General features: G+C 42.1%; 5 protein-coding genes across 11 annotated transcripts in view; 3 read left to right on the plus strand and 2 right to left on the minus strand.

Annotated features, from left to right (window-relative positions):
• Positions 1-16831: 16831 nt before the first annotated feature.
• LOC107391051 (YTH domain-containing family protein 1) lies at positions 16832-21163 on the minus strand. Of its 2 annotated transcripts, none has more exons than XM_015968097.3 (6): positions 20954-21163; positions 20333-20357; positions 19222-19301; positions 17522-19150; positions 17364-17408; positions 16832-17046 (listed from the first exon to the last, which is right to left on the minus strand). In XM_015968097.3, exons 1-6 carry the CDS (start codon positions 20978-20980, stop codon positions 17020-17022), a joined length of 1833 nt encoding a protein of 610 aa, XP_015823583.3. In that variant the 5' UTR covers positions 20981-21163; the 3' UTR covers positions 16832-17019. The 2 variants fall into 2 exon arrangements, with proteins under 2 accessions (XP_015823583.3, XP_015823582.3); XM_015968096.3 differs by having other exon boundaries at positions 17513-19150.
• Positions 21164-23288: 2125 nt separating this feature from the next.
• On the plus strand, positions 23289-27935 carry birc7 (baculoviral IAP repeat containing 7). The gene is given in 8 exon segments (XM_054745990.2): positions 23289-23320; positions 23322-23818; positions 24276-24375; positions 25463-25544; positions 25655-25697; positions 26265-26474; positions 27554-27619; positions 27714-27935. Coding segments are annotated over 8 exon segments (1215 nt in total). The 5' UTR covers positions 23289-23303; the 3' UTR covers positions 27914-27935.
• Positions 27936-28053: 118 nt separating this feature from the next.
• On the minus strand, positions 28054-81422 carry nkain4 (sodium/potassium transporting ATPase interacting 4). 2 transcript variants are annotated; one of them, XM_015968094.3, is made up of 7 exons: positions 81158-81422; positions 63230-63367; positions 62115-62195; positions 57048-57248; positions 42470-42530; positions 31857-31941; positions 28054-29979 (listed from the first exon to the last, which is right to left on the minus strand). In XM_015968094.3, the coding sequence occupies exons 1-7, from the start codon at positions 81209-81211 to the stop codon at positions 29970-29972; spliced, it is 630 nt and encodes a 209-aa protein (XP_015823580.1). In that variant the 5' UTR covers positions 81212-81422; the 3' UTR covers positions 28054-29969. The 2 variants fall into 2 exon arrangements, with proteins under 2 accessions (XP_015823580.1, XP_015823581.1); XM_015968095.3 differs by lacking the exon at positions 31857-31941 and having other exon boundaries at positions 81158-81421.
• Positions 81423-87285: 5863 nt separating this feature from the next.
• Positions 87286-135530, plus strand: LOC107391048 (uncharacterized). 4 transcript variants are annotated; one of them, XM_070545261.1, is made up of 10 exons: positions 87286-87344; positions 87514-87633; positions 122837-123014; positions 124733-124787; positions 124918-125008; positions 125108-125529; positions 126499-126639; positions 126868-127029; positions 128602-128736; positions 132009-135530. In XM_070545261.1, the coding sequence occupies exons 3-10, from the start codon at positions 122914-122916 to the stop codon at positions 132525-132527; spliced, it is 1626 nt and encodes a 541-aa protein (XP_070401362.1). In that variant the 5' UTR covers positions 87286-87344; positions 87514-87633; positions 122837-122913; the 3' UTR covers positions 132528-135530. The 4 variants fall into 4 exon arrangements, with proteins under 4 accessions (XP_070401362.1, XP_070401365.1, XP_070401364.1 ...); XM_070545264.1 differs by lacking the exon at positions 87286-87344 and having other exon boundaries at positions 87352-87633; positions 124921-125008; XM_070545263.1 differs by lacking the exons at positions 87286-87344; positions 87514-87633 and adding an exon at positions 108729-108863.
• Positions 135531-137135: 1605 nt separating this feature from the next.
• Positions 137136-144179, plus strand: part of slc2a4rg (SLC2A4 regulator) — a 40745-nt gene continuing 33701 nt past the window's right edge. For both annotated transcript variants that reach the window (XM_015968087.3, XM_015968088.3), the window contains exons 1-2: positions 137136-137579; positions 138729-138964. In XM_015968087.3, coding sequence (XP_015823573.1) covers positions 137349-137579; positions 138729-138964 — 467 coding nt within the window. In that variant the 5' untranslated portion in view covers positions 137136-137348. The remainder of the gene's footprint in view (positions 137580-138728; positions 138965-144179) is intronic.

The raw sequence follows: 144179 nt of genomic DNA on the forward strand, positions 1-144179 counted from the left end.
TCAGTGCATCTGAGCTGAGGTTCTTTTGGCTTTAAAACCACAGTCATGAATACAGCTGATGACCTTTTTTCGGTTCTTTAGTTTTTCTCTTCAAGGTTAACAAAAGATGTTTTTTCACGTGGTTAAAATTATCTGAATGCAACCTCAAAACTATTCACTTATGCCAAGCCAGACTACAATTTTAATATTAGTAAATAAGTAAAATCTAATGACTTTAATGGAAATAAAGAGGTATCAAAAGCAAGGAGCTTCTAAACAAATGTTGCTCAGGAACATTGGTCTGATTGAAATGTTTAAATGGTAAATGGTAAATGGCCTGTATTTGATATAGCGCCTTCTAGAGTCCTGGAACCCCCCAAGGCGCTTTACAACACAATCAGTCATTCACCCATTCACACACACATTCACACACTGGTGGGGATGAGCTACGATGTAGCCACAGCTGCCCTGGGGCGCACTGACAGAGGCGAGGCTGCCGAGCACTGGCGCCACCGGTCCCTCCGACCACCACCAGCAGGCAACGTGGGTTAAGTGTCTTGCCCAAGGACACAACGACAGCGACAGACTGAGCGGGTCTCGAACCTGCGACCTTCCGATTGCGAGGCGAGCACTTAACTCCTGTGCCACCGTCGCCCCACTGTCAGGGAGAGCTGTGCTGTAAAAAGTCTGCATCGTGTCTGAGAACCAAATCAAGTCTTTAGTTGTGAGATTTCAGAGCAACAAGAGCAACAAGCGCCAGACTCCAGTTCCGTTTTTCTTTAGATGAGTCTGTGCATGTCCTGTGTTCTTCACCACACCTCCTTATCTGGTCGTTCTGGTCACGTTCTGCTTTGTAAAAAGAGTTTATACATGTTATATGTGTAATAAAAAATTTAGTTAACTCAAAACAAATTAGAACATGAAATCATGAGATCCACAAAGCCCCATTTATAAAGAGCCCTGTTTAATCCTGATATTTCTAAATTTGGATTGTCCGTCCTTAATGTGTGACAAGAAGATAGTGATTGGAAAAAACAGAACATCAATATGATCCAGGTCTGCTCATGTTGCTCATCCAGGCAGAATTATCCACAAAGGGAGTGAAGGCAGCTGAATGCACATTAAAATAACTCATAAAAATGTGTGCTTGTCCTCATCAGAATCCTAGTTCAGGGTGGTGCAGGAGGAGGGGAGCAGGATGGCGGTTTGGCAGAAGCTCTTCTATTTCTTCCACAGGAGAAAAGAAAAACCCGACAACAATTTTGGACTTGTGTGACATCCAATTACAGGAGGAGAGGGTGAGCCTGGAGCTCTCTGTGGTGCACTCACCAGGATGATCTGTGGGATTACCTGACCATGGGCCCATTTCCCAAGATGTAGGAAAAGTCTATTAGAGCCGGGTAATCGGCCCAGGTCCAAGCAGGTGGATAACAACATGCCAGAACAGAATGCCTACCCAGATTTATTTGTCTTCTAAGTGTGTGTTTGTGTGTGTCCATCCATCCAGTATTTTAGATTAGTATGCTTGAGCCATGATGCTACACTGACAGCGGGGCCTCTGAGAGCAGCAGTGCCATGAATTCTTTAGTTTGAGCGCGCATGTAGCCTCGACTCTCCTCACGCCTGAGAGGACAAGGCTCGTCAACAGGAGACAAGAAGGCACACACACCACGTACACACGTCTGAATCAGGCGCTTATACTAATGTCCACCAGCTTACTCCGAGTTAGCCCATGGTCCCGATGCAAAGACGGGCCGGATTTAAACATCTCATCAGCTCACGCAACACATTTGCTTCTGAGTCACAGAATTGGAGCCAAACATACCCATGCATTATTACAGACACACACACACACACACACACACACACACACACACACACACACACACTCCCCAAAAAATCTGAGGGAATTTTCAATCTCTTCTTCTCTCTTTCTCTCTCCCTCTGCCTGTGGAGAACACTGGCAGAAATCAGGGAGAAGAGCAGGGTTGCTAGGCGACAGGTTGTGGTTGCCATGGTGAATTTAAGTGGAACAGCTGGTCCAATCAGCATAAAGTGTGGGCAGGCGGGTGCAGAGCCAGCGAAGCTCATGCCAACACAGACAGACAGGACGGAGAGGCTGCTGAGGCATGCAGGATGGCGAGGAGAGAATAAAGTAGGCTAATGGGCAAAAAATTAAAAAATGATGGTTAAAAGGACTCTAAAAATGGAGGAATGATAAAAAAGGAGGGGGAGGTCAAGAAGACAGGAGGAGATTTAATACAAACTTGGAATAAAAAAAGCTCCTTACTGGTCAGATGAACAGATTTAAACCAAACAAGGATAAAATTAGAAATCTGTTTTGGGGTGGAGATTTAACAGAGATAGAACAAAGTCAGAAATCCATTTATGCAAAGATCATTCCTCCCAAAAGACCTACAGCAAACGGAGCATCAAATGAATCTCACAAAATGTGTCTCATAGTTTAAGACAACCCACCTAATGCAGAAGACTTGGTAATCAAAACCACTGGAAGACAAGCTCCAATAGGAGGAAACGACACGGGCACCATTACAGACCGCTAATGACAACGTGGTGATGTGATGCCAATAACGATAATGGGCTGGGAAAGTGTGTGGATGTGTGGGATTTGTGATTGATGGTGCATTTGTTAAAACATCCCTAATGTGGCTGTTGGGAGGGTGAGAAGTTTAAGTGTATGGGCTGGAAGTTTTCAGTCAGGTGTGATAAGTGAGACAACAGCACAGAGTGTTAGTGGTGGGAGGTGTGAGAGGTGGGGTGGAACTTAGAAAATCCTACTGAACGATGCTCGGGTATCATGAGATGATCTTTAAAATCATGCTTGTGTTACTTTGTGTTTTATTTTTTGCAGAAAAGGGGCTTTTATTAAACATTGTAAAAAAAAATAAAATAAAGTGTGAAGCTTCACACAAACTAAAACTCTTACAGGAGTTATAGCATATCAGCTCCCTGGAGTCAGTTATTTCTGATTTTGCTTATCTAGGCGGTGTTCAGGAAAAGGTCCATTTCCAGGTCCTCACTATACAGCGCTGCCTCTTGTCTGACACTTGATCAGTTATTGGTTTTACGTGTTATCAGGCCTCTGAGATTGAAGTCCAGGCAGACGATCAAGCACGTACGTCCACAAAGGAAAAGGAATGAGATTCAGAGTCTCTCTCACACACACACGCACATACACACACACACATGCTCTCACAAATTTACTGCTGAATTTGGACTCCTGTCAGACTCATCTGATCTAGATTACACCAGATGATTTGTGTTTAATGAAGGGGACTTGCTTGCTCTGGACACATCACGGAGGGACATGCACGTCTTCTTAATGGAGAACACACTCTTGTGTGTGAGTTTGTCACTTGAGCAAACAAGAGTGGGGTGAACACAAAGTTGTAATCAGTCTGTCTTCTCTCCACAATGTAATTATGCAGCCTTTTTCTCTAAAAATGTGCACTTTTGATTACAATTTATATATTTTTTAAACTAATTACAGCATAAATTTACATCTTCCCGTTTTCTCTGGACAGAGCCGAACTGACAGCACAAACTATTGTTAATGATGAAAATATTTACAGCAAAGTGCAAAGAACACTGAACAGAAAAATGTCTTAGTTTCTTGTCCAGCTCTTCAGACATCCATTCACATAACGCTCTCAGTGTGTCACACCTTCCTCTTGTCACTCACACAAAGCATGCTGGGAGGCATGGTTTCCAGGGCGACAGAGAGGCACCTTTCCTTGACGACGGAGATGGAGGACATTAGCTTGCACCTCAGGTGTGGCGGCACTGAAGCTTACAGTTCATACGAACAGAGCAGAACAACAGCAGGCGCTTCGCACAAGAGGGATATCACAAAAGAGGAGTAAAAAGTGAAATACTTGTGTGGATTTGACACAGAAACGTAGCTGTTTCATGATGAAGTTTGGCTGGATGGGATTCTTCGGAGCCTGGTGCAACAGAGAGGACCTGTTGGGAGTTAAAACAGCTCTCTGGGTATCTGTCTTCAGTGATAAATGAACTAAGCCTCTTCACACGTAAAGTGTGAATTAAAATTTCACACACACTCCTTCTCAAAAGACCTTCACACACTGTCCTAAATATGCAATAACACAGTCCACAATTCCCCTGTAGGCACCAAAATACGGCTTCAAAGAAACCCTCAATCTGCTTAACACATTTCACACACACACACGAGCAGTCATAGCTGCACACACACACACACACACACACACACACACACACACACACACAAAAGGATACATTCAAACACAGAGGGCATGGATCAATGCAATAAATAGGAGGATTTTGTGATGCAGTGTGTTGCTTTCAGTGAAGGCCGGAGCCGTGAAATTCATCAACGGGAGACTGAAGCAGAGCTGGGTGTGTCGAGCAAAAGAAAATACCAACAGAGGCCGACCTGCAGTCACTCACACGTCTCAGAAAAGCACACGGCGAGGAGGAGAGCGCAGATGCGTGTTTGCAGGTGCGTGATTGCACGAGAGAGTGAGGACAAGATAGAGTGCATGGAGAATTGAGTGCAGTTAGTAGTGTTTCCCCCTCGGCTGAGGCATTAACAAGCCTTTAATAGACCCTCTTAAAAAGCCAACCAGGATCTCCTCCAAAACTAACTGATTTAGAGTGGCCGCGGCCCCCGTGGGCAGTGGCCAAGTCCCCCCTCAGTCCCTCCTCAGCATGGCTGCAGCAAGCCTCTGGTGGCAGGCGGCACAGATACACATTGTGTTTGTCTACTGAACCACAAGCAATAGCAGTTTATAACACAATAAAACACCATGAGGAGGCATTAATTGGATATAATAGCCAGGGAATGATTTAGATGATTTAACACCTTTTCTCCAAGAGGAGTGCATAAAAGAGAGGAGAAACGGAAAGAAGAGGAAGAAAAGGAAATTAGGGAAAGACACTTTTTCTAAGTTTGGATTCAAAAAGGCTGATTTACCACACACACAAAATGCACATTTAAACACACATACATTAATATAAATATATTAATTTAATTGAATGCATTTACAATTTTGAACGCACCCAAAAATGTATGTGTTATTTGTAAATAAATGTGTTCAGTCAAAGAATAAATTAATTCTATAAGGAAAACATTTTTATCAGAATGCGTTTGAATTTAAGTTTCAGCCATATTTATAACCCTCGAACTAACCGTAACAATCGGTCCGTCGTAGATGGCGCTGATGCTGATGAGACAAGACAGCCTCAATAATAAAGAGAAAAGGCACTGAGACGTCCTCTCATCACTCATTTTTCAACATCAGCATTAATTCACAACATACAAAACAACCAACTCCAGAATCTTGGCGCAAATGAGACGTGCTCACTTTAACCATTTTAGCCACACTCATCCACCTTTATCCCTCCTGCCTTCTCTCTGCCTGCTTATCCACGCAGGAGCTGAAAAGGAGCGAGGCCTTGTGCACGTATGTACATAATTGCCACTTTACTGTCATATCAAATTCATATCAGCGCTGGGTCTGGAGCTGGGAAGAACAATGAGGGCCAGACAAAAGCGTTGCTCTGTGCTCCAAGAGCCGCCCTGATAACCGCAGCATAGGCCGGTCAATAAAACCAATCATCTCTAATCTTCTTATGGGGGACTAAACAGTTCCCCCAGATACTCCTCAATACCCAACACACACACACACACACACACACACACACACTACAATGTACAGGACATCAGCAGGGAGGAAAACAATGACTGAACCATAACCCCGCCGTCTGACTTCATCAACTTTATCTAAAACTGTCATTTTTCCACTTCTTTAATGAAATTATGTGAAGTTTGATGGGTTTATGCAGCAAAAGGACAGAAGAAGGCTTTATAATGTAATTGCAGTAGCAGTATTTTCACCACACAAACACCCTCGGATTCTCCTCTATAGAACCATGTCATGATGGATGATGTAAAGAAACTGCTTCATCCCCAAGTCTCCTTTCTGCTGTTTGCCTGAAAGCAGCTATTCATACACATAAACACACACGATTAAATGTCAACACTTTTTTAAAAGAACATTCTTTCCATTTTTAGCGTGAATGCCTAAAAGTGATGTAGAAGTGTTTTTGGGAAAAGTGTAATTTCAGAAAGCCTTCGTGGACTTGAATCCAGCTGTATGCAAAAAGCTCCCTGATGCTCCCAACAACCTCTCCCTACTGGGAAGCTCCCAATCTGCAAAAGAAGGGTGGGGGATGGTGGGGGTCATAGGGTGATGCTGTATGGTTATTGTAGATTAATCGTTCCACTTCATGTCACGCTTGAGAAATCATCAAACTGAGCTAAATGTAATGAACGGAAAAAGACAAAAGACATAAGTGCCACCAAAAAAAACACATTAACAATAAGAAATCTGCTTGACAAACAAATAAAATCCTTATATTTAATGATTGTGGAGTTTTATGACCTCCTCCCTCACACAAACATTACGTTTTCTCACATTTATTCTTCTTAAATCTTCATCCTGATATTTTCTCTCTCTAAAGATCTTTGACTGAGGTGCGAGTTAATTGCTGGGTTAACTGACAGCGTTGAGCAGCGGTGTGTTGTGAACATCAGACAAAAGTGAGGTTTAGTCACAGAGTGTGGAGGGGGAAAGGCTCTGCATAAGTTTATTAAATTGTTTCAGGTTTGCTTTCTGTGTGTGCGAACGTGTGTGTGTGTGTGTGTGTGTGTGTGTGTGTGTGTGTGTGTGTGTGTGTGTGTGTGTGTGTGTGTGTGTGTGTGTGTGTCATCTGCTGGGCATGAATGAGCATCAGTGTGAGCAACGCTTTGAAAGGAGGTTAAGAAGTGCACTTTTGTTTTCATGTGAACGGCGGACATGGAAGATTTGTGTAAAACTCACCTCACCACTGGTGACCCCTTCTGTTCTCCATTTCAGAGGTCTACAAAATAAAAGCTGCCACATTGCTGGTTTATTGGAATTTAATCTGTTTTACAGCACTTAGTAATATTTAGTGTGTCCTGTTCCTCCTCCTCTGGAGAAACAAGCAGCAGCTGACGGCGAAGTGGCTATAATAACATGAAAACAAAATAATACCAAAAAACTTTTCCCGCGCTGCACAGAAAAATGCATTTAGATACCACGTTCATCAGCAATCAGTCTTGATCCTCAGTGTACACAGAAACACACTCCTTCAGAGGAGATTTAGGATTCAAACAGACTTTTAAATGTATAATAATTGTGCAGAAATGGACAAGATAATGGTTGTTTCCTACAGTTCATGTGACAAGCAGATCAATGCAAACAGCTCATGACATTTATCAGATAGAGTCAAGGACCTCTACATTAATGCTGACGCTCACCTCGCTGCTGAGGAGGTCTGGTGTTGCTGATAGGGAGTCTGCAAAGCGAGAGGCAAATGGAATTCATCCATCTAATAAAAAACAAGAATGTCCGTGTTTGTGAGAGAGTCATTCAGGAATGGAACATTTTAAATATGAAACAGTGTGTTTGTCCGAATCTTTGGTCTGCTGCATGTGAATGAGCGCTCTGACCTGGTTCACACATTAACAGGTGCACAAAAGCAATCATACATGCAACTGACTCTTAAAAATATGTGAAAGGCACGTCGAAAATATACAAAAGAAGTGAAGGTCTCTGTATCTCTGCAAGCATGTACAGTGTCACTCTGACCACCTGAGAATGTGTGTGTGTGTGTGTGTGTGTGTGTGTGTGTGTGTGTGTGTGTGTGTGTGTGTGTGTGTGTGTGTGTGTGTGTGTGTGTGTGTGTGTGTGTGTGTGTGTGTGTGTGTGTGTGTGTGTGTTGATCTAGTTGACTAGCATATTTTACATTTTGACCTGAGTTAGTATCTTACCATACATTACTATTTCTCCTTGGAGTGGCCCCTCGCATTCACATCAGTGGTCGGCTGCCTGATCTCAGAGGACAGCTTACTAGGCCCCTTGAATTGTTCACTGAGGAACAATGGATTCCTTTGTCAATGTGTTTCTCTTTCTCTCACTGGACAAAACTAGAGGGTCCTTCTGGCTTTGTGCACTTAAGAAATGTTTGTAAAGCTACACCTCTTTATTCGCCTCTCAAAACAAGTAGCAGTGCCAATGTAGAAGTGTGGGCGGTTTGGGGTCCACTGGAGATTAGTTTATTTATTTATTTTTCATTAACTTCAGCCACTATCCTACTGATGTTTTCCTATATTTGAAATTATACTTATAGCAGTGTCCTCTTCATTTAGCTCACAAGATTCTAATTTGAAATGTTTAGTCTCACTGGATGAAATAACATAAAATTAGATAAACATAAAAAATGTATGCTAATTATTTTTGGAAAGTGCACTCATTCAAAATAAACCTTAGAACTGACTTGGTGTTTCTAATTAAATAATACAAATGCCATCATTGGTCACAAACCCCACTGACCTTTCTGTCCATATGATCAAAGAGTGTGTCTTTCCTTAGTTTTAGATGTGAGTTGGGTTGTAAACTAGGACTATCGGGTGTGTATCTGCATGAGGAGGTAACACGGAGCAGACAGAGCTGCACGGGGCTGCAGCACTGACCTCTTCCCCCTCCTCCTCCTGATGAATGGGCCTATGCAGGAGCCCAGCTGTGCCTGTTCGGGCCTTCAGCTGCAGTACAGAAACCAGTATCATTTTTTTCTTCTACTAGGAAGCCTTCTCCAGTTTGGGAAAAATTCAGACTTGTTTTTTTTTAATATTATTATTTAATTTTATAATTTTTTTTTGATGATGGCAATGGGATAAAGGTGCAACTTAAACTAAAATATTGTTTGCTGTGAAATCCGTCCAGTAAAGACAACTGATTTGAAACTTTTGACTAATTTCAAAATAAATTATTTGAAATTTTCCCTTAAAACATTTAGGCTACATTCAATGGTTTGGCACTTGTTCTGACAAGATTTTTTTTTTCCAAAATAAATTTTTGAAAGTGAACTAATATTTTTTTTCGTGTTTTGTAATGGAGGTGAATGGAAAACTTAATTCATTTTATTGATTTTTATCATAAATGTTTTCAAGTCTTCACATTTTATTTTTATTTATTTATTTATTTTTATTTATTTATTTACTTTCATTTGCATTTTATGTAATTTTATTGCAATTTACGAACAACATACCTGCATCTGCTGCACAGAGAACCTGGAGCTCGTCTAAAATAAGTTGGGTGATTTATTTATTAACAACAACAATAATAATTATAATAATCATTGTCATTATTATTATTATTATTATTGTTGTTGTCGTTGTTGTTTTTGTTGTTATTGCTATTATTATTATTATTATTATTATTATTATTATTATTATTATTATTATTATTATTATTATTATTATTATTATAGCTAAACTCCCACCATTAGCTCTGAGTTCTGAATTCCCTAGTGGAAACTTTAACGTCAGACCTCTTTCATGTAATTCAAACGCACGAGAACATTTCCCAGCATTCCTCAAAAGTCCAGGGGCCGCAGCTCGCACAACTGGGGCCGGCTCTCCTCTCTCTTTTGTTGAGGCTTTTGTGGGGGGCTGCTTGTTGGGATTGGGGGTGTAATGAGGGGGCTGCGACCCCCCGATGGGGGTGCATTTTTCTGTCCAAAGACCGTTAGACAGTGGCTGAATGAAGGGGGGCCTGAATGTCATTGTAATGCGCAGGGACAACTCCCCCTTCATTCAGTCTAAAGACGTGGAGGCCGCTCAGCTCTGCAGAGGGAGAACCGAAGAGAGGAAAACCAAACGCAGCTCATAACCTTTCTCTCTCATGGATCTTTGCACATGTGGACAGACACGCACAGTACATTTGATCGTGTTTAGGCGTTCTGCGTGCGTTTTCATTTTCTCGCTGAAAGCTTCTGGCTGCACAGATTGGGAAGAAGGAATGACGGAGCCACGGTGGTTGGTGCATATAGCTGGATGCAGCACCGATGACAAAAAGGACACGAACAAAGGATTGTGTATCCAAGCCGGGATGGATTTATCGGTTTAGTCTTCATTTGTACAGAATATGCATCTCCTGCAGCTGCCCCTGTGCAGGTTGCCTTGTTACATTTTTTTCATTGTTTTGGCTGCAGGAGCCATGGTGCAAGCCTTACGCATGAGCTGAATTAGTGGAATGACCTGAATGACCTTTTATAGACTGTGAGATGAAAGCTGAAATAAGGCAGCATGGAAACCTTCTAAATTGTTTATTACCGCAATTATTTTAGGCAAAATGCACAATTTCAATTTTGCAGTCTCAGCAGAGTAAAGGTTTCCTTCCAAACATAGAAGCTTCCTGCTGCCCATCCCTTTGTTCAGCAAACTGTAGCACACACAAAACTAATATATATATATATATATATATATATATATATATATATATATATATATATATATATATGTATGTATGTATTGTTACTGTAATTTTTTAATATTGCTTCCCTGCACAGAAATTGATATTTTATTTTTTATTGGAACACGCATTGATATATTACACTTTCAAGGTGTAACCCCTTTAAGAAGCGGGTCCTAGTTAGACGTGCAAATTTTTGTTGAAGTGAAAAAAATATGAAAAAGCAGACTAATAGTTAAGTAACAATTGCAGAATTTTTTAAACCAGTTAGTTAAATAAAAAACCTGGAATCTATACATGCAAATTAAAATCCCTAAAGGGATGCACATCCATTTGCATCAATTCATTACATTAGTGGGCTAAGTCCAAAACGAACAGAAAAGGCGAAAGTGTGTTTCCATGAAGGAACGTTCCCTTTAAACAGCGCGGGGTGTTCACGTTACCCTTGTGCGTGGCTGTGGCATGCGTGATGTATTTATTTGCCTCCCACGCAGCATGTAGAATATTGTGCAGAACCAGATGCTGTTGGTTCCTCATGGGACCAGACACCAGGCCAAACTGAACACACAGTTTGTTACAAACCATGCTGCACCAGAGTAATACTTATTCAGAATATTGTAGGGTTGGTATGTTTCAAATATATATATATATATATATATATATATATATATATATATATATATATATATATATATATATATATATATATATATATATATATATATATATATCATTTATTATTTTGTGTAGTTGCATCTTCTTTATGGCAAACGTGCACGCGCATTGGCTTTTCCACCACAAAACTTTAGTTGGCGCGTATTCAGGCCGGACTGTTATGGATGAAGCAGGTCACAGCTGAGCCTGTTCACCTGTTCTGAAGCCGCCGGGTGTGTGCAAAGGCAGAAGCCTTCAGGATGCGCAGGAGCGTACGACTCTTTTAGTTAGCTTCCTGCAGGACGCATTTTGCTGGTAGGTTCCGGACACAAGAAGCCGATTCACGCTGCGCCGATGCACGCGTGCATGTCGCGCTGCAGAAAGTCAGGTAGGTGGTTTCAAGGACGTTCGAGGCTGAAGAGGATTTGGTTTGGGGGGGGGGGGGTAGTGATGGGGATGGAGAGAGGGGGTGTATGGCTTGGGCCCCGGGCCATGACGTCATTGTGCGTCCATGTAATCCTCTTGCGCTGAAGCCCAATCAGCAGAGACTCGCAATTGTCTATAGGATGGGAAGAGAGGGGCGCTCTAATCTGGGAGACAGTGGATCACACAGCCCGCAAGAGAGGAGAGCGAGAGAGGGGGTGAGCATCCAGCGCTGGATTTTGTTCGAAATGGGTCAGATTAAAGACACGAGACCGAAAGGAACTGTCTGTGAAAGGGGGTGGGAGGAAAGGACTCTACTGGAGACAAAGACGCAGTTTTCCATCATAGAGAAAGAAAACGGTATAAAACCAACTTGCAGGCTGCACCGGCGGAACCAGAAGCACTTCTGAAGAATATCATAACGTTAAATAGGCATAGTGGGAGCTGCATGAGAGGCGAGAAGAAGCTTCGCGCGTTTTTTCCGAGGGCGTTGATCATGCATGGACGTCCAGGAACTGCCTCCAAGCCAAGTCCAATGGAACATACAGTGCTGTTCGCTGTGGGATGTACGACTTCAGACGCACAGCCTTCTGGCTCTTTGCTCGTTGTGTTTCTGTAGCTTTGCTGCATGTAGCTCGAGCTGTCACTCCAGGCGAGGTAAAATGATGCGTAAAGACACACAACCAACGCCGGATCAGAGTCTGTGAGAGCCGTGTATAGTGTTTTTTTTGGGTAGAAGTGTGTTTTCACGCGGTTTGAACGTGAGCTGCATCCTGATGGGGCTTTCTGTCGAGCTGTGGCGCAGTGATATCAATAATTCTCTGAGGCGCAGGAGACGGATGTGGCGCTACTGCTGCTGCAGGCTGTAAATCGGCTTTGAGATTGGAGTTCCTAAATGAGTGTGTGCGTGCGCGCGTGACAAAGATGCAAATCGGCTTTGGTGTTGTGTGCGTGCGTGTCCGGGCGCGCGCGCGGAAATGGGCGCTGCTGATAAATCGCGGGTATGCAGTTCTACATCCTCCATGGCGGAAGATGCAGGGAGTTGGAGCGTGCCGGGAGACAGACCCATCAGCAGGGTGAGACATCTTTGAGGGTTGTCACTCTGCGTGTTCACAGCGGACCTTGATTTAATGTCCATACAATTAAGGCACGCGGTGAATGCCAAGAGAGGAATCTGCACAGCAACATTTTTATTCCCTCTAAATGACATCAGGACGCAGTTTGTGTGACCCTTAATCCAGAAGAAAAACAGGCCCTGAGCGCCAATCAGATAGCAGCACTTTGTTTATTTGTGATTAGGGGGGTGTAGCTGTGTGTGTGTGTGTGTGTGTGTGTGTGTGTGTGTGTGTGTGTGTGTGTGTGTGTGTGTGTGTGTGTGTGTGTGTGTGTGTGTGTGTGTGTGTGTGTGTGTGTGTGTGTGTGTGCTCAGACGGACGCAATGCGCAGGTTGCGCTTTTGTGGCATTAGTTTTAAACATTTGTAATTCATTTCGCTTCTGAATTCCAAACTATTCGTGAAGGTCGTTTCAATCCAAATAAAACGTGAGTTGCGCAGATACGCAAGAACCTGGATCCTTGCCAGATGTGGTCATCTTCATGTTTAATTACAACCGTCGAATCCGTGATAGTTGAACATTTAATAGTTTTTTCATATGCATCTTCGTTTTTACCTGCTGAAAGGTTGTCGGGATGCTTTCAAATCCCACTCGTCTTTTACATTTTACGTTTTACATTTCAGGCCTGAAATGCGTTCATAGGCGGTTGCAACATATGTAGATAAAGCTTGAACATAAATATCAGTTATGAGAATAATTAATGCATATTTAAATATGAATTAGGCTAAAAAGAACATTTCATATTTGTCATTTTGCTTTGGCTCGCCGAGCTAATGCACAAATGCGTATCTGATCATGGAAACATATTTAAAGCTGTCATAAAAACTGGACCCAGCTGCCTTGGAGTCTTGACAACAGATTTAGTTCCTTCTTTCCTTTTCTTTTGATTTGTAATGTCACACAAACAAACCGTTAAAGCTCGATAAGGAGGCTCCCAGTTCTCATTCCACCACAGCATCACTGAGTCTCAGGTCCACAGCAGCAGCTGAGAAGACATGAAGGAATATTAACAGCTGCAGTGTTGTCAGGGATGCACGTGAATTAGTGCCATCTACAGGCGACCTTCTGACTTTGCAGCTGTCAGTGAGTTTCAATAATAAACACTAAATCAGCTTTCAGAAATTGCTTATTCTTAAAATTAAAAATAATGCTCCGAGTCGAGGTAATATTCAGAGTTGATTTGTTTTAGAAAGTTTTTAGAAATTTGAAAATATTTAATTGTATTTCCTTTTCAAATCATGAACCGCAGTGACCTTATGTAATGGCACCCATTGGCTGATTTTGTTTTGGTGTAGGACTCTTTTCCAGCAGATCCCAACATGCATGGTTGAAGTGTTATGGTCCAAATCACACGTCATGTTGCCGGAATAACCAACAATAAGACCTACAATAATGTTGGTTTTGCCATTTTTATTGTGGGATGAAATGTATCTCCTCTTATGAATTAAACATTGAGATATTTCAAAAATATGCATCACTATATTTTAATAACATTTTTTGCAAATGAGAGAAGAAAAAAACTTTATTTTAATAGAAATATTTTCAATGATTAAACAAAAATACTAAGTCTTTCATTTAATTTTAAGTCTGCCGAAAATAAATCCTGTCTATAATATTGACTGGTTTTGCTACAGTGTAATGAAATAAACTCTGGATATCAAAATTTTTTCTGCCTTTTTGTCATTATTTTTTGTACAAAAGCTCTTGCTGCACCTATACATTCTGATTTTGTCTAAAGAAGACGGATGCAGAACCTCCTTGCTGACCTACGAAGCATTCAGCCAGTAATGAAGATCTTGTGCAGCATTTAACAGTTTGTATTACGTAGGGGCAAAAGAAAATGTGCTGTTCTTTGTAAAACTATTTAATGTGGTGTTATGTACTTGATTCTGTGACTGAAAGAGACCAACGTAGGTTCTACAGTATCAGCACCATGGACAGCTCCTGCAGAAAAAAACAGATACTCTACACTTATGGTGGAATAATCAGAGGTTGAGATTAATAAATAAAAAATACCCCACATTGGTGTTCTTCTGACAAGCATGTGAATTCACAAATGCATCCTCAGCATTATATATATATATATATATATATATATATATATATATATATAGTTTCAATTGCATTTAAAATGTCTAAATGTTTATTAAAAACTGAATAAATGTAAATAGTGATGTTCAGAGTGAACGTGGTGTCTCTCCTTTGACAGCAACAGTTTAGCCTCTTAGGAGATAATTAAAGACGATGTTTAAGAAAACAAGAATTGACACGATGAAGACAGTAAATTCTGAACAGATAGTTTATTAAGGCTTGATTTCTTCTAGAAAGAAAAATCAAGATAAATCCTTTGAACAAGGTGTGTCCACTACAACATGTGGCCTTTTAGGTAATCAGAGTTTAGTATTTCTTCTAATTTATCTTTTAGCAGTGTTCAAGGCTGACCTGACATCCTTCGTGCACTAAACAACTATCCTTGATGTGCACGTGAGCACCAGTCACAACCAGTTCACTCTTCCTGAGGCAAAGAACAGAAACAAAAACAGGTTGTGGCTACGGCGGTGACATCCTTTAGCTTCTCACCTCCGCCCCATTCTCCACGGAACGCAGAGCTGTGTTGGTGAAGATGGACATCTCCATGGGGACGTGTCCACCGTATTGCTTGGATCAACCTACCCTTTTGGCTAGTGCAGGTAAAAAGGAGATTAGCAATAGATGCTAATGTTAGAAGTCATTACAGGGCAGGTAAAAACACAAGCCAGCTTCTCGAAGTTACTTCTGTGAAATGTACAGTTCACCCTTGAGCGACTAGCAAAGTGCTAAAGTCAATCCACCGTTACCATCACGGGGTAGACAATCCAAACAGATCATCTAACTGAAAACAAAAATGTCATGTCCTGCTCACAACTATTTAAAATCATCTGTTTGATTCAAATCATTTCAAACAGGAGCTTTTGCAGTGAAATCGTTCACATCAGATGAAACTTCTTACATCATTTCACATATCTTCAAATGAAAGCAGCAGCCATGTTTGGTGTTTCTGCATCAGTCACCCTGCGAGCCACATTTTACCAACAATCACAACTCTTCCCGACAGAACCGGCTCGTCTCAAACGCCGCGTTTGGGCTTTGAATGTCTGCTAAACAGCAGTGACCTCAAAGGAAAGGCATATGGAGGATATTGGCTTCAAGTGACCGTATTTTACAGCTTGCCATGCATGTGCACATACATCTGTCTTTTGAAGTTTTTTTTTAAGCTCAGGATGTCCTGAATCATCAACAGTTTCAGGCTAAAACAAACTAGAGTTAAACGAAAAAACACACAGAAACCACAATTCATTCTTTTTTGTTTGTTTCTTACTCGATATTAAATCAGTTACATTACTTTTTAGGTTATACATTTTTAGGCTTTCTCCATGAATATATACTCCTACGTTAAAGCTCAGCATTACAAATTCAAGAAAAAGGAAAACAAACAGGATTAAGACAGAATGACGGTGAATGGACAAATATGCAAACCCTTCCCACTGTTTGTGACAAATAACAGTAATAATTCAACTTAGATGTTACATCATTAAAGGAAATTGTGACGTTGGATGAGACAATTCTCTCAGACTGGGTTGTGTACATGAGCAGAACCTTCTGTTGGAACACACAACGGACCCTTTTAAGACAAACACCTAAAGAAAGCATAAGGAGAGGGATCTGATGGGTGTCATAAGTACAATTTTCTGATTTAAATGGTGGGAGTTCTGGTTGCAGAGGACGTGTCCGTTATTTCGTTTCCCAGAAGCCTTAGCGTTTCCTCCTCTGAAATGGTTCAAGTCCCGTGTGGCTTCACACTATCCCTGATTTCTCCAGCACTGTTTTAACAGTTCTTTTGAGAAGTCACTGATAATTAAAAAATAATAAGGCTCCAGAAGACAGGTTTTGAAAATGAAAAATGTCAGTAGTAAGCCAAAAAATAGAGATCTTGTTGATTTGAATGTAAAATAGATAAACCGTTGAAGTTTTTTTTAAATCCCAGTTCCAAGTCCGACATTGCCTGTAGGATCCTCCAACCCCGTTGGCACAGTTGAACCGATAAAGCATGGCAATGTGTCCCCCAAGTGGACAAATAGGTGCATGACACATTTGTTCCTGATTGTACTGAAATATAAAGTGGCAGATTGGTATTTCTTTTTAGTCCATGGTGCAGTCAAACCCTGATTCAATTGGAAAAACGTTGGGAGAGGGAACAAGCGAGCAAAAACCTGTCCGGTGAGAGAAGAGTACGAGATGGAACAAGAAGAAAAAAGTGGATTGAAAACTCGAGTGAGGTGGCTGCTGGGTAATACATTTAATCAGTTTGTTATCGCTTCACAAGAATCAATGATGGGGGGAGGGGCAGAAGTCTCAACAAAGGAGGGAATTTACCAGGATTAAATTAAAACAAAAAAGGGCTTGGTTGCATTTTCATTTTCTTCTGTCTTTAAATTGAGTCCTAGTGTAAGTCATCAAGCCATGGATCTTCTACTGCTTATTCCGGTTTTGGCGCTCCTGTTTGGAAAACAAGAAATCAAACCATCAACTCATGAAGTACAAGAACAGTGAGGCACAAGCATGTAAAATTCAAAACAGTAATTAAACACATTAAGTGTTGTTTTGTAAATGTCATCTGATTTATTTTATTTGAACATGCAAATTTATTTTGTGTAGCTCAAACAAAAAATACACAAAAATTACGTCTTTAAATAGCAAAGATAACAAAGAAGTAGAACAGTACACTTATTTATTTTCTATTCATTGACTCTTGGTAAGAGCTGGACTTAAACCCCCTATTAGAAAATCTAACATGGAAACAAAGAGTTGTTTACCTGATCCAACCGAGAGCGGCTCTGAATCGGAGCAGGTTCAAAAGTCTGTCAAAACAAACAAATGAGACAAAAACTTAATAATTAGTCTCTGTAAACAAGAAGTTAAAGAGAAGCTAATTAAAGGCAGGTGGTTACATAACCACACCCACCTTGCGCACCTCCTCCTCCTCCTCCTGCCTCTTCTCATAATGGGAGAAATCATCAAAGATGGAGGTGGTGTGTTTGTAGGTGGCGATGATCTTCAGCACCTGCTTGGCCTTCTCCAGAGGAACCTCCTGGGTGTCGCGGGAGTTGGTCACTGGCTTGTTGTCGTTGTTTTCCAGGCGGATGTGACGCAGCTGACTGTTTGGCACATCCTTAACAAACAACCAGTCCACATCGAACTTGCCCTTCCACTTGTCCTGTGCCCAAACACCAGCGCTGGTCCCATAGTCCACTGGCGAACGCATTTCTGCCACACCGCAAAAATGGCCGCTGCCATTGACACTGAAGAGCAGGTACACAGGACCTTTACCATTCATGGCCCGGAAAGCCGAGTCCAGCCGCTTGTTGCCGTGCTCAGTGCTGCACCAGATGGAATACTTAATGGAGCGGTGAATATCGTCCTCGGAGTAGCTCTTAATGATGAAAATACGACCATTCTTCAGGTTCCAGTCAAAGTCCTTGGGGTTGTAACTATGGGCGGCACGCAACTTGTCTAGCACCGGGTGGGATTCTCCACCAGGACCCTGACCAGCAGCCATTTGAGGGCCGTTGTTCACACCACCAACGACTCCCATCATACCACTTCCATCTTGGCCAGGGACCCCCTGCCCATAAGCCTGGTTGCGATTGCGAGGTGCAACCCAACGGGTTTGGGGCTGAGGTGGCTGGGTGTGGTTTTGGTAGGGTTGAGGTTGTGGCTGATGGTGCTGGTGATGGGAGGGGTGGGGCTGTAAGGCCATAGGCTGAATCTGCGGTTGCACTAAAGACTGGGGAGGAGGGGGTTGCATGGGTCCTTGAGGTGGCATTGCATGAGGCAGGCCAAGAGGCTGCTGCTGTTGCTGTAGGGGGGGTGGAGCTACTTTAGTCACCGGGCCCTTGTCCCAGGTCCCAATGTTCATGTTGTGTTTGATTGGTGGTGGGGGCAGAGCTCCTCCTGGACTGGGCATCCCTGGCTTAATCTTAGCTTTGAGCAGCGGTGGTTTGGCAGGCTTGCTAGCAATGGCTGCCCAAGAGGTGGGTTTGGGTGGAGGCATTCCAATAGGTGTGGCACCGTTTCCTGTAGCCGCCACAGCAGGTCCGCCAATCACAGATCCCACAGCCTTGACTCCTGTTCCCTGACCAGGGACATCCCCTCCAATCTTCAACCCCACCATACCCTGCTCTAGGCTGTTCATACCGGGGGCTTTATTCAGGGTGTCATTGTGAAAGCCAGTCTGACCATCAGGCACCAGAGTGCCCCCCAAAGAGCTAGGAGGATAACTATAGCTGCCACCATAAGCTGAACTTTGAGTCTGCTGGCCCTGGGAGCCACTTGTGCCCCAAGCAGAGAAGGCAGGGTTTTCAGGGAAAAAGTTAAACCTGTGGGGGTAGATACTGCTTCCCAGTCCACCTGGCTGGCCAAACACGGTATCCGGCATGAAGTGATGGTCTCCATTACTCAAAGGTCCATAGGGCGTGAGGTACGGAATAGGGGGATCTCCACCAGTGGACCAGGGAGCCTCACTTAGCGTGTACGGAAATCCAATGGATGGAGCATAGTAGCTTGACAGGTAGGGATCGGTGATGGACTGGTAGCTGTTATTCTGAAATAATGTCAAAACACGTGATTAAAATTAAAAACTATGTCATGTTGTTGCCAAAGAGACCGCTTTACCTGAGTAGATTGACTGGTGAGGTATGGCTCAAAGTCGTTATCATGGACAGTCTCCTTATGATGCAGCGAACCATTTTGCACTGCAAACACAAATAAAAGCCAAGTTTACTTCTAAAGCAGGAATGTGTTTAACTGAAATCAACATTTTTCATCTTTGCTTTGATAAGAATATAGCAAGTCATTTAGCACAAAGAGAAAAAAATTAGAAAATCTCATTTGGTGAGCCTTGTTAAATGCCTCTGTGATGCTAGATGACTCAAGACTGGCTTGTCATGATTCCTCCTGTCTTGTCATGATTCCTCCTCCTACAACTGATCAGAGATGGCAAGAAGCCCCGACACCCCCAAAGCCTATTTTGTTAAGAGCAGATATTTTCTCATTAACTAGATCAGGGACTGAATGCAAAAAAAAAAAACTAATCTAGTTCAGTTATCACTCCGCTCAGTAGGAATAACTAGCAGTTTTCTTCTTGGGATGAACAGAAGCAGAATGCAGCTAATAGAAATATTCTTGTAACACAAACAAAGGTATCACAGTACAGGGTTTTGGGTCTAAGCAGAAGACACACTGTCCCTGCCCGACACCTAAATACACAAATCATTATTTTAAAGCTACAAAGATGAGTGTATTACAATCTAAAGAAAATAAACTAAGCTAAAAAATAATTTCATCCAAACATATATCTATTGTACATTTTTTATTTACGTATCCTACAATATTTGTTAGGGAACACACGCCCAAAACAATTACCTCAACCAGCACCACATCCTGTTCCCCTTTAGTCAGCTGTCAGATTGATGCCAGAATTTTCTTATGAGAAAATAAAACTGGCCAAAAATACAAATGCTTCAAAACGACACAATGCTTTTCCATAAATCAGTTTTCTGAAATGCCCATCTCCCTTTGATGAGACCATAAAGGTTTCAGTGAGATGAGTCTCGTAGAAAACATGAATATCACAAGCCGCTGTCCTTTAAATCACAAGTCAACTTTCATGGGAATCCTAACTGTGGTAGTTTCATTCAAACCTCTTTTCAGACTACATTATTTTGAATTCTTCCCACTGAGGATTTAAAATCTTCACCTGACCAGCAAGGCCTCCATCACTCACCTTTAGACGCTTGTCCCTTTGATCTCTGCATCCAGGTCGTGTTAGAAAAAGAAAAAGAGGTTAACACATTTTACTTTCAGTGCACATCTTGGTGTTACATTTTCATAACCATGAACACATTAGAGGAGGTTAGAGGTATTGTTTACTAAATTACACAGAAATGTGCATCCCTGAGTTAGAGCTAATTCGCTTCTTTATGTAACACAGCTTCCTTAAAAGGCTTTCTGAGCGCTGCTGGTGTAAATGCAGCATATTTTCAGGGTTTGAACAAGAAGCTGCGCTTGTTGTGGTTGACGAAGACACAACACGTTCCAGTAAGTTACTTTTCAATGAGTGACCCTGGCCCATTATGTAAATCTGTTTACGTTAACCAGCTTCCAATTGTTTTCCCCCCAGCTACGTGATCTCAAAACCCATTTCTGCAAAAGACAATGAGATGCAATCAAAGGAAATGTGTCTTCTTCCTAACACGTTCTGTAAAAACCTTCGTCTATTTCACGGAATGCATCGAACTAGCTAGCTACATGCCAACGCTAGTGGCTAGCTAGTACTTCCGAGGAATAGCCATAGCCCAATGCATCGTTAGCAGGTTCTGGCGAAGAGGCACGTCGTCCGTCATACCTGAGGGTCAATGCTTGTGGTAGACATAATTCATTAAGCAAGTCCCTGGTTTCTCACGGAGCCCGAGCTTGTCTCTGAATTTCAACCCTCGTGATTTGAAAGCAAGTTCACAGCTCAGTTGCAGTTAGCTGAGAGGCTAACAGTGCCGCTTAGCGTGTGGCTAGCAGTGGTAACAGCGCAGGCTCAGCTGAGTATTTTATCCCAACTTCCACAGTTCAAGTCAGTCGCCTCGGTTACTGTGTCCCACTGCTTTCAAGTCCCAGTTCAGTTTCTCAAGGTAAGGATGTGTGTAGCCGAGTGGGACCCTGGAGATCTTGAATGTTTCAGTCTTCGTTCGCCTCTTAGTCTTTTTTTAATTCCACAGAGAGAGCCCTGCTCAGTTACGTTAAAGCCCTGTGTACTTCCCCAATGGCTGCTCCATCCGGGCTCTGAGCCGCTGTAGTTCACACAGTTCCCCGCTCGGGGGCGACATCTCCTCCCTCCTACGACGGGACTCATAAACTATATTATTTACGGTAAACGAAGCCCCGCATTAGTCACGCAACAACAACAACAACAACAACAACAAAAAAAATCATAAGCACATTACAGCAAATGCAGAATAATATCAAGTACAATATCATTTTTAAAAACACGTCATTCCACACACGATTTGAAAATACATCATTATTAAAATTAATGCTTTTCAAAGCAATAGAAGAAAACACTTTGCACAGCATTAGTTTTTATTTTGCAATCACACTCATTTCAAACTATTCATTGAATATTCTCCCTTTTCATTTTGGAAGCTCATATTCTCCACTGTTTGTGTTTTCTGAAATGTTTTGCTTTTTGTTTTTGTGTTTCTAAGATTTCAACAGGTTTCGGCTTTTTTTGTGTGCGTGCTAGGCCTTGCTTTGTTTTGCAGCCCGGAAGCCTCATACATCTATTTTCTGCAGAGCTGTGGGTGCAACCCGGGCCAGGAGGTGTCAGCAGACTGTGTGGTTTTCTGCAGGGCTTCTTAGATCTGACAGCTCACTGTAGCCCAGAGCCCATGTGAGACTTGCTGGTATTTAAAAGATGACACAGGACACATATATCTTAATTGCACACATGCTGACCCTCTGACCTCCTTCGCTCAAAGGCTCAGAACCGTTTCACAATATTCTAATTGTCCGAGATTTTGAATTTGGGGTTTTCTTAAGCTAAACCACAATCATCACAATTACATTAAATAAAGGTGTGGCATGTCTGGCTTTGTGTGTAATGATTCTATCAGATATATTTGTTTCCCATTTTAAGTTGAAGTACTGAAATAAATTAATTTTGCACCCAATAGTGGTTTTTGGTATGGGCAACCTGGGGGATGACATCTTGGGGGGTTCATATGCACCGATTGGTTCTGTATCATCTATTTGCAGGTCAGGGAGCAGCCAGGCGCATGCTGCAGAGAGGAGATTAGGTCTGCTCAAGTGGCTGACAGTAGATTATACTCTGTTGTTGTTGTTTATTCCATCTTCTGGATCTTTTTAAGCATAAAATCAATTAGCTCTTAACTGAATGAAGTCTTTCATGAATTTGTCTCCTATTGTCAATGTATGGCCAGTTATAATTGTTTATTAGCTGTCTGCATACACTATAACCAGTATTCTGTTGTCTATTTAACTTAGCGGTAAATAAATTTAAAAAAAATCACTCCCCCTATTGGTTACCTAGTGACTGGAAAGTTATTTTACTACTCAGTTTAGAAAGGTTTTATGAGCGAGTGTTTGCCCAGGGCATCAAACGGGCAAGGGCCACCCCTGTGATGGTCATTGACGTAACAGTTACACTTTTTGACCACTAGGTGGGGACAAGATGCAAAAAAAATCTCCTGAACAGTAAAAAGTTGGTTTTACTTTTATAAAATACTGTTGCATTTCAATCTTCAAATCAAATAAATAAAAGCTGTATTCTAAATGTGTCAAAATGAGATAATTGCTGTATGTATTTGAGTAACTAGCAGCACTTAAGTGAAAACCCTAAATAAAAAGCAGGCTTTAGCACAGTTTTGCTGTTAGATGTAAACATTTGATGTGATCCGTAACTTTTTCTGTTACTGCATTAAACTGATAGAGTAATAGAGTCAAACTCTTTGTAAGAGAGACTCCAGAAATGACTTTCCTTCTTTTCCCACGAGGCGGAGCAGCACGCCTTGTTCTGGCTGTCATTCATTCAAGGTAGAATGAGCCTTTGTTCTGGCAGCTGGGGGATTTTCTGGAAACCAGTGTCCTGTAGGCTGCTGTGTAGGACCCACACACCTGATCGTGTTGTTTCAGCTGGTGTTCTGCACTCACCTTCAGTGTACGCTCCACTATGGACCGCAAAAGGGATGACTGGCCCTGGACAAAAAGATGATGGATGACAGGAGAACTATGATGCACATCCTTGATGAGCCCCAGATGCGTAGAGAAGAGGAGAGACTTCAAACCTTTCAAGACTGGCCCGAGGACGCTCCTGTGACAGCAGGGGACTTGGCCAAAGCAGGCTTCTTCTTTCTAGGCCACAGAGACAAAGTTCAGTGCTTCTGCTGTGGAGGGATTTTAAAGTGTTGGGTACATGGGGACAGCCCAGCTTCTGAGCATAAGCGGCATTTCCCGACTTGTTGCTTCATAATGGGCCAAGCTGTGGGGAATATTCCACTCCAAGCAGACTCCTCTGACTCTGTGGATGGGCAGCTCTTAAGTCAGATCCAAAGGATGACCATGGATGATCAGGGAACAGCTGGACAAGCCATCTATCCTGAGATGGAGGCAGAAGACTCTCGACTCACCACCTTCCATAACTGGCCGACTGAGGCCTCAGTGCAGCCCGATGTTCTCGCCAGAGCAGGATTTTTCTACACAGGTACCCTCTTCATAAAAACATAACAGGGTTTTTTGCAGTAGTTGAGCACTGATACGAATATTTCAGTAAATATTGGACACAGACCTGGTTGCTGCTGGAGCTGTGTGGCATAGTTCATGCTACAATGGTCATGCTGAGTCAGGATGTTGTCTACAAAAGCACCTGGACAAAGCTCGGGCTGATACACAAGTACAGCTTCACATGGTTTTATCAAACAAACCAAATAATCAAACATTTCTACTTTGTTTCTGGGATTTAGTGCTAGAAAGAACCAGAAAGTGGTCAGTTACAGAGATTATTGTTTGTAAGATTTGACCCAGATGACCTCTTTTTTTCTTAGAATTAAGGAACAATTGAGCTAAACCATATTTTCTGAGTGTGCCGGTGCAGCTGCAAAGATCCAGTGGGTCAGTGTCACTTCCTTTTCACTGATTTCTTTGTTGTTGTTTAAACACAGGTCATGGTGACAATGTCAAATGCTTCTACTGTGATGGAGGGCTGAGGAACTGGGAGCCAGGGGATGACCCCTGGCAGGAGCATGCTAAATGGTTTCCACGGTAACAACAAGGAGACGTATCAACGTCAGTCTATCACATCCACCATTTTACTGGAAAACTGAATCCTTATGTGACTATCAGAGTTATCATCAGTGAGTCAGCAGCTGCGCTCTGGTTTCAGCATGAAGATGCAAATGTCAACAAGATACTTTAAAGGGATACTTTGCAACTTTTTCAAAATTTAATCATCTTCTTGAGCCAGTATTTGCTATAAAATTACCCTTTACAGGGTTAACGAAAGGTCACCAAGCCCCCGTCGCCCCCATGCAGCCAGAACACCGCATTTGCAACTTCAGACTGGCGGGACAGAAAAAAACTGAGCCGACTTACCTGGCGCTGCAGTCTGCTTCCAGCATGTTTTAGATCATGAACACAGCTGATTTGTATAATTTAGTGATTTAATGAATCACTCCCGTAGACACTAATGAAGGCTGGGGAGATGTTTCAGCTTTTAGATTAAGGTGTTGAAAAACAAATGCACAGCGAGGAGATAGATTTTGTTTTCGGTTCTACAAACGGACACTAGGAGGTGCTAAAGGCAAGCCAAAACTGCCCAGTTCCTCAATAAAATAATAAAGGCAGCTTTATTTATAAAGCACATTTCATACACAGAGGCAATTCAATGTGCTTTCCATTAGCAAAAATAGCATGAACATTAAAAATCAATGTGTAGCACAATCAACATACACACAAATTAATTTCACATTCAGAAAAACAAGTTTTAACAGTTAAAGGCAGAATATGCAGTTTTAGAAACATTCTTTCAAAGGCTGATGAATACATGAACGCTTTCAATTTTGATTTAAAAATTAGAGATGAGGCCCATTTGAGGTCAAAAGGAAGCTGATGCTATCTGTGTGCAGCATAGTAGCTAAAAGCAGCTTCACCCTGCTTGGTTCTGGCCCGGAGTACAGAGCCAAAGTAGATTTGAGTGTCAGTCTTTAGGTTGGTTTAAAATTCACAAAAAGTAAAACCAGGCTGACATGAATTCTAAAAAATATATTTTATTTTTGTTTAATTAAAACACATAAATGAATTTGAACATATCTGGGCAGCAGGTCTAAAACCAGCATCTTGTAATCCTCAGATGTGAGTTTTTAATCCAGTCAAGAGGGCAGGAGTACATCAGCAACATACAGGACACACATTTCCATCTGGGAGACACTGTGGTAAGAACACAAGCTTGTTTATCTCCTCAGGATCAAATCATGCACATAACTAAATAACAGGTTTTGTCACTGAAAATTATCATCTTAAATAAAACTAACTTATTTTCCAGGGAGGATCTCAGACTTCAACAGGAGATTTTGATTCAAGAAACAGTACGTTGTAGCATCAGTAGATCTTATTCTCACACAATTCTAATGATCTGCTTTGATTTCAGTGTTTATTATTGCACATTCTGCATTACAAATCAAATGTCAACAAGCCATCTCATTTGTTCCAACTAAAAGAGAAGAAACAAATGCTTAGGAGTGGAGTTGAGCTGCAGGCTGCAAGGATGGAGGAAAACCAGGCTGAAAGCCCTTCAGGATATTGTTTGCTCAATCAGAGAGGGAATTTGTGGATTTGATGAATGATCCCTGTTTAAAAAAAAAAACACTGAGCAGATCCTCTGGAGGAAGATATTTTATTCTTTATATTTTTATTTTCTGCATGAGGTTGCAAACATGTACAAGTGACTCATCTGCACAAAATGAATATTGTTTAAGAAAACTCACCAGTTGGTTGTAAAGAAGTCATAACAGGTTCAAATGCACAATTTGTGTTATTTCCCCCCAGATTCCTCTTTGCATAACAACTTGAGCTTTGAGCCATGAGTGTGTGACATGATAATCAGCTGCTGGCTCTCTGGTCTCCCTCTCCTCTCTGTTCCCATTTTCCTTCAGATCTGGTTGGAAGTCGGGGCGCTTCATCGGCCATGCTTTCTCCTGTGGCTCAAACTGTGCTTCAGATGGGCTTTGAAGTGAGTCTGGTGGAGAGTCTGGTCCAGACCAAGTACCTCCTGACAGGCCAGCACTACACGTCTGTGTCTGACCTGGTTACTGATGTTCTGCAGGCTGAGGAGGACGACCGGCAGAGGGGAGCGGACAGCAGAGGTAACAGTTACCTCTCTTCTTTTCTAAAGTGTTTAAACAAGGCCACAACGTCTGTGATTTTACTTTTACAGGGTAGGATTAAAAACAAGTTTTAATAAAAGAACTCTATCCATCGCCTGTACCCGCTTATCTATGTTGGGTCGCTGGGGGCTGGTGCCTATCTCCAGCAGTCTACGGGCATGCTGGCAGGGTACACCCTGGACAGATTGCCAGCCCATCACTGGGTAACACACACACACACACACACACACACACACACACACACACACACACACACGCGCGCGCACACACACACACACACACTCACCTAAGGACAATTTAGAGAGACCAATCAACCTGACAGCCATGTTTTTGGACTGTGGAGTACCTGGAGAGAACCCACATGCACACAGGGAGAACATGCAAGCTCCAGACCCCAACTAACCTGCACCACTGTGCAGCCCAAGGACTCCATCTTTTAAGATAATATTTTAGCTTTGCTTTGAGCTTTTGTTGCTTTCAGTCACACAAGAACCACCTTTCAATTGGAAATAAACAAATCTACTTGCATCTAGAGACTTCATGGTCTTCAATGCCAAAAGGAGCAGGTGGTGTCTTCTACAGCTGCCTTCAGAGTCTCTGGACCTAAACATGAAGGAGCTTCTGCAGGAAAACTTAAAGCTGTGAAGCTCACATGTTTTTGCCTTAAGGTTTTTTTTAACTGAAAAAAATAAATCAGTAATATACATAAAATATTAAACAAATGAGTAATATTTTATTGAATGTGTTTTAGAAACCAGGTCGTACTTATTCTTCAAAGCAGAAATAAAAACATTAATCAAACTTTGCATGAGATCAGAACACAAACCCACCCAGTAGATAAACTTTGATTTACTGATTCATTCATAATAAATAGAAATGGCAGAAGCAATGGAGGGTGCAAATCGGCATTTTTTTTACTCTAAAACTGACAACATTTCACAGCTTTTGACATATTTGGTTCAAATTCATGGTGATGAAAGCCAAACTCAGATTTGGATTTCAACATTCATAAGATTGCTTTCATTTAAGCTTGTTCATCTGATGTGTTTGTGATTCAGAGCCAGAGGTGAGGCAGGCTACGAGTTTTGGAAATGGGAGAACACCAGCACCTGACCGAAACAGAGGTCAGTTTTCTTTAAAACCTGAAAGATGAATAAACAACTCCTTAATTTAGCACTGAGTGGGTTTGAGCTTGAGTGTCACTGGTTTCTGCAGCAGTGAAGGAGGGCAGTCCAGAGGAGCTGCTGAGGCAGCTGCAGGAGGAGAGGACCTGTAAAGTGTGCATGGACAAGCTGGTGTCCATCGTCTTCATCCCCTGTGGTCACCTGGTTGTCTGTGAAGACTGTGCTGCCAGTCTGCGTCACTGCCCCATCTGCAGAGCCGTCATCAGAGGCAGCGTTCGTGCTTTCATGTCCTAAGTGAAAAGCCGCTCTAGTGCAGGCGCCCTCAGCTTTCCTCTACCCTCCATTTTTGATGAAAACAAGAGCGCTGGATGATTATTTTGTGTTCCACATTTATTTTCTATTCTGAAAAATGTGATTAAAGGAGACCTTGAATCTTTAAAAGAGCTATTTTTTTTATTAACAAACACGTATTTACAAGAACACAAAGCACAGTTCTGGATACATCGCCACATGGTTGGAGCACCACAGGACAGAAAACATTTCCACTGCTACGAAGAGAGAATTATAGACAAGAGGTGGACACTTTTTCACCAGATACACACCCATGACTAATCTCTCTCTGAGATAAATACATTGTATTGCACTAAGAGGAAGACATTATTTTTTTAACAGAATTTTACTACTGATTATGTCACCTTTTCTGAAATGCTTTGTTTTTTCATCCGGATTGCTCACATACAGTTCATTAAAAAAAATTGCACCTCTTCACAAGCTTAGACCAGTCAAAGTAATTATCAGAAGAAATGTTGAGTTCATCTGTGATATACTAATGAAAAAAGAACAATCGGTTGTTCTGGCAGTGGAGTGATAATATGAAAGAATCTGGAATTTTAAATATGGGTGCAGGTAAAAGAAAAAAGACAACTTCATTAACTATAAGCCAACTTCTTTGTTCAGAAATTTCTAATTAATAAACGTGGAAGTTGTAAACAATGACACAGTAGTCAGACATTAAAGTCAGCAGGTATGTTGTTCCATAAACAAAAATATATGAAAATATATGTGATGAAAGAGGAGAAAATAAGCAGGAAAATGATGATTTTTGTAGATTAGAAGTTGTGATTAAAGTCTTTGAACAGCAGAGGGCAGTAGTGATTCACAATAAACATAAGGCAACAGAAGAAGTGAAAACTGGCGTTAAGTACAAAAGAATCATAATTCACAATGAGGCCTGACCATGAGCATCGACTTCTTACACAACTCTACCATGACTCTGAATCAGAGTCTAAAAAATACACAAAACAAGACGAGCAGATTTCTTCTAACTGTTCATCAGCTTTATCAGTTTTGCTACTTTTTGTGTTTTAATACGCGATTACAATGCAAACCTTATTAAAACATGCTACAGTCACTCTGAGGATATTAACACATAAAAAATTATTTCAAATGTTGATCTGATGAGAAGAAGCTCTGATCTGTTTTCTGCCCAAACGGTTCAGATGAAACAATTTCTATTGTCTTCAAGTTAAAAATACCGTGTGGGACCTTTTCTTGAGTGTGTGTAATGATCGCTCTCGTCTGAGCTGTCTGCTGCTGGAGATTAGAAGATTGGAAACAAAGCTTCCAGCTCTTTGGCTAACACAACACCCGACACTTCAGAAAATCTGTTGCTCAGAAAATAGTCACAACTACACAACTCCAGACTAAAACACTTGCATGCCTCTCTTTGTGTTCGAACACCTCTTGCAGGTTTTTCTGCAGACTTCAGTTGCAATTCAAACGGAATTTCATTATTTACACGCTCTATTTTTGTCAGACTCCCCTGTTGTTTTGGTGCTTTTGTTCCCTCTCCCTCTCTTGGCTCTTCCTGCGTTGCTTCTGTATTTATGCAAACAGATTTGAAAGTAAACAACTCATTCCTCCACAGTAATTCAGCCCCATGGTCAAGATCTGTGCCAAACTGACAACAATAGGCTCAGTCTGAGACCTCTCTAGACTGGGACTGCTGGGCAGTCCATGATTGCACACAGAAAGTATTTACTAGCTGTACATTTTTTTTTACAATGGAGAATGTTAGCTTGTGGTAAAAGGTCACAGAGAGAAAATAAATGATCCACAAATCTTCCAAAATACACACTTTGTTTTATGGCAAATCCACCCTTATTCCCTAAATCTCATCACAATGAACTCTTGTTGGGAAACTCTGGGTTTTCTTGGAAGCACACCAGTAAAATGACATGTTTAAAGTTCTGAAATCAAGAAGGGGAGGAACGTCTGGTGTGGCAAGGAGCAGCCCTTTTGGCTCTGGGGGAATTTACTGTATCACCTCCCTCGCCGCGCCGTTTTCTATTTACGTAGACCTGGAGAGGACAGAAACATGAAAGCAGAGAGCAGGGGATTAGCAAGTCTTCAGTTACCCGTGCACACACACACACACACACACACACACACACACACACACACACACACACACACACACACACACACACACACACACACACATTCCTAGGTGAAATTTGTCAGGATATAACTCTCCATAGGGCGGGGGGACAAAAGCTCCCCCCTGTCCTTCTCCCATTAGAGACAAAGCTGATTAAACTGTCAGGAAGCTGTTAAAACATTCATATGCTGGTAGAGAATTATGACACATGTTCCCGGGTTTTATTGTTAGTAACATTTCTACAAAAATGAATTAGTCCGACTACGTTCTGTATGTTCTTTATGAAGGGCTTCTGTCTGTAGCAGCTTATTGCATGGACACACACACACACACAAACACACACACACACACACACACACACACACACACACACACACACACACACACAGAGCTATATAATCCCTAAACAATGATACAAGATGCGGCATGTTTCAGGCCGTAGGTTACTCCCCGTGAACATCTCGCTCTCCCTGCAGCTCTAACTCTTTCTAGCCGGTCCTGTTTTCTAACCCGTCTTCATCTTCAGCAGATAATAAATAACACTGGGATGAGCATACACATGAGACATGATTTGATACACACACACACACACACACACACACACACACACACACACACACACACACACACACACACACACACACACACACACACACACACACACACACACACACACAACCCTTTATGATGAAATCATAAATATTCACAAAGACTGGTCTCAGAATAACACTTAAAAAGTCTTTGATTTCTGTGAAAAAGTTATGAACAATAAATAATGTACCTGTTGTAGATGGCTCGTTGAACAGCCTCAGTTTGGAAAAGTAGAATTTATTGCTGATCTAATCGATAGACAAACTAAGGTGAGCTACAGAGGAGTGAGATCCAGAGTTAATTTATGTTGGCCTTGAACAACTTTAGTCCCAAACAGGTCATAGTGGTATAAATACATATTATTTTATGAATATCCCCACCTGACATTATTATTGACGCAGAAATATTAAATTCCAGCCAGAGGTGCAAATAGCCATTTGCCTCCATGTAAAGAAATACCTCAATAAAGGCAATTTAATCAGTTCTAATATCTATTTTGCCAGGTTTCTTAAAGGTGTGGTTCAATCAATACATTTGCATTGGTCTTCAGTAATGAATGACTTCTATGTTGTACTCTGGGTGAAAAAAGCCCTGGCGCTCCCGTTTCAGGCTCTAGAGGATTGCCAGATTAGAGGAGAGCTTCAGATGACAGGATTTTGTGTCTTATTTCCTGATATTTGGACATCTCTCCTCTGATTGGCTAACAGCAATGCAACTCTTCCACTGACTTAGTTTACTTTGCAACATGTATGTTTTACCCCAGCAGTAACACAAGTTTGGAGGAGTTCTGCCGTGTGGTGGAGTTGCTAATGCTCTAGCTTCTACTAGCCGAGATGTTCTCTGCTGTTTCCTGGGCACTAAACCGCCAACAGCCTTCCTGTCGCAAGTCAAGATGGGTGAGTCCATGAGTGTTAACTGACAGTGTGACATAGATCTGTCAGGTTTTTCTAATCCTAGAGTTTCAATGTCAATATTTTCTGTCAGAAGCTAATGCAGGAGATAGGTGTAGGAGACTATTTTCATGTCCAGTTTGCATGAAAAACTCAGAGTGATCGATTACAATAAGAAAAAAAAAAGTTTTTTTCAGTTAACTACATCTTTATAGATGAGATATTCTTCGCTCAAAACCTTTCCTTCTGAAGTCAAAAGTCTAAAGACCAGAGCCATCCCTTCAGGTACTAAACACACTCACACACAGATACTTACGGGTGCATGGGCTTTAAGAGGAGATGAGATGGTTTTTCATTGACATGGTAGAGTGGGAATGGATCAAATCCACCAATAAAATCAACTGAAAATAAAAGAATAAACAAATGACTTGTGGGTCAAATGAAAACAGAGAACACAAAACACACTATAAAGGGTACGAATGTAATAAAGAAACTAAGTGGAAAATGAATAGAATTGAAATGGAAACAAAAGTGATGGGAACAACAGTTTAATGCTGGCTTTTAGCCCAAAAGTAGCTTTCTGAAACAGTTTAGGGGTCAAGTCTGTGGCTTTAGCTTTGACAAAAATTACGGATCTGTACCAGAACACCTGGGAAGAGGTGAAAGCTGGCTAGCAGTTGAAGTGATCCAAATCTTTTTGTCACACAGAAAGAAGAAACGGTTATACAATAAACTCACTACTCTTTCACTTAAACATTCAAACTAGCAGATGAGTCATAGAAAGAAACAAAAACATGACACGTGTTTCCCTCAGGAACATTTTTGAGACGAAGGAAAAGCCTTCAACTCTATGAGGGGGAGGGGGGCAGTGAGTGGGGGAAGGAAAGGGGAAGACAGGGAGTGTTACACTTGTCGATCTGACTGACGGGGGCTGAGGAGATTAAGTTCAGGGAGTGTGTGTAAAAGAGGACAGCATGTAGCTGTGAGTCTCATGTAAACAGCATGTGAGGGAAACCGGGAGAAGCGGAGTCTGAACCCGATTCAGATGAAAACAACACAGGAGAGAAACAGGAAAATTGGGAAATCTGTTCCACACTGGGATTTAGCAGCTGTGTGCAGAAAACACAAAAACGTTCATGGAAAAGATTCCTGATAAGAGGAGGCCGCGGTGGTCTGCTGAATACTGATAGGTGGGGTTCTGCTGTTTCCTATGACCCTGCCCTGCTTCCTGGAGACACACACACACACACACACACACACACACACACACACACACACACACACACACACACACACACACACACACAGTCCAGCCATTGCTCTACAAATAACATTCTCATTACAAGTGTGCCACAATAAGCAACGCTGATGATATCCACACACACACACACACACACACACACCCAACAGCTCAACACACACCAACGTCAGGTCGAATCATCAGTCTTAGTTTCTGGCTCAGACTCAAATATCCTGACACCAATTCAGATATCAGAAGTACAAAACTCTGATTTATTATTCAAACTTAAAAGCAGGAACATTTATTTTATATCAGGGACAGTTTCCCACAGGTTTGGAATCTCAGCCACATCAGACTTTCTGATGAGCCTCAAACCTTTAGAACCTCATGAAATCCTTCATCGACTACTTTGCATCCCTCTTTCATGACAAGATGTTTTCTGTATCTCAGATTTTGCTCTCAGGACAATGCTGCCACATACTCCCTTGATACCGGCACGTCACAGGCCCTAAACTGGCATAAAATGTCACACTAGCCTAATGTTACATGGTCATAATTTAGATATAAGATTGTCAGAACCCCAATACCTCAAAATGCTGCAACCCTGCTCCAGAAAATGTGTGCTAGAAGAGTAATCCTAATGTGAGACTGAAGACTTTACCAAGATCCTAAAAGCCCATCTCCATTCTCAGGTGTTTTATAAAATATAAGGTCTTTAGCGTGAAGGGCTTTTATGGTAGTTAGTCCTTGCCCCATTTTGACCATAAGGCTGATCTTTTAACCCTCCCACTGTCTTCATGGGTGACCCCAACAGGAAAGTTGACCATTGAGCAGGGTTGATGGTGAGGTGGTGCTCACTCCTCACCCCTGCCACATGGACCTCAAGGGATAAACCATCAACCCTGCTCAATGGTCAACTTTCAAACGGTCACCTGGCAAACAGGTCCTAGGTGAGGGATCAGACAAGGAGCAGCCCGAAGACCTCTTATGATGATCTATATAAATGGAAACCACGCTCTCTAGCCTGGACGCGGGTCACCGGGGTCCCCCTTCTGGAGCCAGGCCTGGAGGTGGGGCACGTTGGAGAGCACCTGGTGGCCAGGCTTTCACCCATGGAGCCCGGCCGGGCATAGCCCGAAGATGAAATGTGGGTCCCCTTCCCATGGGCTCACCACTCGTGGGAGGGGCCAAAAGGGTCGGGTGCAGTGTGTGACGGGTGGTAGTCGAGGGCGGGGCCCTTGACGGTCTGATCCTCGGCTACAGAAGCTGGCTCTTGGCACATGGAATGTCACCTCTCTGGTGGGGAAGGAGCCTGAGTCTGTGTGTGAGGTTGAGAGGTTCCGACTAGATATAGTCGGACTCACCTCAACGCATGGCTCTGGCTCTGGAACCAGTTTCCTTGAGAGGTGTTGGACTTTCTACCACTCTGGAGTTGCTCTCACTGAAAGGCGCCGAGCAGGGGTGGGCATTAGGGCTGTCATGGTAACCGCAAAAATGAAATATCGCAATATGAAGAAACCCACCGCGCTGCATCATGGGCCACCGCGATTACCGAACTTGATTCAACTCAATGATGCATGTTGAGAAGGATGGCTGCACTGGTATCAAAATGAAACTTCGCTCCTTTGGGAGCACTTTGGTTTTCAGTACGTCAGCTGCTGCGCAGCCAGAGTCCTTGGCCGAGACAGAGCTGCCACCAGCGGCTAAAAAATAATAATAAACGCTCGGAGACCTGCTGAAGTCCCGAACAAGCACTGCTTCTGCAACTGTCCCGAAGAGAGTTTGAGCTGAGCTGGAGCTCACTCGCTACCTGTAGGAGGAATGCATCCACCCTCAGGAAACCCCTCTGACATGGTGGAGCAACAACCGGGAGAGATTCCCTTTGCTCGCCAGAGTCGCACGCAGGTACGTGTGTGTTAGTGCAACGAGCGCACCATCCGGGAGGGTTTTCAGTGTTGCTGGAAATGTTGCCACCCCTCTCAGATCCTCTCTCAAACCGTATATGGTTAACATGCTGGTTTTCCTTGTGGGTAACAAGGACGTGACCGAGCTATAAATCAACGTCATTCGTGTGTGTGAAAGTGAAAGTGAAATGATAGTGCCCCGCGCCTGGTACATGTAATTTTTTATGCTTGATTTTAAGCAACTAAACAAAATGGGGACTTGTTTCTTATTTGTTAGATGCTGCAGCCAAATTTGCATTTAAAACTTTAACCTTCTCCTGAATGTTGTTGTTTTAAAGTTCAGTCGGACTCCGACTGTCGGAGAAACAAACGTTACTGCGATCTGTGTTGTTACTGCCCTTTGATCTGCATTCAGTAAAGTTTTATAAAAGAAAGCACGGCAATTTTTAACCTTTTTTAAATGTGTAAGCATTATGTTTAGATAGTACTGCAATTAAAAAAAAGTGCTGCATTAATATCGCACACCGCAATATTAAGCCACCCTGAATCACCGCAGGGGGAATTCCTCAACCGCGACAGCCCTAGTGGGCATACTAGTTGCCCCCCATCTTGGTGCCTGTACACTGGGGTTTACCCCGGTGAATGAGAGGGTAGCCTCCCTCTGCCTACATGTGGGGGGACGGGTTCTGACTGTGGTCTGTGCTTATGCACCAAACTACAGTTCAGACTACCCACCCTTTTTGGAGACCTTGGAGGGGGTGCTGGAAAGCGCTCCTTCCGGTGACTCCCTCGTTCTGCTGGGGGACTTTAACGCTCACGTGGGCAACGACAGTGAGACCTGGAGAGGTGTGGTTGGGAGGAATGACCCCCCATCTGAATTTGAGTGGTGTTCGAGAGCAAGACTTCCGAAAAGTTTCGAAGAGATTCTGGTCCACCATCCGGCGCTTCGGGGGGGGGGGGTGCGTTACCAACACCATCTATAGTGGGGACGGTGTGAATCGGTGGGCAGAATACTTCGAAGACCTCCTCAATCCCACCGACTGGGGGTACTCCGGGAGTATGGGTACCAGGCCCTCTGATACGGGCTGTTAGGTCCCTGGATGACCGGTGTCAGAGCTTGGTCTGCATTGCCGGCAGTAAGTTGGGCTCATTCCCATTGAGCGTTGGACTCTGCCAAGGCTGCCCTTTGTCATAGATTCTGTTCATAACCTTTATGGACAGGATTTCTAGGTGCAGCCAAGGTGTGGAGGGCATCCGTTTTGGTGGCCTGAGGATCAGGTCTCTGCTTTTTGCAGATGATGTGGTCCTGTTGGCTTCATCAGAATGTGATCTTCAGCTTTCGCTGGAGCAGTTCGCAGCCGAGTGTGAAGCAGCTGGGATGAGAATCAGCTCCTCTAAATCTGAGACCATGGTTTGATTTGGAAAAGGGTAGAATGCCTTCTCTGGGTCAGGGATGAGGTTCTGCCCCAAGTGGAGGAGTTTAAGTATCTCAGGGTCTTGTTCATGAGTGAGGGAAAACTGGAGCATGAGATCGATAGGCGGATTGGTGCTGCATCTGCAGTGATGCGGGCATTGTACCAGTCTGTCGTGGTGAAGAGCGAGCTGAGTTAGAAGGTGAAGCTCTCGCTTTACCGGTCGATCTACGTTCCTACCCTCACCTATGGTCATGAGCTTTGGGTAGTGACCGAAAGAACGAGATTGCAGATACAAGCGGCCGAAATGAGTTTTCTCCGAAGAGTGGCTGGGCTCTCCCTTAGAGATAGGGTGAGAAGCTCGGGCATTCGGGAGGGGCTCGGAGTAGACCTGCTACTCCTCCACATCTGGTCAGGATGCCTTCTGCATGCCTCCCTGGTGAGGTTTTCCGGGCACATCCAACCGGGAGGAGACCTAAAGGGAGACCCAGGACACGGTGGGGGGACTATGTCTCTCACCTTGCCAGGGAACGCCTTGGGATTCCCCCAGAAGAGCTGGCCCAAGTGGCTGGGGAGAGGGAAGTCTGGGCCTCTCGCCTTAGGCTACTGCCCCCGTGACCTGACTCCGGATAAGCAGATGAAAATGGATGTATGGATGGATGGATGGATTTTGCCATAACAGTTTTTTCAAAAAGTCAAAATGACCAGTGGTGACATTGAAAAAGGTATTTGCAGGTGACTGACATGTGTGATCCTCTAACAGATCCTCTAACTTTCATTTGAGCAGAGAGGAAATTCTTTTCACGTGTGAACACTTGTAAGAAATGAGAGACATGGCTCAGAAAAAATGTAAGTTGATTATCTTTCAGTTCAAGAGGAAACTGGTTGAAATCAGAGTCTTCTATGAAACAGGTCTGCACTGCACGGCTGCAACTATCACCATGTGTGGGTCTGGTCTTTGTTAAGGGCTGGTGAGCTGATTCTGAAATAAACGCAGGAACAATATCAAGGCAGCGGGCTAAAATGCAGTCGGTGAGGGGGAAAAAAACGTGTAGATCAAATGAAAACAAGTGACGGGGAGCAGAGACAAAGACCAAAGGCAGATAAAAAGCAGACAGATAGCTTTTTTCATCAGAGCCCATTGCAGGTCTAATGCTAATGTGATTGTTACCCAACTACCAATGCAAACAGCTCAGTGGCCTAGTGGTAGAGTGTCCGCCTTGAGACTGGGAGATCAGGGTTCGATTCCTGGTCTGGTCAGACCAAAGACTTTGAAAAAAATGGGGCCCAATGCCTCCCTGCTTGACACTCAGCATTAAGGGGGTTGGATTGGGGGGTTAAACCACCAAATGGTTCCCGAGCGCGGCTGTGTCTGCAGCTCACCGCTCCCCCAGGGGATGGGTCAAATGCAGGGAACAAATTTCGCACACACATCAGTGTGTGTGACAACTAATGGGACTTTAACTTTAAACAAGGACAGTATATTACTGGAAGACCTGATTAGCCCTTTTTAAATATGAGAACTCTGGGTGTGTTTAAAAATAATCATCCACTGAAAATGGCAGCTTCAGACAAAGACCAATCAATAGATACTCAACAAAGCTTGCTTCCATTTTAGCATCATATTCACAGCAAATTGTTCTGCTGGAGCAAACCGGTTTCATAGAAAACTATTTAGAAAATACATTACATCCATCATACCAGCAGTTTGTATTGTTTTACAGAAATAGTTTAAAGAAAAGCAGATTTGCTGGAAGAACTTTATTAATGAGCCGTTTGTCACTTTTAAAACAAAATCCTTGAGAAAAACAAAGACTGAAACATGGTGAAAAACATCAATGGATAGATAATAAACAATTCCATAGATCACTGATTCAATACTGAATTAATGGCTAGGAGGAGCTTTAACTTACTGTTGTAATTTGCTCTAGCAGCTAGGCTAACTGGTGCAAAAGCAGTTGTTTTATTTACTGTCATCTTCTAAGTGTAGCTGTGGCTATAACAGTTCTACTTCCAATAATGTTTTATTAGGCATGCTTTTGTTTGTTTTGTCATTGCTTTGTGTAAAGTTACTGTTGAATTAGGTTGTTTAACTTTCAGTGACCACAAGGGGGAGTTGATATGCTCTCACCCTTGTCCCTTGTCTTGCAGTAGAGACAATGCTTGTGTGCTCACAGACTTTACGTTTGGAACCATTCGGTTTCATATAAAATGCATTTTTTTAATGTTTTCATACATAGTTGCCATTTATCTGGGCCTTGCTCTTTTTTTCTGAATGAACAAAACTGTCTGGGTGTTCGGGTCAACATCAGCGACTTCTTTTCTACTGGATGGTTGATAACAGTAAAACTTCTGATGCTGACTACGATCCAGTTCTGGTTTGTGAAATGCAACCCAAAACCCAAACCTAACCTATTTTATATTTACTTTTGCCAGCAGACATTTATTGCTGTAGCAAGTTGCAAGTGTTTCAAACCATTCGAGAGCAGCAGCATCCATTTTTTTACTGCTATTTCTTTGACCAACCTCCATTGTTTCCTTGTGCTTCTGCAGGGGAGTCCAGGCAACGCACTTAGAAACATCTATCTATGTTTTCTGCTATGGTCAGCTTTTTGTTTTCATCTATCAATCTATCCATCCATCTATCTATCTTGCATCCAACCATCTATTTATCAATTTATCCATCCATCCATCCATCTATCCAGCATCCATCCATCCATCCAGCATCCATTCATCCATCCATCTATCCAGCATCCATCCATCCATCCATCCAACCATCTGTCCATCCATCCGTCCATCCATCCATCCATCCATCCATCCATCCATCCATCCAGTTTTCATTCATCCATCTATCTATCATCCATCCAGCATCCTGGGCAGCATGGTGGCGCAGTGGTTAGAACTGTTGCCTCGCAGCACGAAGTTTGCAGGTTCAAAACGCAGCTGCGGCCGTTCTGCGTGGAGATGCGTGTTCTCCCCATGCATGCGTGGGTTTAAGCGCCGCGTGATTTTTATCTTGAGAGGCGCTATAGAAATGATATTTTCTTCTTCTTTCCTCCGGGTACTCCGGTTTCCTCCACAGATCACAACATGCCCTATAGGTTATAAATTGTAAGTCGCTTTGGATAAAAGCATCTGCCAAATAAATAAACATAAACATATCCATCCATCCATCCATCCACCTAACAACCATCCATCTATCCATCTATTCATCCATCCATCCAGCATCCATTCATCCATCCATCCAGCATCTATCCCTCCATCCATCCATCCATCCATCCATCCATCCATCCATCCATCCATCCATCCATCATACATTCATTCATCCATCCAGCATCCATTCATTCATCCATCCAGAATACATCTAGCATCCATTCATCAACCCATCCATCCATCCAGCATCCATCCATCCATCAGATTTTCTGGGGTTTGTGACTCAGCACGGCGGGTATCAGTAATTAGAAGACAAGCTAAAGTGAGCTTATCCCGGAGCTAGGCAGCTAACTCCATGACCTACTTAGTAAAGAGGATTTTCCCCACCACTCACTCCGCCGGTGCGTCTGCTTGCCGCTGATAACTGAACACCAAACTCATACATACAAATATAAACAAGTCAGCCAGCCATAGTTACCTCAACACAGAAATACATGCAAAACATAAGTATGAGTAAGTACAGATACATAAATGTGTTCACTCACAACGTGACAGGGGACGGGCTGCATCAAAAGAAGCACCCACAAACACACACACACACACACACACTGAGAATCAGAAATAATGCTTGAAAGCCTTGTCAAACCTTGAGCTGATGGTTTACGATGCTTATTATTTTTTCAACATGTCTTCTGGGCGTGCAAATGTGTGTGTGTGTGTGTGTGTGTGTGTGTGTGTGTGTGTGTGTGTGTGTGTGTGTGTGTTTCATCCCACTATTCTTTAAGCAGGCCTGAGCACTCAGATATAATTCGGCGTACTTCCTGGAGAGTTTACATCGTGAGAAGAATTTCTGTTTTATCTCCTTATTCACGACCAGCTCATCTTGTCTTGTGTTGTTTCTCCTTAATATTGCCTCATCTCCTTTCCCCCTCAATTTGCTCTTGATAAACACCTCTCTCCACACCCCTCTACTCCTCATTTCTTCTCCCCTCCTCACTCCATCCTATTTTCTGTCTCCCTTGAGGATGCTTTACCTTTCTTCTTTTAGTGAGGGTTCAATCAGCTGTGGGATTTATTGACCAGCAAGGTGGTTAATGAGGCTGATATAACAAGTGACCATGGGCCGCTAACTTTTTACAAGCATGCCTCGTTAAAGCTGTGAAGCCAGAGCTGAGGAAATGACGGAAGAACCAGACTTTGATGCAATAATATTGCATCTACCTGTGATGAACTCTGGAATTGGATCTGACGCAAACGAGGGAGCGGTGAAGGCGATGCTGAGGTGTAGAGACGCTGAGGCAGTCGGGAACTCAGCACACAGATTTGCTTTAATGTGCACATCAAATGAGAGGAGAAAATGAGAGCAGAAAAGGGCCTTAGCTGGTTCTTTTTTGTTGCATTTACGTGCATGTGTGTGTGTGTGTGTGTGTGTGTGTGTGTGTGTGTGTGTGTGTGTGTGTGTGTGTGTGTGTGTGTGTGTGTGTGTGCACCCGTGTCTGCATGAGCAAATATTCTCATGCGAACGAAAGCAAAGGGCTGATTACAATAACAAAGAGCCGGCACTGGGAAGCAATCTTGCTACCTTTCACTTTGACTCAGCCGGGATCAGAGGAAAAACTACAGGAAAATTAAAACCAATAAAAATCACGCCATGTTCTGTTTTCTCCCCAAGCTTTTGTTATTTCTATTTTCATCCCAGAATAGTTGATATTAAGTTATGACTTTTCAGCAAACACACCCCAGCTGTTCACGCTGGGAACGAATGGAGCTCACAGGTCACAAAAACCAGAAGATGAGGAAATTTATTAAAGAAAAACTTCCATCTGAAACTTCATAATAAAGATTATTTGGGTGACAAAAATATTGTTCATGGAGCAGCTAGGTGGGGATGCTGAACGCTCCCTGGAACATCAGTTAGGTCTTCTGTCTGCAGAAACCTCATCACAACTGTTAGAGCATGTGCTTCATCATCAGTGGTTCAGCTTTGGGGGCCCTCTTTGACTTTCCTGGAGTGTCAGCCCTGTGGTTCATGAGATATTTAGCTAAGAATTATGATTACAGACATATGAACACCCCCACATCCTCACACACACAGGCAAAATCTCCAGCCTTCCACCTTTTCGGCTGTGGGTCAGATAGACAAATCCGCAGAGCGTATCAAACACTAATTAATTTCTAAGTCAAAAATTATCTTCATGATGTTCTGTTCTAATCCTTTTTGTTTAATTACTCTAAACCTCTAAAGCTTCCTTTTCACTGTCCATAAATACGTGCGAAGGCACTTTCTCATGTGGACCTCCTAACACAACCTGGAGACTCACAGTAGCACCCTCAGATATGTATGACTCCTACCAAGACCAGATCAGATGTTTCCTGACCTCTGATTGGCTAACCTCAAACACAACCCCTGACCTGCTGTTGGTGAGGTCACAGCCGCTCCGCCATTTTTCACAAAGTGTCCGTCTCTGGTTTCCCCATCATATTCCTCCCCCTCTCCCTGTCTTCCCGCACGGCTTGTTGGTACATGACAGAGGGAAAGTGTAACGTCTATTCACGCTCCTTTCTTTTACCAAACTTCAAATTTGCATAAAGAGCTTGTAGCAAAACAGGAAGAACCTTAGAAAGAAAAGGTCTACATGCTTGAGCAGATTCAAAACTGGATAGTGCATGTGTTTGTGATGAAGAGCGGAGGTGGAGGTGCAGTCCCGGTGTCTAAAAACAATACGCCCACCCTACTCAGGCACTAGACAGCTGGAGTGACACAACAAGGGGCACAAAGGGAAGGAAATAGTGAGATCCTAATACCAGAGAGCATAAAAGAAGGCAAATAACAGGTTTACAGAGACAGATAAGATCACACAGAATGTGAGGAGAGGAGATGAGGAAATGAGTGTACATGTGAAAGAGGAAAAAAGAGAAAATGGGCTGAAGGAGGTGTTGAGAAGGAACAAATGGACACTTTGGTGTTCAAGAGAAAGGGAGTGAGGGGCCTCAGCTGGTGTGGGGGAGGACAGAGGAGGGAGACGAGGGAGAACCGAAGCCATGAGTGTGTGGGGTGTGATAGGAGGAGAGGAGAGGAAGATGGAGGGGCAGATCTCCAGTTCTGGTGTGTCTCCTATCTGTGAGTGGATACATGTGATACAATCTTTGTTACAAGGCTCCTTTTCAATAAAGTGTGTGTGTGTGTGTGTGTGTGTGTGTGTGTGTGTGTGTCACTCACAACTGTCTTCCTCCTCGGTGATAGCACTGACAACATAGCAGGCGTACACGAAGCCCAGGAGCTGTAAAATCACAGAAACAAGAGAGTTAGACTCCAGCGTGTGAAGCTTAACACCTGAGGGTTCTCTCTGAAGGGCATAAAGATGGTACGGTAAAACATCTGTGTGTCCTCATGGAAACTCCAGCAGACAGATGACGCAACACTCAGAACTTCAACAGAATCTTATGTTTGAATAGGACACTTTAAGCAGTTATTTAGACATTTTTTACTTTAAAAAATCTATTTAATAAATCAGTCATCTGATTAACAGATTTTTTTGCATAACTAGACATGTTGCTCAAAAAGGGGCACGAGACATTAAATATCTCTGAATCTCAAAAGTATAATTTCCTCTAAATGGTTTATATGCCTGCACTTTCCTTCAAGTCAAAATGTCTGACAATAAAAAGGCATTTTAATTAAATTAAATGTGTACAAAACTTGTTTAATCAATACATTTGCAGTTGTCTTAGGTAGGAATCAATGCCTTGCAAGCTGTACTCGGGGCACAAAAGCCCAGAAACATCATTGATAAGCATGGACAAGTCTGCTGCTGCAGAAGCAGGAGTTTCTAGTCTTGTATCTATATATTTGGACATCTTTCCTTGGATTAGATAACAGCAACACGACTCGACCACTAACTCTATGACATGGATGTTTTATCTCCACAAGTAACGCAAGACTGGAAGAGCTTCTGCCGTGTGGTGGAGTTGCTAATGCTAACAGTAAGCTTCTGTTAACCGAGACGTTTCCTGGAAGCTGAAACAACAACAGCCTTCTCTGTCGTGAGTCAAGATGAGTGAGTCCATTGATGTGTGACATAGATCAGGCTTTTCAAATCCTAGAGTTTCACTTTCTGTTTTCTATCAGAAGCTAATGCAGGAGATAGGTCTAGGAGACCATTTTCATCTTTAACCCGCATGAAAAACTCAGAGCGATTGATTATAATCAGAAATAATCATTAAACATGTTTCTTCAGACTTCCACACCTTTAAACAATCACTCTGTAAATCAACACTCTTGATGCTCTTTAGAAAATGAAGCAAAACAGAATGAATCAAAGTGAAATTCAAACGTTTTTCTTGAACTCACAGATTTGAGCCATGTTCAACAGTTTCAGTCTGATTCACTCCGTGGGTACACAGTAGCTGCTTGCACCAGGCTTGCACGCATAAACGTAGCAGAAAGCAGCAGAGCAAACACTAAAGCATGAGTACACACGTGTGGGCCAACTCACGGCTCCGACAACAGCCTGTTGCACTGGCAGATGGCTGCCGACAACTACGGAGCAGACACTGAAAGTCTCTCTCCACCCAGACATCCATCCTTCGTTTGGCCCACCGCCATGCCAATTAAAACGGCGTCAGGCACATCGCCCTTCTCACACACCGGGTTCACAAAGACAAAACCCATCGGGGTAATGAGTGTGTGCAAAGATGGCTGTTCTTGTCATATTCATTTGAGTTAAACATAACCTTGATCCTGTTACAATTTCATAAATGAAACAAAACAATCACTCAGGTTTCATTACATTTATGTTTAATACAGCATATCTGGTGTACATAACATTTATTTATGAATGAACATCATGTGTCACAAAGAACAAAAGAAAAGAAACACACCTTTGTGTGAACTCATATAGGTCTTCTTTTGCTTTTCCCACACCACAGTTTCCCTCTCCAATATCTAATTGCTGGTCTCACCCATCCATTACAGTGGCAGTGAAATAGAAGTGAATTTGCATATGTATAAAGCCTGTGTCAAACTCAAGATGGTGTTAACAGCAGGGGCACACACTGTTTTGCAACTGTATTGTGTTTCTGTGTGTTATTTTTCTATAAGTGTGTGTTTGGATGTGTTCATAGTTATGCACGAGCTCACTTTTAATTTGCTTGAAGGTGCCTGAGATTGAGTTAAACGCTGTGTGAGTGAAGTATTTGTGTATCATAAATATGTTGAGGCGAAAATGAATAAAAGTCAACATTCAGTGGTTTAATTAAGGCACTGGATGCAAACAGGCAGCAGATTCTGTGGGACTCATTGTGCTGCTTTAGGTGGCATTAAGACCAAGACGGTGTGTGTGTGTGTGTGTGTGTGTGTGTGTGTGTGTGTGTGTGTGTGTGTGTGTGTGTGTGTGTGTGTGTGCCACTCGGATAAAACGACACGGTTACAACAACATTAAATGAGTTTATAATAAGTAAGTTGTTTTCCTCTTCCACCAATTATCGCTGCATCCTGTCACTGAATGCATGGTACAACTTGTGGTTAATGTTTTGGAAACTTTGGAAAAATGTTTCCACAATGCAGACGTATCCTGGTTTAAGCAGCTGTAGCTGTCATTCTTATTTCATCCCATAAAAATTTGCCAAAACTTATCTAGTGTTTTAACTCATAAAATGGTGCAAAAAGCACAAAGTAGTAGCATAAGAAACCTTATCAGTTGCAAAAGATTTTGCTCAGCAGGTCGATCTAGCTTTTAACTGATTACTATTTATTGTATTGCTTGTTTAACTTGTTTACTTATTTTAATTACTGTTGTGTTACACATTTGTGTTGTTTTATTTCTATAATCACATTTTATTGGATATTTTACTATCCGTATTAGCTCTTGTGATTTTACGTTACGTATTTTAATCCTCCCAGTGTTTCCTCTGTGGAGCCCTCTGCCTTGGGACCAGTGGTCGGTGGTGGCGGCTGGGGAGCTCCTTGGGTAGTGCCCAGGTAGTGTGTGTGTGTGTGTGTGTGGGGGGGGGGGGGGGTTGCCACCCTCCCTCCGAGGGCGCCCTGGATTGGTGTCTTGGCTGCTGCCATGGATCTGCTGCTGTCGAGGCAGATGGTGGCTCCCTTGATGGCGTGTCTTTCATTACCTGTCCAATCTAAGCTCATCCTAGTGTTTACTGTGGTCTTTTAATGTATTATGTGTATGAGTGTGTGTGTGTGTGTGTGTGTGTGTGTGTGTGTGTGTGTGTGTGTGTGTGTGTGTGTGTGTGTGTGTGTGTGTGTGTGTGTGTGTGTGTGTGTGTGTCTGGGAATGGTTTGTGGATTGGGGGGTGAAACTGTGATATTTGTTTTAAGTGTGGGAAAGGGAGGGAATGTGGGTTATATGGGTCATTTTAATCTGTTAAGCACTTTGTGCTGCTTGCTTTGCATGAAAAGTGCTCTATAAATAAAATGTGATTTGATTTGATCTAGCCACGCACTATTGGTAGGTCTACCATTGGCCTGAGCAATTTTCTGTTGAGCCAATCATCAGTGCGTTTCCACTGTTGGAACTTCAGAGTATTTCTACAGGAACTTCCTGGCATTTGCGTCTCCACTTGACTGGGCCAGACGTTTTCCGGGCCATTTTTAGGAATGTTCTGACTACCTGATCAGGAATGGCCTGGTGGTGTTGCAGAGTGGAACTTTTGCCTAACTCAGCAACTGATTGATTGAAACTCAGTAGGAAATGACCCCATCATACAAGTTTTCCAAAACAAGTGGCAGTAGTCAAGGGCGTCAGTTTGTTTTCAGAATTGCTGGGGACAATAACCATACACTTGAGTGGGGTTTAAAAATTGCTGGGGACAATATAGGCTAGCACAGGGGTCGGCGGCTCTGTAGCCGCATGCGGCTCTTCCATCCATCTGATGCGGCTCTCTGTGCTTGTAAAATAATGAATGGATATTTAAATAAAATGCTTTATATTTTACTGCATTAATTTTACATCTGTATGCTAATTCTAAATGTAAAGATTGTCTGCGTAAACCTGAACAGGTCCAACCCGGTCTTACTGTGAGAACGGGTTGGCGCGTCACGCTTGTACGTAATCATATGCGCTTCCTGAGCTGGAGGATGTCAGATTCTGGGATTCTCCTCAGCTCCTGGATGCGTCGCCACATTGGAGACAGGAACAAGTGCTATTCAGCCAAAGTTTCATAATCAGGGAACATTTTCTAAGTGACAAGTCTCTGAGAGACAGGGTTTGGAAAACACTCGCTTCAGTGGGAGGAACCTTCTCACATGCGCTCTGGTTCTGAGAGCCTGGATTTGTATTCTGAACAGTCTAAACATGTTTTTAAAAGAAACGTATGACAAAAGTGGCACCTGCTCAGTAAAACCACCAACAGGGTGAAAAATATCAAAATATTGTAGGCAGAGATGGGCTACAACTTCTGGATCCATTTTATATAAATCGTTTTATTGATTATCTTCTTATGAAAGATAACTTTGACGTACACGAGCGACGGGGCGCGTGGGAGATGTTGTCTGTGCCTAAAATAATTTGATGTTATTCACATTGTTAGTTTAATTTCCATAATAGCGGAGCAGGTGCGAATTTTAGACGAGTCACACATGTCTCCGTTTTAAACATGTTTAAACTGTTCCGAACACAAATCCAGGCTCTGTCTCGTTAGATTGGTGCAACTAAAGTTTGTACTGAATGAAACTTTACATTAAACCATGTTGAAAAGAAAAGGATCCAATTAAATTGTTTCCCCCTCATTTACAGTCACGACGTACAGCGCAGTGCGCGTGGCTCTGGGGTTAATCAAGTTTAGTTGTTTCTCTTTGCAACAATCTTCACAAGAAGGCAAAACAGTTAAATGGCAGGTTACAGATATTTCCATTTGACTGTATTTTGATGGATAAACTCAAGGATGTTGGTTGTTTTGAAAGAATTACCCCGACGCACACTGATGCGCATGGATGAGCTGACATTTTAATACACACATCGCAGAGGTAACTTGATTCCCATCAGAACATCAGAGCTTTATACTGGACACTGTGTTCAGCGCGGCTCGGAGCGCCCACGGTGGACAGTGAGCTGAAGGTCTGTAGAGGGGTTCTCAGCGCAGCGCAGAACCACGGTGCATGCGGTAAGATTTCCTCCCACTGAAGCGGTCTGGAAACACGGTCTCTCTGAGGGATGTGTCACTTGGAAAAATGTTCTTTTTATGAAATTATTAAACTTTGGCTGAACAGCGCTTTTTCCCGTCTCTAATATGGACACGCATGACGCATCCAGTCTGAGGCAGAATAGCAGCTCAGAAAGCACCTGTAGAGACATTTGATCACGCACAAAGTTTATGTGGAGCAGAAGCGGTCGGGCCACGGCAGGTGAAACGTTCCTAGCCTACATGAAGTGCAACATTAATATGTTACTGGACACGCTGGTCTGGTTGATTAGACCAGTGTTGGAAGTGGAAAGCACACACACACACACACACACACACACACACACACACACCAATTAAAATAATGCTGATAGCATGGACTAGAAGACAGGTGATGGTTTACGTATTTAAATGATGATCAGGCTGCTGTAAAATGTAATCTCCATCCACATCCAGACACAATTATCCTCTATTCTTTCTCTGTTTGCTCTGCTCTTGTCTGGGCTGACGTAGCTGACGGTGCGCGCGGCGCGCCTAACGGCTGTGGTGCACATTTTACGCATTTGGAGAGGTGGGCTGGATGCTCTGCGTTTACTGGAAGATGGTCCACTTAACGCACGGGTGTAGACTACATATTAATGACAAATGAATGAAAATTAAATTGTGAGTTTTTACTTCATATTTTAGAAATAAAAATGACGGGGTAAAACATTTATGACGTTTTTTTAAACAAAATTTTCTAGCGCGACCTGCCTGCTTCACTTAAGTCACTGCTTATTAAGGTCTGTCCAGAATTACCGTGGCCCACCCAAAAATGAAAACCTGGCGCTGCGCCTGTTATAAACCTCTGCAAATTGTTGTTCTTCACTTTATCAAACTCAGACTTTGTACAGCTAATGTCAAGATGTAAAATTATGAATTCAGTCGAGCTCTTCCGTCCCTCCCTCTCCTGCTCTCCTTGAACCCGACATTGGCTGTCAGAAGTGGGAGGTGAAGAAGGAGATGAGGCAAACAGAGTGAGAGTGCGACATAAAGAAACCAGACTGGTGTGGAGGTGAGCAAAACAGAAGGAAAAGTGTGGGTGTTGAATCCCCCACGGGTGCGATGCCCATGCGAGCGACCGGTACCGGCTGCTGTCACCTGTTGTGAGCAGCTCTCTGCTGTCTGAGGGTAGGCCCCGCCCACAACGCTGCGGCTACTGCGGTGTTTTCTTTACTGTGGGAAATGGGTAATAATGGCTCTTTGATGGGAACAGGTTGCCGACCCCTGGTATAAGATCTGAGCTGGTAAAACAAAAATCCTCATCAGCAGGCTTTTTTGAAAGTGGGGGGGACACAGCTGCCAATCACAAATTTTGCCGGGGACATGTCCCCGGCGTCCCCGGTTAAAATGACGCCTATGGCAGTAGTAAAATTAGAAGTGTTGCTTGTGAAGCAGAATGGAAGCAAAATAAATTGCCGTTGGTAAACTCCAGACATCAGAAAACATGGCGGAATTCCCCACAACCAAATAAATCATGAGGCTTTGTTGTCTCACTGAGTGCCGTACAAACTGAGCTTCTTCTGGTCATTGAATGCCATATTGTACATCACACAGCTGCTCTTGTGCTCCGAATGGATTCAGTTATGTACTTCAACAGAATTAAACTTTCAATGCTATTAGTGTGACTGTGGATGCTTTCAACAGTGACATCACTCACTGCCAAAAAAGTCGTGATGTGGTGACGTCTTTGCAAAGTCCTGAAAGGGCTCAATTTTTATGGAGAAACATCAGCTGGGAGGACCGGGACATCATATTTTCCGCTCAATTTCCCCTCCCAGAGTTCACCCTCAAGTTCCGACATTAGAAACATGTTGGGCGATGATGTTTGTAGAGAGTTGAGTAGGATGAGCTCCAGAGCTGCAATGGAGAAAAACTACAAAGCTGGCATTTGCTCAGGAACGGCGCTCGTTTGAAACGGCTTCAGCATCAACTTTGGACGATTTAAACTTGTTTTTATTTTTTATTTTTTGAGACATGAGCAGACAGATGTACCAAGTCATATCTTTTGAAAGATGATGTTCTTCTTCAACAACTGTGCGGAGACAGGTTAAAACAACCGCAATCTGCCTCATGAGCAAGCTCTGGCTGTGGGTCGTGGCCAGACTTTATATTAACATATACTTTAGGATGACTTGCTAGGTTACAAATTAAGGCCATCTTTTATTTGTCTGTTTAAACTGCTGACAGCTGAAAAGTTACAGAGTTAATAAGATCTGAGACGAGTGCACTTGGTGGCATTTTGCTGGAGGGAGCAGCTAATATAGGTCACTGTGCTTAATAACAAGTGACAATTAAGGTGTAATTAGCAGTTTTCCTGAAATGATAATAAACTTATTCTTTTTCATGCATTAACGTTTCAATCAGCAACTTTCATTGTGGAACTTCAGAGATTTTAAGAAAATGAATGTCAAATTAGTTAAGCTCATGAATGTGAAGCTGGTGTGCTGCACTCTGATCTCAGGGTGTCTATGGGGACAAGTCACTTGGAGGCCAATCACTTGACTTTTCCAATTGCACTGATGCTCCATCAGTTCATAAACACAGATGTCTGCTAGCCTCTGAACTCATACTTTTACTAACTTTCTCCACTTTTAGTTTCTGCCTCCTGTGTTGGTGACAGTGAACAGCAATATGTGGAAATCACAACAAGAAGAAGCGGTGGGTATTTGTAGTTCCATTTATATCATATCTCGCTCGTTTAATTGAGTAACAAATGAGTCAAATTGTCAAGCTAGAAAACGTTTATTTGCAGTTAAAAAGAGTCAGAACCAAATTTAACAAAACATTTTCACTAATAGGACTTTGTCATTTGGACATGTGACTTCCTTGTGATTGGGTTTTTAGATCCTTAATCAGCTTTACTTCACCTATTGACATGCAGAGACCCAGACATGTCTTAATACTAATATTTGGTTTGTTACCAAACAGCTTTTACTTTCTGCAGAATTTTAACTTTCATTTCCAGATTTAATTCATATTTTTTCTTTTATTCTAGAAGAATTGAATGATTCTCAGCTGCTGCATCAAATTCTACCTTAATATCTATAAAACTGACTCAGGCACCACCATCTTTGCATCATCTTTGTTTTCAAATGTTTATTAGCTGTGGTTGCCATCTTGATTGAGACTCCAAAAGGTAATCGGTCATTGAAATACAACATCCATTGAGTATTTTCTGAAAGTTTTATTAAAAATTAAGTTCACTTGTTTTTTCTACACATTAGCAGTGGTTTTTAGTATAAATGAATGCCTTATGAGTCAATTTCAGTTGGAAACAAGCTCTGGCGCTCCTGTTTCAGGTACTAAAAGTGAGCCCATGCTAACCCCGGCTTTCCACAGGAGTCGTCAGCAGCACGTTACTGCAGCAGCACATCATAGCTGCTGATAGGAACCGCTGTGGTAAACAGAACCTTTTCCACCGTAGCCGTCAGCAGTGCTAGTCGGCCGCCTCTCAGGAGCAGCATGTCGCGGCCTTTACGCGCCGGTTCTATTTTCTGCGCGCGGCGCCTCTGAAACGGGGCAAGTTCGACATTTTTGGGGAAGGAAAGACAGGAAATCAGACGCGGAAATGGAGAGAAGCTCCTGAGATTTTCAGAATAAAGAAACGTACTGCCTTCCGGTTGCTTTACTTTTAAAAAAAGGTACTAACTGTGCGGCCCCGTGAGAAGTTATCACCTAGCTAACGGTCTCCTTTGTTTTTCAGGTCCATATTGGCGATTATAAAATGGACAGAACATAAAACACAAACCTTTGGAGCCATGTTGTAGTTTTCTCCTGCTTGTTGTTGTGTTTAGTGATGAAGTCACTCGTGTGACTTCGTGTTCGGTCGGTGACAGCTGCTCCCCTGCTGTTTCGCGTCTCGTGGGAAGGGCCAAGCAGCAGTTTACGCGAGCAAGACGTGCTGCTGACGGCTCCGGTGGAAAGAAGGGGTTAAGGTCAGCGTCTACTTGCCAAGATGTGCTCCTTGTTACTAGTGGCAGATTTAGCAATTTGGGGGCCCAAGGTGAACACTGACATGGGTCCCCCTTACACAAAATCTTCAACAATCAAACTTTTAACTGGATTTACGAAACTCTCCCCTCTTCTGACATGAGATATTTTCCCTTTTTATTAGTCCTCCTCTTTTTTCCTGTCTTTGCCTCCCTTTGAGTGCTTTCAATATTTGCTCTGCTTTCTTCTTCCTGCCAGTGCTCCTGTGCTTTTGCCTTTGATTTGATTTGATTGGCCATTTTGGTCTATGTTTTCCTCCCTTTAAACATTTTCCATTGTTTTTCCTTTTCTGCTTCCTTTTGATGTTTACAAAGAAAAATACGTCACGTTTGGAAGTGAAGATAAAAGCTTTTTTAAAGAAAGCTGCTTCTTTCTCTTATTGGAGCCACGAGGATAACTCCATTTCATGCTTAATGTTTTGACTACCGCTTCGAGTTTGTTACGAATGCTCCCGCCTCTCTTCTTAGTCTTCTGTTTTCTTCTTATTATTATTTGTGGTCTTATGGCACTTGGCAAACAACAATTTGGTGCATTACCGCCACCAACACCAAGTCAGTCCATTGTGGCATTGACAGAAGGGTGCCGGCGGTCAGGGCTAGGGGGCCCCCAGGCAGCCGCCGACTTATGCCTAATGCAAAACCGCCACTGCTTGTTACAAGCCAAGATGAGTGAGTCCATATATGCTAATTTTTGATGTGATGTAGATCTGAGTTGCTTTAATCTGAGTGTTTCGCTTTTTTTGCAGTGAGCTATAATTGATAATGGCACCATCACTTCATTTCTTCTTTAGGTAACAGTTTCATGATTAAGTCTATGTTTTCACTGTTCGGATTACGGGTCAACAGCCTCTTTTTTAATGCACAGTGACAAAAATCTATGACTTAATTGGAACACACATTGACTGTAGCTCAGTATCAGATGTGAACTCACCGAAAGCAATATAATGAGGATAATTTGTAGGGGAAATGTATCAGATGGGAGAGAGGAGGGAGGGTTTTTATAGAGAGGGGTGGTGCAGATGTCTCACAGGTTAATTGCACAGGACTTCCCCCTGGCAATGAGGCAGCACACGTCTCTGCAGAAAATGTGATGTTTGTGTGCTTGTGTGTGGGCAGCTGTGTGTTTAATGACAAACCTTGATGAGATGGGGACTGCAGAAACCACATACACCTGTTCTGCTCTACCATCCCCCTTCCCAAATGGTCCAAATGCAAGCAGACGCTCAAGCAAATGCATACAGACGTCCGTCAGAACACCGTCCTACAAAAAATATTGGTGTATTTTTTTCTTAAAAGTATTTTTTGCTTTTAATTTCCAGATTCAGCTATTTTTTGTTGTGATTTACATTGTATTTTAAGGCAAAAGAACCGTTTTTTTTAATACCCTTGCAAACAGTCTTACCCCTACTTCACACTGGGAGCATCAGCGGCGCGGAGTGGCAGCAGCTTCAAATTGAACCCATTATAGACTATGAGGGTGATTCAAACCAGCTGCGACACAGAAATTTTCAGGCGCGCCCCCGAAACAGCTCACCACACTGCTAAAGATAGGATCGGGTTCTATTTTTGCCGTGAGGCGGTTCTGGGACATGACAATTTCCTCAGTTAACCTAGGGCTAGACAGGAAATCACACACGGGTTCAGTTAAAAATCCACAGTCATTTTCAAAATAAAAGACTTTTGCAGCAATGTGATTTAATATCTATGTATTACATCAATGCGTGTGACCTAATGTCTTATTTACTCCCAGCATCATTCCAGAAGTGCAGCGGTGTGGTTTTCATGGCTTTAATCTGGAGAGAAACAGCATCATACATGACATCAAACAGCAATATGAAATGTGATTTCCTTTTTTTTGGGGGGGGGGGGGGGGGGGGGGGGGGGGGTTAATGGCAGATGGCATAAAGTCTTGAGGGATTTTGTGATCTCGTGAGCAAACCGTTCCACCGATGCTTACAGTGTGAAGTAGGGGTCAGATTTTTCTCAATTTTTGTGTTTTTCTTTTATTTTCTGGTAGCATCCCAAAATACCTTCATAATGCAATCAATGTTTCTTAATCCCAGGATCTTAAAATCCTTTGATGCTGCAAATATCAAAACATTCAACTAAAGCAGTGCTGACAAATGACACATAGTTCTAATAACACAAGGCAGTGCATGTATGTGGAAAGAAAATGACATTTGTGGGCAGATTTCTCTTTACTTAAGAAAACAAACATCAAAGGTCTCTAATAAAAGGCTTACTATGATGCAGGAACAAAAAAGAAAGGAAAACATGTCAAGCTCCAGTGATGTTTCTCAGCATGAAGGGTTGAAAACAAAACACGGACTAATGGACTCATCAAAGGGAGGACCCTGCCCCTTAAAGGGTGGGGTGATGGTGGCGTGTTCATGCGTTCACTTAACGCACACTGACCCTTTAGCCACTGTAATTATCCAGGGGGCGATACGTCACCCCACCCATCCACCATGCCTCTGGTCACTGGTGCTAAACAAAGCTGCGCTTTCACAGACAGAAGACAAACACGACAAAGCCATCAGGACTGAGGAAAAGATGAGAGATGGGAAAAATGCATTGTCAGAGATGAGGGTCAGAAGGGGAGAGCAGGAAAAGGGAGACCGGAAGACAGACTGAGATGAGAGATTGTGATGAGGAAAAACAAGACAGGAAACGAGTAATGGAACAAGAGAGTGATGCAGACGACAATTCCTCTTGCTATCAGCTTGCAGCCAACACATTTTCAGGGAACAGAACTGCATCGGTAGAAAGCCACATCCTTGGATGATACAATATCTACATATGAGATAGCTGCTCCTCTGGCTTTTGGTAGCTCTGCTGCTGCTGACAACGTTTCACTGCTCCCATTAATGTGTTGGAGTCATGTCTACAGATGTAGACTGAAGATCACGTCTTTCTGTTCCTCTCTCCATCTCACTGGAGATGTTCATTCAGTCCCACATATTTTATTTAGCAGTAAACACTAAACTGAAGGAATAAACAAGAGCAGATTTTCTGCTTACTGCGCTGATAAGCTATTATCATGACAGCAGTAAATAAATAAAAAATAAAAAAACACTAAACTTTTAAACTATGTATGGATTCAGTAAAAGAATGGAGGCAGAGATGGAGAAAAATATTCTCCTTAGTGATGAATAATTCACTACCCCAGTTTGAAAATGATGCTTCCACTTCTAGCTCATCTTTTCAATGTGGAGAAACTTGTTTTTTACCTGAATTTAGCCAAAAGCAGGAAAAAGCAACAAAAGAGTCCAGAATCAGCCCAGTTGGTGCTTGTGAATATCTTATTCACATTATGTTTATTCACTTAGCAGACGCTTTTATCCAAATCTTTCTCACAGCTCATAATAAATCTGAGCTGATGAATGTCACAAATACCGCCATTACTCGCCAAGAAATTCCCATTTTTCATCTTAATGAAACAAGCTTCTTGGAGCACAAACTCAATATTTAATGGCCTCTTTCTGTGACCTTGAAGCCTGTCTAAAATTACAAAGGTACACCTCCAATTATTCAGTGTTGCACCTTCACCTGTCTGCTGGCCACCGTCTTCCACACATTTCAGCGTGTACATTTTAAATATGACTTTAATAAATTATGCATTGTTTTATTCAAACTGAAACCAAATGCTTTTCATTCATTTTAGCTGTGAACATGATCAACTTGATTTTATGCTGGTTTGAATTAATACATTTAAAACAATCTACAATGATTTGGTGCAAACATGATGTGGATGTTGAGTTCTGAATCACAATAACAACATAATGAGTCAACCGGCGGTAACGCAATGTCTTCTGATCCCTTTACAGTTTGAACTAAGTTTAAAGATGGAAGTATGTTGAAGGATTCAACATTAATAGACCTTTATACAATATTTGAAGACCGAAACAAACTGAAAAAAGTTACAAATTTTAAAAAGTTAAAAGGTACGGTTCACTGTAAACTAATTTTTAACTATTATTTCTGATTATAATCAGTCACTCTGAATTTTTCATGCAGGTCGAACATGAAAATATCTCCTGCATTAGCTTTTGGGAGTAAATAGACGATGAAATACTAGGATTTGAAAATCCTGACAGATCTACGGCAACCCACCGGTCTTAACTCACAACAGGGAAGGTTGTTGTTGTTTTAACGTCAGGGAATCAGTAGAGGACATCTAGTAGAAGCTAACCATTAGCATTAGCAACATGACCACACAGCAGAAGCTCCTCCAGGCTTGTGTTATTTGTGGAGATCAAACATCCATGTTACAAGTCAGTGGTAGAGTCACGTTGCTGTTATCCAATCTAGGGCTAGATGTCCAAATATCTGGAAAAAAGACTCCAAAACCTGCCGTTTGAAGTTCAGCTGTGATGTGGCTCACTGCTAGTTCCTGGAAGCGGTGCACCGGTATATTTTCCCCCCAGAGTAAAACTTACAAGCATTCATTCCTACTAGAGACCATTGAAAATGTATTGGTTAAACGAGTGAGCCACATTTTTTAAAGTTACTATAATAAAAGCCGTAGCTCCCATCACAAAACTGAATGTTCTGGTATTTGAATGGTTAAAACAAGACAAATTGCACAGGAGTATCTCTCTCTCTCTCTCTCTCTCTCTCTCTCTCTCTCTCTCTCTATATATATATATATATATATATATATATATATATATATATATATATATATATATATATATATATATATATACTAAAACATGCATGAGAAAATTATAAAACTGAGAACAATACGCTGACTCCGCATTCCTACTGTGGGCAGCTCCAACATTTTTACCCATGCATTCGTTACACACAATAATCCTGCTGAATTAAGACAATTTATTACATAAAAAGCTGATTTCTTTCAATCAGTTGTCACACAACCAGTTGTCACCTAAAACATTTATATTGAGAGACACAGTCTGCCATTGCTGATTCTGGGATTGCAGAACCAGCTTCCCTCTTTCCCCAGGGAGCTGCACCCATGTAGTCATAGCAGGTTGCTCGGTTAAACAATGACATGAAAAATGTCACGTCCTTATACGGAAGAGTGGAGGTCTAAGTGTAGCATCAACTAATTCAAAGCCAGAAGAGCAGGAGGCTAATGAGGTTCAGTGGAATTGTTTTGGCTGCAAAGTGGGTTGAGTCATTTTATACCTTTCTCCATAACGATACAATCCAGTGATTCTGATTATTTCATTCCTCTGCAAGCAGGTGGTCACGGTGCTTACCCGGGTTTAAATTATTCCATGATGGTGAGAATGAAAGTCAACTTGGTTTTTCCTAGCACCAGATGCCTTGATGAGACAGATACGCTGAAAAAACAGGCGTGAACGTGGAATTTTTCTAACGATGAATTTGTGTCGTTTCTAAACCCAAACACAGCTGTTCTGGCTCAACGGTCATAATAAGAATGTGTGAAAACAAGGACTTTGGCAGGATGCTAGTTATTTTTTTACATTGATTATAAGCTGTATGGAGGTCCTTCCAGTATTTGACAAACCTGTTTGTGTCCAGCAGGTCGAGGGGGCGGGCTAGACAAAACAACTGTTCATATTTTCATTTTTGGACCAGAGCAGAGGAAGGAGTGACGGTATAAACAAAATACCGGAGAAGACTTGTTGGCATACTCACAGCAACAAGAATCTGCATGCTGCTATGCATGACCTCAATGTACTGGTACTCCATGAAGCAGCCCATGACAGTGATGTAGGAGTGGCTCTCCGTGGTGCGGACTCCGGGGCTCTGAGGCATCTCTCGCCTCACGCAGCCGGGACCGTGTTCCCTCCACCAGGAGTGATGAGCAGAAATGTTAAATGTCAGCAGATCACTCTCCTGGAAGAAAGAAAAAAGAAGACATTAACGTCGTTGTGTGGTCCTTTTTCATAATTTATGAGGCACATGTATATTTTCGTTATAAATAAAGTAATTGTTTAAGTTGTTACAGACGTTTATTCTGGAAACTTGAAAGGTTTTAATGTTTTATGGTTGTGCCTCGTTACGTCTGGTTCATTCAGTTTTTTTTTGTTTGTTTTTTTTACCTTTGATCTATAGGATCTACTAGTTTTAACATTTAGGTTTAAATACTTGCAGAATCAATCAGGGTGCACTGACAGAAGGCACTTAAATATTAGTTTTTTAAAGTTGTTTACAAAAAAATGTATCTTGTATAAATGCATACTCAGATATTTGTAAGTGAATTTTAAATAATTGGTCATTTCTGGGAACTGAAGTAATTTTTATCTGAAGCTTGCAGAAATTAAAATGTGTACATTTTTTAAATGAATGACAAACTTTTTCATAAAAAACAGCTTAACCTTAACACATTAAGATTAATGTACTAATTTACACATTGTTAGGGTGGAAATAAACCATCCATTCCCCTTGACAAATAACACTGGGGTTCCACAAGGGTGTGTGCTGAATCCCTCTGATTTTTTTCCTTTATACATGTGACTGCATATCAACCCACTGCATTAATGCAGTCAGTAAGTGTGAGGACTACACTACTGTTGTTGCTCTGAGACACAACATCAATGAGTTAGTATATAAGGCTGAGAACTGCAGAAAAACCGATATGTGTCCAACACATAACTGAAACATCTCCTAAACAAAGGTGATCTTTGATGTCTGAAAACAAAGAGATCAACAGTGAAGCGGTGCAGAAGGTCTCTCTTGTAAACTCCATGGTGTTTATATCACAAATGATTCTCACATGGACCACAAACCTCACGGCCCTGATGAAGAAAGCACGGCTGTGACCGAATTTTCCTCAAACACTGAAAAAACGTGATTTAACACACCAACTGTTTCCGTATTTCTACCACAGTTTTACTGAAAGTATGCAGACTCAAAGCATGCTTGTCTGGTATGTTGGCGGCAATGCAGAAAATTATAGGGATGCAGCCACAAACACAGCAGCGTATTTACAGAACATGATGTGTTCTCCATGCAACAAACATCATCAAAGTCTCGTCACACCATGGTCACATTGTTTTCAATCTGCCGCCCTGTGAAAAGCGTTTTATGTCTGGAAAGGTACTTCACATATACGTAATGGTTGCTGAAAACAGAGAATTGCTATAAAATATGAACACACAGAATTGGTACGTTTGTCATCGCAAGTTTTCGGTTCCGGCAGAAGCGTCTCAGGGAAGATACAACAGCTTTAATTAAGTAAACTTGATGAACTTTTTTTTTTGTTAAAATCTTTGTTTGCATGTCTCTTGTTGTGTAAAACACTCTTTGTTCAGTATTTTTGTAACCACCTCCAGTTTATTGCTACCGTATTTAGAATGGTTTCCAGTATTTCATATATTTTGTGTTTTGAGGGTTTTGTTTATTTCTATGATCCACAGGCAGGAGAAATCTAATTAAGCTGAACATGCTGCAATGTCAGTAACAGGGTATTAAGAGCAAGGGAATAAAATTGATCGGTGTTGAAGAACATCCAACAGAATACCTTCTGCACAATGTCTAAAGAGGAGTTTTATTATTTTGGAACCAGCATTTAAACTCATGCTGATGATTTCTAAACACACAACCACATAAGCCCACATGTACAGGCGGTCAACACTGACACTAATCAATACCCCAACACAGCAATCTTACCCCACATCTGCTCCTCAGTGACAAGACATGCATTATTAACAGAACCAAGTGCTGTCAGGAAACATCTCTGATTCCAATCAGCCCCCACTCACAAAACACATCAACAGCATAAACATAATGACTAAAGGTTGCAACAGCTTTCAATACCACTCTTATCAGAGGAAAAGTATCTAAGAGGAGTCTCGGTGAATATCAAATAATGATTATCCTTCGTTCTTCTTATACTCATCATCAATCTCTGCCATTTGATCATTTGTCACACATGGAGTAACAAAAACAAGGACGACTGAGGGTCAAAGTGGGACTGGAAGGACTAATGACTTGACGGATATCATTGATTGACGCTACAGCTGGGGGAAACCATTTCTGTTTAAGTTGCAGCCTCACTCATGACTGCAGTCAACACTGAAGAGGGGTAACTTACCGTCAGGAGGGGCTATATTATGCTCTCTTGCATTAAAAAGGACAAATCTATTTTTCCATATCAAAGAAAATCTGCTGATAGCAGACAAATGTGTTTCTTTAGGCCAGTCTGAGGCACAGCTGAATTTATTAATAAATCGTTATTTTATTATTAAGAGAGCAAAACACGACTTTACTTGATTTGTTATTAGCAACAACTTTTGAAATCCAGAGCTGATACATCACGTTTGATCACAGCAGGGAAATCACCTAAGTACCTAACTGGGTGTTATGGTCTCTCCTGAATCTGCTGGCAGCCTAATGTCAAATTAAATTTCATAAAGAAGTGCACACATGCTGGTTGTGTGTTTATTCAGAGGTTGGAAGCACTGCTCAAAGTGATCTGCTGTAATTATTTAAATAAATAAGAGCGTAAATCTGCACACTATGCACAGAAAATCAATGCTGTTGGACCATCAGAAACACATACCGGTATACCTAAACGCAATGACCTACATTAATCAGATGATCAGCTACTGATTGTCGTAAATAGAAGTAAGATAAGATGACAATCTGCAGCATTGCATGGATATTGCTAGCTTAAATGTAAGCATTTACATTGCATTTTCTTTTGCTAAATAAATAATTAGCTGAAAATATGAAAGTATATCTGCAGTATTTTCATCAGATCTTGATTGCAAGTCAGACACTCAAACATGCAAAGACATGTGTTTAAAATTGTGTGCTTGAGGAGTAACAGAGAATGAATAAAGATGAATGAAGCCGTATTGGTTAACTTGAGGTGTGCGCGGAATAGCAGCGGTCTTCCTGTCACGCACGGTGGGGGGAGGGGATATGGGATCAATAGGAGGTGACGGAGCATGTTCCATGACTGTGACAACCTGTCCCCTCACTCTGAAGGCCTGGCTAAGCCACCCACCCACCCACACACACACACACACACACACACACACACACACACACACGCACGCACGCACGCACGCACACACACACACACACACTTCCTTCTTCTTGTCAACATTTCCCAAAATGACTGAGGAAGAATAACTCACTAAGACTATATGTTGAATTTGGAGAGTGGGTTGTGTGTCTCTGTGTGTGTGTGTGTGTGTGTGTGTGTGTGTGTGTGTGTGTGTGTGTGTGTGTGTGCATGTTTGTGCACTCCATTAGCCAGCTTTCCTCCTGGCCACCATATGCAGAGTTCTGAGCCCAAGCTGGCTCCATCTGTCAGGTTAATGCCCAACCTCAGCCCCGAGCAGCTGGCCCCAACAAGCATCATTATTCTAGTAGGAGCAACGCAGGAACACACACGCATACACACTCACATAAAGGAGGCACACTGATATATGCCGTGAAAGACGGACACACTCGATGGAGCCAAGGATCATCAGACAATGACAAAGTATCCGTAGCCACAGAAGGTGTTTCTAAAACTCATTTTGTCAGCTTGAGCAGGTGTCAGATGAATGGTGCCAACATGAATTCATTAGTCTCAGTGGTCAGCAGGTTGTTGGGTAGGACCCTCCTCAATGCAGGAGGAGAGGAAGAGGTAGGATTAGAGAACGGGGGGGCTTCAGACAGGAAAAGAAGAAAGGAGACATCTGGGGGGATTGAGATGTTTAAATAAAGAATGGGCTTTCATTTGAATGTATACAAATCTGATTTTCACTCAAGAACAGCAGGAGATCATCATCATCATCATTATCATCATCATCATTAATTTATTTATTTAACACTTTTAATTAACAACCTGGATAGCCCAAAGTGCTACACAACATCGTACAAAACAGTACAAATACATATATATATATATATATATATATATATATATATATATATATATATATATATATATGCAATAAAATATTAAAACTGTAAAAACAACCAAACGATAAAGCACAATAAAACACCTGCCAATTACTCTGTTTCACTAAACAGCTATTAAATAAAAACGTTTCTCCAATCTCTTCTTAAAAAGCATGAAAGACAGAGCCTGCCTAAATTCCATCAGAGGGGAATTCCATAATTTAGGTCCCAAGATGGAAAAAGCGTGATCCCTCAGTGTCAGATGTGCAGTGGGCACTTCCAGCTGCAGCTGTCCAGCTGAACAAAGGGCCGTGAAAGAACGTACAGATGTTAGAGTGTCAGACAAGTAAGATAGACAAGCTCCATGCAGGCCTTGTCTGTTTCTTTTCCTCTTCCTTCACTAATGATTAATGCGAGCATCAAGTTAAAATTACACAGAAAAACTTTCTGAATAAAAAAAATATGGTTTGAATGTGTAAGAGCAGAACTTTATGGACTGATGTGGAGGCTCCATGTGAAAAAACTATGCTTGTTTTACTGACAGTTTTTTAAATGGCTAACATTCCCATTCAACATAAAACTAATAACAGCCAACCCCTCTCTGAGAAATAAGACCCGATTATATGTGTGCACTGGTCAGGACTCAGGCTGGAACCTTTAATCCCAGAATTCTTGATGCACCTAACGACACCTGCGGCGCAGCTGAGCCTGGACACAGTAATATAAATCAGGCTTCAACCCCCACCGACTCTAAAAGGAAAAAATGCATTCATCACAGTGCAAACCAACCGCCATAACCAAGCTAACTTGTGCAGGATGTAAGATCCAGATAACAGCATGCAAGAACTTTCAATGTCTCACCTTTGACAGGCCTCCTACATCCAGATAGAAACAGATGATGAAGACGTTCCAGGCTACCCAGAGTGCGGCCCATACTGTGTACTGCAGAGCAAACACACAACACATCATTTAACCCAAAGATGTGAAGGACTTCATAAGTAGTATAAGTTATTCAGCAACATAAAACAACAAGCCGGTATCTGTCAGGCTCATGCTGCGAAAAGCAACATATATAAATATGCACACAACACTTCACTTTTCTTCAGATGCCAGTAAGTTGAGTAAGCCTATTCGAACCCTGTGGGAGTTGTGGGTTTTCAAACTGCTGAGGTTGAGTGAAGTTCACGACTCAACCATTAAAGAAATTCTACAGTCAGACGGCCAACTGCTGACAGACACAGAGCGGCTCTGGGTGGTATTCACTGACAGACTCATCAGGCTGAAGGTTGTGAAATCCTCTGAATCACAGAGAAATCTTGTGTTTAAAAGGTCAGAGGAAGAGCAAAGGGGCAAAGCAGCAGCTTTGTAAAAACATACGTGTTGAATCATGATTCCCTTTAGCCAGCGCCCTCCCACTTGACATGAGACAATAGCTTCAACTTTCCCACCTTCCTCCGTTTCTTCTTCATATCCGCTGCAGTTCCCTTTTATCTCCCTTGTCTCTCTTTGTTAACTCTTTTCTCTCTCTCCTGTCTAATATTTACTCCCGCAATCCTTTCCTGTCATTAGCACCACCATCTGTCTATTCTACTAATGCTGCTCAAAAACACAGTTTATAATGAATCAAATGAATTTTACAGAGTCAGATACAAACTGAAGGGTGTTAAAGCTTATTTCTAATCATTCATATTGGCAGTGTGCAGTGAACAGCAGGCAGCACATGATTTGCTTTCTGCTCTAAAGAATGACCTTCTCTGTCCAGACACTTGAAGCCAAGTTTAAATCAGATTAGCTCCTTAGCCCCCCCCATTCAAGATCTCACTCCCTTTAATTAGCTCTAATTACCAAGAGATTAGAGTGATTTAAGGGTGTTGCACAATGCACAAAAGACTTTACCAGTTCAGAGTTGATGAGGAAAGGCAAAAGCAGATTGAAACTGGGAAAGAAGTGAAGTCATGTGAGTTTGGCATACTCACCACTATGATGTAGCGTGGCCGGTACTGGATGGTTCCAAAGAGGCCCAAGATTACAATAATGATATGGAAAAAGTTAGCGAGTATGGGGGCCCACTGGTAACCAAGGAAGTCAAACACTTGCCGCTCCAAAGCCAACAGCTGGAAGAAAAAAGCAACAAAAAGTTATCAGGGTGACTTCTAAGCGAGGTGTGAATCACAGATTTGGGCAGAAGTGTGCATGCACTCAACACGGGCAAATGAGACCAAAGTAAGGGTGGATTGAACAGTTTTGTTGCCCGGGTGGAAAGATTATTCAGCATACAACTTCAGAGCATTAGTGAAGTCTTTTATATTATACTCTTTTGATCATGAAACAGAAGTTTGAATTTGAAGTGAATTTTCTGTCCTTCACAGAGTCAAAATTATACATGTGGGCTGAAACATAAAAATACATCTCCACTAATATTTGGTTTAAGGCCCTTTCCACACTGTACCATGCATGTAGCCATCAACATGCCTCTGAAATAGTTCTGGCTGTTATTTGACAGCTTATTTTGGAAGAAGAGTTGGTTGCTTGGCACAAAGTCAGGTTTTCAACTACATCCTCAGATTTCAGTATAGATGAGGGTGGTGCTTCAGGAAGGTTAAAGCCTGCTTTGTCCAATAAGAAACCAGTTCTGTTGTGTTTTAGGGGTTTTGCCATGTTAGAACACTCAACTACATCCAGGTTATACCATTAAAACATAACAATCGTCAGCCAGTTAACACAATTAGGTGGACGTAGACTTTTGCACTACTCCAGTAAGGCCTGTGAGGTTGCAGAGGGGCTTAACAATGCCCATGATGCATGAATCAAATTAAAGTCATCTTTCTAATTCTGCTTCACATTTATGAATAATGAAACACCTCAGGCCAGTTTCTACATCACTTTGCTGATCTTGCAAAAAAAAAAATACTTTACTGAAAAAAAAGCAAGAAAATTCACTTTCATAAAAATAAAACAAATGCAAATACACCTGCTGAATTGGCAGTCTTTCTGTGGACATGTTAGAAAGTCCTCAGATTCCTATAAGTTGCTTCTCAAACGTATAAATATTTCTAATAAGTCAATTTAAACTGTACATCAGAAGATGCATATTACTATATAAACATACAGAGAGAGAGAGAGAGAGAGAGAGAGAGCGAGAGAGAGAGAGAGAGAGAGAGAGAGAGAGAGAGAGAGAGAGAGAGAGAGAGAGAGAGAGAGAGAGAGATTTTCTCTGGATATAGCCTCAATGCTGCCTGATGAAAAAAACCTTTAGCTGTTAACTACCATTGACAACGCGGTCACGTCCACGCGCTTCTCATTCCCTGAGGGTCAAGTGCTGGCATTTTGTTGATGCCAGGAGTGTCAAAATATGAAAAATTACTGCCTCGCGTAAATGCTTTATGAACAAGCACCACAGTCTCTGTTAAGAGGGAAGGAAACAGTCTGAGGTAATGCTGTAAACACTTGGTAGACACCTGTGAGATTGTTGTTTTAATTTGTTTCACCTCGTTGATTCTCTCTTTACTTCTCCCTTTTTGTTTGGTTTGAACATGAAAAGTGATTTGATTTAACAAAACTGGTTGCATTTGAGAATTAAACTCCCTGAATAGTCCGAAAGAAAATATCAAAGTTCAGGTTGAAATGCACTCTTAAATATTAACCCTTCATTCTGAATGATATCTCTTCTGTTGTGGTATATGCTAAATATGAGTTTTGAGTCAGGCTGGTCTTTTGCATCACCATGGGAAATGATTAAATCACTAATAATGAAAAAGGAACATTTTCCAGCATGCACTTTAATAGTTTGCGGGAGATGATATGTTCCCCTCTTGACCAGCCAAGAATCTTGGAACAGCAGCTCAATTGTTCACTTTCTAATGGTGTGAGCACCCAGAGGTAGGACTAGGAGTTTTGGAAAACAATTACAGATTTATTGATGGAAATCCCGCTGAGCTAAAGATGAGATCACCATTTCCAAACTTCCTGCCAATGGCTACCAGCAACGAAAACGATTTATTACCTTTATGGAGCTGAATTATACCAGTGACCTTTGACATGTCTGGAAGAATGAGATCTTTGACCCATTAGGAAGTATTTTTGAGGCTATCACTATCAATAGTACACATCTTAATATCAACCCCATATAGACTATTGTCACAAAATCTCATGAAACATCATCTAGCTATAAAAAGGCCAGGTGAAGTAACAGGATTAGTATATTCATGAAGAACCTGTAAACTCCTGTTCTATCTATGTCTATTGCCCTCTGGTGGAGGATCTATAGGGGCAAGGGGCAATTTTATTTCTTTATTACTGCTGTATTGTTTTACATTCACACATTATTTCTTTGTGTCTATGCTTGCTAGGATCTTTGCCAAAAAACAAACAAACAAATATTTGAAAACAAACAAAACAGCATCAACTCTTTAAGACTAACCCATTCACATGTCCTGATCAGAGTATTCTAGGAAAAGTTAACAGAGACCTTGTTGACTACTTAATTAAAACTCCAGTGCCAATCCATTTCCACTCCATTCCCTGTGTGTGTGTGTGTGTGTGTGTGTGTGTGTGTGTGTGTGTGTGTGTGTGTGTGTGTGTGTGTGTGTGTTTGTGTGTGTGTGTGTGTGTGTGTTCAAAAAACACGTTTCATCGTGTGTTGACACGTCATTTAGAGCCAAACGTTTGAAGATGGATGAGGGAGGAAGAAATGTCGTTTCTGTCATGATGGAAGGAACACACCACTGGGCGCGCATACGCACACACACACACACACACACACACACACACACACACACAGACAGCAGTGGCTGCTCAGCCTAATGTCACAGAATGGGTAGCTGGAACTTGATGAGACAGGGTGACAGTGGCAGTAGGGGAGAAATGATCAAAAAGAGTGTGACAATTAAAAGTTAACACTTGTTTGAATGAAGGGCAAAGGTTATAGCTCCACAGTGGGGGTGTGAATTAACATATGAGAAAGTGAGTGAACAGTACCAAGTTTTATCTAATGAAAGTTAAGGAATGTCTTTAAAATAAAATGCCTTTCACCCATGAAGAGGGAAAAGAGAAGGAAGGAAAGAGACTCTTTTGGAAACGAAACTTCAAATAGATGAGGAGCATTTTTACAACATAGTAAAAATCTGGAAAAATGTATGGCAAAGAAAATTAAAAACAGCATATGCTTGTGTTTATAGACTGAGCTCCTTTCCCTTCCAATAACCTCTGTCCATCCCCAGGATAGAGGAAGGACTGAAGGAAATAAATAAGGCTAAAGAAGTCGTAGATCTGCTGGTCAGCTGTGGGTCATGAGAGCACAGTAACACACCAGCAGGAGGATGTTGGAGAAGATGCAGTCAGGGAGCAGCTTATTTAGTGTTTATAGGTCTAAAATAGATGACAGATGCATGCCTCATTAATTCTTCTTCCATTTTACTTTCATTTATCATTCCTTGCTGAATTAGCATGATTGTGTTTGTGTGTTTATCATAAACATGTTCAATGAGCAGCTGGAAGGATTTTAATGAAATATTCAGAAGGTAATCCTTACATGTGCAGCTACAACTCATCAAAGTTCAGATGGTCCCCACAGCTAATCAGACTTACCAAATATAAAAATGGCTAAAACTTAGTCAGCTCTAAAGATACTGACATAAACTCCATGAACGATTCCTGCGAACAGTTCAGACAACCAGGGCAGAACTGGGGAACTTTCTGCTGCAGAACTTCAGCAGAAGCAAAATGATTTTGCTCCGCATGTCAGTCTAATCACGATCCACTGGTACCTCCGCAGACCAGGTCAGTCTGGTGGCGTGCCAATCACATCTCTATTCGGTTTGGCGAGCTAACCACAGCACTCTTTCGGTGTGGCGGGCCAATCAAAGCTCTCTTTCGGTTTGGCGGGCCAATCAAAGCTCTCTTTCGGTTTGGCGTGCCAATCACAGCGCTCTTTCGGTTTGGCAGGCCAATCACAGCGCTCTTTCGGTTTGGCGTGCCAATCACAGCATGGTTTCACTCCTTTTTTGGGTTCCCCCTGAATTGGCAATGCAACTACAAAACCAATCAGCTATAAATTAAAATTCACTGAATAGATCACCCTGCACTAATACAGTGTTCTTTTGGGTCCTGCCATTCATGCGTTGTTATTTCTTTTAATTAACACAGGCTAACAAGAGGGTTGCAACAATAAAGTCATTTAGATGAAACAAATTTATATAAAAACCCGAAAAAAATGAGAATTATTCCCAGTCAGAACAAATCACCCATAATGTAGGATGTTGGATTCAGGAAGAGCTAATTGTTTATGTTTGAGTTTCGAACTAGACACTTCAGATAATACTGATGGTTAAAAAATTAAAATTTTCTAAATGTGTTAGAAGCTCCAAGTTGTATCAGGACAATATTGCATATTTTTATTGAGAAAACAGCAGTAAAAAAAACAAGAAATTAGAGCATCTGCAATCACGCCCCAGATACTATGGTGAATTCAATAAAAACATCAGTTCCTTCCACTGAAACATTTCCACTGTTTATTGAGTTTAAGAAGTTTAACACATAGGAAATTCTAGTGTGTGTGTGTGTGTGTGTGTGTGTGTGTGTGTGTGTGTGTGTGTGTTTTCTCCTCTGAGCTGTTGCAGTAAGCCACACACTTTGCTAACTCAATAATCAAGCAATATGACAACAATCAATCAAAGATAGAAATAAAGGCCTCTGCTCAACCACACACACACACACACACACACACAAATCACACAAGGTCCATACGGCACAATTAGCCCACAACTCATAGGAAGTAGTCTACTGGAGAGTGGGGCGGAATTTGATCAAAAGATACCAACACTCTTCCAGGAATAGTGAGCCGGCTTCATAACGGCCTGTAAAAGCCTCCCGCCGACCTCCGGTGAGCACAATCACTCCCTCTAGAGTGACCCAATCTCTGTGTGTACTTTGGTTTTCAGTGTGTATATGTGAAGCAGCAGCATGCCTACAGAAGTGACTCCTCCCACTATACATATGGAGCAATTAGGGCAAGAGTGAGTCACCAGTATACATGCAACAAGCTGCATTTTGCTCCTTCCACCAATGCCCATCCTGCCCCATCTCTCCTCTCACTATAGCGGTTTTCTTAATCTCTATTTATAGCTCTCCCAAACCATCAATTACTCAGTCCCTCAGCCATGTGAAACCAGATTAGGATCACCAAGCGCAATCCTGCTTCTTCTGTCAAATGATATTAGCTGGTGCATATACTCAGGTGGGTAGAAAGTGGCGAGCAGAGCCAGAGAGAAAACACGAGTGGACAGGTTCTCAAAATGTAATCCCTCCTTTATGCTTGATATAAAAATAGAGGACATACAAGTTCCAAAACAGTTCGGTCTTCTCCACTTTTTTCATGAAGGAGGAGGATCACAAGAGAGTGATGGGAGGATTAGAGCTACATCCAGGAACGAGAAAGTAAAAACATTTGATTTATGTTGTTTCAGAGCTCATTCAAGACGTGTGTGTAGGCTTGAGATAAGGAGCTAAAATCCACACAAATATGTTTGTTTTGACTGAGCAACCAAACCTGGAAGTCAGACAGAGACCGCTTTATGATTGCAGGCTGTGCTGCCACAACCTTATGACATGAAGAGGTAAGAAAATGTTCTCGATGAAGTGAAAGGTGGGCATCCCCTTAGAGCAAGAAGACAGGGTGACTGGTGCCCCTCTTATTTCTGTTTTTCTCCAACTTAACCCCCAGATATTACAAATCACATCCAAGTTCCTCTGCCTGTCTGAGTGTCTTCTGTGAAACATCCGCTGGTTATATGTTGCTGGATGTGTCATCAGGGTGTGTGTGTGTGTGTGTGTGTGTGTGTGTGTGAGGGTATAACTCTGGAAGTGGGAGGGCACTGAGACGCAGCAGAAATGTGTATTAAAGACAGCTGGAATTTATTTCTGCGTCGCGACTTTTGAGTTTTCTCTGTCGCTTTTGTAAAAGGTTTTCATTTACTTACATTAAACACATTAGCCAATCGAAGCCGAGCATGTAAATACAACTCTGGGGCAATTTATTTGCAATTCCCTTAAGATCACTTCTGTTTCATGCCTGTCTTGTCCTCTAACTGCTACTGTACTGCCTTTCTGTAGTCATTGAATAAAGATAGGAGAGGGCGAACGGAGGTGTATTTATGAAGAAAGTTAGCCAGGCCCTAAATCATTCTTGTCTCCTTTGCTGTCTGACTTGTTTTTCTATCATTCACATTTATGAAGAAGAAACCTTTAGTAACCTTGAACATGGTCCCACATGAGCCTCCAGTCCTGAAATTCCCTCAGACAGTAAAACACACAGCTGGTTAACTGGATTAACGGCTTCCTGTTCATCAAATTTATTTAAAGTTTAATACCAAAGCTGACCAGAATCAGGCTTGTGTGATGTATCATTAAAGTCACATTATTAAAAAAATGGACATTTAGGAAAAAACATGAATGAGTAACATTGTTTTGCTAAAATCAGATGTATTTTATAAAGATATTTAAGGGATGAATGAAAGAGACGTGAACACTGTCAATAAACTGATATGTCTTCGTGTGACAAATGTTATCCTGGAAGCTTCTGACTCTGGGTCTCCGTTCTGCTCCTTTATTGGACTTATCCGCAGCATTTGACACAGTTGACCATAACATTCTGTTAGACATGAGACTTGGGTGGGGCTTACCTGGAGTAGGAGGAAACATGACCTCACCCAGAGACTAAGACCCGCTCCCATGTATTTTAAAAATGAGCCAACATTTTTCAACAACTAGACATCTTTAAAAAAAATGTAACTACATTTTGATGGATATTTCCAGAGCTTAATGGTAAGTAAGTAAGTAAGTAAGTAAGTAAGTAAGTAAGTAAGAAAGAAAGAAAGAAAGAAAGAAAGAAAGAAAGATAATTTTTTATATAGAAAAAAATCACGAAGCGCTTCACAAGAACAAAAACATTCAAAATACAAAAAAAATTAAAAAAATAAGGTTAAAATAAGAAGAAAAAATTGTTAAAAAAACATAAGGAAAAGGAAAGGGGGAAAATGTTATGTTACCTATCTAAAGCACACAATTCTGATTTTTGTTTTAATCAGTGAATGCACCTTTATTAAGCCTCAATATAACTTGCTCCCAGTCTTCAGCCTGAATTGCATGAAGTTCTTCTTCATGCACGTTACTGAGTGATAAGTTTTGACCTCCAGCATTACAAGTGAACTCGAACATGACGAACTCTGTGAGATAGATGGAATAGGTGTCATCAATAGGACTTGATGCAATTTGCTGGGTTCCTTATAAAGGAAACTTTTTACTGATTGGCTTACTGAACTGACCTGTATTGGAATGTTTACCATGGGAAGTGCCTTGAGACGACTCTTGTCGTGATTTGGCGCTATGTAAATAAACTTGAATTGAATTGAAAGTCACAAATGTGAGAAAAAAAATGGAATAATTGTCTTTCTACACTCAAAAATCTTTTTTCTCTTTTCTTCCCTACATTTAGCCACATGTGCAGCCGAGTTTATGGACTTTACACACAAAAACGCAAATTGAGATTACAGAAAATAATCCACTAGAGCAGAGGTTACCTTGACCCGGTCATTTTGTGATGCAGGTGAGATATGAGATCCTGTCACACATCCGTCTTTTTCACACAAGATGCAGCTTCAGACTTGATCTGAAAGTGTTGTTTAATGAGTGTGACCCTTTAGGGAACCATAGTTTGAACAGCTGCACCACTTTTATCACAGTCCTATTAAAGAGGACGGAGGTGGCAGACACAGGCTGTGAGCCGCAGTGGTCTCTGGAGGTTTTATCATTTTCTGAGCTTTGCTCTGGCTTGTTTTTAATGCTGTGACTTCCCAGAAGACACCAAAGCACTTCTTAAAAAATGTTCTACAATCTAATTTTTCACCTCCTGCCAGCGTAAAGTTATTATACCCCAGTGACTTCCTGGTCCTCATAAAACTGTGTAACTAATGGTGCCAGTCTTAATGCTGTGTGAGGGTGTGTGTGTGTCTTTCTTTGGACACATTAAGAGTTGTATAGCTAGCCTTTGGTGGTGTTTTGTCCACCAGAGCTGAGACAGGGATTAGGAAGTAGGGAGTATTTTTTTTTCTCTTTTAAACCACTTTCTTCTTCACTGTTTGAAATCTGGCCTTCACAGCGAAACACAAATCAAATGAGTCCTTTAAGTCTGTTTATTCTGCTGGTGGTGATGCTAAAAATACACAAAGGAGCTCATAAAAGTAAAGGAAATCAGCTATGCATTCAGGATGGGATTGGCTAAATGATCCCAATGCTAATGACATGCTGATCTGAAACATGCAAAGTCACAATAATAAAAGAAATCCACTAAAAAGAAAAAGCTTCAAAGTCACTTTCCCTCAGGACTTTAAGCTGTTTTCTTTAAAGCTTTAAATGCCTTCTAGACTGGAACCAGCGACGGTTTTCAGTTACAAGTAGATATGCCCATCTAGATAAAAATTACGCTGTTCTCAATGTGTCCACGAGTGTGTTGTGTTTGTTAGACAAGCCATTTAACTCTGACCTTTTAATTATTCAAACACACAAAAAAATCCCAAAGTCAGAGGATGAACCAGCATTGTGTTCAGAAAACACACAACTCAGCTAAGAGCCAAAGCTAATTTAGATCTTTAGACACATTTTCAACAAAGAAACTCATTGTTTCTATTTAGCTGAATCTTTCAAAAACACCAAAAATAACACAATTTATCACACTAAATGATATTTTAACAGAAACAAGGTCAACCCTAAAGAGCTATTATCTGAAAATGTGTCAGCGGATGATGATTTCAGGTATTTATTCAGGTATTTGCTGGGCTTTTTCTGTTTTTCGGTCTGACCTTTCATATTTTGGGCAGCAATTTCCCATATTACTCAATTTTAGGCTCAATCATGCAAGCATTAATCAGGTCTTATTCAGGTATCAAGAGTCAAAAACCCTGAAATACTTTCAGAAATCCTGGGAGACTTTTGATTCAAACTACTTCCAATAATCAAAAATAATTTAAAAAAGAAATAAACATCTGAATCAATGGAAGCAAATATGTAAGATGTGTGGTTTAAATATAAACAATATTGGTTTATGAAATAATACCCTGTTTGAGATCCACAGTGGTGTGGTGGTTAGTACCATGAGCATCCTGTCACTGTATCCCGATTGATCATGCACCCTGGCTACTTGACCACAGGGATATCCCTTTGGCTGACTGGTTAGCGCGCGTGACTCACACCCAGGAGTCTGGGGATCGAATCCCGTCTGGGCCCTCCTTTCTCCACCTTGCCACATGCTCACCTAAAAAGTCTTTAGTCTGAATCTTTGCTGCAGCCTTGCTAGTTTGCATGTTCTCTCTCTACTCTGCGTTAGCAAACATTTGCAGCAAAGCTTCCTAACAAATGAATGTGAGCAGGTTGTTTTCCTTACCTGATAAATAATGAGAAAACTAGGTCATAAGCAGGTGGTGGTTTAAGCTTCATTAAACAAGGCTGCAGCACAAAGTGGCTGCTAACAGGAAGATCAGACACAAACATCACCCGTTGTCTTGTTTGGAGGAAAAATAATCATGTAGAGAGGTTCTTGAGAAATGCTTTCACATAGTTGTTTCATGACCAAACTGCAAACCTGTTTGACTTTATTATGAATTGCATGCAGAGCAGGGGCCCGTCTTCTTCTAGAGCGCGGTGTTTCTGGTGAATACAGATTTGTGCATCCAGACAAATAAATATTTTATACCAGTTGTGTTTGTAATCTCACAGCAGAAACAGCTTGTTGTTGATGTTACCAGTGGTGGGTAGCATTTTTGCTTTTTTATAACTAAGCTGTGTTGAGTGGTTCCATCTGCGCTGAGCAAGTCAACTCCAAATCACATCAAAATGCATTTAAAAAACCATGATGGGACCAGATTGTTGCAACAAATTAAAGGCATATATTCTACTAGAGTTGAGCTGATTTAATATTTTTTCTAATTAAGTTTAAAAATAAAATGATCCAGATCTTCTAGATTTTAAAACTTCTGTCCAGATTTAGAATAAAACACGCAGTTTAGATTTTGCCCAAATTAACAAGTGAGCAGTTCAGATGCAACAGAATAAACTTTTACAGACGAGGACAGCAAACATGCTGTTTGCACCCTCCAGCTCTACTTTACATAATTGAGTCGCTCTTTTCATCAAAATGCCATCACTCCTAATCTGTTGCCCGCCACTGAAGAAGTTATGCTGTGTGCCCTCCTGTGACAGAACGTTTGATTACGCAACGCTTTTGGAGCAAAAACATCTGAGTACTCATCAGATGCTTGTAAAACTATGACTAAATGCCAAAAATCAAGGGGAAAATTTGATTAAGATGAATATGTATCACAGCCATTCAACTGAGTGTGATCTGTCAAGATAGTCATCCCAGCTGTGGAGCTCCCAAAGCAATTTAGTCCGTGCCAGCCGGTAACAAATGACACCGCTGGAGTCGTTGGAATGGAAAAAGAGAAATGGGTTTGCAAATAGTTCCAGTTTTATCTCCATTATGGCTTCATATTGCAGTGTCGCCGATGTGGAACACACGCATGCACACACTGAGCAGAGTTTTCCTCTCTGACCATGATATTAATGGTGTGTTAAATTGAAGACATTTAAACAGAGAGGAGTTTCTTAAAAGGGCCAGCTGGCAAAGGAAGAGTCGGGTTTCCCCACAAACCCATTTAATATAAACCATCATGCTTGGATTACTGTGGGGAGGGTCAAAATAAAAGTGTAAGGTGCAGCGGACAACATGACAGTCTTGTTTTGTATATTTCAAACTGAGAAAAATAGATTTGGTTGATGCCAACAGGACAAAGGCACCCAGCTGCATCATGGGTCCTTTTTGTGATGAGGTTAAAGGATACATATTTGAGTGGTGGTATCTTTAGAGTCACAATTGCCCCAAGACGTGGATGTGCTCTGTGTTTGTCACCGTCTAAACCCCGGAGATCGTCTGCTGGCACTAATCTCTCCTCCCAACGTGCCAACAAAGATTTGCATCACGTTCCCCCAGATCTCCGTCTGAAAAACTGTGTTTTCAATATTTCCTGGCTCTGCAGTAGTGGTTTAAAGGTTTCCGTGGTAACACAGCATCAAGAAAGTGGAGGGATGATGGAAGCAACATTTATAAAAAAATAGAAAAGAATAAGAAGAATGAAACAAGGATATCTCAGGTCGTTGAGGTCAAGCTCATAATTAACTCAGAGTAAGAGGTTGAACTCGCACCCAACCCCCTGTTTTTCTCATCTCTATCTGCATCCCTCCCAAATCTCCAGTGGCTCTTATAAATCAAATGCCAATCAATAATTTAAACATTTCCAACCTCCAGTCTTAGCGGGGGTGGAAAGTGAGGAGGAGGGTGGGTGGTCGGAAGGGCGTAGTCACGTAAAATGACGGGGGGAAAAAAGAGATACCAGACGGCTTTGTTAGCGTTCCACATTCATCATGCAGTCAAGCAGCACTCTGCTGAATAACCAGGGTGTGTTAAACACCCAGGTGAGGTGACGGCACGCTGGAGCTCCAGAGGCATGAGATGTGAGTCTGAATGTATTAAGAAGTCACCTTGCCCTGTGACTCGAGGTAAGGCATTGTTTAATCAACTTCTTTTGATAGAACTTTTTTTTTCCACTCAAAATCCAACAAGACCTGTCAGGATCTGCTCTTCCGTGGATGAGGGCTGCTGAAGCTGAGCAATCAGCACCGTCTGGGTCAAGACCACAATCAGCACAGAACAGCAGGGGTCCGACTGACAGCACAAGCACACACACACACACTCACACACACCCTGAAGCTAATTATTGCAACCTGCATGACCTTCAAAAGGGAAAAAAATGCAAATACAATTGAGAGCAAGGTTGGACTCTTCATTTTAGACATCATCTTTGCTTCTGAAGCTAATTTTCATGTCCTGTTAAGTCTTCCGACCTGCATCCTCCACTCGTCACCTCAGGACACAAAAGTAAACTGTTCACTAAGTCAGGACTTTGGCAGTGATCTGGAAAAACAAAGTCAAGAATCAAGATGAATCAAGATGCCTTTTCACTGTGAGTAAGGAGGAAGAGATGTTTTTATGAGCTTAGATTCAAACAAAAAATATATTTTACAGCTTCAATTACACTGCCTGGCCAAAAAAATGTTCACACACTCTAGTATATGATTGGACCACCTTCAGCGTTGATTACATCACACTTTCACTGTGGTGTTGCTTTGATACGCTTCAGCAATGTCCCAAAATTTATTTCCATCCAGTATTGCATTGTTTTATCCAAGATGTTGCATTGATGATGGTAGAGTCTGACTGCTGCACAAAGCCTTCTCCAGCACATCCCAAAGATTCTCAATGGGGTTAAGGTCTGGACTCTGTGGTGACAACACGACGAGTGAAAATGATGTCTCATGCTGCCTGAACCACTCTTTCACTATTGGAGCCCGATGAATCCTGGCACTAGGCATGATGGGTGCATCACGTCATCTGCCTCTCTTCTTACCCTGATGCACTCATCACTCTAGAACAGGGTCCATCTGGACTCATCAGACCAGTTTTTAATAATGCGCTGGACAGTTCTTAACCCAGTTTTAGTTGTTTCTGCAATCTGCTTAGATGTTTTCTCTGCTTGATGGATGCCAATGACCTGACCCTTCTCAAACAGACTAACGTCTTTTCCGCAACAACACCAGATGTGTCTTTCCACATGGTTGTTTAGGAAATGAGAAGCAATTCATTGCACCAGTTGGGGTTAAATAACTTGTTGCAGCTGAAAGATAAACGCCCATGCAGTAATTACCCAATAGGAGGCTCCTACCTATCCAGGTGGCAACTTTTTCTTTATGGCCAGGCAGTGTATAGGTCTGAAATGAAGATAAAGAAGAGAGATAAGGGTAGTTTCTTTCTTGGTCATCATATAGTGATGGTTCTGATAAGCTTCATGAGATGTTAAGTGAAGGCTCAGAGAGACAAAGACAAAGAACAAAAGAGAAGTGACCATCTATTCTCCTCCATAAAGCTGGCAGTGTCCCAGTTCTTCTTCAATGACCGCTCCACTCTCCACATCCACACACTAAAGAAGCTGCAGACACACTCCACTAAACACTCAAACAAAATGCTCTGACCCAGCATCCCTTAAAACCATAGGCAGTTATCATGTATATTCTTTCATCACTGTCACAATGCATCATTCCAACTGGGAACTGGTGACTAACAATAGAATTACACAGCGGCCGTAACCCTATCACCCAGATCTGCGGCTCTGAGGTCAGCGATTTGCTGCCATGCTGTTTATTTTTCCAGTAATGTGTAGGAGATGAAATGATGCTTTAAAAGGGCCAGTGTAGAATCATGAGACATTTCGGTTTTACTGTCAGTCGTTTGTAAATCCCAGTCATATCAGACCAGATCACCTGCACATCGTCGTTTAAGGTGGATGGAGAGAAAGATCTGTGGCTGAGAAATGGGTCAACCAATTTAAATCTCTTTGATCCATTTGAGCACTAATTAAGTCAGGCTCTTCTAATTTGTCAAAAAATTGATGCTTCATCTGGAAATGTTTCTAGAATATACAGATTAGACACTAATTCATTATCTGTTTGGAACTGAATAAATGATGCTGTTTGATGGGATTAGAATGTGATAATATGGATTAATTATTAGGTTTTCTTGGAGAACACAACAATATCCTCAACACTGTCAGTTCTGTAGATACTGACCTAAAATTTGGTGCTGTTGTAGCTGAGTCGTCGCCAACACACACTTGTTAGTCATCTAACTGCATGAGATGTTGCAGTATCTTGTGAGATGGCGAAAAACGTTATTTCTTCTAAAACTCTGTCATTTTGATCTGTGAAACTATGGAATGGAAGGCAGCAGGAGATGGGTCTTAATTGTTTATGATTTCACGTTTTCATTTAGCTTCATTGTGACAGAAAACATGGTAGATTTACTGAAAGGCACAACTTCCTTAAACTCAATAAAGATTTACAAAAAAGGTAAAGGAATAAAACCTTTTTTTCTTGTAAAATTAAAAAAAAACGTTTCCCAAAGTTCTTCAATCAACCTCTTTTCTATTGTGGTACTTCAAAATTCACACTAAAAAGTCCTCACAGGAACATTTCTGCAGCCATGTGGACTCATTATTTTTTTTCTTCACCAGCTTTCAAATGAAACTCCTTTTGGCTCTCTCTTGTTTCTTTCATGTTTTTGCAGAGCCCCACTCAGTGATAGATTTACTAACCTATAATTTACAGCATAGACTGTGTGCACGTGCATGCATGCATAGGTGTGTGTGTGTGTGTCTTCCTCATCTCTCAGCTTATGTCCATAGAGCCATAGTAACGATCAGCACCATTAAGGACTACATCCTCGTCATGGCCCGTTGCTGACATCCACCCCTTTCCTGCATTTGACCAATGGAAGCACCTCCACTCCAGGTCAGCGTCAGGTCAACACCTCAAACGACCAGCCCGTGGAGACAAAAATGAGCTTGCCTGTGTCTCAGAGTCCAAACAAATCATTACAGAGACAGGGTTTCCAGCCAACACTTGCTACTCTCTGGGGCTGATTGGGGTTCTGACAACCATCCAGCCCTACTGTCTGCAAGAGTTAAGCTGTAAAGGAAAAGGGGAACTGAGGCATCTCGATCAATACAAGCTCATTATCTGTTGCCTTCTGTCCCAGAGAGAGGAGTCCCACCGCTCAGCTTGTTGATGAGCAGAGCACACCACGATTCAATTAGGGGATGGCCAAGATGCCAAAAGAGGTTTGACCAAAGCGCTCCGTAGAGCTAATTAGCACAAACAGTGGTTTGCTGTAGCTATTGTTACATCTGAGTAGAGTATGTTGTTTTGTTAATGGTTACTTTTACTCTGTAGTGAACAGAGAATAGCCTGGCTCATTGTCTGTGCATATGATTAAGCAATGGGAGAGTGGGGGTCCCTGGTGCTGCTCTTACATGTATGCAAATCTATGTGGATGCAACATAAACATGTGACCCTTCAAAAGGTCATGAACAGCATAATGCAGCTATCTGCAGGTTAAACTCATCAATAGGCGTGTGTGAGCAAGTGTTGCGCCAGACAGGAAGTGTAAGGTCATCCAAAGAACAGTGAGGGAGTCTTCTGGGACCTTTAAATCAACACGCTGACAGCTTTATAAACCCTGTAACAAATGGATGACCTCCTTCCTTCTAATGAAGCAAAGAGATCTGAAGGCAGCAAAGACAAAAACAGGTGTGGCTGAAGGTGGGTTCACGACCCGCCGTGTCTGTAAGTGTTTCAGTGGAGAGGGTGGAGACAATTCGGCATGAAACTCAACTTTTCTTAAACCTGTTTCTGGAACATGATGATCTGATACCATAAGTCCTCCATTAGGTCGTGTCACCTTTGCCAGTTTTGGTTTTTAAATTGATGCAAATAAAATATAGGGATGTTTGGAGTTTGATATCTGAGCTGAATGAGATTATTTATGAGTTTCCAGTTTATTTCACTCGATCAAGTCATAAATTCATCATTTAATAAGCGGAAACGCACAGCAATTTTAACCACTACATCTGCTGGTACGTGCCTGTCTGTAATAAAATGTATTTGATTAAATCCATTAAATTATTTCTTTGTTCTTGCAACCATATTTTGGATAATTGCTGTGGGGAAAAAGTTAAAGACATGACAATCAAAAAGCAGTAAATGTAGAGGGTGTGTGATGGGACAGCTTATGACTGAGGGTTTTTTAAAGGGAGACTAGGCAGTTTTGGCTTGCTTTGAGCACCAAGTGTCCATTTAGTAGAACCGAAAGCAAAACTTTTCTCCGCCATGTGTGTTCCTCTTTTTAACACCTTAATCTAACAGCTGAAATGTCTCCCCAGCCTTCACTAGAGTCTGCAGGAGCGATTCATCACTAAATACACAAATCAGCTGTATTCATGATTTAAAACCTGCAGGAAACATGCTGGTAGAAGACTGCAGCACCAGGTATGTAAGCTTAATTCTCTTCTTAGTGCAACAGACTGGACCGGCACTCTGACGTTGCAAGTGCAATATTCTGGCCACAGAAGGTAGTGGGGGTCTGACTGATATTTCATTAAACCTGTAAAGGGTCATTTTAGCATACTGGCTCACGACAAGGATTTTGCAAAGTATCCCTTTAAATTTTGAAGTAGAGATTTGTCAAACATTAATTGGTGTTCAAAGACAGCCAACATAACTAATAATCAACTGAAACAAAGCACAAAGTCTGATTTTTGTGTAACTTGGGTTTTGTGAAGCAACTATAAAAATCTGAGATTATGATCACTAGTTTGTAAACTCACTATTATTAATTGTTCATTTACATTTTAAGTGGAAGCTTTTACTTCACAATCTTTAAATAAAATATTTTTTATGATAATTTTTTTCCCCAATTTGTCACCCAAAAGTACCATAATCAGGACAAAGCTGCTCGAGAATCCGAAATCGTATCGGTCCTCAAAACCAGAATCAGAGCATTTCTAATTTGACACAAATTATTGAGCAAATGACTAAATAAATCGAAATGTGAACGTAAACCTAAATAACAAATGAGCTCACAAAATAAAACCCCAGCGTGAAATATTCCAAATGGTAAAAAGTGTGAAAGGGGCTATTTTCAACAAATTCACTGAAAAATCTCATCACAGATTTATGAAGATTTAAGACTCTACACTTTTTAATTGGTTTGTTTACAATGTAATATATCAATATACTCATTGCTTTATTTAATATCAATATACAAAAGCACTGCAACAAATCACAGGCTACCATAATCTGGTTTACGTGCATTTTGATGGTTTCTAACAGAGCAGAACCCAGATTGTAGCCAAAAAGCTCAGACTGCAACAACAGAGAGGTTTCCATTCAAATATCACAGTCATACCTGCGTTTTTGCAGTCCTGGTTTATGCTAAATCATTCAATTACCAAACAAAGTTTTGATGGATACAGATAGATTTGATTTGAACAAGAAAGGAGAATAAAATTCAGGATACATCTTAATGTTATGTACTTAGAGCAAAGCAGAAGAATCTAGGTGTTTTTTATAGCAATTTTTGAAATGTTGGCTTTAAAAAATGAAAGAGCACATGGAGGGAAGTTTAGCTCTTGTTTCCACACTGTTATTCATTCATTCACTCGTTCGTTCATTCATTCATTCATTCATTCATCCTGTTAAAGTGGAACCCCGGACAGGTTACTAGTTCATCACAAGCAACATAATTAATTCTGCTAAAAGAAAATATTTATGCATTCTTGTTGTTAACTTTAATGCTTGGTTTGACTTGACTTCTCTTATTTCTGATTAATCAAAACTTTTTATTTTTATTGCTCCCTTGGCTGTTTAAAGTGGCATTTACTTGGGGGCTGATGGTGTGAGCAAGCTCTGTCCTAATACCATCATAAATAACATTTTCACACTCTGCCAAGTGCACTCTGCTGCAGGACTGAGTCAACGGAAAGCTGTCCTGTAACTCAGTGGAAAGCATCACTGAAGAGTATAAATGTCACAGAGCACCAGAACCAGAAACGCTCTGAGAAGCTGCAGAAATGATGGGTGTTTTGGCTTTTATCCTGTTAATAAGGCATCTACCAAGTGTCTGCCACAGCAGAGAGGAAGTGTTGGCTGCAGGTGATGCTGGACCTTTACAGGAAAACATCTAATTTACACAATAATAAAACATGGAATCTAAAATTCAACTGTAGGACTTCTCATCATATGCAGAGAAAGAATGGCAGTTGAAAACATTGAAAAGATGTTTTTTTAATGTCCAACACTTAGTTGGACAACTTCTCCTCCATCGCCTAGACCAGATATTGGTGATTCTGCTGCAACGTTCAAGTTTTTTATCTAACTTATTGAAAAAAACAAACACAAAGACTCACCAGCTGTAAAGTGCAGATAAAGATGAGCGTGCACCGTCCGCTGCAGCAGCCCATTGTGTGTCCGCGGATCACCCTGATGGACCAGGACTCGAGAGGAGCTCTCAGAGGCACCGACCAGACTCAGTTCTGACGCAAGGTCCGACTCTGTCCATCCTCCTCCTGCTGCTCCTTTAGCTTTAACCCTGGCTGGTCAGCACACGGGTCTACCTCCAACAGGCCGACCGGACGCACATGAGGGGACTGGCTGGATGGGAGCGAGCCGGTGCAGAGGGGGAGGAGGAGGAAGAGGGGCGGGGGGAGTCACCAGGAAGAAAACATGAATTAAAACGTGTTTTTATCATTTGAAATACACTTTTTTTCATGTCAAACAGTGATGTAAACAATCTGGATAATATCTAAAGATTAATTTTAAGTATTGATATTGTTCCTGTCCGATGCGGGTTTCAGGTTTTCCAACTGCAATCCTAAAGATGGAGAAATGACGCCATCTGGTGGCTGTAAATAAATCGGCAACGACTTGTTTTATGAACATTCTCAGGCTCTAATAATCCTCCCGACAGCTGTAGAGGATAACTCAAATTTCATACATTTACATTAATAAATGGCCGAATGGGATGTTTATTTAAATGTAATGAAGTTCTTATAAACACAACAACTTTATATTAACAAAAAATCTGACTCCATGCCTCTCCTTCTCACTCAGCTTCCTCCTCCTCTTCATCATCATCCTCTTCTGAGAGCAGGGAGGCAGGTCGCACCTCTGCCCTCACGGGCCTGATAAATATTTTAGGCATAGGCGGGCTGAGTGGGGGAACACTTCACATATAATTTCATCACACACACACACACGCACACGCACACGCACACGCACGCACACACACACACACACACACTACATATTAAAAAGAACTAACTCTGGGTAGTCTTTCCTGCCTCTAATCCCTTTATGATTTATTTAATTAAACTCTCACCTTCGTGGTGTTATACCTTGATGTACTATTTTTTTTTTTTCAAAAATTTTCCCTAAATCATCAGTTTCTGTGGGATTCTGGATCAAAAAGAATGACCAGGGTTGATATTTACCCTCAAAAATGTTACTGATCGAGAGACAGATTTTTTTTTTATTACCTTAAACTTTTAAGATGAAGGGAACCCTCTGCCTTTCTGATAGGTTGAGACTCAGTGATCACTGATTTAGGTCGGCTGGATGGAAACACATTAAATCTTGCATTTGAGAGAAAGGAATTGTTACTAATACTGATACTGTTACTACAGCCTCAAAGAGCTAAGCAGATCCAACTCAAGTGTACTTCGTGTTAAATCCTTCAAAATAAAACATGATACTTCAGTTTCAAACATTGTTACAACCATATCAGATGATGCCCTCTAGCAGAAATATAGCTAAATCGCAACTCCTGCAGACAAAACGGATTTTTCTCTCAATACAATCAATAAAGTTTGCCAGCAGCTTTGTATTGCTTTTATTAAACTTCTGAAATATTAAAATATCCGAACACAGAAAGACAGTCTTCTTTCTTAACAAAGTCCGGGACATTAGGGATAGTCTTGTGCAACCAGGATCTGGCTGTCCTGATGTACCACCAGCACCTCCCTCATTCTGTAACTTTACTCCCATATCTCTTAGTGAATTGTCAGATCTGATTGGAAATATAAAACCAGCAGGTTCTCCTGAGGACCCTCTCCCCCCTTAGGATGGTGGGTGTCATCATCCCTATTTTGGGCCCCACAATTTTAGACATTTTTAACTCTAGCTTGGCCACTGGGGTGTTTCCTACTTCTTTTAAAAAGGCGGTTGTGCAACCAATTAAAAAAAACAGGTTTAGACAGCTCAAACTTCGCAAACTTTTGGCCAATCTCCAAATTACCGTTTTTGTCTAAGGTCCTTGAAAAGATTGTCTATTCACAGATTACGGCACACATGAATAGCTTTTCTCTGGCTGATGTGTTCCAGTCTGGGTTTAGGCCACTTCACAGTACCGAATCAGCCCTTCTTCGCGTGACCAATGACATCCTGGTGGCTTCTGACTCTGGGTCGCCTGTTTTGCTCTTACTATTAGATCTTTCTGTAGCATTTGATTCCGTTGACCACGATATTTTGCTGGATAGACTTGAGTCATGGGTAGGGCTAAGGGGTACCTCACTTCAGTGGTTCTGCTCATATCTGTCAAACAGAGTTTTCAAGGTTCAGTTGGGTAATTGTTCCTTCCACTTCCATGTGGAGTCCCGCAGGGATCTGTGCTTGGGCCTCTCCTGTTTTCAATTTACATCCTACCCCTGGGTTTCATCCTGAGGAAATATGGCCTGGGCTATCATATTTATGCAGATGATTGCCAGATCTACCTGGCTTTGAACAAACCAGGCTCCCTCTCTCTTCTGGACCAATGTTTGGCTGAAGTGAGGGATTGGCTTGCCAACAATTTCCTTAAGCTAAATGATTCTAAGTCTGAGGCACTCCTGACGCCTAACAAAACCACACACGTATCTTCTGATTTGGCCACTCTCCCTTTTGACCTCAAGCAGTGTGTTACCAACCTGGGGGTGAAACTGGATACACACTTTTCCATGGGCCCTCAGATTAACGCAGTGGTCAGATCGTGTTTTTATCAGCTGTGCAGACTAGTCCGCTTAAAACCGATCCTGAAACGAGCACACCTGGAATATGTAATTCATGCTTTTATCATCTCCCGACTGGATTATGAAAATTCCATTTTAATTGGCTTACCTGCCTCCACTCTCAACAGGCTTCAGGTCGTACAGAATGCGGCAGCCAGGTTTTTAACAAACACCCCTAGTAGATACCATATCACACCTGTACTGGCACAGCTCCACTGGCTACCCGTGAACTTTAGAGTCAAGTTTAAAATCCTGACTTTTGTTTTTAAGGCCCTGAACGATCTGGCTCCGGATTACCTGTCGGATCTTGTCACTCTGTATGTGCCAAACTGGGCGTTGAGGTCTGATTGCCTGCTGCTTCGTGTTCCATCAATGAAATACAAAACGCGGGGGCAGCGTGCTTTTGTCTATGCTGCTCTGACACTCTGGAATGCTCTTCCTCTTTCAGTGAGGCTGGCACCATCCCTCCTCCGGTTCAAATCGCTGCTGAAGGCTCACTTTTACGACCAGGCATTTTTAAATCCCTGACTTTTATTATTTTATTATGTGTCTTTTTATTGACTGTGATTATCTGCCTTGTTGTGCATTTTATTGTTGACTGTGTATTGTTTTATATTGTGTTTTTACTTTTTATTCTGTACAGCACTTTGGTTGGCTGCCATGCCGTTTATAAATGTGCTTTATAAATAAAGTTGGTATGGTATGGTATGGTAGTCATAGACACTGAAAAGGGTTTTTAAAAAGTTACACATTTTGTTTTGAACAAGAAAAAAATTTATTTGGAATTCATGATGAATGTATTACCCACTCAATTAAATAAAATAAAACCAAATGCAATTTAAAGAAGAAGAAGAAGAAGAAGAAGAAGAAGAAGAAGAAGAAGAAGAAGAAGAAGAAGAAAAGAAGAAAATATAATTTCTAAAGGACCAAAATTAGAATATTAAAGCTTTATTTACTATTTGATTTATTTACTACTTATTATTTACTATTTGATTCTTGTCTAAGTAAACTTGATTTAATTATTTGCATTTTTTAAACACATTAAATCGGTTCTTAGGTATTTGGTATATGTGGCATTCAAGAGAAAGGGTTTTCTGTCCTCTAGTGGAATTTAACCGTTACCACAGCCTTATAAAGCTAAAAAGAGATACACATCAACTGTGCTTCCTGTAAAATCCTTTAAAATAAAACATTGCACTTTATAATCTACATCAGTGGTACTCAATTCCGGACCTGGAGGGCCAACGTGTTTTAGTTTTAACTCTGCTTAAACACACCTGATTTCAATCAGCATGTGATCAACAGGCTTCTGAAGAGCCTGAAGAGCTGCTGCACAGGTGGTTCAACCACTGAATCAAGTTTGTTGGAGCAGAGAAATCATTTAAATGTGCTAGATGCTAGACCTCCAGGACCAGAATTGGGTACCCCTGATTTGTGTATTTTAAACTAGTGTTACTAAAATAGTTTGTCTCATGGTAAGAGTGTCTTCCCTTATACTATTTAACTCTAAAATCTCAATAAATCTATTTTGTTTATATGTGTTTAAAAATATTAAATAAAAGCAGTAACAGCAGCAATAAAATTAACTTATTAAAAGGCAATATAATACGAAATATGTATTTACAAATATTTTGCCAGCAGATATTTGTAATTGCATATGTGTGTGTGTGTGTGTGGTATGTATTTACAAATATTTTGCCAGCGGATATTTGTAATTGCATGTGTGTGTGTGTGTGCGTGCGTGCGTGCGTGTGTGCGTGTGTGTGTGTGTGTGTGTGTGTGTGTGTGTGTGTGTGTGTGTGTGTGTGTGTGTGTGTGTGTGTGTGTGTGCGCGCGCGTGTGTGTGTGTGTGTGTGTGTGTGTGTGTGTGTGTGTGTGTGTGTGTGTGTGTGTGTCCTTCCCACTTCTTCATGACAAGCACGGTCCTCCAGGGCTGCCGATCCCTACAAAGACACTAATGTGAAGTGACAGGACAGCCAGCAGTGCTCCGCTCGGAGGAAACCTGCTTTGTGGAGGAGACCTGAGAGCCTAGCTCATAGTGGACAACAAAAGAAAAGAGGCCTCAGAAGGACACATTTCTTTTCTTCTCCCTTTAAAGCTTCTTGGGCTGTCGCAAATTCGTGCCCATCTTTTCTCTCTTTCTCTTTTCACACATTTTTGGAGCTTAAACACACTTGTCAAAATTCTTCATGCAACGACTCAAAAATAAGTCTACATCCTGATTATCAAACAGCCTGTTCAGCATTTCTGGTGGCTTAGACACGACAGCAAAACAGTTCCTATCTGCTCTCCCTCTCACTGGAGATTTAAAAAAATGCTATAATACTCCTTGTATGACAGTATTAATGACACGCTGAACAGCTTGCAATGTTCTGGTTAAAAACAACAGGGAAACAGAAATAACAATTATTATCTGTACTGGCAAACACATCCCAACCCTACCAGAGCAGCTTTCATCTCATTGTTTAATGCATTTATCAACACTAACCTCTTGGACTAACAAGCACTTCTTCTTATTTTAAGCCAAAACCCATGAAACTTTAACACTGGACATGTGTCTTCCATTCAGACTCCGATCCACTCCTTCATGAAGAACATTTCAAACCTGATGAAGAATTAATACAAAGAACAATACGAGGTGCATGTCAGTATTTTATGATGGGGTTACAAGTCGGTGAAGAGATGTACTAGTTGAAACTTTTAATATAATTTGTTCAAATTTAATGTAATTTATCTGAAGTTATTGTAATAATATAATATAATATAATATTATATTATATTATATTATATTATATTATATTATATTATATTATATTATATTATATTATATTATATTATATTATATTATATTATATTATATTATATTATATATTTTTTGCTTTTCCAATTGTGACCACTAGAGGGTGAGCTCCATAAGGTCGGACATGATTGGTGCGTCAAAGAAACTGCAAACTAAGCAGTACATGAGCTCAGAGACATCTTCTTCAAAATAAAACAAAATAATTAACGTTCAACACATACATGTGATGACGGGATTAAAAGTGGATAAAAACAATTAAAGTTTCTATTCTGCTCGAGATCAATGTCTAGAGTACAAAAGAGTGGGAGGAAAGTTAATTTCTTCAATGACGTTTTCAGATTGTGGGATATGAAACTCTAATAAATTTGTTATTTTTGGAAAAAAAAGGATCTATAACTTTAAGTTTAAAATCATTTAAAAAACATACTCAGCATAAGTTTCCTTTCTTTTTTCCCTTTTGGTTTGCATTTGTGCCCATTTATTTAATGCAAACTTCTATTTAAATGTCACTTCTGCACGTTAAGACATGAAAAGATCTAGTGTCTATTTGCCAGTATATAAATCTAACTATTTATTCTATTATTCTTGTCAAACTGCTTTCTTGTGAAACCAGAGCTGTCTGCAACAACCCCCATGGTGTCTTATTTTGAAGGCGCGTACAGGAAGTAAAGGGGGCTGCAGATTGTAACTTGATGGAGTTTGGAGTCACATGGTTGCTGTCTAACCGAGAGCTGATGGAGCCAGATGAAAAAGGTAGGAGGCGAGCCCCTTCGGTTGCGCGTCAGCAACCCCTCAAATAAAAATCCGCTCCTGTCACTTCTGCCCTGCTCACAGAGAGACGGAGGGCTGCAAACGACAATTAAAGGCTCGTTTCCTTATTTTGTTTTATTTATTTTTTATTTCCCACGTGATGACTAAAAAGGAGGAAGCTGTGAGGAGGCTGGTGCGTTATGAGGGATGAGGATCAAGGCGCGCTGTCCCAGGAGAACCCATCAGGAGGAGATCTGCCAGTGAGGATGCTCCTCTAACGCACCGGGCCCGAGTGAGTAGCTCCCGTTTCCTCCCAGCATCCTCTGGGAAACATCTGGACAGATGTTGGTTATAGTTACTTTTATTGTGGACCGCCATCCAATAAATCGATCTCACCTATCTGACCAGTCATCATTTGGGGTTTTTATAAGTGCATTTTTGGAATCTGGATGTGTTCGTTAGAATTAGGAAGGTGCGTATTTGACCCAAATAACCGCTCAAAAATCGCATCAGGGTTTTAACGCCATGCAGCGCGTTCCGGTGGGGGATCGCGGGGTCGATCTGTCTCTTTAAAGTTTTGATTGGAGTGAACATGTGTTGCACTCTGCAGCCACAGTGGCTAATTAAAACAGCCTTTGTGAGGGGCTCTCCTATCAGGCACTCGTCATTAATCCAATGACGGCCGGAGGGCGTGGGTTGGTGCGCGTCATGATGAGAGGAAGCCACCAGTCCTGCTTACACACTTGGACTGATTAATTATGAAGTCAGAACTAATGCACTCTGGCTGCACAAGGCCAGATGCAGAAACAGACAGGAATGGGTCACTTTCACTATTCATTAGTGACAGACAGGATGATTATTAAAAAATGAATGGAAGTCAATGACGGTCCTCACAATGAATGCTAGACTTGTGTGTGTGTGTGTGTGTGTGTGTGTGTGTGTGTGTGTGTGTGTGTGTGTGTGTGTGTGTGTGTGTGTGTGTGTGTGTGTGTGTGTGTGAACACCTAAATCAGGCCCAGAGCATGCAAATGAATGAAATCCACTTACTATGCTGCAAGGGCACCTCTCATTTGTCGATATGAGTGTGTGTGTGTGTGTGTGTGTGTGTGTGTGTGTGTGTGTGTGTGTGTGTGTGTGTGTGCGTGTGCGTGTGCGTGTGTGTGTGTGTGTGTGTGTGTGTGTGTGTGTGTGTGCTATTCACCTCATTACTCTCATTGTGTTGACTTAAGCAGCAGGGTCACCCCTGAGGCCCGTTCACCTGCCTTATTGAGGAGTGATGCCATGAATCCCACCACACTTTAAAGGCTGGCGAAGCTCTTTAGCTTACGTGTCATGTTCCTCGCCGTTACTCCAGCTGAAGCATCATGTATTTATCTGCTGTATTTCTCGGCTAACTGGTGTGAGGCTGCTCCCCACTTGTGATGAGTGTGTTTTGCAGAGAGTTGGCTCCTGAAACTTGTATTTTTCAGATTTATGATTTAGCTCCAACTCCGGATTGAATCCGGGGCAATTATGCTGGCTGCCTGCCCACGCTCACTTTGAACAGGAGCTCTTTTACTTGGATTTCTTTCCACATACTAACAAAAAGTCCTCTTCCCCTTACAGCTTTTCATTTTCTGCATTTCTCTGAAAAGGATTTTACATGTTCCATGTTCTCTCTTTGTGTGTGTTAAACAAAAAAAATGTGGTCGAGAACTTTGAAAAAGAATCGGCCTTCTGTTGAAGTTGACGGAACAGTCAGACGGCCCCCACAGGGCCGAAAACAACTCCTGCTGCTGATGCACCCAAGGCGACAAGACAGGAGCACTCCTTCCTCCCTCCTCCCTATCTCATCCGGCACAGAAATGGAAAGAAAAAAAAACATTCCCCTCTGGTTCTCTTGCACACCTGCACCACTGCGCCTGTGCTCGCTCAGTCTTTCTGTCGTCCCTGCAAAGGAGCTACAGTTACTTTGGCAACATATTTGCAAAAATAGTCAAACTGCATCTTGTGCATGATCATCATCAGAGCTGCAATAAAGGAGCATAGATTTATATTTAATGTAAAAAATAAAAATTTAGAATAATGTGATTTTTATGCAAATCATTAGAATCTAACCAGCCTTGCTGAATGCACACAGAAATCTTAAACATCTTCCAAAATGTAAATATTACTACAAGAGCAACAAAACATGAGCCAAACTGAGAAAGCAAGCAACCATTTCTGCTAAATTAAACTTTTCCTCCAAAATAAACCCTCTCCTACAAGCAAATCACTCCCACCTGTGCACATTTATCTTTTTTCACTTCCCTCACAAACAGTTCCAATCATGCACGCCTCTATTTTCCAATTCTGTTCACTCTCACGTTATCGTTCTCCAGCTGCAGAATGGAGCTGCTCGTATTGAGCTCCATGATGGTTTGGAAAATGTCAGTCACCATCCATGGCCTTTGGTTGTTTGTAACAGGTGCAAAAATGTTATGTGAGCATGGCAGATCATGGGGTAAATGGGCCATGAATCCTCGAAGTGTGTGCGTGCACATCCATATGTGCACGTCAGCCATGTTGGTAATAGCTCAGGGAATGAGGGGGGTGTTGAACATTGGCCAGTCAGCCGGACAGATGTGCCCCAGCCTGGACTTTAGGAGTGCGGGGCTTCAAACTGGCCTGCCAAGCAGCATTAAAGCCACAAATCTGTTACCGACGGGCTCGGCACAGAAAAGCCCACCGAGTGCTAAAAATGCTTTCAATTATTTATTCCCTTGTGTAGAGAGGACAGAAAACATGCAAGGAAAATAAAGACAATGCAGTTTATTTTGGATCTGTTCTTATTCATCAAACATTTACACCTTCACTCTGATTGGATGTTTATTATCCGTTATCTCACTGAGCGCTAAATACAGTTCAGGCTGAGTGGAGGGACTGCTTGTCACCAGAAGCAAGAGCTCAGTAATTCATGATTATTGATTCATGTCTCAGCAAAATTTCAGCATAATATCTCTGAACACGAGCATATAGAGCATTCAGCCTAGTAAATAATGTGAAAATAAGACACTGGTTTGCATATTTATGCTGTTTTTTATCCATTTTGAGAATTAGTGATGCACTCATAATGCAAAGATCTGAGATGATCTTGTTCCAAACTTTGTTGTTTAGTATTTTCACAAGCGTTTGATGATCTCCATACCCGCTGCTTAGGGTGAGGTCTCTGCAGGAGTGAGGCCATGAAAAGAGTCATTTTGCATAGTTTGAATGGAAAACTATTTTGACAAAAATGTCGTTTAGTTTGTTTTACTGGCCTAAGGACATTCTGTCTTGCCCTGACCCTTTTCAGCTGCAGGAGTATGTGACTCAGTTTTTCTGCCATTTGGTGCCGACTTGCTCCTCTCACTCTTCAGAGCGTCTTTGAAACGCCTCACAGCTACAGCTCAGCGAGTGGGAAGGATACTGTTTTGTTATTCATACTTCAGCTATGAGTTTGTCACTGCAGGTGGAGAAGTGCTTCTACCAAAAACGGTTTAATCTGCGCAATCACCGCGAACCTTCGGGATCTCGTTAGCAGGAATTGGATTCTTCTCTCAGCTGCTCTTCTGTTTGCTTCATGTCACATCTGCTTTTGGTACATGAAAAGAAATCTGTGTGGTCTTGCTTCAAGAAAAGGAAGCAAGTTACATAATCACTTCTAATACTCTGATGTAGGGTGTCAAACCTGCAACTTGCAGGTGTTTTTGCAAATATTATGTTTCCTCTGACAAACTTCGTATCGGTGTTTGTCGAGACTGAAATGACAATCCAGAGTAAAAACTGCTGCCAGCAACAAGAAAATGCAGTTAGGTTATCGAGTCAGTACAAGGAGATATGTTAGAAAATTAGAACGCATTACTCTAATCAGAATGGACCGCCATAAGCAAGCCTAACATCAGGCATTTTTGTAGCATTAAAACTTTAGTTTTAAATGTGTGGAAATTGGTCATTCTGAGTTTTCTATGCAGGCTGAACATGAAAATAATCTCCTACGCCTAGAAATAGATGGTGAAACTCTAGGGTTTGAAAAGTCAGACAGATCTACGTCACACTGTTACTTAACATTCATGGACTCACCCATCTTGACTCACGACGGGGAAGGCTGTTGTTGGTTTAGCGTCCAGGAAACAACAGAGAACATCTCGACTAGTAAAAGCTAGCTGTTAGCATTAGCAACACCACCACACAGAACAGGCTTGTGTTATTGGTGGAGATAAAACATCCATGTTGCAAGTCAGTGGTAGAGTCACGTTTCTGTTATTCAATCCAAGGTGAAATGTCCAATTATTCAAGATTCAACATCATTTTATTGTCATTGCACAATGGTGTACAATGAAATTGACTTTGCACTCATTAAAGTATCTTTCCAGAGTTTTCCCCTTCCAGAAATTCAGAAATACTCCAGAAAGAGAATTTAAAGACAGCTCACATGAGGAGGTAGTAAAATGTAAGTAAAATAAAATAAGGCTAAAATAGAAGTCATGCACTCTCTCTCTCTCTCTCTCTCTCTCTCTCTCTCTCTCTCTCTCTCTCTCTCTCTCTCACACACACACACACACACACACACACACACACACACACACACACACACACACACACACACACACACATGTTTCACATGCACAACCTGTTTAAGGTGCAAAAAAATGCAAAAGTATAAATGTAAACATGGTACTAAGACAAGTCTAAACTATAAAGTGAACATAATATAAATGTAAACAGTCACGTGTTGAGGTATCAGGATTAACTAGCTTAATGTAAAGGTGCTGTAGTGCAATGGTTGTCCTACAGAGTCCTTGTTAGTGACCTCCTAGCAGCTACATTCAGTTCAGTGATTACTCTTTCATAAAAGCCGTTCATCAGCCTGGCGGTGCGTGTTTTTATTGCTCTGTATTGTTTACCAGGCGGAAGAAGTTTGAAGAAGTGGTTAGCAGGGCGGGTGGAGTCCTTTAGGTCGTTTGTGGTTTTTCGAAGGCAGTGAGTGGTGAAGATGTCATCCAGGGCAGGCAGGTGTGTGTTTGTTATTTTTTCAGCAGTTTTGATTACTCTTTGCTGGGCCTTCCTGTCAGCTGCTGAGCTGCTGCTCCACACCAGAATGCTCTTGGTCAGGACACTCTCGATAGCAGTGATAAAACCACACCAGCAGTTTTTGTGGCAGGTTTATCTTCCTGAGAATCCTCAGGAAGTATAGCCGTTGTTGTGCCTTCTTCATCAGAAACTCACATGTCAGTCACCATGTGAGATCCTCTGATATGTTTGTACCCATGAACTTGAACCGTGACACACTCTTCACCTGCTTCCCATTTATTGTGAGTGACTGCTGCTCCACCTTTTTCCTTCTTGGGTCAATCAGGATTTGTTTGGGTTTGTTCGTGTTCAGGGTCAGGTTTAGTTCAATTCAATTAAATTCTATTAAATTCACGAGAGGAGAGGATGTTGGCCAAACTTAACAGACTGTGGTCGGTTTGTTTGAAAGTCTTGTATCCATATCAGGAAATACGACTCCAAAACCTGCCGTGTTGTGTCATTCTCTGCTGAAGCAGTCGTCCCTGCTGATCAAAGTGCTTCTGGGCTTTCTTAGCCCGGGGTATGGCTTGCAAGGCATTCATTCCTACCAGAGAGTGCAAATGTATTGTTTAAAAGAGTAAACCACACCTTTAAGAGCATGTAGACAGCATCAAACCTAACCAACAGTTGCTCAATCACATTAAAAATCATGAACAGATAGTGCTGCTAAAAAAGCAGAGAAGAGCTGCCAGATGTCCACAGAAATACTCAATGAGCAAAGATTGTGTTTGTTCCAGATTGACGCATGAACAATGGAGGTGTATTTAATAATTCCCTGATGTGTCTTTCATCACTGGTGTGTTTTGTTCTTGCTTCTTTTTCTCAGCCAACTTTTTATAACACCACCACAAGATGTCTGTAAATTCATTTGGAATGCGAGACCACCTACTTGCAAAATGTGAAAAGTAATTTTAATAATAGTTCTTTGTTGTTGTTTCTTGATTATCTTGTTTTGTAATAATTTGGAGCCACAATCATGATTGAAATACAAATGCAATTAATTGCACAGCCCAAGCATTTATAATATTTTAATTGAGCTCTCAAAAGTAATCATCAGATGTACATCAACACTTATTCAGCAAACACAGTTAGTCAGTTTTACAAATACTGAGCTAAGATTTGGCCTATTAGTAGCTGAGAGGCATCCAGAACATATACCATGACTGTTAACTGGGTGTGAAAGGTCATGCAATAACAGGTTGAAATCAATATTTATTCCTCCAACAAATTCTGGGCCTTAATTAATCATATTGCTTAGGAAAATGTTCTAAAACACTCAAGTTCTCCTTTGTGATGGAGTGTGAGTTTTCAGTTTGTATGCTTGTGCTCCAACACCTCTCCAAGCTGTCTGTAGGTTTTACATCTACGTGCTTATGCCAGGTAGTGTTATGCGTGCAGTTGCATGTTATGCATTACAATTATAACATCTTCTGAACGTCTCTTCCTGCTGGAGACAGTGGAAGCAGATCGTGCTCTGGTGGGCAAGTTCACCTTTGCAGCAGTATCTGTTTATCGATTCCTCTTGCAGTCACACAGGTGTTGCTGATGCGAGATCAGCCTCTGCACTCAAAGTTGACAGTATTTATTTATATTTATTAACAGATGGGTCGCTCCTTTGCTCTGCAGCCCTCAGAGTACTCACCTCACCTGTCTCACCTCAGCAGTGCTTTCCAGATCTGTCTTGGGTGTTTAGGATCAAAGAATGCACTCAAAAAAAGACATCCACCTCAGCTTGAGCTTACCATGAACAAAGGAGGCTGTAGGGACAGGGAAAGTTTGCAGGGTGGAACGAAGGGTGGAGCCGAGGGCTCTGGGGAGGACGGCAAGACAGATCCCATATTGATTGTTTTAGTAAGAGAATCCTCCGGCTTTTAGTGGGGCTGCTTAACAAGAGGGGCTGTGGAAAGAGAGATCACATCATCTGAACTCCACTGTGGAGGCTCCCTTCAGCTTTAAAGAACAATTCACAACAAAATCAAAACAAAACAAGAGGGATTCTAGAAATAAGTGTCAAACACATTTGTTTCTGACACTTTCTTTCGCCATAATAGCATTTATACCATTCAGGTTTTCAAAAGGTGTAATAAAACACCTTCAGACAAAGAGGTTGAGCAAACTATCAGAGGCTCATGATCTACACCAAAAAGAGGCATTTATATGCACCTCCCATCACACAGCACAGCTCCACATCCGATCTCCATCTTTGCAGCTGGCTTGCATGCGTACTGTGGTTTTGTTTGCACTGACGTCGTCTTGTTTTGCTGCATGCATGTGATCCATCTCTCTTGCTCTTTAGTAAGGATCCCAGCTTCAGAGAAGCACTGAGCTATTTTAGGAGGCAGCAGATTGCGTTGAGCGAGGGAAGGGAAGTGACACGACTAGCGCAGAGATTTCTTGGTGTCTGAAAGTCTTGAAAAGGCTTTTCTTTAGTTCCACACTCCCCTGACACCTTGCAGATTGCACATAGCTACCATCAGATAATGGGAAAGCTACAGAAGCAAGCTGCAGACCAAAGCTTCAAGATAAACAATCATTTTAGTGACAACCGCCTTATTTTACATTTTACAATAAGAATATACACATTATGCTGAGTTTATGTGAACTATTGTGTAACTGGCACAAAATATGCGTGTTTATGTTGTCACGGTGACATCTTAGTACATGGATTATTATATTTGAAAGCTTCTGTGAGCTATGGAGACTTTGAAGCACATGAAACACACCACTTTGTGTGAGAATAGCTGAGCGTAGGCCTGGGACTATTTTTGGGCTGTTTTTTGATTATTGAATTTTATTATTTATGTGTTCACCTCTACATAAAAGAGAGCTGAAGTCTCAAGTGATCTCTCTCTTTTATTCCTCTTACTCTCTCACTTTCTTTAATGTACTCTCGCAGAAACGATCGGTTTGCCACTTTTTCTGCAAAAAGCCGTCATTACTTTCATTTCACTCGATTTGATGGTCAATCTATTCACTTTTCTGTCGAATGAGCTCATGTGCAGATCGTGCGTGTGTGTGTGTGTGTGTGTGTGTGTTCACTGTGTTTTCATGTGCTTGCACTTGTTTAATGAAAACACCTGCTGCCACTCACTAAACACACACATCAGTCAGCCATCTGATCGATACCCAGCTGGGCTTGTCAGCGTGGTGCCTGTCATGAAATCTTTGCTAACCCAATTAACCAAACTGTGCACTAACTAAATTAGCAGAACCCTTTGAACTGAACTAACCTGACTCACAGTGGCAGACACATCTATCTCTGTGGGATCAAACATGCAACGCCAGCAATAAATTACCGTTCATTTCATTAACTTCCTCCACACTGAGCCGTACAGTCTGGAGAAAAACAAAGTGATGTGAGAACGGTCAGCACGTTTACATTTAAAGCACCAATCTTAAAACATATTTTATTTTCAGTCAGAAAAAACAAGTAAACTATAGTAGATGGCTGAATTGTGTGTATCATATATGGCAGTGAACCTCAACAGGCAGCCCGTTGTCCACATCAGGCGTTGCCAGACTTTTCCTACCCTTTGGGCCCTATCGTCCCCCCAGTTGGGTGACTTTGAAGTTTGGCAGCAAAGTTAATGTCCCAAATACCAATAATTGACAAACAACTACAACTGCAATCAAAACTGTTTAGATGGGAAACAAAGCCATTTTAAATATGAATAAATTAAGATCCTTTCTTTTTTAGAAGAGTATCTGGCCCTCACTGTGTCTGATAGAAAAAAAACTCTGGCCCTTTAACAAATTTAGTTGAAGACCCCTGCTGTCTGATGTTTGTGCAGAAACACAGTAGTGCCACCTAAAATCACACAGAGTGACAAAGGCAAAAATGTTTTGTTTGTTTCACTGTTACGTGGCTTTTGTTTGGATCCAAACTGTGAGAAAAATCTTGGATTATAATTGCATGTGCCCACCATCAGATAATGCCTTTAAACTGCAACAAGAACAACAGGTTTAGTGATTTTGTCCTTACATGGAGAAGTCAGCGCACGTGGCCTCTTAGCTTTGTGTGTGTTCAATGTTCTTGTGAAATCTCACTCCTGACCTTCTATCTCTCTCTTTATGACAGGTGGGTTGTGTTTGTGCGTGCTAAGGTTTTACAGACCCTCACTTTGCACACCCGGAGCAGGAGGTTGCATCTTAATACACTGAAACAGCAACAATCTGACTTTTATGACTCATTCTCATTTACATTTCTCCATGCTTACATTCAGACATGCATTTATCAACAAAATACCTCTTTAAGGATTTTTAGGAAATTTTCAGAAATGTAATCTTGTGATGCATGTTTCAAACTGATTAATATTCGGAGTCAGCGCTAGGCTCCAGATGCACCTTTTGTTCAAAGCGAAATCATAAATTTTATTAGAAAAAAAAGTGTTGCACAGGCAGGAATATTCATTGAGGTCATTTATAAAGGTTACAGAATTAAAAAATGCAGGTGTGAAATTTAGCAAAATAGGAACAGGAGAGGGGGAAATCAGATGATTGAGACAAACCAGGGAACAGGCATGATGAAGAGGAACAAGAGGCTAAATCTTTGAGATGTGTGGTTGATTGAAAAGCCTTTTGAGTTTCACATGCAGGCTGAACATGAACATGCATTAGCTTCTGATAGTAGACAGTGAAAATCTAGGATTTGAAAATCCTCACAGATCTACTTCAAGCTGTGAACTAGCATTCATAGACTCACCCATCTTGACTCACGACGGGGAAGGCTGTTGTTGTTTTAGCGTCGAGGAAGCAGCAGCGGACGTCTCGGCTAGTTCGAGCTAACTGTTAGCGTTAGCAACTTCACCAAATAGTAGGTGCATTGGTATATTTTTTCCCTGGAGAACGACTTACATGGCGTTTATTCCTAGACCACCGCTAATGAATCAACCACTCCTTTAAGAAATGGTCCAAAGAAAGGACTCTACGCCTCTAATAAAGTGATTGATCAAACTCAGATTTATTCTTGTGTGACCATTAAAATCAAATTTATTGAACACTACAGTGAGCAAAAGACAGAGCGACTGAATGTGTTATACTTTCCCAGCACAGTCATTCCTTAGAAAATGCTACGGATAACTAAATTCCACCTAGTTACGTTACAACTTTAAACCGCTGCATGTATCATGGTTTCCAGTCCAACAACCTTACATTTCAGCTGGATAAAACTTGTCATTTGTGACTTTTCTGCAGCTTGTGCGAGTGGATGTGCAGGCGTAGTGACTTGGCGGCTGTGCAGGAGTGGAGGTGTATGGTAGGTGGCCTTGGACAAGGAGTGTAAAGAAAAGCAGCGTGACTCACCGACAGAGGAGCCTTCATAGTCCATTGATGAGCAACCCACATAGCTCCTCTCTCCTCTGTCTTCCTCTCCATCTGTGCTGTTTGGTAAGGCCAGTCAGAGAAAGATGGGAAACATGTATGTAGGTTAACATTTCAGGATTCACAGAGTGTAATGGTTTTTCCCCCAGCTGCCATTGTTGAGGCTGACCCAGCTTTTAAGACTGAATCAAATCAATGGCTTTTCCGTCTTTAGGCTGGGAGGAGCAGGGGGAGGCTCTCTGTATCTGCACAGCCATGATAGCGTTGCTCAATGGGCACTAACCACCTTTCAAATGGAAATGGAGCGTCCAGTGAAATAAGACACAGCCATGTGAATGATAGAGCGAGCCAGTGAATGGTGGAGCTGGTAGAGGTGGGGTGTTAGGTTTTGACTTGGAGCTTTCTTTAAACAGAACGATTCAATTCAATTCAATTCAATTTTATTTATATAGCACCAAATCACGACAAGAGTCATCTCAAGGCACTTCACATAATAAACATTGCAATTCAGGTCAGTTCATTAAGCCATTCAGAAAAAATGTTTCCTATATAAGGAACCCAGCAAATTGCATCAAGTCACTGACTAGTGTCAGTGACTATACAGCAATCCTCACACTAAGCAAGCATATAGTGACTGTGGAGAGGAAAACTCCCTTTTAACAGGAGGAAACCTCCAGAGGATCCTGGCTCAGTATAAGCAGCCATCCTCCACGACTCACTGGGGATCGAGAAGACAGAGCAGACACACACACACACACACACACACACACACACACACACACACACACACACACACACACACACACACACACACACACACACACACACACACACACAGATTGAGGTTTATGTTTTGAAATTGAGCTAAAAAAAGAACCCCTTTCTCTAAAAATGTGTTGCATGTGGGCTTTAATGCTTGCACTTGCAAACATGCTGTAAATGCAGAGAATGACTCATACGAAACTATAAGGTGCTGTGTGCATCTGAAAGCCCATGGACTTACAGTACTTGCTCACCGTGGTGTGTCCCGTTTTGTGACCCTCGTTAACTTGCTTACACACATGTGGAGTCAGAATGATTCCTGCTAAAGGGGTGAATGGATTTATAAATTGCTTACACAGAAAGTGAGTGGTATGATCAGGTTGAATACTGGCTCAATACAGTAACGCCCTGCAGGGAAAGGCTCAGAATAAATCACTCATAGATTCGACTGGCCCTGAAGAGTAAAGGGGAAAAATTGTGTGAGTGTGGATTTAGTTCTTAGTCTTTGTTTTGCTTCTGGAAGTTCCCGCCCTCAGCATGAAACCTGTCCCTTTGTGAAAGTTGCAGCCCATAACGGTGATGGGGAGAGCTGCTGGGTGTGTGTGCTGTGGTAAACTGTTTCATGGAAGTGTTGACATGTGTAACTGCTCCAATTGGTTCGCTGGAGTTGTCCTCAGGGAAATACGGGGAGCAGCAGAGGCAGAGACAGACAGATGCTGATGAAGAGTCAGTGTCTGGCCTGCATGATTTTGTGTTTTAGTAAATGATGATGTGCAACAAATGTTTCAAATTTATAGAGAATTTGTTAGACAATTGCATGTTTTTAAGTTTGATTTTGCAACCATGCATGAGTTTGCATTGACATGAATGAGCATATGATGACATAATGTCTCAGCTTGGAGGTCGTGTTTATGTTGTGTTTGCTCAGGACTTTCCAGGGCTCCATATGGTGTCAGGGGTGATAAATTGACTCTAGGGGCAGCACTTAGCAGCTGTTTGTGTGGACTTACAGCAGCAGACGCTGAACCTTGGTCTTTTCACTCTCTTTAAGGGCTTCAGCTAAGTGAACTTTTGCCAATAAACCCAATGTTTAGTGTACAATACAACCAGGACTCCGTTGCTCAGCCTGTGTCCTTTATTTATCTTTAGTATTTGTTTGCTAATTAATGAAACTAGCGCTGTTTCTCTGCTTCATTAGCTGTAGACTGTGACGTAAGTTTGGTGTTGTCTGAATCACAGATGGAGATAGTTAAGACATTTAGAAAGTGGCGAGCGAAGGTCAGAAAAAATTTAACATTTATTTAATTAATGTATTTTACATTTACTGTTGTAAAGATCTTTGAACAGCCTCAGTTTGGAGAAAAATAGATTAGCTTTGACTGAATTGGTTTGCTAACAACTAGTATGAGCAAGACCAGCTCCAAATGGCATCTCAAATCTCAAAAACAGGTGAATGATTTTTTTGTAAATCTCTACTTTGCCACACACTTTGTTACAGATGCTTTGTTATAGATAAATTGAAGCTACTTGTAGTTGTGAGTGATTCAGTAAAAGTACAACATTATGACTTTCAACAACAAAATCACAATTTCAAGTTAATCACAGACAATGAAACTAGACAGGATCATCTAAGTAGATCCCTAAGTATGTAGAGATCAGGTAAACATATCTCTGACATAACTTTCATTATCACCATGAAAGAAGTGATCAGACTTTTAGTGTGTCACATTTGGCTTGCTTTTAGCACCCCCTAGTGTCCGTTAGAAAACCAAAAGTGAAACTTATCTCCTCACTTTGCGTTCATCATGACATTTCATTAAGCCTCTAAAGGGTCCTTTTAGCACATACTGGTTCAAGAAAATGGTTTAAAGGTGCTTTATGTAGAAATGAAGTAAATTTTACATCCTGTGGTAAAATGTGGCACTTTTTGCTGGCCGTCGTCAAATTGCAGTAGTCGGCGCTGCAGTTTTAGTTTGCAGGAGTCACTGCAACCCTACACTCACTGATGGTAAACAGAAGTTACGTCCCTCCTTCCTTTGTTTTGAAAGGAGAAAAACTGATAATCCCCACAGCCAGCTGGATATGAAACTGTTGGGGGGGGGGGACAGTAGGTGTGAGAAGAAGCGCTTGTCGAAAATTCTCGCCTGATGTGAAATGGAGGAGCATCGGGCAGGGCGTGGAGTCCGTGAGCGATCCGCTTCGCTGTGCTTCACAGCTGGTGTGTTCCGGGCATAACCTTCCTTCTAAAACGACCGAAAGCGGGATTTTCTCACTGTAAAATTCTCATTATATTCTTACATACTGCACCTTTAATAATATGAAAAATTTGCAACGTATCCCTTGTAGCATTCTCTGTTCCCAGCCTCCCTGACAGATTGTTTCCTATAAACAATTCTACAGTTTGTTAATTCCTTCATAATCTAACATCATCACATAATCGCTATTTCTCAAATTTGAGGTTTCAGGTATGATTTTTCCATAATTCCTTTTCTCTTAAAATGCTTTAATCCAAGCTGACTGGGGATTAAGTCACAAAGTTTAGACATATTTTTTACATTTGTAATATATTAAATGTGTGATCTGAAAATGGAACAGTGGTATGATATATGGTTTATTATAGATGGTATACATTTCATTTTGTCAGACCACAATCAAGGAGAATAATCTCAGTCGATGAGATGAACTTTTATGTTTATGTTTATTCATTTCGCAGACGCTTTTATCCAAAGCGACGTACAAGATTTTTTTTTTTTTAACCCTAGCAGCAAATAAGCCAGCAGTGGTTAAAATGGTTGGAGTTATATTTGGATGCCATTGTTCAGATAACCTGCTAACACAAAGAGCTCGTGTGCCGTTCATATCAGTTACAAACTGAAAACACTGTGTTGCATCTGCACAGGGAGCTTCAAATCCTGCAGAAAGGTTGAACAAGGCTGAGGTTAAGTTTGCTGGTAATTCAAAAAGTCGTTTTCTTTGCAACTGCTGATTGAACTCAAGAGGACTGGAAGGTGCAGAGTTGGCTCAGAGAAAAGATAAGGGAGCTAATTCTTTGCCTCTTCTCCTTCTGCTCTTTGATCCTCACCCCCCGCTTCATATCGCTTTGATTGCCATGTTTATGACAGCTCCTTTTCCCCTTTTCTCCTCTCAGTGCCTCGCTCATTTCGCTCTGTGTGGTGTGGCGTGTCAGCAGCTCATCTTGTGTTGAAGGCAGTCCTTCGCACACAGGCACACATACACACACTGCCGTGCACGAGTGGAGCACACACTCGGAGCAAAGGCACACCCACCTCCTCCATCCTCGCAGAGGTAAAGTGAGTGCGCCAGCATCCACGATGAATAATTGAGTTATCTGGCTTCGTGCAGAAATAGCAATCTCTCATAAGTGTGAAAACATTACTTGCCACCAGAGACCCAGGAACCCGTGCTGCCATGTGGGTCTACACGTGTAACATGTGTGTGCTTCTGTTTGCAGGCATCTGTGAGTTGTTGTCCCGTTTTTTGTACATGTAAACACTTTGAGGAGATTTGAGGAGGGATGTCGCTGTGTAGTCCACCAGCTATATGGCTTTTTTTTAGTGTGCTGTGATTTGTGAGGAGATGAAGTCACATGATGCTCTGAGCAGCAGAGAGACATCGTCTCAAATAAACATGGCCTAACATGAGTGAGTCAGTTTATAATTTAACAATGTTCATCTTTACAAAGTCTTCAGACATTTTTACTATAAAATGACAAATCTACAGTCCTATGAGTCATCACAGCATACATGTTGTGGCCACGCTTTGTGTCAGTTACCATCTGTTGGTTTGACAAGAAGTTTTATCTTAACTGGTCAAACACGTGGTTGAGCACATGTTAGTCATATTGATTTGTGCTCTGAATTAGCTAAAAAAATCTACTAAAGAACTTCCAAAAATGATGGAGATATGTGAACAAAAATGGAAACATCATCACCTTGATATTCATATTATCATTATGACTTTACTGTTATGAACTTAATTGCTTTATTGTATTTGTTCCTGAGTTTGGACATTACTGGTTTAGGAGATTTACATGAAGTAGCTGTTTATGGGTAAACGCTCTGAATTTCACTTGCATCTCCTTGCATCATCTTGTGCTGACAGATGATGCACTTATAGCCTGGCAAACCATTCTATATATGTGAATATATAGTCTGGCCATGGTTGTCTTTCAAACTGCTTCTGCATCCTACAGGACGATGTACTCACCATTACAGATGCCAGTAAACAAGACAGTCCACCATACTCCGTCAAAGAAGATGCAAATACATCCTTTTTCTAAATAAACTTAAGCACCTCTATCTGCTCTTGATTAAAAGAAAAGCCCAAGTCAAAATAGTCCAAAGTTGATGCCGAAGCTGTTTCAAACAAGTCGTCGCCATCTTTGTGTTTTCAGTAACATCCTGCTAACTAACAGAGTGCTGTGAATGGACTGCTACGGAGTCATTGCCATCTTAGTTTTGCTCAATTGCAATAACATCCCGCCTACCTGACTGATAGAGTGCTCTTATTGGACCGTTACAGGTGTCAGTCAACAGGGCAGTCTGCCATACATTGTGGAAAAAGCAGTGAAGAAGACCAAAATGTATTGTTTTTATAAATAAACACACTGTTTTTGCCCCACAAAACTAATAGAGCGCTGTGATTGGATCAGGAAGAGAACAAAATACAATGTTTATCTAAATAAATGTGCTGTGATTGGCCAGCCACAATACTGGCTGCAGCAGTGCCAGTGGAGCATTGCTAAAGTAAGTTAAACTTTTTTTATGGCACCTTTCAAGGTAAAATCCACAAAGCACTTCACATAAAAAAATTTAAAAGATACAACATAGTCAGGTACAAGAAAAAAAAATGCAACCAAATGCAAAGCGACATCCTTTTGTTTTAGCAAATGACGATCGCGATTCTAGGCTAATGGACTTAAAGTTGTTTTGGTCAAATCTAAAACATGTCACAATGCTTAGTTACGTGTGGTGTCTTGGTTCAAAGGATGATCCAAACAATTTATGCCAAAGCTTCAAGTAAATATTTAGTATGATGTGTTAGGGGTGACATCCAGCTACTACCACTTGAAACACTCAATATCTGTAAAAAGAAAAGAAAAGAAAAGAAAATGACTGCATTATAGCCATTTTTGTGCAATCAAGGGCCTGCTGGCTTTTTGAACCGGATTCATTTAAGAAGGGAATAAGTAGAGATGATAAGATGTTGACTTTCTAAAGGGCTGCTGCAACATAAAGAATAAGAGCAGTTTGTAGAGTTAGATCGTGCAGGTTTTAATCCTCCTAACTAGTGTCAGCGGCGGGGCTTTAGCAGTCTGCCTGTCTTGCTAAGAGCTGACCTGATGTAGATCAGCTACGAGGCCTGCCACATTCTCTCCATGTTAGCCGCCCCCAGGAGCCCTCTGAAGCAATCCGAATGGTGACACAACAAAGCTGAGGGAGCAGAATCAAAGGAAACTGACAAGTAAGGCCGAATCTGACAGGCGAATCCTCGGAGCAGCCCCAGAGTCTGACAGTTCCTTCAGCGGAGGAGGAAGAGCCAACGCCCCTCGCAACAGCAGCAGCAGCAGCAGCAGCAACGTTCGTTAATGCTGTTTCATAACATCACAGCATAAATTATTACTTAGATAGAAAAGGTGTGAAACGAAGAGAATTGCATTACTATTAGAAATAAGGGTTGATGTCTGCAGCAGAGTGATTTAAAAGGACAATAATGAGAGTGTGGTGCAGTGACTGGGGGGCTGAGGGCAGAAGCAACCAGCTGTTAGGTCTAAAAGCTCAGAGCTTCATCGTGGGGAGACAGCAGCAGATTAAATAGCAATCCCTCTGATCCAGCCCACACACTACTCCCCCTTCTCTCTCTAACACACACACACACACACACACACACACACACACACATTCGTCACAATGAGGAGGTGCTGCTACTAGAGTTTAGTTTATTTATAACCAGGCTGTAACATTAAATAGATGTGGCCCTGGGCATGTGACTGCCTTAATAGGTAACAAACCTGGACGGGGTTGGACTGAATGCGTGGGGTTAAATCTGGGGCAGGCCGTCCCAGATGGACCACCACAGCAACTTCTGGGGCGATGCTGCGAGGTTGGTGATGTTGGCGAGACTCTTGAGAGAACAAGAGCACACTGTTAAGAAAACTTTTAGTATCTGGTGTCGTCGTGCAGTTATGAAAGTGTTTTTCCCGTGTTTGACAGAATGCCGCGCCGGCGTTTGTGCCGCTGCACGCTAGACGGAGCTTTAACAGCAGTGTGTCAGGATGAAGAAGCAAGCGTCGTCCCCCCTGGTCTTTTACTCCCTCTGGTTAAGACTCTTTACTTTGGAAATCATCATTAATCTGCTCTGCACAGACAAATTTTAAACAGAGCTGGGAATAGCATTACAAGAAAAAACATCCCATCAAGTTTAAATGTTTCACTACATCACAGATGAGTGTCTTGAGCGTTCTCCGCTCCCACTTTTCTTCATCTATCTCAGTCATCCTTTTGTTTGGGTGCTTCATTCTTCCTCTTCTCTTTCCTTTTCTCTCCTTTTCTTCTAGCGTTCTCAATGATTTTTTTTATGTCTCCCCCACTGCTTGTCTTTCGTCTCTTGGTGCCAAATAGGGGTTTGGGAGAGCTCCTCCAAATTGGCACACAGCTGAATAATGCATCTAAGGCAAAAGCAGATAGCTGGGGTTGGATGTAGCTGTCTGTCACACTCTTTTCTATGTTACAGTTAGGTAGAGAGTTCATTCCATACTTTAGTGTCATCCTTTATCCTGTTTACCAATCACTGTCAGTTCTTTAATTATGTCTTTCATTCTCCCTATATGTGAGGCTGCATAGTCCCAGAGCATTGTGGGTAATGTGCAGCTCTCATGCCAGACACATTCAAAAAAAAATTGGGAAATCATCTCAACAATACTCATTGTTTTTTTTCCTCTGCAGCACACATGCATAATGCATTCGTAGGGTTTTGATTCAATTTGATTCTATGTCGCCGTACGCGCGAGTCTGTGCATGCTGCCTGCTATTCCCACACCGCAGTCTTAAAAAGCTAAATTCTCTCGTGAGCATAAACTCGCTGTAGAAGCATCATTAAAGTAATGAGCAGGAAGTTAGTGCTGAAATTTACAATAAACAGTAAGGAAGAGTGAGAAAGATGGAGTGAGAGCGAGAGAGAGAGAGAGAGAGAGAGAGAGAGAGAGAGAGAGAGAGAGAGAGAGAGATCCCCAATCCCATAAGGAGAAATCTTAATCCTGAGTGTTGCTTCTGACTCATTCTGGTTAATTAAGTCGAGTCAAGTGAAAGGAAAATGGGGTCTTGCCTTTTTCTGAGCCTGTAGGATCAGCACATACTGTGTTTGCAGCTTAAATGCTCCCTCTCCACAAACGTCCTCTATACACTCAGAAAACACAGATAGGACAAATTGCATCCAGTCTAATTATTTTTGTTAGCATGTCCTCCACACTCTCATTTGACACACACCAAAATTCCTCACAGCAGCACACATTTCCCATTAAGTTGTACATTTACATTCACACTTTGGGCTCATGCTCCTGTTTAGGTTTCAGGCAATGTGTGCTAACAGTTTCATTTATCACACATTATCATGTAGCCCCCATTTATGGTAGATGCAATTTGCTCTGCACATCCGGCACTCAACTGCTAACACACACACACACACACACACACACACACACACACACACACACACACACACACACACGAAGAGAAAGAGAAACTCAGAGAAACAGAGAAGTTTGTTGAACAGCTAATGGAAAATTTCTTTGTTGTATTATGGTGGAAAGATTTCGTCCTGCGACAAAGGGATACGGCAAACAAATGAAATGTCACACTCCTGAGTAACTCTAAAAATGAAAGGAGTTAGGGGTTGCCATTTGAGGACATCTTAGATGTGCTTTAGAGAGTGGAGCTGATAAAATAAATAGTCTTGTTGTACCTGGCAGCAGCTAAAGTAAAGCTGCTAACTGCCCTCTAAGAGCAAAAGAGTGAAACTATAAACATCTGGTGTCTTTAAGATGGCTTCTGTAAAACTTTTTGCGTTTGACGACATTTACTTGTTAGATACAAGATTTTTTTCCCCCCAGGAATGTGGCTCGACTCCATCAAAATAATAACTGAAGTCATCATTTGAAATTTATAAAATTTTGATGTTAAATACAGCAGCAGCAGTTTACTGAATTATTTGGAGTTAAAATGTTCATGGATGGATGGATGGAGGGAGGGACGGATGGATGGATGGAGGGAGGGAGGGACGGATGGATGGATGGAGGGAGGGATGGATGGATGGATGGAGGGAGGGAGGGACGGATGGATGGAGGGAGGGAGGGACGGATGGATGGATGGATGGAGGGAGGGACGGATGGATGGATGGAGGGAGGGAGGGACGGATGGATGGATGGATGGAGGGAGGGACGGATGGATGGGTGTATGGATGGATAGATGGATGGATGGCTGGATGCATGAATGGATGGATGGATAGATGAATGGATGAATGGATGGATAGATAGAGGGAGGGAGGAAGGGAGCGATGTAGGGAAGGATGAAGGGATGGATGTATTGATGTGTGGGTGTATGGAAGGATGGATGGATGGAGGGAGGGAGGGAGGGAGGGAGGGATGAAGGGATGGATGGATGCATGAATTAATGGATGGATGGATGGATGGATGGATGGAGAATTGTTGTTCCTGCTCCAATTCACCAGCTTCAGCTTTTATTCAACTTGCAGACACATAGTCTTTATACCCTGTGTTACGGCCGCAGCCGTTTTGAAGCCCAGAGGTGTGCTCCGCGCCGTTCCCTGTGCAGCAGCGCAGCACCACGGACAGCTACGCTCTGGGATGTTGTCCTTACTCCAGCACCATGGAGAGCGCCGGAGCGGCAGGCACAAGCAGCTGGGACTTTTTATCTCATCAGCCGGCCCTTCAAAAGCGGCCAGCTGGAGCTCATCAGGGGGAGAGAAATGTTTGGAGTTGCAGAGACAACGTTTGTTCTCTCCCCGTTGGCAGTTAACAGGTTGTTGTTGGCTTTTTGTAAAGAAGCAGCTTTAGAACCTTTTGTGTTTTGGGATAGTTGCATTTAAGCGGTAATTTTGGTTTTGGTGTGTCTGCTAGACCATCTTGTGGTTTAAATTACCAGGTGGGGATTATTCCCCTTTTGAAGTCTCAGTTTCCTGAGCTATTTTTGTTGTTTGGGTAACCTAAGTTAATTCAGCATTTGGTTTTGTCTGTTAGACAAACCTTGGTTAATTTAAGGGTGGGATTTCCCCCTTTTGCGTTTCATTCCCTTTTTAAATAAAGGAGATTAATTTTAAGAGTGGTTGGTCCTCTGGACATTTTTAGTTATTCGTTTAAACTCAGTTTGGTAAGGGTTTTTGGCCCTTCTTTTGGCACTTTCTTTTTGTAATAAAATCCTTGAAAGGAAACTTTGAGTTTGGTCTTGCTTGGACAAGCCTTTTTCTCCCCAACGAGGGTCACTTTTTGTTAGACTGGTCCATCTTATGTTTATTCCCCTCACCTTCCTAGCTGAGCCCATAGAGGGGTGTAACAAATGGGGGCTCGTCCGGGATTTCACTGATTTATAGCTGTTTTATTACACGGTTATAGCCTGTTTTAGATCAGTTAAGCCCGTGCCAAACGTTTGGACTAGTTTTAACATTTGCTCTTTGTTGGTTTTGTGAAGACACAAAACCCACGCTGTTTTGTGTTGTGTCATTTTGTTTTGTGCTTAAACATGGCTCAGTTTTGTGTGGAGACATTTATGGAGGCTCCATCCCGTGAGGTGCTGGAGCGTTGCCGCAAGGCTGACCTTCTGCAGATAGCTGTCAACCTTGCTCTTGACATCCCAAACCCTGTGCTGAAAAAAGACTTGAAATTGCTCATTGTGGAGCATTTGGAGGACATGGGGATTTTAAAGACTGAGAATGAGTCTGGTGCAAAGACGGAACCAGAAGGATCTCCTGCAGATCCTGATGAATGTGACGATCCTGAAGTCCCTGCTGCTGCGGAGGATCATGAGGGTGAGACGATGGAGACAGGAAAAACTCCTCTAACCGTACGAAAGTCTGTTCCGACCTCCCCAGGTTCGCCGACGGAAGGATCTCGAGACGCACGACTGCAGGTGCGGCTGGCACGTCTGGACATGGAAAGAGAGGAGAGAGCCCAGGCTAAAAGACTCCAGATGGAACTGGAGGTTCGGAGGATGGAGATTGAAGCTGACACAGCTGTGAGAATAAGGAAATTGGAACTGGAAGCCCAGCTTTCCAACCCTGGACTTCATATCACGCCCACCAAAGCTCCGCAACCCGCCACAACCCCGGCCTTTGACATTAGTAAGTGCATTTCCTTAATGCCTACATTTAGAGAGACCGAGGTTGACAGCTATTTTGTAGCTTTTGAAAGAATTGCGGAGACGTTGCAGTGGCCGCGCGGGGTGTGGTCTCTGCTGCTCCAGTGCAAGCTGAGCGGCAGAGCTTTAGAAGTTCTGTCTGCGCTCCCTGTCACAGATAGTCTGGACTATGACCGAGTGAAAACTGTTATACTACAAGCGTATGAGTTAATCCCTGAAGCTTATCGTCAAAAATTCAGACAAGCTAAGAAAAGTGCTGGACAAACACATGTGGAATTTGCACGTGAAATAAGCATGCTGTTTGATAAATGGTGTGCGTCCACAAAAATTAAAACTTTGAGTGACCTCCGAGAGCTTATCCTTTTGGAGGATTTTAAACGTAAGCTGCCTGAGAGACTGGTAACCTACTTAAACGAACAAAAAGTCAGCACTTTATCAGCTGCGTCCCTTTTAGCGGACGAATTCACACTCACTCACAGAGAGATTGTGAGGAGAGATGAGAGAAAAGACGTTCAGCCCGTTTTGATGAAGAAATCCATAAAAAGAAGCTCTCAAAACGGAAATCCTGAAACCCGTACCTGTTACTATTGTCACAGAACGGGACACGTTCTTAAGGATTGTTTTATGTTGCAGAAAAAGAACGGGAAGCCCACTGCAGCTCCTAAGGAAGTTGCATTCCTTAAAAAGTCGCCTGTGGTTAACCCCTTGTGCGCCGCCGGGGAGCCTGATGCTTGTTTTGCACCCTTTATTCTTTCGGGGGAGATCTCATTGACTCCTGGTGATGCAGACAAGCAAAACGTTCGCATTTTGAGAGACACAGGTGCGTCTCAAACGTTAATACTGAGCAGCGCACTCCCATTTTCAGCCAGTAGTTCACGCGGGTACGCTGTTTTGTTACAGGGAATTGAAATGAAATCCCTGCCTGCCCAGGTGCACCGCGTTCACCTGGAATGCCAGCTCGTTAGCGGCTGCTTTGATGTTGCCATTTGTGACCATTTACCGGTAAACGGGGTTGATGTGTTGTTGGGGAATGATGTTGCTGGAGGTAAAGTGCTACCTCTTCTAGAAGTAGTTCCTCAACCTCAAGCCGAACATGTAAATTGTGCTGCTGATTCACATTTTTACCCAGCTTGTGCTGTCACCCGTTCGCAAACGCAGAATAATGCAGACATCCAGTTAAGTGACTCGGTGCTGATGAGACTCCTCAGTGATGACTCCGAACAGACAGCCCATGATGAACTTGGATTTGTTCCGTCATCAGACGCAGAAGAGCAGAGAGAAAAGGCTGATGCTGATCCTCAGCAAGGAGAACCTTTTCCACTTACGGCAGAAACCCTTTCTGCTGCACAGAAGAGTGATATTACTCTGAAACCTTATTTTGAACAGGTGACCACTTCAGATAAAACAGACAAAACTACAACACATTATTTATTAGATAATGATGTGCGTTGTTGGCCTCAGCCCGCGGCTGAGGGCATGGAATGGGGGTTGGTGAAACAAATAATTGTTCCATCCTCTTACAGAGAACATGTGGTCTCCTTGGCACACGAGAGTGACTGGTCTGGTCATTTGGGTGTCAACAAAACTTATAAACTGTTGTTGCAGCATTTCTTTTGGCCAGGGATGAAGAAAGAGGTGTCTCTCTTCTGTCGGCGTTGTCATGTCTGTCAGATGACAGGAAAGCCGAACCAGCCCATTCCTCCTGCCCCGTTACAGCCCATTCCTGTAGTGAGTACGCCTTTTGACCATGTCATCTTAGACTGTGTGGGACCTTTACCTCCTTCTAGAACAGGAAAGCGATTTTTGTTAACCCTTATGTGTTCAGCTACAAGGTTTCCGGAGGCCATACCGCTGAACTCCATCACCACCAGGTCTATAATCAGAGCTCTAACCCATTTCTTCTCCATCTTTGGGTTACCAAAGGTAATACAGACCGACCAAGGGACAAACTTCAAATCTAAACTGTTCAAACAGGTAACAAAAACCTTAGGAATCACACATGTCATGTCATCCGCGTATCATCCTCAGAGTCAAGGCGCTTTGGAAAGATGGCACCAAACTTTAAAGGCAATGCTGACAAAGTATTGCTTAAGTAAAAGCAAAACGTGGGAAGAAGGATTGCCTTTTGTGTTGTTTGCTGCTCGTGAGGCTGTGCAGGATTCTCTTGGTTTTAGTCCTGCCCAGCTTGTGTTTGGACACACTCCTCGTGGTCCCCTGAAAGCTCTAAAAGAGAGATTTCTTTTTTCTGATCCGCCTGACAGAAAAGTGCGGGAGTATGTCCAACTCTTCCAGAAAAGATTAAAGGAAGCAAACTCTATTGCTAAAACTCACTTGGACAAAGCTAAACTGAAGATGAAGGTTCAGTATGATAAGACGGCAACCAGACGTAACTTTGCAGTTGGAGACAAGGTACTGGTTCTAACTCCTTTGTCCAATTCGGCTCTCAGCACCAAATTTGAGGGACCATTTGAGATCCTGAGTAAGCTCGGGGACACAAATTATGTGCTACACACACCTGCCAGGAGACAAAAAAGCAGGGTTTGTCATGTTAACATGTTGAAGCGCTATGAGGATGGTTCTCCTCTGTCTAAACCTGTAACAACTTGTGTTTTAGTACCAGATGCTGCTAACAAACCTATGGTACCACAGGAAGCTGGTGAAGTCGGAGAAGACTTCCCCTCTAGTTGTAGTCCTCGGTTAAATAACTCCGAGGCACTTAAGGAACTGGAAGGACAGATAACACATTTGTCACCTGAAATGGCTGGAGACTTGGTGAAGTTAATTCACTCTAGGAAGAGTCTGTTTGTTGATGTGCCCACTCAGACCACTGTGTTAGCACATCATGTTGAGGTGAGTGAAGCCAAGCCCATTAGACAGCATCCGTACCGTGCTAGTCCCGAGAAAAGACTGATTATGAAAGAAGAAACGGAGTACTTATTGAAAAATGGCTTTGCTATTCCCAGCAGGAGCCCCTGGAGTTCACCCTGTCTGGTGGAGAGGAAACCAGATGGAACCGCTCGGTTTATAACCGATTACAGGAAGTTAAATGCGGTTACCATCTCAGACTCATATCCTCTACCCCGTATAGATGATTGCGTTGACAGTGTGGGACCTTCCAAGTTTGTGACTAAGTTGGACCTGTTAAAGGGATATTGGCAGGTACCTTTAACAGAAGAAGCTTCTCTTATGTCAGCTTTTGTTACCCCAGATGCCTTTTTACAGTACACTGTGTTACCCTTTGGCATGAAAAATGCACCTGCCACCTTCCAAAGGTTAATTAACACTGTTACTTCTGGCCTCTCACATTGTAGTGCTTACCTCGACGAACACCTCAACACTCTCACTCAGTTATTTGATCGTCTGGTGCAGGCCAACCTGACCCTGAACTTGGCCAAATGTGACTTTGTTAAGGCTACCGTCACTTACTTAGGTAAAGAAGTTGGGCAGGGGAAAGTAAAGGTCCTGCATGAAAAGGTGAAGGCTATGATGTCGTTTCCTCCTCCCTCTACTCGCCGAGAACTGAGACGGTTCCTGGGCATGGTTGGATACTATAGGGGGTTTTGTCGAAACTTTTCTGCTGTTGTTCTTCCTCTCACAGATCAGCTAAGTCCCAAAAGGAAGTTTGAATGGACTTCGGAGTGCCAAGCCTCTTTTGAGGCTGCCAAGCTGCTGCTGTGCTCTGCTCCTGTCCTGGCTGCACCCGATCTGACCAGGCCGTTCAAGCTGGAAGTTGATGCCAGCGCTATAGCCGCTGGAAGTGTGCTGATCCAGGAAGATTCAGCTGGTATTGATCATCCGGTCTGTTATTTTTCTAAGAAGTTCAACCGACACCAACTGCACTATTCCACCATTGAAAAGGAAACGTTGGCTCTACTCCTTTCATTGCAGCATTTCCACGTTTACGTGGGTTCCAGTTGTTCTCCTACAATAGTGTATACAGACCATAACCCTTTGACTTTCCTCAGTAGGATGTATAACCAGAACCAGCGGCTCATGCGGTGGGCGCTCATCCTACAGGAATATGCCATCGAGGTTCGACACAAGAAGGGGACTAACAACATCATTGCTGATGGGTTGTCCAGAAGTTTTGGTAACCTGTAGCGTCCAATAACCACTACATATCACAGATGCATACAATTTGTTTTAACTCCTCCTTCCAGGGCCCCTTGTAGGCACAAGGGCTTCACCCTCTTTAGGGTGTTGCCGTTTGTTGTTTTCTCTAGGGTTGCGGCAAGAGGCTAGTGTTGTCTGTGTCCTGCAGACATCTCGGGAGCACCCCAGGGTGATGGGGGACGGGCTTGCCAATGGGCCACCCCTCGTCGTCGCTGGTTTGTATGTGTACACCCACACATGTGCTTAATCTGCCCGCCTTAACCCGCATGAAGAGCAAGGGTTGAGTTAGAGAAGCTCCCCCATAGGTAGTTAGCGGGATGCCCTGGTTGTGTGTAAATGGAGGATACTGTTGAGTTTTACATGCATCTTGCGTTTTAAGAAAAAAGATGGTGGTGTCTTAGGTATGGTTTTAGATTCTTTATCTCACCCCCTCCTTTTTTCTTTTAAGGGTGGGGATGTTACGGCCGCAGCCGTTTTGAAGCCCAGAGGTGTGCTCCGCGCCGTTCCCTGTGCAGCAGCGCAGCACCACGGACAGCTACGCTCTGGGATGTTGTCCTTACTCCAGCACCATGGAGAGCGCCGGAGCGGCAGGCACAAGCAGCTGGGACTTTTTATCTCATCAGCCGGCCCTTCAAAAGCGGCCAGCTGGAGCTCATCAGGGGGAGAGAAATGTTTGGAGTTGCAGAGACAACGTTTGTTCTCTCCCCGTTGGCAGTTAACAGGTTGTTGTTGGCTTTTTGTAAAGAAGCAGCTTTAGAACCTTTTGTGTTTTGGGATAGTTGCATTTAAGCGGTAATTTTGGTTTTGGTGTGTCTGCTAGACCATCTTGTGGTTTAAATTACCAGGTGGGGATTATTCCCCTTTTGAAGTCTCAGTTTCCTGAGCTATTTTTGTTGTTTGGGTAACCTAAGTTAATTCAGCATTTGGTTTTGTCTGTTAGACAAACCTTGGTTAATTTAAGGGTGGGATTTCCCCCTTTTGCGTTTCATTCCCTTTTTAAATAAAGGAGATTAATTTTAAGAGTGGTTGGTCCTCTGGACATTTTTAGTTATTCGTTTAAACTCAGTTTGGTAAGGGTTTTTGGCCCTTCTTTTGGTACTTTCTTTTTGTAATAAAATCCTTGAAAGGAAACTTTGAGTTTGGTCTTGCTTGGACAAGCCTTTTTCTCCCCAACGAGGGTCACTTTTTGTTAGACTGGTCCATCTTATGTTTATTCCCCTCACCTTCCTAGCTGAGCCCATAGAGGGGTGTAACACCCTGTGTCTGTCTGTGCGTGCGTGTGTGTCTGTGCGTGTGTGTGTGTGTGTGTGTGTGTGTGTGTGTCTGTGCGTGTGTGTGTCTGTGCGTGTGTGTGTGTGTGTGTGTGTGTGTGTGTGTGTGTGTGTGTGTGTGTGTGTGTGTGTGTGTGTGTGTGTGTGTGTGTGTGTGTGTGTGTGTGTGTGTGTGTGTGTGTGTGTGTGTGTGTGTGTGTGTGTGTGTGTGTGTGTGTGTGTGTGTGTGTGTGTGTGTGTGTGTGTGTGTGTGTGTGTGTGTGTGTGTGTGTGTGTGTGTGTGTGTGTGTGTGTGTGTGTGTGTGTGTGTGTGTGTGTGTGTGTGTGTGTGTGTGTGTGTGTGTGTGTGTGTGTGTGTGTGTGTGTGTGTGTGTGTGTGTGTGTGTGTGTGTGTGTGTGTGTGTGTGTGTGTGTGTGTGTGTGTGTGTGTGTGTGTGTGTGTGTGTGTGTGTGTGTGTGTGTGTGTGTGTGTGTGTGTGTGTGTGTGTGTGTGTGTGTGTGTGTGTGTGTGTGTGTGTGTGTGTGTGTGTGTGTGTGTGTGTGTGTGTGTGTGTGTGTGTGTGTGTGTGTGTGTGTGTGTGTGTGTGTGTGTGTGTGTGTGTGTGTGTGTGTGTGTGTGTGTGTGTGTGTGTGTGTGTGTGTGTGTGTGTGTGTGTGTGTGTGTGTGTGTGTGTGTGTGTGTGTGTGTGTGTGTGTGTGTGTGTGTGTGTGTGTGTCAGAGATAGCAGAAATGTGACAGGGTTAAGCTGCATCCTCCTTTCCTCTCTCTCTTTACCTCCCTATCGGTCCACATTGTTATGCACGGTGCAGCACGGTCCCGCCGGGCAGCAAAGCTGTGGTCATGATGCGATCTCTCGTTTCCTTCCATGAGCTTCTCTACGCGCCTCAAATGGTCTTGCCATATTTTGAAGACATTTTGTCCTCCGTTGTCTTCTCTTCCTCCTGCGTCTGTCACCAGCATTTATTTTTGTCCATCACAGATTATGTCTGGATCAGTGACCCATCCTCAGATAGCTGGACTGATTGATTCAGAAGTGGAGTGTAAAGAGAGAATGACTCTTTCACAGCTTGATGTTACTTACAGATCGCTGCTGAAGAGGTGTCGTACGTGAAAATGTTTCAGCTGCAGGTCAGAGCTGTTGGCCTCTATAGCTGTCTTTGCACAACAGTCATACGCTTTTTGTCTAAACTCCTGTCGTTGTTGGTAATAATCACCTTGTTGGGTTTATAATTTGATGGCAGAGACTAAGCTCCGTGTGTAGCAAGGACGTTTCAGCATGTGAAAGTCAGACAGCATTTACTAAAATTGAATAGAAGCAGGCTTTGCTATTGTGATGTGAGGAGGAATAAGAGGGTTTTTGATAAGTAGTTATGCAGGAGTGAAGGCTGCTGTGAGTAGGAGATACAAGTGGGAGTGACTAGGTTAGCTGGAGGCTCAGTCAGCAGAAGCAAACTTCTCCGAGGTTAAAACAAAGACAAATAATGTGGTAAACCGTGCGGGACACACGTTTGTGTGATATTAATTGTAGTGAAGATGTTTTTTTTTTCTTTTGTTTACCATACTCACGCCTGTTTGTCTGTAAGACTATCGTCTCAAACCCAGTGTTGCTTTTTGTGTCTCATGTCTCAACTTAATAAACACTCCAAAGTAACGCTGGCTATTTTTAAGGCCAAGGTTGTTCTCTCAAGACCAAACAAGATAGAACCATGACATCAACCTATCAGAACTTTGAGTTAGTTTTGAAAAATGATGCAATTAAAAGAAAATAATTGAAACTGTAAAGAGAAAATGATGACTTGTTCTGGTTTCATGTGCGGGTTTGAAAACTTTTTATCTTTTAGCTTTAAAAATATATTTTTGTACATAAAACCTTGTAAATCTTCAGCAAATATTGTTATTTTATTGCTAAGTTTAAACTTATGCAAAAAGGATAATGGCATTCAAAAACCATGCGGATGAAGAACGCTGCAGTCAGCAACAAACACCAAGAGCAACCCAGTAAAAATGTTAATGCCGTCTGGTTGTGACCTACATCATGTTCCATATCACTGATTTTCACACACATGAATGTGATTAACATGTCCTAACATACTAGTTATCATTTACAGCGACATTGCCCTATTTGTCCATCTTTGTTTTCCTTGTTCTTCTTCATTCAGCAGTTCTTACCTGCTAATCAATCAAACTCAGGCCCCATTTTGGACTGGATCACTCCTAGTTATGGATAATGTTTTCTTTAGATGTTTCACAAAACTTCTTGTTAGAAATTCAAAGATATTTCAAAATAAACATGACAGTAAAGCACTAGACTACAGGAAATATTTTTTCCTATAAATACAGAACAAAACAATAAAAACCTGTTTTAGACAGCAGATTCAATACGGATCCACTGGCTAAGATAAAGAGTTTTCATTTTTGCTTAAAGGGACACAAGGCAGTTTTGGCTTACTTTTAGCTTCCCCTAGTGTCCGTTTGTAGAACTGAAAGCAAAACTATCTCCTCGCTGTGCGTTTGTCTTTTTAACACCTTAATCCAGGGATTCCCATAGTGTGGTGCGCGCACCCCCAGGGCTGCCGCTAGGGGGTGTGCGAGGTGAAAAGTGTAATGGCTGCGGAGCTCAGAGATGTCTGTCAAAAGTCACCATTAGCGTAGCCAGAAACTCATTTGTGGGTGGGTCTAAGAAAATGTAAGTGGGCCCAATAAACGTAATTGAAAACAAGTATATTTTGCTTGTGTGTGTGTGTGTCCTCCGCACATGCCCTAGCTCAGGGGTCGGCAATCCGCGGCTCTGGAGACGCATGCGGCTCCTCCATCCATCTGATGCGGCTCTCTGTGCTTGTAAAATAATGAATGGATATTTAATTAAAATGCTTTATATTTTACTGCATAAATTTTACATCTGTAAGCTAATTCTAAATGTAAAGATTGTCTGCGTAAACCTGAACAGTTCCAACCCGGTCTACTGTGTGACCGGGTTGACGCGTCTCGCTTGTGCGTAATCATATAGGCGCTTTCTGAGCTGAAGACGATGTGAGATTCTGGGACTCTCCTCAGACGCCACATTAGAGACAGAACAAGCACATTTCAGCCAAAGTTTCATCATCAGGGAACATTTTCTAAGTGACAAGTCTCTCTGAGAGTCCGGGTTTGGAAAACTCTCTCTTCAGTGGAAGGAATCTTCCCGCATGCGCTCCGGTTCTGCAACGCGTTCCAAGCCCCTCTCCACATCTTCAGCTCGCTGTGCACCTTATGTACGCGCTGACTGAGCGGTTTCCAGCTCAGATGTTCAGAAGGAAATATTTTCTTGAGTGATTTAGCTACATCTGCGATTTGCGAAACGAATAAAGTGTCAGTTCGTCTGCATGCGTCGGGGTAATTCTTTCTATTCTTTCTCCGTCAAAATAAACGGCCAAATATGGGAACTATCCGGTCAACACAAGCCCTGCTTTTAACTGTTTTGTTTTCTTGTGAAAATTGTTGCAAATTTAACTTGATTAACACCAGAGCCAGGCGCACTGCGCCGTTATCTCCGTCGCTGTAAATGAGGGAAAAACAAAATGATCGTATCCTTTTCTGACCTTCCCCACCTACAAAGTTTAATTACAACAATCAAACGTGACAGAGCCTGGATTTGTATTCTGAACAGTCTAAACATGTTTTAAAAAGAAACGTATGACAAAAGTGGCACCTGCTCAGTAAAACTACCAACAAGGTGATAAATATCAAAATATTGTAGGCAGAGACGGGCTACAACTTCTGGATCCACTTTATATAAATTGTTTTATTGATTATCTTCTTATGAAAGATAACTTTGACGTACACGAGCGACCGGTACCAGCTGCTGTCACCTGTTGTGAGCAGCGCTCTGCTGTCTGAGGGTAGGCCCCGCCCACAACGTCGCGGCTGCTGCGGTGTTTTCTTTACTGTGGGAAGCGGTAATAATGGCTCTTTGATGGGAACAGGTTGCCGACCCCTGGTTTAGCGTGACGTCTGATATATGTATATATATATATATATATATATATATATGTATATATATATATATATAGCCATGCCCTGATGTGGGGCTGGGGGGTGCGTCAACATGGTCGGGACATAGAAGGGGGTGCGCGGCTAAATAAGTTTGGGAACCACTGCCTTAATCTAACAGCTGAAATGTCTCCCCAGCCTTCGTTAGTTTCTACAGGAGTGATTCATCATTAAATTAAACAAATCAGCTGTGTTCAGAATTTAAGACATGCAGGAAACGAGCTGGAACCAGACTGCAGCGCCAGGTATGTCAGCTTTATTTTTTCTAAGTACCAACAGAGTGGCCCACCACTCTGAAGCTGCAAGTGGAACATTCTGGCCACAGGGGGCGATAGAGGCTGGGTGGCCTTTCATTAACCCTGCAAAGGTGTCAGCAACAGTTTTTTTTGAAAAAGGAAATGTCTATTTTGTGATAATTTGCAGTTAATTTAACTCTCAACAGTTTTTAGGAACAAAACATTAACGCAAAATTGAGTTTGAGTACTTTATGATCTTTGTTTTGGATTTCAATACATACGGGTTAGATTCTTATAAGCAGACTGAGATCAAAAGTTTATTTTAGATATTATGTAGCGTTAATATTGGTTTTTTTCACTTTGATGAGAATCCTGTTCCTGGTATTCCCTCAAATTCCTGAAACTCATTGAGAAGTCAGGAGGAGGGAACAGTAAACTGTAGAGAAGCGCCTTCTAGCCTTCTACTCAAACACATCATTAATTTTAGATGATTGTAGGGAAACACCTGAGGTTAAACTCAGATTACTTCTGTACTCTGCTTGTCAAAAGCTGCCCAGTTTGTGCTTTTTACAGCATTTAGCTCTGCAGGAGCTGGAGTGAGTTCTGTTCCGGTGCTTCCAGTAAACGCAGCTGACGCAGACCGAAACTCTCATGATAACACATGTAACATCAAAGGTCATCCTAAAACCTGTAAATGTACCTGATTACTAACATTTATTAGAACAGAAGTCTCACTTAACAAAGTGGCTCTGACAGTTGCTCAGAAGATATTTAAACATTTTTTTAATTGATCAAAAAACATCCATTTCATGAAATGAATAAAAATGACTTTAATGCTTTCGTTTGCACAGGAAGTGAGCATTCTGTTAAAGCTGTGATAGTGAGGCCATATTGTACGGCTTGCACTTAAACATGAAAAAATGGATTTCCTGGCCAGAAATCCATTTTAAGCGACCAACAGTAGAATCTTTAATTAGTTTTAGTTGGGCAAATATTGAAAAATAACAAGACTAAAGAATCTGCCTCCATCGTTCAGCCATGTTTTGAATTTCAGTTTCTCTGTAGATTGCTTTGCAAAGCCCTTGCATAACCAAATGATTCCTGTTAGATTTGCAGCATCAAAAATCTAATGTTTCACCGTGTGTGTGTGTGCGCGTGCGTGTGTGTGTGTGTGCGCGCGCGCGCGTGCATGTGTGTGTGTGTGCGTGCGTGCGTGCGTGCGCGTGCGCGTGCGTGCGTGTGTGTGTGTGTGTGTGTGTGTGTGTGTGTGTGTGTGAGACCTCAGAGGAAGCCTTCCACGCTGTGGTTGCGCTGCACTGCTGCATCTTGCTTTCTTCTGCTGCGTACATCCGCCCCTCTGTGTCTCGTTTTGACCTCGTTATTACCCTCGTTACCGTTAGCATTAGCGACTGCACCCTCTTTGATGATCGCCAGCAGCGGGCGTCACTGGGGCCATCCTCTCCGCTGTCACCATCATTCTCAATATGCTGTTATTATCACTGTCGCCATGATTTCTCCTAATGTTCTGAAATGAAGACAGATGCTGGAATAAACACTCCTGAACCCTAACTCTGCGTCACTATTGAATGTGCTGCAGGGGCATGGTACCCCACCCCCTACCCATCCTCAGCCTTGATCAACACTTGTGGGCTTCGCATACTGTTAAGCCTGCTGCCAGACATGTGCTCCCATCCAGCCTGGTGTTCTCTGGCACTTCAGAAAGGCAACCCTCGTATGTGTTTCTCCTCTGAATATTTCAGAGGGGAGCTGACAAAACGCAGACAGAAACAGGCCGCTGATGACCTCCTTCTCATCGCCTCCTCCATATTTCCCTCTCTCTGCATCCCCTTACTTCCTCCTCTCATATTCTCCCCATCTTGCCCGCTTTTTCTCTCCCAGTTTAAAGGTCTCATCTTCGTCTTTCCTCTCCTCCCTCCCCCCACTGTGCATCACACTCTCCTCTCCTCCTTCCTGTTTCATGTTTTAAGTGTGCTCCTCTTCTTCCTCTGTCCTTCATCCCTGTTTTTCATGCATCCTCTTTCAACTTTCATCTCTCTCTCTTGCTCCTGTGTCTGATCGTCTCTCCTTTTCCGTTCCCTTTCATTCACCTTTTTCCATCTCTCCACTGTGATGTACACCGCTTTCCTGCCCGTCTTTCTGTCTGTTCCTACAGGGCTGTCTAAGGCCTCTGCTCGGTTAATTCATTCGCCGTGCATCGCCTCACATATCTGCAGGGTCAGGCAGGCACACAGAGAGGAAGAGGAGAAGAAGTCTGGAGATAAAAAAAAAGAGATTAAGTTTTATCGTCAAAACCAGAAAGTAAGAGCAGGATTGCGAGGTGTTGAGGTTTCTGTACATTTTTGTAAATCGTGTCATGACCTGGTTCTGTGCACTACTTGCTTTGTCAGTTCTTTTTGCTCCTGATCTAATATTTCAATCACATTGCTGCCATTGTCTCAGTCTCTGCTGGAATGAGCAGCATGTGTGGTGCATGCATACATATACTCCTCTTTAAACGCGCTCTGCTGATAAATCAGAAATGATGCACATTCTTAATTGAACTGAATCTATTCTTTGTTGAAGTGACTCTTTGTGCTGCAGTAGATGATTTCACCAAGTCTTTCTAGGCTCAAATGTGGAATAATTACCTGCTGAATATATACGATGTAGACTTTGTTTTGGCATGTTGTTGGAAGGACCTGATTAATGATAAAACACATTTATAAATGCAGGAAAAACTCAAAAACTTGTTTTAACAGTAAAGAAACATTTAAGCCATTTATGTGTTTTTGTTTGTTGCTGGATGACTTCTGGAGAGATTGTTTATGTTGTAATGTCCAGCAATGGTCAGTTTTTAGGTACTGTTTGACCATTCAACATCTGGTCAAAATAGAGACACAAGACTGCATGTGTTCCCTTTAAATTGGCCTGCCTTCATCCCACCAGCTGAAGCTCAGAGCCTCTCTGCAGCTCTGAACACAGATAACGTATCGTCAACAATGATGTTCTAATGGCAGCAGTGTCATGTACACATTATGAGCATTATAAGCCAGTGGTGTTGATTACGTGGTTATTCATATGTAATTTTATAGTTTAGTGAATAAAACCAGCAGAAAAATGGGTTCAGGGTAAGCTGGAGTTTCTTAATAAATCTGATCAAACAACCCTGTCCGGCAAAAATAACAGAAAAGTTTATAAAACAATCATTTCTTAAATTCCTGTATTATTTTGAAGGTCAGAGCTGATTTAAGACAGACTAGCAGTTAGCTCATCAGTCAACTTTGTTCCTTTACAAGGAACCAAAGGAGTCCATTTGCCTTAATTAGGACCTTAGGTTAACTCTGTGCTTAGTGACAGAACTTCCAAGCACTATTCTGCATATTTTTGTCATCATAGTGTTTTTATTTTTTCCTTTTTACATATTTTTGTCTATGTTCTGCTATGTGTGTTTAAAACGCTCAGGAGGAGTTAACATGCGGTCACTAAATCTCTGACACTGTAAGCACAGTGGGTCGCAGGAATAATGATGGCTTGTTAGCACGGCTGCGTAAATGAAAGGCGTTGTGTCGCTTCTGAAGAAACGTTGGAACAAGAAGCAGAGACTTTACTGCTGAGCTGACCTGGTTCAGTGGCAGTGTGTGCTCTGTTTGGCACCTGTTTGTGTTCAACTTTCACTTTAACACTGTAAATAAACAGATTCTGATGGTTCTTACATTACACGTAGCATTACGCATATACATTATAGCATCATGTAATCAAACCTACTGCAGGAACAGCTCTTGGAGTTTATCTTGTCTGACATGACAGAGAAATGTGTGTGTTTGTGTATTAGGTCTCCTGTGTTTGAGTTGCAGCAGTTCAAAATTTTAAATCTTGTTGTCAGTGTTTGAGTTTTCCTGCAGATGCGATAGATGATTTCCTCACAGTGTCTCAGCAGCACGTCTGGTCCAATCATCTCTTCCTTTAGAAGCTCGGTTGTTGTTTCTTCCTGTTAAACCAACACCAGAGTCTCTCTGGCTTAGAAAGAGGCTGATGAAACTGTTTTTGGCAAGCTCATAGCCTCTTCCTTGTAAGGTGTTCTATTTTCTGTGCATTATTCGAGTGAGTCAAAAATAGAAACTGATATGTCAGAAAGAGACAGTGATAAAAAGCCAGAGGCAAACCAACCACGCGTGCACGCTCACACACAAATGCATGGGCACTTTTTTATTTTTTTACCATGGCTCACTCTGAATTTATTAGATTTCTTTTTTAATCTCCTGTGTCACTCATGTGTTTCTTTTCTCTTTTCTTCTGAATCTTGCAGGTTTTCCTGATCGCGAGGCCTGATTTGCAGAGCTGGAGCTTGGTTATAAAGGAGGAGGGAGCGAGCGAGCCACAGTCATGGAAACCTACAAGGACCTGCTGCTCCTGGGAGCCATCGCAGCAGCGTCTGCCTTCATGGTCACCATCCTCATTGTTCTTGTGTGTGTAGGCTGCCAAAGGTAAGAGGGTGAACCTGATGTGGATGGGTTTCTAGTGGTGACACCAAAGGGCATAACACACACTCCAGCCAAATAGATAGCAGCATTGTGCGGGTTTGTCAAATGTTTGAAAGTAAAAACGTTCTCATTAAGAATTCAGCACAGTTTTAACGTCCTTGTCGTCCCCAAGTGATAAATGACCCAACAGCAAATCTCTTCCTGCACTAAATCCTCAAAACAAGTGTCCTTGTTGCGTTGTCAGCTTTTTTTAAACATGCCAGCCTCTGAGGGAGAGTTTAATTGTCCTATATGCTCACAAACATCTCTTTATGTGTGAATTTGGTCTTACTCGACTTGTATAAAAAGATTTGGGCTATGGAACAAACTATAATAAAGTGATAACAAGTACAACAGTCAGTTTTATCAGCTCTGTTGAAAGCTTTGCTTCTGGGATCCCTCTCATCATCATCTCCTGCTTTTATGTGTCTCCACTTCCTTGAACTCTTCTCCTCCCTACTTTCTCTTTCCCTCTGTTTGTCCTCTCAAGCTCTTTCATCCCTGGCTCTGAGCAGAGTGGCAGTAATGAATGTTAATGGCTGTGAGTGTCAGCTTAGATGAGATGATTCTTACAGGACACTGAGGAAGAGGAGGAGGAGGAGGCAGGCCAAAGTTGGAGTTGCCTCGCGTCATTTCTCTCAAACAAACTCCACATCAGGCAGAAGCTCCGGGACTCCCCGCAATCAGACTCTGTGTCAGAGCAAGAAGCAGCTTCTTTTTTTATTTTTTTAATCCCCATGGACCAATCAGAAGCTGTGTTGCGGCTTTGTTGCTATGGGATACGCAGATAAGAATGTAGGAAAGTGTCGAACCAGCTTTTTTCTGTGGGACTAAAACCTCACAGCAAGAGAATATTATAGAGTATAAGCTCCCAGATGTAAAGCATGTGTTACTGGGGTGATTTCTGTGAGGTTTTTTTTTTCAAATTGCATGGATTACGGTATATAAAATATTGTGCTTCTATGTCTCTTTTTGCCTTAAGCTGCCTCATTTGCTGTATTGTTATGAAAATCTCCAGGGGAGCTCTCTTCACCTTCTTATTGCAGCCTTGGGGATACAATGACCATATGTTTGCACAGAACAGCTCCAGTTTGCTCGAAGAGACAATATCTTGCTCCAGTAACATGGATCTGACACAATCTCTCCAGCAACTTGCATAATAAGATGACGCAGCAGGGCTCCTGCACCTGTTTGCAAACCCCAAAGCACTATTTATTGCAACACTATGTTTTGCAGCACAGCGGTGGGATCTCACGCGTGAAGCGATGCACGCTCGCATCCTTCGAAGTGAAAAGGTGGAGCGCTTCTCACAGTCGCACCTGCATGGAGGAGCTTTTTTCTATGCCTACTTCATCTCCCACAGCATATCAACTGTTTCCTGTAGTCACGGTCACCTCCAGGGATCCACAGTGATGCATAACACCTGCAGAGAAACATCTGTTTTAAAAGCAAACTACAGAAAAATTATTAGACTTTTTTTATCTGGAAAGCGAATGCAGTGAAGGTCATCTTTGCTTTAAAAGAAACCTGAGTCATGCTCCATCCACTGCTTGTTTTATCAACCAAGGATTTTTGTGCCCTAACTAGAGTTGGAGGCTGATAATATCTATCTGCTCTGGGTGTGTGTTTCTCCCTCTGTCCATGGGCTTCTGCTGACCTTCCTCTCTTTGATGTTGTGTCAGGAAAAGCAAGAGCAAGCACCCCCCAGCCGGAGAGAAAGGGACTTCTGTAAATATGGTGAGACATGCTTTTGCTTTTCTGTCTGCCTCCCTCTCTGTCACTGTCCTTTCTCTCTCTCTGTGCAGATGTACATGCATGTGTTTACACGTATTGTCTCCATTAACAAGTGAGTAAATGTGTGTGACAGCAGGGTACGCTTCGGCATCCGAAACTGAACTCCATGAGTAAATCTGACACCAGGTTGCATGAGATCAATCGCTTTCCCTGCAATGGTAACTGTAAGTAGTAATTAATGTTCCTACATGAGAAGAAATAACAAATTACTCTGAGCTAGAATCAGTCTCATACCTTCCAATGCTTTTGTCCTTTCTCTGCAGCTGTTAGTAAGAGCCGCCCAGCCAGCATGGACCTGCTTCTCCTCCACAGCCGGCGCTCCCAGACAGACCTAAGGCCCTCCCATGCACGACAGCTCCCTCAGATCCCCACCAGCCCTCAGGGATCAAGCCAGGGAGGAGGAGGGGATGCAGGGGGTGATGCTGGTGGAGGAGGAGGTGGTGGAGGGGGAGGAGGAGGAGGCGCGGAGGCTAGAGACCACACCTACACCGAGGTGGGCCTTCGCAATAACCCGACTCCTAGCCACTACCTCGACGATGGCCTGTATGAAAGCGTAGCGGTTCGGGAAACTGAAGCAGGTCCCAAAGTCCCCTCTGCTCCCCCGTCCACGTCATCCAGCACTCCATCAACTGTCAGAGCAGCTCAGAGCCCTCCGGCCCATACTAACGGCGCTCGCAATGGAAATGTACGCACACTCAAAGACACACACACACACAATGGCATTTGGTAATGTCAACTGACTTTGTAGCTTTGAAAATAAAGTTAAAGTCTGATTTGCCATCATCACACACTGGTGAAACTACGTCTCTGCATTTGACCCATCCCCTCGGGGAGCGGTGAGCTGCAGCAGTGGCCGCACTCAGGAACAATTTGGTGGTTTAACCCCCCAATACAACCCCTTAAAGTTGAGTGTCAAGTGAGGAGGCATTGGGTCCCATTTTAAGGTCTTTGGTACGACCCAACTGTCGATCTCCCAGTCTCAGGGCAGACTCTTATACCACTTGGCCACTGAGAAAGGTCAAACGCAATCACAATCTGGTTTGATGACATCATTTCTTGTTTAGTCAACATGTGAGATGGAGACAATGCTCAGCTACTGTTACACCAAGTTTCACCTCCATCTTTGTAAAGCTGACTTAGTCACAGTCTTTTGGTGTTTGGTCGTGTCAATTAGCGGCTGTCTTCACCTTGAGGGGTTGACTTCAAAAGTTAACTGTTGCACATGTTCATCCAATGCTTTGTCTCTCTACTGGTTTATGACAGAACAGAAAGGTCTCAAAGTCACATGATCGTTTGAATTTGCTGTTTCAGTCAGAAATTTACTCAGGCTGATTCTGGACCAACATTTCTGCCTGTGGAAAAGGAAAGTGAACACAGCTGCACAATAAACAACAACAAAAACATTTAAAGTAAACATTGCTCCAAGTAAAGCCTTGCCTTTTCAGCCAGTTAGCATAGCAGCTGCTAGATTTTTTTTATTTACCTGGAGAAGACAACCATCATGGGTCTTAAGAGGAAATGGTTAACCTCCTGGGTGAAATGAAATCGACTGGAGCTTGTTCAGGATGCTTTGCATCAGTGAGTTTTCTGATTGTTGGTGACACAATAATACATTCATGTAAACCATTGTGCTTTTGTGGTTTTCTCCTCTCAGGGCGGCAGAGGGAACGGCAGAGGGAATGGCACCATTAATGGAGCTTTGACAGTGAACAGATCTCCTTTGTCCTCTGTCAACTCCCTGGTTGTTCAAGATCCATCTGGAGCTGAGTATGCTTCCATACGGAAGTTTAAAAAGGTACACACACATGTTCCTATAAGACTCATTTGAAAGGGAGTTTTATTAAACCTTTTTTTTTTGACATTTTTTGTTTTTTTGGCATGAATAAAATCAATAAAAGATGTTTTTTCAGGTCAATTTCTTTGTCAAATCTGATTTACTCTGATTTTAACCAGTTTCACTTTATGGGATCTTGACCTCCAAGCTGAGAATATAACGTCATTAATCGTGGTTTAAAATGTCCAGGTTGACCAGTTAAACAGAAAGGAGAACAACGGAGCTGACAGCCAGTCAGACAGCCAGTCAACCATGAGTGATTCTCCATCAGCTGCTCCTCATCCTCTTCATCGCAGTCAGGAGTTTCCACGCAAACCGCTGGAGCCATTTCACCTGCACTCCTTCCCAAAGGTACGAGAATCAGGTGTTATAGAAACACCTGTCAGACCTCCCAACCGTAGGAATGTTTCTCTGCCACTAGAGGGAGATGTCCAACTACAAATATGTTCAATCATGAAGTTATTTTACCCCTTCTTGTCTTTGCCTGACATTCTGTGTGTGTGTGTGTGTGTGTGTGTGTGTGTGTGTGTGTGTGTGTGTGTGTGTGTGTGTGTGTGTGTGTGTGTGTGTGTGTGTGTGCGCACGTGTGTGTGTGTGTGTGTGTGTGTGTGTGTGTGTGTGTGTGTGTGTGTGTGTGTGTGTGTGTGTGTGTGTGTGTGTTCGCCTCTGCACTGTTAGAGCAAAAAGCCAAAGGATGGATTATGTAAGAGCTTGGCATGCTGCCCGGTTGCCAGTGTGTGTGTGTGTGTGTGTGTGTGTGTGTGTGTGTGTGTGTGTGTGTGTGTGTGTGTGTGTGTGTGTGTGTGTGTGTGTGTGTGTGTGTGTGTGTGTGTGTGTGTGTGTGTGTGTGTGTGCTTTGAGCAGTTCCTGTTGAATCTATCTGTGAATCTATCTAGAGGCAGCTAACAGGTAGCCAGCGATTCAGGGTGAGGGTGAATCCTTCACACATGTTGAAGCCATTTGTGTTGCCCAGGCTCTTATTACTCACTCTCACTGTGCAGGGGATCGTATAAAAGTTTAATCACCCTCAGCCGCAAGTGCAACCCCACCACTTTGTCTTTACTAATTGGTTACTAACTAGTGTTGCAGACCAGTCGCTATAAAAATAGACAGAGAGAAGTTAGTCCTCTTCTGTTGTTTTCCTTTATGTTTTCAGGTGTCATTCAGTGTTAGCTGCTACTGAAGTCAGCCCCCTTTTCTGTTTTGTAAACTGATTATTTTTCTGTCTCCTCCAAAGTCCAGCTAAGTCACTTCTGCAGGAGTTAAATTAAGGTTGTTTTGGCAGCACAGCACGTGTGTCACTCTGCCCGTCTGGGAGCAGGACCTTTTTAGGAGACAGGATTTGCATAAAAATGCTGTGAAACAGTCGGTCTCACAGCAACAGGGAACTGAAAGAAAATACCTGAAAATTCAAGCAATAAGTAAACAATAGTGCAAGAACAGCACAAGTCATCTAACAATGACACGTTAGCAGCATTCCTTGTAAAACTGTAATACAAAAAGCCTTCATGACAGCTTGTTCATTAGTTTGGATCTTTACATCAAAGATCAGATTTTTTTTTTATTTGTTTAAGTTGTGGTTTATTTGGTCGATACGGAAAACTTTTACTGGACCTGTCAAATTCAGTATGAGCTGTTTACACTGACAGTGAGTCATGAAATCCTGACCTTTGAAACAACACTCGCTGTTTCTCAGCATGTCACACACACAGTCTCTCTTACCTGTGTGACTGCTCATACACACACGGCACACACTCTCTCTCCCTCCGCAGCTTCGTCACGGTTTCACTGCTACAACAAAGAAAGCAAAAAGCCAAAACATAAATGCTAGATTATCCTTTTTATTATTATGTTAATATGTGAAGACTCACAGGCTGCAGTCATATTGGTTTTCTAAAGTCATCCTTTGGATTTGTTCGACAGGAAGCAGTGTTCATGGGCAATGGAGAGCAGTACATCTGGAAGCCTCCAGAGGAGGATGACATCATCACCTTGCACCCTCCACCGCTCCGTGGAGACAACTGTCAGGGGCAACCATTGCCCCCAACTGCAAAGGAGGTAATGTGTGTGTGTGTGTGTGTGTGTGTGTGTGAGTGTTTGTTTGTGTGTTTGTGTGTGTATGTGTGTGTGGGTGGGTGGTGTGTGCATGCGTGTGTGCATGCGTGTGTGTGTGTGTGTGTGTGTGTGTGAGTGTTTGTTTGTGTGTTTGTGTGTGTATGTGTGTGTGGGTGGGTGGTGTGTGCATGCGTGTGTGTGTGTGTGTGTGTGTGTGTGTGCGTGCGTGCGAGTGTTTGTTTGTTTGTGTGTGTGTGTGTGTGTGTGTGTGTGTGTGTGTGTGTGTGTGTGTGTGTCCATGCGTGCGTGTGTGTGTGTGTGTTGACTGAAGGCTGACCATAAACACTAAGCAGACAAGTCTTTGATTTCTCTCGTGTTTATTGACTGATGTGATTAGGCGTGTTGCAGTAACGCTGCTACCTCATGACACTCCCGCCATGCTACGTTTCTGCTTATAGAAAGAGGTTACATTACACGGATCCACAACCCCCACCCCCTGCCTGAACCTTGACCCCAATCTCCCAACCCCCCGCTCATCTGTCTCTGCCTGACAGCTCGGGCGATACTTTCACCTGCTGTCTCATATTAACCATCACTTAACATTCATAGAGTTGTTTATAAATGCATTTTGCCTAAATAGTCCAGTCAAATAGAATCTAACTGGGATGTGGGCTCCACCCTGGATGGGGGTCACCGAAATAGAACACCGTTTATTTTTAGTGCTTACTTCTGTTTTTTACTCATCACTTCCCCTTGAGACTCTGTTTTCAACAAAACTAAATACTTTATGTAATTCACTAAAGATGTCAATCAACGAAAAACCTAAATGATCACTTTTACCGCTATTTTGTATTTTGTCTCATATTTTGCATCTTCGGTAAATAAAACAGATTGAAAATTATACGTTAAACATGCAATTTAAAGAGTTATAATCATCACTCTCTATGTTGTTCCACATAATGTCCGACTGCTTACAGTTGATGTCATGCAGTCTATTTTCTGAAGTTTCTTTACTTTTCTATTATTTTACAAACAAGCGTTTCTACATATATTAATGTTTATTTTTGTCTTATTTCACAAGCTGTCTCTCCCTCTACTTTAAGATTTGTGGTTTTCTGTCAAATCTCGTCAGGATACACTGTGTAATTAAGTTTGTAGTTGGCGAGTGAGAGACACGGGTTTATGGTTACCGTAGTAACCTTAATGAGCCACCAACCACAGCTTTAACATTTTAATATTTCTGTTTCATGGATCAACAGCTGCATTGGCACCCTTCCAAATTTCTTCAGAAATGTTCTGGTCATTTATCATTATTCCATGCCCTAAGAAAACAGGTAAAAAATATAATATGTTTAGATGCAACAGTAACAGAGCACACAGCTAAGTAAAAGAATGCTGCTTTTGGAGATTAAGGGGTTAAATCTCTGCTGAACGCTGCCAGTTTAACTTCTTCTATGTAAATCAAACTATTCACAGAGCAACTGGCCTTGACTTTATGCAACTTTCTTAGTTTTTCTTTGTTTATAACATTCTTTTTCCTCTTTATTACCCTTTAGAAGTTGTGTTTTTCCATTTTGGGGTTTGTTGTTGCCCTAACATGCCCCCATATTCTCTGGAGTTTGTCAGTTGCAGCCGTCAAAGGGTGTTGAGTTTCCACTCCCAGCTGAATCTCCTCCTCTCCTCTGGCGCTCTCTCCCCCTGCTCGACTCCCTTTGTGGCTATTAGGAGGCCCTGCCTCTGCCAGCCAATCACGTTGCAGAAAGCGTTTCTTACCAGATGAAAATCAACTGCTGCAAGACCGTTTTGAAAACCGTTTGCTAATCATAAAGTTGATCGCAAACAGACGTTTCAGTCATGCATGTTGCTTCATTTCCACAGATAATCACACGGATAGTTCAGAAACTATCGATCTGAGCTGTGAGTTGAAAACACAACAGAATGAAGTACAGTGTGAGAGGGGAGGAGAAAAGAAAACACACAATGGCTTGCTTCCTCACCAGCTGTAGCTCACTTTTGAAATCCCCATCATCTTGTGACTTCCTTCCTCCTCTGCACAAAGCTGCACACTCGGTGTCCACACACAAATACATGCACTTGCACACACACTCACTGCACATTGTCTGCACACACTTATAGCTTACGCCGAGGACTTTGTTTATCCAAAAGGTCACACCCAAGATTTGTGGGGGCAGGGTGTGTGTGTGCCGCTTCAGTTCCATCTGTAACTCAAGGGGAAAATAGTGTGAGACATTCACAGATGAACTCTTAGTCATTTGAACTTTAGTTATCATTCCCTTCCCTTCATTCCCTTGTAGCAGCTGGTTAAAAAAAAGGTGTACTGTTGGTTGTTTTTTATGCGTCAGATTTTTTAGATCAGAACTAGTGTAGACACAGAGAGTTTGCGATGCCGGCATTTCTCAAGGCCAGCAGAACAGATCTGCTGCTGGTGTGGGTGTGAGCACAGAGGGTAAACACCACCATGCTCCACAAACTTTTGCTCCTGTGCTCCACTTGTGGAATTTTGACACAGAAATGCCACAGGTCCCTGAGCTGGTTTATCAGAATTCCTCACAAATGCTTTTCAGTTGTGAGTCCTCGACGTGCCTGTCAGCATGCACAAATGTAGAAATGTGTGTTTATGAATGAGGAGATCCTTTTTATGCACTCACAGCAGACAAACGCGTGGTATGCTCAAAGTTCATTTGAGAAAGTTTCATTATTCAGCGAGCTGGCTGCCATCCAGATCACTCGCACCACACTTTGCTGTTCCGTTGCCAAAGCAGCTGTGGTGAAAATTGAACAGGTTCATCCACTGCAAAGCTAACACTGCTACTGACATGAGCGAAACAAACTGATAACACAGTTAGCTCTGCCTGGTCAAAGTGGGTCAGGTTACAGCAGAGGTCAAGCTCTGTTAACGCATGTGCAAACGTCTGTGCATAAACAGAAACGTGTGCACAATTATTTGCCTGCACCATTTTATTTGTGTTAAACTTTTACTTATTTTATTATTTACTGTACCTTAACCAACTGGATGCAAGTAGACATCAATTTACACAAAACATGCAAAGCCCACTTTCAGTGCAAACCTATATGCTGACTGGCATGCACAGGCTGTAAATTATTAATTGATTCAGACATTGTAAACTAGGCAGTAAAACTTCTTGTAACAAAACCTGTCACCCACAAATGAACAGGCCAGATTTGGGCTGTAGCTGAGTGTTATTGCCTCATTAACGGACACCATGCTGTGCTCTCCTCTTGTGTGTTCCCAGATTGCAGACACTTACTCCATCGTATGCAAAAGCCAGAAGAAGAAACCTCCTATGGAGCACAACGGAGCAAAGACGCTCCCGCGCTCCTTCGGCGGGGAGCGGGGAAACCACGGTTCCCGAGGCCGAGGCCGAGGAGTCCAAGCCCAAGCTCGTTCCCAAGAGGAGCCCTGTTATGAGCCAGTAGGAGACAGGTCCTGGTCCAACGCGGTGGCCGAGTCAGACCCTGCGTATGCCAGTATTGACACCCACCGGAAGCGTGAGCAGGGGGGATCCAATAACAGCACAGGTGGGGGTAGCGCTACTCTGAAGAGAAAGAAGCAAATACCGCAGCAGCCGCAGCAGGCAACACCAACAGCACCACAAGGCTCAGAACCCAACGCCCCCCCTGTCAGAGGCCTCCCTGGTGGGGAAAACTTCTATGAGACCATCAGTGATGTAAAACAAGGAGGCAACAGCTCTGGCACTACCACTATCTTCACTTTCAATGATGGAATGGAGATGTACGTCACTGGCCTGTAGCAAACTAATAGGGTCCAGAAGCCACTGGTACTGGTTCTGTTTACCGACCAGCAGGTCGCTGTACATAGACACAGGCCCTCTACAGTCAAGCAACATGAGGATCCATTTTGTGTTGACATCAGGTACAAACAGGGTCTTAATCCAGGTTCAGACTTCCTTTGATTGGTCTGCACTTCAGAACCAGCCTACGCCTAGTCCAGCCCAAAAATGGACCAAAAACAAAAAAGAAAAGTGGTGGAGAAAAACAACTAACTGGAACATTTGTGTTCAGTGTTCTGTGTCACAATCACCTGCTTGTGCATCATTTTTCCATTATATCTTTATTTTTATATGAACACTTTACTCTTTAAAGAGTTCTCACAATCTAAAAAAATACAATTTAGATATATATTTAAAAAATGTGCATGCATCGTGCAAACTCACATGAAAATAGACATCAGTAGCAATCAAAATGCATATTTGTGGAGCGTAAGGTACATAACTGGTGAACTTGCACGCGCCTCATTTTGGGTGACTCACTAAATATGAGCACATTTATATCACAGATGTTTGTGGTGTTTAGCGCTCCCTGAACAAACATGAAACAGGTTCCCAAAGCGCGCTGACCTGTTGTCAGGCAGACGGCATTTTTGGTGCTTTGTTCAAACACAGGCCTGTGGTTTACCGACCTGCTGAAACGCACAGACATAAATGAAAGCTGTCGTCATTCCACAAAGTGTCACTGGCGCACCCCCGAGCTCCGCAGCAGTTATAGGCACAACCCAAATGATGAGTGCAGGAAAGTGAGTTTATCTCAACAGTAGAAGCTTTGTTTAAATTAAACCCAAAGTGAAAAACGTACTCTCAGATTCGACAAACATCTGCTGCCAGAGGCATGTTGACACACCCCATCGCACCCCCACTCAGACACACACATAATTGTCAGTCATGCAAGGTGAAGTGATCGGGTCAGGGGCAGTGAAACGCTTGTGCAAGAATTTCCCCAGAGTGACGTTACACAACAAGACCTCAACTGTATCACAGGAATAAATAAGAGAAGAATATTTAAATAAAAAGAAAGACAAAAGGAAGGGAAAATGTGTCCAAAACAATGCAGGGTGCTTCATCCTGTGCAGTTAATATGCCATTTCCTCTGTGGATTGTAAAAATCTGATTTTTATGACCATTGTAATTTTTGCACTGGACAACTGCCTGACTGCTGAGCTTACTTGAGCATTACTGTTGTGTGGAGTGTAATAAAGCACAGTTGTTCTGATTCGGACTCCAGTCAAAACGAGGGCTGATTCATGACTCACAGACTTGAGTCTTGTGGTTGAAATAGTAACAGAGGTTCTGGACTCCAAAGAAAATAAAAGAGCTGTGCATAAAACTTACCATAGAGTGTCTTTTGGAAAGTTTCTCCTCTCCTTCTCTCCAGCCTCTGTACCGAGTCCTCGTCCACTGAAAACAACACTTTTCCCATGCAGCTTTGGGGAAACATTTAAACAGAAAAGGAACACGGGAAGAAACCAAACATTTGTGGCTTAATAAACAGGCAGAAAGACAAGACGTGATGAAGAGAAGGAAAAAAAGCTCTCTTACTGCGAGACAAACTTGCATGGAGAAAACGGGTTTAGAAAGGTTAGCAGGAAAAGTATATAGATGCTACAGTGTCAGAAAGTATGTAAAAATGAAAACGCACATTGTATTTAAGGCGCTGTCTATTTTTATCGTACCTGAAATGAAAACCGTGGGACAAACAGCTCATACCACTGCCATGAAAACAGTTCTTTTACGTTGTTGATGCTGTTTTTTTCTGCTTGGACAAATGCATGCTTTAATATGTGGAGATAAAAACAAATATTGTGCTACTTATCTCTATTTTTCTGTTGTACTTTTACCATGTAATGCAAAGCAGCGTTCTGTTTGCTTAAAAAAATACTTTGAGGAGCGGGGCAGAGATGGGAGGGAGCTGGTGGGAGAAAATGGCAGCAATATTTGATGGAGTGCTGGGGTGGGGGGGTGCACAGCGAGTATAGAGCTGGACGAGGATCACTGCAAAATGCACACTGACCCCATAGGCCTCTCCCCCTCCTGATTAGTTTTTCCCCCCTTCTTGTGTGTGTGTGTGTGTGCGTGCGTGTGCATATGCGTGTGCGTGTTTGCTCACATCCAAACACACTCCCCAGCACCCAGCCACACGCATCTCTAACCTCTCCTTGCACTTCTTCCAGTCAGACCTGCATGCATTTGCCTTTCTTTTCTTTGCTTCACCTTGTCCCTCTCTGCCTTTGATGCTCGGCTCCGAGGGACTCTGGGAGAGAAAGGCCTTGGGGGGTGGGGGGAGTCCAGCCGACTCCATTCTCATATCAGCAACCTAACGGCTCAACTGTCTGATGTGGGAAACAGCCAACAGCTGAGATGTTTAACAAACTGATCACCCAAACTAAGTCAATTGGAAATTACTATCACACTCCATTCTGTTATTTTATTTATTTGAATTTTCTGTGGTTATTACTTAATATGTAACATTTTATCCTGAGAAAATGCACTGATCCCATTCAATTTTTTCAAAAAATATTATTCACTGACCGAAAAATAAATAAATAAAAAAGTTTATTGCACAAAATAGTATAATGATGTAAATGTGTAAAATTTCACATTGCTGTTCTGACGTTGTTCCAATGTAACATACAGTATACAGTATATTTGTTTAGAGATCTAAAAAAAAGAAGGTTATCACCGACACATCGTACTTTGTGGATGAAAATAGTTTCATGCTTTCCATGCAAATACGGATGCTGTTTGTTAATTGTCTTCAGATATAAATATGGGCCAGTACTGCTGTGACAACTGTAGCCAATGTTGTATGTTCCTCAAGCACAGACTTTAGTTAAAAATGAATAAATATAATATAGTGTGACAGTGGAGATATGCAAACGATTGTAATGTTTTATATTACCCTTCATAAAATATTAAAGTGAGTTTTTACTTTTCTAATAAAGTGGCACATTATGAAAGGTTGCTTTTGCCTGTGGCCTTATTGCTTTGTGAAGAGGAGCTCTGCAATGTTGTTCCTGCTTTGCAGAACATTTACATTTAAACCTCCAGCATGCAACAATGCAACTTATGTCCTTTTTAAAAATTTTATTCATTGTAGAAGTAGGAAAGAAAAGCATAAACACTTTGTTTGCCATCTTCAGGCAATATGTTTTATTTAATAGAAACTTACTCAGTATATATTTTTATTCTGTCTCAATAAAATTGTTTAAAGTTAATTTGACCTAAAATATTTTTATATTATCATCCCTAATTCATCATATTCACAGCAAATAAATATATTAGGAATATAAAAGAATATTTATGCTGTGGTAAACTAAGTTATTTTTTTTTATTCTGGGCATCATTATGCAATTGAGATTATAAACACTAACAAAAAATGACAACATCTTTCATTGTTTTGCACAGTAGTATTGTATCCCAGGGATGCCAACAGAATAAGTTTAATGGGCTGGATAGATGGGGGCCACTGATAATCTGAGGGTGGTGCACCAAAACCAAAAGCTAGTTTGTCAACATTCTTGGCTTTGCACTGAGGTGCTGTTTAACTGTAACAACCACATTAACATTATATTAATGGAAGTTAAAAGCACAATGGCCATGATTGGTGCTAGAAAAGTACATGTAAGTGTTTTAGCAAATCATAAAATCCACATAAATAAAAACATAAAAACCTTCAAGCTACATTCTTAAATTGAGATTTTATAAAAACATTAAATAGTTTAGAATTGCTTTTATCAAATAAATAGTATGCCTTTATAAAAGAAATAAATAAAAATCACCTCAATGCATACTTATTTGTTTAACATGTAAAATATCCAGCCCCTGGGGGAGCGGTGAGCTGCAGACACGGCCGCGCTCAGGAACTATTTGGTGGTTTAACCCCAAATCCAACCCTTTAATGCTGAGGGTCAAGCGGGAGGCCTCAGGTCCAATTTTTAAGGTATTTTTTTGACCCCCAGCCTCAGGGTGCACTCATACCACAAGGCTACCGAGAAGTTTGTATTTTTTCAAACAACCTTTTCACCTGAGAAGGTAGCTATATTCATGAATATAGAGACTGATTTAATGGCCATTGCCCCCCCCCCCCCCCCCCCCCCCGGCTCTCTTCTACAGACACCACTGCAAAGTTTCACATTCTACTCTAACTTGGTTTACATAACAAAAGTTTTACTTTCATGAGGAGGCTTTGTATCACTTGATCGACAGTAACCCCCTGGACAGTATGCTTCATGCACCGCAGATCCTGATCCACTATGCCCGAGTTTGACTTGCAAAAACATAAATGCGCAGTTCGTTACTGAGGCCTGGAGGCTGTCTTTTCCTCCTGCGCTCCGCTCTCTCTCCTCTCGCCGGCTCTTCGTCGACACCGGCCGGTGAACTGCTGGTCACACCCCCCTCTTCGCTTCCGCCCACATTACTTGTATTAGAAAAAAACGTGATTGACAGGGTGGAGGTGGCCAATCACAGGCCGTCTCGGTGTGGACGCGTGCCAATGTGTAATGTTTATGTATTCTGAGGACCAATAGGAATGCAGCGGAGGGGGCGTGGCGTTGGTTTGGAGAAAAGAGGCAAAACAAATCTTTTATCAGCCGGGCGGCTTTTTGGATATCCTGGGTTTGCGGTGGTGGCGGCAGGGGTGGAAAACTTCACATGTAGGCTAGTTTAGACAGTTCCTATCCATCTGCGACAATCTCGATAAATGTATCTAACTCCTGCAGTTTTCACTAACATCTACAGAAAGCCCGTTTTCTTCCTCTAGTCTCCGCTTGCCCCGACAACATGGAGTCCAAATATCTTTTCGAGAAGTCGTCGGTTGGGACAAGCGTCGGCGTGGCGGATTTCAACTACCGGGCAGGCCGCTCCGGTCTGCTCGACGCCCGCTTCGTCCCGGTGTACGGGCAGGGGCCCGTCCTTTACAAATTTGTGACGGACGGCGGCTCGACTACAGAGGTGAAAAACGAGCGCACTTCGTCCAAGGGGAACGGTCAAGCTTTGCAGGACGTGGAAAAAGTGAGTGCTGCGTGTTCGCTGGTGACTTTTACCTGCTGCCAAAGTCACAGTTTATACCAACTGTGAGCTCTTTATTTTGACAGCCTATGCTGATAAAACCGCGTAGCGGTTACATCTGTGACGCTGGCTGCCAGACCGCTTTGTTGTGTTTGATGTTTTCGGTAATGTCAGCACCGAGCACCGGTGGGTTTCTATAAAGCGTATGTTTCACCAGGGGCTTCGCGACGCAGTCTTACAGCTTTAAATGGCGGCTCGATCTGTGCTTAAAGTTTTCAGAAAAGGGGGGCAGGGACTCAAACTACAGGCTTACCCCCTCCCCCCACGGCGGCAGGGTGGAGCTTCTACGTGGGCTTCCTGGCTCCTCTAGACTCCCTTAACTGTTCATATACATATGTGGTAAATGTTGACCCCTTTTTGACGAAAAAGTCTTGCTTTTCAGTTGGCTTGCATGAAATTAGACGTTTTCTATATTTTTTTGTGACTTCATGTTTCTCAGTGAAGCCAGTAGTAAAATTTAGTTGTCATAAAAATGACCAAATCACTACATTCATTTTTAAAATGGATAGATCAGCCTTTTAATTTAATCAAAAACACTGGATTGCTGTCAGTGCCCCATTTAGCTATTGGGGGGAAACATGGATGTCCAGGGGAAAATATTCAATTAACCAGGTCAGATCAATATCATTTGTGCTATTATTGGGTCAGAGTTTAGATATGCTATCATGTTGACTCCTTATTTACCGTTTTCTCTTATTTGTTGCTCACCCTCTAGTTGTTAATGATTGATATGATTGATACTAACTAAGTATGTGCTTTTCTGGGTGGAGTGAACTTTTTATGGCATCATGAGTTGGGAGGAGGGAGCCAACAAAAGTTTACAAAACTCAGGTTTATGTTAACATGTGTATCCCATATGCTTTACACAACGTAGACCTTTGCACTGACAAACACGGATTAACATGTTTACCAGTTGGGTATGCAAAGAGGGAGCATGAGGAACATGCTGCAGTATTGTAACATTTCTGGTGTTTATTTTTACTCCTTTAAGTTTGTGGAGGTTGGCATCAGCATCCTCTAACTCAACATCCACATTCAGACTGATTGTTGGCTTCACAAACTGACATTAGTGTGCTTTGCTTTATTTTGTAGGCTGGACTTAGGGACCAAAAAGACACTGGTTCCACTGGGATCCTGAAGAGGACCAGTCCCACTCGCTGTCTTGGCTTGAACAGGTCGTTGCCAGGCAGCTTCATGAATCTGGACATCAGAAACCCAGGGAAACAGGCAGAGTTGGCTGGCAACTTTGGGGCAGCACAGGGCCAGACTGTACCACAGGCAGAGAGACAGGTCCTCTCCTCCTCCCACATCCCTGTCCCCAGAAACAGGTATGTAGGCAAATGCAATCCCCTTGTCTTTGATTAAGTGTCTGAGGCATTACTCGTTTCATTAATTTTCTGCAGTGTAAACATTGATTCCATAAGATTGTGGACTGCACAATTAACCATGAGAGCCCTGTTGGTGTGTTTGGTTCTTGTGTCTATTAAAGTAGCACCAGGGGCTAATTTGGCAGCAACTTTGTTGTACAAAAGCAATTGGTGCTGGCAGTTTTTATACTCGGCTCTGATTTGCATTTCTAGTTTGAACTAGAAGTGAAATTCAGCATCTCGCAGCACCCGTACAGTGGTTTAGCCATGAATGATGTGGGGGCGTACCGGTTAACTGACCGCATGTGTAGTGCTCCATCCAGAATAGTTTCGAAATACCATGCATTTGGCAAGCTGGAGTTTGCAGTGAGGCCCAGGATTGCTCAATCACTTGACCAAAGGGAAAAACTTGGGGCTGGAATGAATTCTGCTTATAAGTTAGTTTAGTTAGTGACATTTGGGAAAGTTTTTACTTGTCTGATCATCACTGTTTTAAAGCATGATGCTGTCTTTGTTGACCTACTTCTCAAAGAGAGGGCTAGTTGATGTAAAGTGCTAGCTGGATGTCAGGCGGTAAGATAAACATTGTTGTATCTGACTGGATTTCTCTTTGCAGCGCAGTTTGCATTTGCTTTGGCGTTTTTACACAACTTCACCAACACCTTTGTTTCCATTCAGCTCAGTTTAAAATACATGCACACACACTCCCAACGGTTTTAACTCAGAGCCAGAGAAACACACATCCAGGGACTGGTCTAATGCACTGATAAGTGATTATGTAATATTAAAGAGGACTGGGAGTGGCTGGAGGTGTTGCCTAAGGGTTAATAACCTCGTTTTGCTCTGCTATTGGTTACTTTCTGTGTCAAATCATTGCCGGTTTTTATCAAATATGTCAAGAGGCAGTGTAAAACCTAAGAAGGTTAACTCTTACTCATTTTCTGAAATTTAGTTTTCAGGATAGATGTTGCATTCAGTCAAAACAACAAGAAAATGGTTAACAGCTGCAAGGAATGAGCTCAAAGTGTGGAAGGGTGTGTATAGTTTACATGTTTAAACAGCACACTCCTTCGCAGCACGTGGATTTCACGTGCTGTTGGTCATGTACAGTATGAGCGAGAGAAAGCCTCTGGGGAGTAAGACGGAGACGCTCATGGATATGGACAGAGAAAACAGCTATTTTTGTCTCCATGTCCACATGTTAACCAGATTTGATCTTTTAAGTGTTTTTGGCTTATTGCTAACTATCGCAAAACAGTGGTACAAAATCAACAAAATGTTAGATCATCCCACAGAATCCACTTAGGGGGTCGCATCACATTATATAACAGCTTGTTAATATTAGTGACACCCGTGTTTTGTTGACATTTTATATTAGCTCCCCCTGTCTTTATCTACTCAAATTTGTTTTAGCGCTGGTGAAAAGGCACTCCCTCTCGAAAAAATACAACTGTGTCTTACCCAGTGGGAGTTTTCAATGCATTACACCTTAGGCACTCTGGCAACTAGTGAAATACTTGTTTAAACTAAACCAGTTAAACTTGGTTTGTGATTATTTGCCTCACTGTTTGGTTTGTTAAGCATAATAAAAAAATACTAGGATTTTCACATTATCAAGATAACTTTTCTAATTAAAGGTTTTATTCAGTTGTTTTATCAATAAATCTGCTGTGGTCTCTAGTGTGAATGAATACTTTGTTATAGGGATGTGTATTGGTGAAATTATGGCGATACGATATGCATCACGATGGAGGGGAGACGATACAATGCATCATGATATATCATGAAACGTTCAGTTAGACGATATTAGCGATTATTTTTAGACTGAATTCATTGTAGGAAAATTCAATGAACAGTCCAATCCGACACTTAACATGTTAAGCATGAGGTATCTGAACCATAATAGATGGATTTACATTTCAATGGTGGAAACCAAACCCATTGCACACTGCTGCCAACTAGCGGTCGGCATTTGAATTGCACTAAAAGAAAGGAAAATACACAAATGTTTGCATGTAAATTCTTCCAAAAATTAGATATACAGGTTTTGAATATTGATATAATATCAAGGGAAAAAATATCACAATATATTGCCATATCGATATTTTCTTACATCCCAACTTTGTTAGTTATTTCTGTGCTAAAAAGCTCTTGCGCTCCTGTTTCAGGGGATAGAACTTTGTCGGAGGAGTGGGTCAGTGGAAAGTGACAGTATTTCAACTCTTTCTCATTAATATTCATGATATGCAAATGCATAACCTCTGATTGGCTAACAGCAACGCAGCTCTTCCACCGCCATTTTCATTCTTTTCTTGGGTAAAAAAATGCAACATTGACGAGTTATCTTCACAAGTAACACATGCCTGAATGTGTTCAGCCTTGTTGTGGTGTTGCTAATGCTAATGGTTAGCTTCTACTAGCTGAGACGATCTCTACTGGCCACAAAAATCAACACAGCCTTCTGCAGTCACAAGCCAAGGTTGGACCTAGAAAAGACGGGCTTTTCCTGACCTGACTGTTTTCTTGTTTCTGTCCTTTCTGCAGCTACAGGTGATAGGGGATGGACTATTTTCATGTTCATCATGCATATGCAACTCAGAGTGACCAACTGTATTACAAAAAGAACGATTGCTACACATTTTCACAAGCCATTGAACTAAAAGCATAGCTGTGGTTACGTTTTAGTAATGCACTAATTAAAACATGCAAAGATTTGGTACTTTAGTTTAAAAGTTGGCTTTTACTTTTGCTGCAGCTTTTGTTATTAATGTTTTTGTACTTGCTTAAGTGGATTAAACATTTAAGTCTTTTTTTAATAGTTTCACCAAGTGAGCTGTATATTTCTTGTTAATAAGTTATAGTGGGGAACTAGTAGCTGAAATCTCAGGATCTCTAATCCTGCATATGTGGGTGTGACCTACTGTGAGAATTGTTTCACTCATTACCCTGTTTCGGATAATGTAAACAAAACCATTTTGTTTCACATGATCCCTACCATCTTACATAACACTATTGGTGTGTCATGGGACTAGATATGTTAATGTATTTGTTGCATTGTCTGTTGCATTTTGCTTCGTGTGTAAAACCTTGTTAAGTTAGTTTGCGAAAGCTGCAAAGTAGGTCACTATCCCCTCTAACAAGTTTGGGCAAAGACCTTGCAGGATGAGAGACGAATACACCTACTCACATATGTGCAAATTTGTTGAAACTAAGTCAAACCTACAGAGCATATATGAAAACTCCCACCCTTTTTGTCAACTGCTCCTCTATGGGTGTCGTTTGTTGTGCTCTGCCTGATTAAGTCTCTTTTTGTGCCACGCCCCCAACAGCAGCACATGTTCGATCTGTCAGTACTCATCAGCGTGGGATCTCGTGCTCTGATAATAGAACAAAGAGCTGTCAAAGTGAACAAAACATGAAGACAAAACCAAGAGAAGGGTCATTAAATTCTGAAATGAAAAGCTTATCTCACTAGTTGCTCAGGTGCACTGTCACCACTGTTGGTTAACACGAATGGGGATCTCTGACTTGGCATAAACAAGACACCGAAGCAACCAACTGCGGTGGAGGGGGGAAGGGCTGCGCTGGAGGAGAAAAGAAGGCTGTTTCTTCTATTTGCTGACAAGTTTTTGACTTGGTTTTCTGTAAAAGTCAATAAAATGGGGTGGGCCAAGCAATCAGACGGGAGGGAGTGAAGTCCACCTTTCAAACCAACCTTATCTTTATCACTTCAATACCAATTCGGTATTGAAGGAAACATTACAGCCAGTTTGTTGAAGGTCATAGTCAGAGGCTCAGCTACCCACCCCCACTCCTGTCTAAGAGTGTTTAACCCATATCCAAACTGCTGACAGTGCCTCCCTCTGCTTTTCCACCGGCTGCTGTCTTTTGCATAAGTGTTTCTCTAGAATCCTTATTTATCCTGTCAATGTTATCGTATACAAAAGTCTTTCTAAGCTTGATGCTTCATTGTCATGTGCCATTTCAGCTCGCCCCTCCCTTTTTCTCTTTTTTTCAAACCGTGAGGTTAAAGCTTGTTTTCTGACAAGCAGGGGTCAAAGGTTGCTCTTAGTGAATGGAGTTATGTGGGAGGGGTAGGACAGATCAGGACGTGAACAGGCTTCTAGCACCTCTAGTAGGTCAACTTCAGGATCTAGGTCGTGGCGCTGCTCAGACAATTTAAAACCACAGCAGACGGCTCATCATTCAACGCTGCAGCTTTATTATCTGCTGATTTAACAAACAAGGAGCTGGTATCATGTAACATTTAAAAACATGTGGTCTTCTTTTTTGGTGTCAGCGTTGTCAGAATCCTTCATTCTTTTAACGCTAATTGGAGCTGTGGGGTGGAAGAAGTGGCTGCTAATAGGATAAACGTGTTATGCTTTTGTGTGCTTGTGGGTATGTAGTCTAATTAATCACATGCTGTTATGCAACATAGATGAAAAGCACATATTTATTTTGTTGTATGTTCAGTTGTAAACAAATACATCTTTTTGTGCACTATCGTATTTGCACTTTGAACACTGTCCTGATGCGGAAAAAGAATATGAAACACTTATCTAAGGTAAATGGTAAATGGCCTGTATTTGATATAGCGCCTTCTAGAGTCCTGGAACCCCCCAAGGCGCTTTACAACACAATCAGTCATTCACCCATTCACACACACATTCACACACTGGTGGGGATGAGCTACAATGTAGCCACAGCTGCCCTGGGGCGCACTGACAGAGGCGAGGCTGCCGAGCACTGGTGCCACCGGTGTCGGTACAGGATCTGCTCGGGTGCAAGATCGGCTCGGGGTCCGTCGACTGCCGATGACATCTAAGTAGTTGATTGGCTGAACATGAACCTTACGGAATTACGTAATCACGTTACGTTGTTATCACGTTACGTTGTTATCACGTTACGTTGGTCCAGGCAAATCTTTCTATTGGAAAGATGGACAACTTTTACAAAGAAATCCATCATTACCTCTTTGAAAATACACTTTTAGCATAGAGCTGCATGTATATTAGGGCTGAACGATTAACTGCATGTGCAATTAAATTGCGATGTGACAAAAGGAGATTTTCTAATCTCAAAGCCTTCAATTTGGCAGCGAGTGGTTAGCGCAATGCTAATATACATGGAAAAACCCATAGGAATGCTAATGCTAATATCGCCGATTACATTA

This window comes from Nothobranchius furzeri, chromosome 15 (assembly GCF_043380555.1).
Source record: "Nothobranchius furzeri strain GRZ-AD chromosome 15, NfurGRZ-RIMD1, whole genome shotgun sequence".
NCBI lineage: Eukaryota > Metazoa > Chordata > Actinopteri > Cyprinodontiformes > Nothobranchiidae > Nothobranchius > Nothobranchius furzeri.

Bases quoted from the DNA above. Each gene is read 5' to 3' on its own strand.
- LOC107391051 (XM_015968096.3), bottom strand. From the start codon at position 20,980: ATGTCTACCACAAGCATTGACCCTCAG. The intron at 17,409-17,512 runs GTGGGTGTGGTT...TTGTTTTGACAG, and splicing joins AGGAGGAGGAGGTGCGCAAG to ACTTTTGAACCTGCTCCGAT. The intron at 17,047-17,363 runs GTAAACAACTCT...TTTTCCAAACAG, and splicing joins GCCGCTCTCGGTTGGATCAG to GAGCGCCAAAACCGGAATAA.
- LOC107391048 (XM_070545261.1), top strand. From the start codon at position 122,914: ATGGAAACCTACAAGGACCTGCTGCTCCTGGGAGCCATCGCAGCAGCG. The intron at 123,015-124,732 runs GTAAGAGGGTGA...ATGTTGTGTCAG, and splicing joins GTGTGTGTAGGCTGCCAAAG to GAAAAGCAAGAGCAAGCACC. The intron at 128,737-132,008 runs GTAATGTGTGTG...GTGTGTTCCCAG, and splicing joins TGCCCCCAACTGCAAAGGAG to ATTGCAGACACTTACTCCAT.
- nkain4 (XM_015968094.3), bottom strand. From the start codon at position 81,211: ATGGGCTGCTGCAGCGGACGGTGCACGCTCATCTTTATCTGCACTTTA. The intron at 62,196-63,229 runs GTGAGTATGCCA...TTTGCTCTGCAG, and splicing joins GGCCACGCTACATCATAGTG to TACACAGTATGGGCCGCACT. The intron at 57,249-62,114 runs GTGAGACATTGA...TCTTTCTTCCAG, and splicing joins ATGTAGGAGGCCTGTCAAAG to GAGAGTGATCTGCTGACATT.